At 43.8% G+C, this 137847-nt stretch overlaps 1 protein-coding gene across 1 annotated transcript; it reads right to left on the bottom strand.

The window, feature by feature from the left end:
- Window positions 1-28307: 28307 nt before the first annotated feature.
- On the bottom strand, window positions 28308-86559 carry CYBB (cytochrome b-245 beta chain). Its single transcript, XM_089653022.1, has 13 exons — window positions 86446-86559; window positions 84762-84857; window positions 80282-80392; window positions 74239-74323; window positions 63900-64045; window positions 62958-63148; window positions 61111-61240; window positions 53397-53489; window positions 51904-52157; window positions 50591-50753; window positions 34836-34982; window positions 32206-32330; window positions 28308-29577 (listed from the first exon to the last, which is right to left on the bottom strand). Exons 1-13 carry the CDS (start codon window positions 86488-86490, stop codon window positions 29451-29453), a joined length of 1713 nt encoding a protein of 570 aa, XP_089509148.1. The 5' UTR covers window positions 86491-86559; the 3' UTR covers window positions 28308-29450.
- Between the last annotated feature and the right edge of the window lie 51288 nt (window positions 86560-137847).

Raw genomic sequence — 137847 nt, 5'->3', positions numbered from 1 at the left:
AAAGAAGAATGAGAAGAATGAAAAGATTCTTCTTCTTCTTCTTCTTTTCATTCTTCTTTTCATTCTTCTTCTTCTTTTCATTCTTCTTCTTCTTCTTTTCATTCTTCTTTTCATTCTTCTCATTCTTCTTTTCATTCTTCTTTTCATTCTTCTTCTCATTCTTCTTTTCATTCTTCTTCTTCTTTTCATTCTTCTTTTCATTCTTCTCATTCTTCTTTTCATTCTTCTTTTCATTCTTCTTCTTTTCATTCTTCTTTTCATTCTTCTTCTTTTCATTCTTCTTCTTCTTCTTTTCATTCTTCTTTTCATTCTTTTCATTCTTCTCATTCTTCTTCTCATTCTTCTTTTCATTCTTCTTCTCATTCTTCTTCTTCTTTTCATTCTTCTTTTCATTCTTCTCATTCTTCTTTTCATTCTTCTTTTCATTCTTCTTCTCATTCTTCTTTTCATGAAGAAGAAAAGAAGAATGAGAAGAATGAAAAGAAGAATGAAAAGAAGAAGAAGAAGAATGAAAAGAAGAATGAGAAGAAGAATGAGAAGAATGAAAAGAAGAAGGAAAAGAAGAATGAAAAGAAGAAGAAGAAGAAGAAGAAGAATGAAAAGAAGAAGAAGAATGAAAAGAAGAAGAAGAAGAATGAAAAGAAGAATGAAAAGAAGAAGAAGAATGAAAAGAAGAAGAAGAATGAAAAGAAAAAGAAAAAAAATGAAAAGAAGAATGAAAAGAAGAAGAAGAATGAAAAGAAGAAGAATGAAAAGAAGAAGAAGAAGAAGAATGAAAAGAAGAATGAGAAGAATGAAAAGAAGAAGAAGAAGAATGAAAAGAAGAAGAAGAATGAAAAGAAGAAGAAGAAGAATGAAAAGAAGAATGAAAAGAAGAAGAAGAATGAAAAGAAAAAGAAGAAGAATGAAAAGAAGAATGAAAAGAATGAAAAGATTCTTCTTCTTCTTTTCATTCTTCTTTTCATTCTTCTTCTTCTTTTCATTCTTCTTCTTCTTTTCATTCTTCTTTTCATTCTTCTCATTCTTCTTTTCATTCTTCTCATTCTTCTTTTCATTCTTCTTCTCATTCTTCTTTTCATTCTTCTTCTTCTTTTCATTCTTCTTTTCATTCTTCTTTTCATTCTTCTTCTCATTCTTCTTTTCATTCTTCTTCTTCTTTTCATTCTTCTTTTCATTCTTCTTCTCATTCTTCTTTTCATGAAGAAGAAAAGAAGAATGAGAAGAATGAAAAGAAGAATGAAAAGAAGAAGAATGAAAAGAAGAATGAGAAGAAGAATGAAAAGAAGAATGAGAAGAATGAAAAGAAGAATGAGAAGAATGAAAAGAAGAATGAAAAGAAGAAGAAGAAGAATGAAAAGAAGAAGAAGAATGAAAAGAAGAATGAAAAGAAGAAGAAGAAGAAGAAGAATGAAAAGAAGAAGAAGAATGAAAAGAAGAATGAAAAAAAGAAGAAGAAGAATGAAAAGAAGAAGAAGAATGAAAAGAAGAATGAAAAGAAGAAGAAGAATGAAAAGAAGAAGAAGAAGAATGAAAAGAAGAATGAAAAGAAGAATGAGAAGAATGAAAAGATTCTTCTTCTTCTTCTTTTCATTCTTCTTCTTCTTTTCATTCTTCTTTTCATTCTTCTCATTCTACTTTTCATTCTTCTCATTCTTCTTCTCATTCTTCTTTTCATTCTTCTTCTCATTCTTCTTTTCATTCTTCTTCTTCTTTTCATTCTTCTTTTCATTCTTCTCATTCTTCTTTTCATTCTTCTTTTCATTCTTCTTCTCATTCTTCTTTTCATGAAGAAGAAAAGAAGAATGAGAAGAATGAAAAGAAGAATGAAAAGAAGAAGAAGAATGAAAAGAAGAATGAGAAGAAGAATGAAAAGAAGAATGAAAAGAAGAATGAGAAGAATGAAAAGAAGAATGAAAAGAAGAAGTATTCCAGTACAGCAAAAAGTGTATCTGCAGAGAGCTCCGCTATTTCTGACAGTTCTCTGACAGTTCCTTCACATTTACAGCGGTTGAAACATTGTATCTGTTTCCGAATAAAAACATCTGTATCCTAAATGGAAACAAATAGATGCAATGTTTCAACCGCTGTACATGTGAAGGAACTGTCAGAGAACTGTCAGAAATAGCGGAGCTCTCTGCAGGGACACTTTTGCCGGCTGATCGGGAAAAATCCAATTCGCGCACCCGAAGTATGCTAATATTCGGATTCGCCGCGAATCGAATTGTTCCTGAAATTCGAAACGAATTCCACTTCGCCTGGTTCGATTCGCTCATCTCTAATACTGACATATGTTTGTTTGACCTGAGATTAGAGAGTTAGGAGGCTGTGGGTATTATGGTTATGCTGGGAGTGCTCAGATTTGGCTCATCCAGGTAGCCTCTACGCACAGCACAGGTCAGTCTCCTTGTTTTGCTGTTTTTTGTTTTCTTTTTATTTCTTTTCCATGAAAGGAGTGGACTCAGTATAGTTCATTTCTTTTGGAGTCAGAGGAATGGTGATGGTTGCACACTGGCTTGGGTAATGTATATTTACCCCCTTCTGTTTGAGATCGATCTGTGAGTTGGGATGTTGGGTGCTGTTTGCCAGCTTTCATAAGTGAATTATTTTGTTAGTTTGTTTTTTGTCCACTAGATGGTGTACATTGGGCATAATGAGGCACTGTTTGTGCTGTGGAGATGACTCTTGGGGGGGACGGAGAGGACATTACCCTGCCTCCCCTCAGCTGCTTCATGGCTTGGGGCCAGCACATCTCCGTGTGACATGAGCTATCTCATTATCATTGTGTGGGTGCGAGAAGCTCCTGTTTCCAGGCTGGGTGTCACGGTGTGAGGTCAGGTTCAGAGACCAGTAGCTATAGCAGCAGACCAACCAACAAGATAGGTAAACAAGCAGGTCACCCTGGGAGATGATGCAGGCTCACCTTAGGTGCGGGGTCTAAGCAATAACCGGTATTCACCAGAGCACCTGATGGTGGAGATGGATTTTGTTGCGTGTTAGTACCAGGTCGCAGTTCTCAAAATCACCCCACCAGGAAGTGAGCAAGCTAGAATCCATTAACTGATATGGCAGGTAGGGATCTAGCAGAAGCGCAGTCAGTAAACAAGCCAAGGGTCGGTAACAAGCGGTAGCAGGTTGGGATGAGGCAGAATCATAGTCAAGGAACAAGCCAAAGGTTGGTAGCGAAAGTATAGATGGCAGCAAGAGAGACAAAAGCAAGATACTGGATGGAGAAGGCACAATAATCTGGCAAACAGGAAGTGCAGAGACATGACTTAAATGAGGAAGTTCATGGGAGGAGCAAGGAGTTCAAGGTTCAGTTAGAAAACAAGGCACAAGACAGGATTGTCCAATAGATCAGGCAGAGTGTTGTCCAGCATCCCAGGTAGCTCAGTGGGAAGAGTTACTGCCAGACACAGCAGAGGTCCCAGGTTCAAGTCCAGGCCCTGACACTGGGGCTGTGGCTGGGCAGGGACATGAGGGCGATATGATCTGCCCCGCCACCACTCTGCATGCACATTGTCTGGCGGCACAATCTGATTAGAGATGGGCACCGGCTCCTTCGCGCATGCGCGGAGACATATACCCGAGCTTCTGGCATCAGACACCAGTAGGTTGGCATTACACTGTGGAGAGCTACAAATTTGCATTACATTCGTGACAAACCTGTGTCACCATTACTGACAACAGCAGAAATGGCCCGAGACTGGCATTATTTTTATACAGGATTTATATAGCGCAACAGTTTGCTCAGCACTGTACATTATAATGGGAGACAGTACACGAGACAGTACCGTAACAATACGATTAAATACACGAGGGGTTCGAGGGCCCTGCTCCTTGGAGCTTACAATCTAGGAGGGAGGGGATAGTGGTACAGGAGGAGATAGCTGTGGGGGGTGGAGTGGTAGGAAGAGTGGAGGAGTTCAGTAATTAGCTGAGGGCGGGGTAGGGTTCCCTGAAGAGATAGGTATTCAGAGTGCGCCTAAAGGCAAGTAGAGTAGGTGATAGTCTGATGGATTGGGGTAGGGAGTTCCAGAGGATGGGGGAAGCCCTGGAGAAGTCCTGGAGATGAGCATGGGAGGAGGAGACCAGGGAACTAGAGAGTAGGAGGTCTTGTGAGGAGCGGAGAGTACGTTTTGGGTGGTATTTGGATACCAGATCGGTGATGTAGTTTGGGGTAGTATTATGAACAGCTTTATAAGTCAATGTTAGCATTTTGAATTTTATCCGTTGGGCAATCGGGAGCCAGTGGAGGGATTGGCAGAGAGGGGTGGCGGATACGGAGCAGTTAGTAAGGTGGATGAGTCTGGCCGCATCGTTCAAGATAGACTGAAGCGGGGATAGCCTACGGTGGGGTAAGCCGGTGAGGAGGGAGTTACAGTAGTCAAGGCGTGATATAATGAGGGAGTGAATGAGTTGCTTAGTGGTGTCCGGGGTTAGGAACGGACGTATTTTGGAGATGTTGGGGAGGTGAAGTCTACAAGAGTTTGTCAGCGAATGGACCTGGGGCTGAAAGGACAGATTGGAGTCTAGGATGACACCTAGTATTCTGGCTTGAGGGGAGGGACTGATGGTGGTGTTGTTGGTCTTGATGGAGAAGTCGGGGGGGGGGCATGGGCTGGGGAGAAAATTAGGAGCTCAGTTTTGAAAAGATTTAGTGTGAGGAAGTGGAGTGACATCCAATCCGATATGTTGCTCAGTAGGCTTGTGATACGGGCGGAGACTGAAGGGGTGAGGTGAGGGGTAGAGAGATAGATATGCATGTCGTCGGCATAGAGCTGGTAGTTGAAGACGTGAGAGTGTATCAGTTGGCCAAGGGAGGAGGTGTAGATGGAGAAGAGAAGAGGCCCGAGGACAGAACCTTGAGGGACCCCAACAGGAAGGGGGAGTGAAGAGGAGGTGGCAGCATTATAGGTAACACTGAAGGAGCGCTGTGATAGATAGGAAGAGAGTGGAGTCCCAGGGCTAAGAGATTGTAGTTTTTTGAGGAGGAGGGGGTGGTCAACCGTGTCGAAAGCCACAGAGAGGTCAAGGAGTAGGAGCACTGAGTAGTGGCCATTAGCTTTGGCAGTGAGCAGGTCATTGGTGAGTTTGAGTAGGGCAGTTTCGGTGGAGTGTAGGGGGACGGAAGCCATACTTTAGGGGATCAAGGAGGTTGTTGTCGGTGAGGTGGGAACTCAGGCGATTACAGACTAGACGCTCTAGGAGTTTGGATGTAAATGGCAGCAGGGAGATGGGTCTAAGGTTGTTCAGGTCGGTAGGATCCAGGGAGGGTCTTTTAAGTATGGAGTGATGTGCACGTATTTTAGAGGGGAGAGGAATGTGCCAGTAGAGAGGGAAAGATTAAAGATGTGCATGAGGGAGCGTAGGATGGAGGAAGAGGGTGATCGTAGGAGTTGTGAGGGGACAGGGCCAAGGGGACAGGTGGTGAGACGGGCTTCAGAGAAGTCCTTAGTGACCTCTTCAGTGGTAGTGAGGTTGAAGGAGTGGAGTGTGGAGGGGGTTTTAGTGTGAGGAATGCTAGGTGGGGTGGAAGTCTGGGCAGTGGCGAGGTCGAAGGAGTGGAGTGTTGAGGGGGTTTTAGTGTGTGGGATGCTAGCCTCATGCTTGTGGTAAGAGGCTGTGAAACAATGTCTAGGTTTGTTAACAAAAAGGAAGCAATACATTAAGTCATATGTTCTGATAATTTCACTTGAGAAAACTATGCAGTAACAAATACAGTCAATGCAGTAATTCAATGTATGCTCCTCAATACTTTGATAGTATATCAAGACGACCCACTGCAAGACAATTTGTGCCTCTGTATCTGTTTTGGATTTGGATGGATTTCTTTGTGGGTGAGCATCCGGATGTTCACCTCACAATAAGAGTGCAGTGGCTACCTTTGGGACAATATACATGCTGTATACACAATAAGCAGTGTTGGATTACCAAACAGGCAGAGTAGGCATCCACCTATGCATCCCATGCCATTTAAGGGCCCCTATAACAACAGATCAAAATAATATTGATTTAATCTTGAAAGAAAATTACAATGAGGTTTTCTTAAATTGTTTACAAAAGATAGGAAAAATTAATCAACTCAAAGAAACAAAAACTTTACATTAAAGATTCTGTAGAGAAAATACTGTATTAATATAATGTACCCAATAACAACTTAAAGTAGATATACCATAGACATCAAGTTCACATTACAGTTTGTCTCTTAACCACTTGCCCTCCAGCAGATTTACCCCCCTTCATGACCAGGCCATTTTTTGCTGTTCAGCACTGTGCTATTTGAACTGGTAATTGCGCAGTCATGCAATGCTGTACCCAATCAAAATTTATATCCTTTTTTCACACAACTACAGCTTTCTTTTGGTGGTATTTGATCACTTCTGCGGTTTTTACGTTTTTGGCCATTAACAAACAAAGACTGGAAATTTTGAAAAAAAAAAACAATATTTTTTACTTTTGGTTATAAAAAATATCCATTAAACTTAAAGTTAGTCATACATTTAAGCCAAAATTTATTCTGATACATGTCTTTGGTAAAAAAAAATCCCAATATATGTATATTAATTGGTTTCTGTGAAAGTTATAGCATCTACAAACTATGGTATATATATTTGAATTTACACAGCTTTCACTTTCCGATTGTGAATCACATTTCTTGAAGTGCTAAAATACCAGGGCAGTACACCCCCACCCCATAGTTACCCCTTTTTGTAAAGTAGACACCCCAAATATTTTGCAGAAAGGAATGTTGAGTCCATGGAACATTTTATTTTTTGCCACAAATTTTCGAAAATGACAATTGTTTTTTTTTTTTTACACAAAGTTGTCACTTTAATGATATTTTGCTCATGCATGCCATGGGTACATGTGGAATAACACCCCAAAACACATTCTTCTACTTCTCCCGGAGTATGGACATTTTGGCAGCCTAGCTACATACAGGCTCTCAAAATCCAATGACCACCTCCAGGCTACAACCCCCGCCCCCAAATGACCCCTTTTTTTGGAAAGTAGACAATCCAAGGAATTTGATAAGAGGCAAAGTGAGTAATTTACAGATATAATTTTTGTCACAAAGTTTTGAAAAAGAAAAAAAGAAAGAAAAAATAATTTTTTGTTTTCTTTCTTCGTTTTCCAAAAAACATGTGGCAACAAATGAGATCTGCATTTGGAGGGGTTGCTTCTACTATCTTGGCATTTCAGGGTCAACATAGAAGTTTATGCCACACATCACTCACTCTTGAAGACCAAGCCTTTTCTGACATTTTTTGTTCACATGAAAAAACCTTTTTTTTTTTTTGCTAGAAAATTACTTTGAACCCCGAAACATTATATTTTTTTTTTAAAGCAGAGACCATAGAGAATAAAATGGTGGATGTTGAAATTTTTTTACATCACACATTATTTGCACAGCGTGTTTTTAATTGCAAATCTTTTGTTTGATAAAATATAAAAGATGATGTTACGCCGAGTAAATGGATACCAAACATGACATGCTTTAAAATTGTGCATGCCCGTGCAATTGCAGCAAAGTACATACATTTTTAATATTGATAGGTGATGCTTTAAAAGACTTTAAAGGTCACCAGTTTATATTTACACAAGAAATCTAGTGCTATAATTACTGCTCTCAATCTGACGTTCGCAGAGATACCTCACAAGCATGGTGCAATCTCTGTTTACATACCGACATGGGACCAAAGCTTGCTTTTGCCTTTGCACGCAAGCAGAAGAAGGGGGGCAGAAGCAATTTTTTTTATTTTATTTTTTACACTGTCCCTTTCTTTCTTTTTTTTTTTGTTCACTTTTATTGTTATCACAACGAATGTAAATATCCCATGATAGCAATAGGCAGTGACAGGTATTCTTTTCTGAGAAATATGGGGAGAATTAGACTCTAGATATCTCCTCTGCCATTAAAGCATCTGAAAACACTAAGATCGTTGTGATCAGATGCTTTCCCAATTTAAAATTGGCGCTGTTAATGTTCGGCAATATGGAAATTATGAAATGCTCATAGCTTCTGGTCTCTTAGACCAGGGGTCTCCAAACTGTGGCCCTGGGGCTGGATGTGCCCCTTTGCTTATCTTTATCCAGCCCTTGGGGCAATATTATTCCCTCTGATAAAAGGCACCATTCATCTCACTGACACCAACAATGGACCATTATTCCTTCCACTGATGCCAACATTGGGGACTATTCCTCCCATTGACACCAACAATGGGCCATTATTCCTTCCACTGATGCCAACATTGGGGACTATTTCTCCCACTGACACCAACAATGGGCCATTATTCCTCCCACTGACACTAATGATGGAGCACTATTCCCCCCACTAACACCAACGATGGGGCTCTATTCTCCCCACTGACACCAACAATGGGCCATTATTACTCCCACTTACACCAATGATGGGGCACTTTTCCCCTTACTGACACCAACAATGGGACCTAATTTCTGCTACTGACATTAACAATGGGCCATTATTCCTCCCACTGACACCAATGATGGGGCACTATTCCTCCCATTAATGCCAACACTGGGGTACTATTCCTCCCACTGACACCAAGAATGGGGTACTATTCCTCTCCCTAATACCAAAGATGGAACATTGTTTAGTCCCCCAAATACCAAAATATTTTCTACTCCCACTGGCCACAGTTCGGCCCCCCTAAAGTCTGAAAGATCGTAAACTGGCTCTTTGTATAGAAAGTTTGGACACCCCTGTCTTAGACCATAGAGATGATTGGAGCCATTCTGGTCTCTGATCAGCTCTATTTTCAGCCAGCGGAATCGCTGGCTGCACTCTCGGATTCCCCTGTGGGACAGGAGAGCCCAAGAAAACTGTGGAAGGCAGCTGGAGGGGGGGTTGTCCCTTCGCGCTGCTTGTAAAAAAAAATTCAGAAGCTAATTGGTCTCTAGGATTGCTTTTACATAAAAGCTGACCGACCAGCTGAAAACAACTATGCTAGGATGATGCATGTAGCTGCAGGCATAATCCTCTAATAACCACTCAATGTCCAGCGACGTACCAGTACATTGCTGGTCCATGTTGGGCATATATGTAACAGCAGAGAACATGGACATATGCTGAATTGGGTCTGTGGACCAAATCTTTTTTGTAATGCCCTTGTTGAGGGTTAGGCCCAAAAAAGATTTCAATTCAGAAACCGTGATAGGTTTCCATGCGATATTTCAATATTCCATTAAATTGAAATGTCCAATCTTCTGCATGCTTGATATGGCCCTAGTTGGCACACATGAAGATTTAAATCTTTCTTGATGTGAAGGTAGGTTTCTTTAAGAGAGGGTGAACACAAAGAAAAAGGAACTTCCCCTTTAAGTGATGTTGCATTTGGATGGTATCTCTTTATCACACAGAGTGAAATCTAAAATTAGTTTGAGATTAAGGAAAGGGTGGAAACAAACTTCTTCAGGGGTTAGTTCCTCTTTAAAAGTGTAGCAAACTAAAGTGATAAAGAAGTTCCATGGTGAGTAGTGCAGACTGGAACTGAAGCACTAATGTAACTTGACCTGCAGGGTGCATATGTTTCAGCAGACTCCTGTGGTTCAATGTGTTGAGAGTGTAATTAGTAGGCCACAATACAGAACTGGCCTGTTAATCTGGGCCACGGGTGTCAAACTGGTGGTCCTCCAGCTATTGCCAAACTACAAGTCTCATGAGCCATTGCAAGATTGACAGTTACAAGAATGACTCCCAAAGACAGAGGCATGATGTGACTAGTAGTTTCACAACAGCTGGAGGGCCACAAGTTTGATACCCCTGATCTAGGCCTTAGCACAATAATGCGTGAAAAAAGAATGCTAAAATGAGAAGAAAGTAACTGAACTTAGCAATGTCAGTTGCAACTTAGATGATTTGGGTATGGAGCTCTCTCACCCAATCCATGGCCTCGGTCAGGTAGCGGATAGTCTCTCTGTAGATGGGGTCCCCATGTTCTTTTGATTCCTCCATCAAAGATCACTCTAGATGACAGCACTCTGGTCCATCTGCTTGCAGGATTGGTAGTCCATTTTGTCAGCATCGTCGGTGGTCAGTGATCCCTCCTCACTCCTTCACTCTCTGCTGCCTGGCCCAGCCTGGACCTCCAGCGTCCCGCACAGCCTTCTCCTCACACCTGCTCTCCAGCTCTCACCATCCACCTCTTGTCATTGGGTTCCTGAGCTTCTGTATTTATTTGTCTCCACCCATCAGCCAGCTCCTCTGGGAAATGTAGTTTGTTAGCTTGTTATTTAGCAGTGAAGTCCTGCTATCGGCCTACAAGTCCAACAAAGCTTTTCTTCAACAGAGTCTGTAAAACTGAGCTGCAGAACACTGCCATCTTGTGTCCATTTAACATCTTGCATCCTGAAGGATAGAGCAGAATCTTGGAGGCCAAGGCAGTAGAGGTTATTGGGAAGGAGTGGGTGGTCAACAGTATCAAAGACCGAAGAGAGGTCTAGTAGTATGAGTATGGAGTAGTGGCCATTGGTTTTAGCAGTTTGTAACTCATTAGTGAGTTTTAGTAGGGCAGTTTCTGTGGAGTGCTCTGAGCGAAAGTCAGACTGTAAGGGGTCAAGAAGGTTGTTTTCAGTGAGGTAGAAGCTAAGACATTGTAGACTAAATGCTTTAAAAGTTTAGAGATGAAAAGAAGAAACAAGTTGGGTCTTAAGTTGTTGGTGGAGTTCAGTGAGGGCTTTTTATTTATGGGAGTGATCTGTGCATGCTTTAGCGGGGTGGGGAAGGTGCCAGTTGATAGGAAGAGATTGAAGATGTGAGTGAGATACATAGGATAGAAGAAGATGGTGAGCGTAGTAATTGCAAGGCAACAGGATCCAGGGGAAAATTAGACCAAAAAGAAACCAAACAAATGTATTCTACTCGGTCCAAAATGTATCCTATCAAAAAATACCTGGGTGGGAGCCATACACACATCACATAATCAGGAAAAAATAGCATCATAAAAATGGCTCCTATACCAACTCCGAATTTCTCACGACTGAACCCCTTAAACCCAGTAGTGAAAGTGAACAAGACTGGCAGATGTCCTTTGAATACTTTATTCATTCTCATAAAAAAGAAACAGTACAAACAATCAAAGGTGTCTAATAAAATAAAATGTGCACCAATCATCTTCCCCAAGGTACAAATACTGTACATAATATATAATAGTTGATATCATGTGGACTAGATCCTATGGTTTAATGAAGTAAATACTGGGCACAGTTCTAAATTAATGGACCCTCAAAATCAGAAATTGTAAATGGCTGAGTATGAAGTAAAGATCCTCTCACAATCTATTTGGGTGTGCTTCCCCTTTAAATATATAGCAATCATCTGTGGCACATAAAGTACCAATGGACAATAGATATTCCAAGATGTATGCAAATAGGTCTCCAACAGCCAAAATCTTTCTCCAACAAACATGAATGTTGTCACAGTGATCCAGAGGAGAAAATAATAGGCGAGTAATCAATCCACTTCAGATAATATATCCTTATCGCCTCTAACTTCCCTCACACAGATGTTTCAAATAGATAGACTTAGGCAATGTTGTAAAGAAAGCAAATCCTGGAATGATTTAAAGTCCATCATTTATAAGGTTATTCACTGAGGTCCAGAGGAAGAAATGGCACTTTAGTGGAGAAGACAGCATGCCATTTCGTATAAACCTCCCTCGCACATACATCCAGGGTATGTATACAAACTTATCCTTAATAAGTGGTGGAAGATTCCAGAGAAGTCTCTCATAATGCCCATAGAATATATAGAGATGATAAAGCAAAAAGTCCCAGATACTTATCAACCATCATATTTTGAGGTAAAGTAGATAGAAAATTGTTGTAAAAGTCCCAAATACTTATCAGCCATCATGTTTTGGTCCATGGCAGTTGTGTAGCATATAGCCTGACCGGTTTCGCTGGCTCCAAGCGGTTACATCAGAAGCAAGCATGGGGTTGGTATAGAGCCAGAAAGTTCATTTTTATGATGCTATTTTTTCCAGGCAATTGGTTAGGCGGGCATTTGATAAAAGTTTGGTAACCTCTTCAGTAGTAGCCAGTTCAAAAGAGGAAAGTGTTGACTGTGCTGTTAGACAAGGTATGTTAAGTGGGGAAGATATCTGTACAGTATAGGTTTCCTCACATATTGCATCAATCTTGTCTTTGAAGTGATTGGCAATCTCTTGGGCAGGGAGTGAGTTAGTAGGCAAAGAGCGTGGGGGCAAAGCAGAGAATTAAAGGTAGCAAAGAGCAGATGAGAACTGGATGACAAGGTATTAATAAGAGAGACAAAGTAGGATTGTATGGCAGCATGGAGAACCAAATCACCAATTGTATAGACAAGTTTAAAGTATATTTCAAGCAGACATTTATCATACAGCATAGCAGTGCCAATTATCAGTCATGCATAGCATGGAGATAGTACAGGTGGATTTTGCTAGCAAACATTTACCTGTAAAAAAGCAAAGACATAATGAGAAAGTGATAGCATTGGTGTTGAAACTGCAACAACACTATTTAACCACCTCACGCCCGCCATACAAGGAAATGACAGACGAGCGGTGGTTCTCTCGTTCTGGCAGGACGTCATATGACGTCCTCCCACTCTGGACACAGCGGATCAGTGGAAAGAGCCGATGATGTCGGCTCTGTCATGTGATCAGCTGTGTCCAATCACAGCTGATCGCATGTAAATAAGGAAATCCCCGTTATCTGTATTCCTCTCCTCACGAGCTGTCACGCTGACAGCTTGTGAGGAGAGCCGGTAATCAGCATTCCTCGGAGGCGACATCTACACTAATCATCAGGGCACTGATGATCAGTGCCCTGAGGATCAGTGTAGCCTCATTAGTGCCACCTGTCAGTGTCCATCAATGCCACCTGTCAGTGCCCATAAATGCCACCTGTCAGTGCCCATCAGTTCACATCAATGCCACATATCAGTGCCTACCAGTGCAACATCAACGCCACATATTAGTGCCCATCTGAGCTGCCTTTCAGTGCCACCTATCAGTGCCAGTCAGTGCCGCCTATCAGTGTCAGTGCCAGCTATCAGTATCCCTCAGTGCGGCCTGTCAGTACCCGTCAGTGCTGCCTAACAGTTCCAGTCAGTGCCACCTAACAGTTCCAGTCAGTGCCACCTTACAGTGCTGATCAGTGCCGCCTATCATTGCCACCTATCAGTGCCATATATGAGTACTGACTTTCCCTGCCCATCAGTGATGTCTGTCAATGCCCACCAGTGATGCCTGTCAATGCCCATCAGTGCCACCTACCACTGCCTCCTTATCAGTGCCCATCAGTGCTGCCTATCAGTGCCCATCACTGCAGCCTCATTAGCGTACATCAGTGAAGGAGAAAAATAACTAATTTACAAAATTTTATAACAGAAACTAAGAAAAAACTTTTTTTCAAAATTTTCTGTTTTTGGTTTGTTTAGCAAAAAATAAAAAACTCAGTGGTGATTAAATACCAGCAAAATAAATCTCTATTCGTCTCAAAAAAATGATAAAAATTTAATATGAGTACACTGTTGCATGACCGCGCAATTGTCATTGAAAGTTCGACAGCGCTGAAAGCTGAAAATTGGCCTGGGCAGGAAGGGGGTGAAAGAAACCCTCAGAAAAGGTATATGGTGTCTGTGACTTCCCCATAAGCTGAACTAAATTTATGTATTTGGCATTTTGCACAGCAAAGTAGTGGCTGGCCAGAGAGGGATTACTTTGATCCAGTTGGCAATCCTGAATGGTTATATGCAACTAAGAACCCTTGATTGTTGTAAATGTTTGCATAAATATGTAAGCATTTGCAAATTTGCAAGCATTACACTTGAATAAACTTTATCCTTTTAAATAGAACACTAAAATACCTCTCCTCAGCATAGTTTTACATTTTACTGGGCGGTATCTAGAATGGCATGGACATGCAACAGCAATAAATGCATGCAACCTGTTTTGGGCATTTTATTCATATTGTACTAATAACAAATGTATATAAAAAAATAAATAGATGAAAATGCTTGTCCCCTGCCTGTTAAGTTGATCCATTGGTTTGAATAGTTTCTGCTTGGTTAATTTATATATATATATATATATATATATATATATATATATATATATATATATATATATATATATTTTCCAGATATTTTTTTTAAACCACAAACATGATTAAAAAGCAGAAATAAGTTTAGGGGTTAAATATTGCAATCAAAAGCATAGCTTAAATAGTTCCTGTAATATTTATTTTGAAACATGTTGTGCAAACTGCTGGTTAATTGTATTGCAAAGAAAGTGTTTCAACAATGGACAATGGTATGTCATTGGTAACATTGGTGTTTCAGCAATAGTATGTCTAATAGAAAATTAGGAACAGTGATAACCATTAGTATGGAGGTAGATAAAAAACATTCAAAATATTTTTTCTAAAATTACAGGTATTGAAAAGGTGGAATTTTTATTCAACATCCTGCCCACTACATTTTTCTTCATGACAAAAGTCTACACATGGAGCTAAACAAAAAACAATATGTGAACTTCACCAGAAGCCTGGCCATAGCATAAAACTAAAAAATTATTAAAAACCAAAACAATAAAAGGAATAAAACACGCAAGGACTCGCCAGGCAGTTGTACATGTTTATTACTCGAGTTCAATGTATTTTATCCAATTGACCTCCAGAAGGTTTTACCCCCTTCATGAAAAATAAACATTTTTTTCATTATTTTTACTTTTTTTTTTTTAAATACTTTCATAAGAGTAGTTCAGTGCCACTACTCTGGGGATGAAGGGGGATCAAGGATTTTGTTTTCTTTTACACATTATGATTGCTTTTACAATGGTGATCACTCTAACAGCAATGTTTTGAACTGTCATGAATGGATTACTTTCATAACAGCTGTGATTACTAGTGATCTGTGATTGGCTACAGCTAATCACATGGTACAGGGTGCTATGACTGACCCAGGTACCATGTGATAGCTGTGGGCCAATCACAGCATCACTCTATAGAAAGCATAGTTGTTATGAATGACAATCATTCGTAACCACTTTGTTGACATTGTGATCATGTGATCACATAGCGCTGTGTCCAGTGGATCATGCACATCTGATCCAGTCTGCCTGTGCTGTCCGCCTTCAGTAAATGTACTGTGGGCGGACGGCAAGTGGCTATAATCTCTTTCATTAAAAGATTTTAAAAGAAATGTTCCGAATACATTCTACAGATATGCCATTTCTCTGGCGTAGCTTATCATTGGTAATTCCAGGACTTTTTGTCAAAACTTTGCTATCAACAGTCAACATTTGCTACCAGTATATCCAAAGTTGGTCATACACGTTGGGTTGAATGTGAGAAATAAATAGATTTCCCCCATCCGTACTAAACAGCATTGATGGATGAATATCCTGCTGCTGGCTATTCTATATTTATAAGCCTTTAGCATTCCAGTCAACTATCAAATACTATGGTGTAGCATATCCCTAATATACTATAAACCAAAAATTAATTGACCCAATAGGACTTTTAATGTACAACAACAGTACAAATAGTTGAAATATTCTGAAAACCAACTAAACTTGAATCAATGCAAGGTTAAAAAAAAGACACTTAAAAAAGAGTGCTGTCTACATGGAGCATAATAATCAGCTTAGAAGCCTCCATACGGGTCCTATGAGAACATATAAAAAGTGTGTTATTATGTCTATTAATTATACAATCAGAGATATTTATCAAAATGTATATATTGGGTTCAGAGCACTTTGACATGTTTCGTTGACAATATCACTTCTTCAGGAGGAATAAAGGAATAAAATTAATAAATCGCAACATTCCAATCTTTAGATGTGGTGGCTGCGCTAGTTTTAACTTTTTAGCCTTTTTCTCTCTGTTTTCACCTGGTGATCAGGCCAGTAATACACCTTCTGTATTAGCGTGCCTACACTCTGCATGAAGGAGCATCAGAGACACCTTTGGACAGCAGCACTCTCAGTTTAAGGAGAGGGTAATGTAGATTGCAGGTACACCAAAGTCAAAAACTGCTGTCAAATGCTAGCTAACACTTTTTAAGCAGTTACAGCAACAGTTTTTTTTTATTTTTGGGATAAAGGTTTTCCGTAAAGTAATAAAATATGTCCATTGTAAGCACCTCTGTCACTGGTCAAGGGTATGTCTCAACCTCATAACTGCTAAATGTTCAGGACAGCTTGTTCTGTTGAAAAACAACAAACTAACTGGCTGGATCACCAGATGAAAATTAAAGAAAGAAAGCCTAAAAAAGAATGCAACCATCACATCTAAGAATTAGTAAGCTGCAATATAATAAATAGGTGCTTTTGGGAGTATAAATCTTGCAAACTCTCAATGGGTTCAGAAAGAACAAATGTGTAATGTTTAAAGTGAAACTAAAGGCAATAAAAAAAACAAACATGTTATACTTACCTGCTGTGTGCAGTGGTTTTGCACAAAGCATCCCTGATTCTCCTCTTCTCAGGTCCCCTGCCGGCGCTCCTGGCCCCTCACCCCTGCCTAGTGCCCCTAGAGTGAGCATGGTTGCACCCTAGCAGGTTCGCTCCCAAGCTCCTGCTCTGAGTGTCCATTAATGCAAAGAGCCTTGGCTTTGCCCCGTCCGCTCTCTCCCCTCATTGGCTGTAATTGACAGCAGCGGGAGCCAATGGCTCCCTCTTCTGTCTCAGCCATTGAGGAGGGAGAGTCCCCTGAGAGCTGAGGCTTTCATGCACATCACTGAATCACAATGGGGCTCAGGCAAGTATTGGGGGGGGGGGTCTGCTGCACACAGAAGGTGTTTTGTATGCAGGTAAGAATTCTGGGGCCTTTACAACCACTTTAAATGTTTCAGTATCTTAATCAGATGACACATTATCTCCAACTAGAGGGTGCATGCTCCTTACCTAAATAGTAGTACAGGTAATATAATGTCCTACAGTGCTGTGTATGAGGTTGCTAACAAATCCACCTCCCTTTCTAGGATATAACCAGGACCAGAGTGAAAACTGGCCTACTAAAAATTCTGTAAAATAAGTGTAGAACGTGCCACCTTAACCACGTCCGAAAAAAACATATTATGGTATAGCTTACCACAGTGATGGCTCTAACCTGGGTCATCCTCCTTCCCGGGTGCACAGGACACACCAACTATGTTGATTCTCCTAATGTAGCTCCCATCAAGTGCCTCCTCCCACCACGCCTTGGAACTATGCCCATTAGTGCGCCAAAATGATGCCATGCGCACAAGATGTAACATCATCAGGTAACTACGGTGTATCGCACAGGATGTTCATTATTACATCCTAAAAGCCCACACCCACAGCTGGAAAACCCAAACAGTGACTGCAGTTGTGTCGCAGCACTCAGTAGAAAGGTCAGTGTCAAATGATGTGAAATATTTAATGTCAAATGTGTTTGCACTGTAATTGATGTTTATCACTGGATTCTCCACCAGAGCTGCTGGGTCTAAAAGCTGAATCTAGCTAAAGAAATTGTTTCACTAATGAACAACTTCTTGGCCATGGTTCTGTCCTTATTATGATCCATCTTCCTGTATAAACAATATTTTAAATGTAATTGTACAATATGCTTCTTATAGAACCACACCCATTTAAAATGAATGCCCCACCCAAATTAAAGTATATTCTCTGCCCACAGTTGCTTGTTGGATGCACAGCAAAAAAAAAGTTGTTCCTGGAGGTTTCTTTGAAATGCTGCCACCTATGCCCATACTTGTTATCAACTGATCATACATGCAACATTTTTCACAGCTAGGTTATTTTTGTTAGCTGATAGCGGTCTGAGCATGTGATCTTTGATATACTAAGCACTCAGTGTGGCTGTAAAGTCACAAAACTATAAACAAAAATAAGGGACAGAGCGCCTTCTCCTTATGAAAGATAACTTTATTCATTGGAACAGCAACAGAAAAAAAAATAATAATAAAATAAATTACGAGAATAAAACCTATATAGGTCATCCATATAGTGAACTTGGTCTACAGTTCAGGTTATTAGAGATGACAAGGGGGCACTCTTTACATTTGGAGAAAAAGAGATTGACCCTCCACATATGGAAAGGCCATAAAAGTAAACGTTGTGAAAATGTGGAATACACTCCCTCAAGAACTAGTAATGGCCAGCTCAGTAGTTTGTTTAAAAAATGCACAATATACAACTAGATACTAAGATTCAGGGTTTGTTCATCCAATATATCCAATTTCCTCCTGGGGGATCAGGATGAATTTTTCCCCTGCTAGAAAAAAATTGGACCATGCTTTATTAGCTTTTTTTTGCCTTCCTCTGTATCAACTGTGGGTATAGAATTGTGTATATCACGGGTGTCAAACTGGCGGCCTTCCACCTGTTGCAAAACCACAAGTCCCATGAGGCATTGCAAGATTGACAGTTACAAGCATGACTCCCAAAGGCAGAGGCATGATGGGACTTGTAGTTTCACAACAGCTGGAGGGCCGCCAGTTTGACACCCCTGGTGTACAGTTGTGTTCAAAATAATAGCAGTCAGACATCACTAACCTGATCAATCACTGTTTTTGGCAGAAATGATATTTCTACATGGCAAATAATTTACTAGCAGGTGTAGTAGAGTAATAGAAATCCAATAGATCCAACAGTCATGACATGCATGCTGCTGATTCTGTGTAATTGAATCACTAATTAAAAGGGGCATGTTCAAAATAATAGCAGTGTGGAGTTCTATTAGTGAGGTCATTCATTCTTTGAAAAACAGGTGGCAATTATTGCCCTTATTTAAGGAAGGAAGGAAGGCAGCAAATGTTGTACATGGTGGTTACTGTGCATTTCTCTCTGAAATTATGAGGAAAATGGGTCGTTCCAGACATTGTTCAGAAGAACAGCGTAACTTGATTAAAAAGTTGATTGGAGAGGGGAAAACATATAAAGAAGTGCAGAAAATTATAGGCTGCTCAGCTAAAATGATCGCAAATGCTTTAAAATGGCAACCAAAACCTGAAAGACGTGGAAGAAAGCGAAAAACTACCATTCGAATGGATAGAAGAATAGCCAAAATGGCAAGGACTCAGCCAACAATCAGCTCCAGGAAGATCAAAGAAGGTCTAAAGTTACCTGTGAGTACTGTTACAATTAGAAGATGCCTATGTGAAACCAAGCTATCTGCAAGAAGCCCCCGCAAAGTCCCACTGTTGAAAAAAAGACGTGCTGAAGAGGTTACAATTTGCCAAAGAGCACACTGACATGCCTAAAGAGAAATGGCGCAACATTTTGTGGACTGATGAAAGTAAGATTGTTCTTTTTGGGTCTAGTGGCCGGAGACAGTTTGTCAGACGAACCCAAACACTGAATTCAAGCCACAGTACACTGTGAAGACAGTGAAGCATGTTGCGCAAGCATCATGATATGGGGATGTTTCTCATACTACGGTGTTGGGCCTATTTATCCCATACCAGGGATCATGGATCAGTTTGAATACATCAGAATATTTGAAGAGGTCATGCTGCCTTATGCTGAAGAGAAAATACTCTTGAAATGGGTGTTCCAACAAGACAACAACTCCAAACACACCAGCAAACATGCAACATCTTGGTTCCAGACCAACAAGATTGACGTTATGGAGTGGCCAGCCCAATCCCCAGATCTTAATCCAATAGAAAACTTGTGGGGTGACATCAAAAATGCAGTTTAATTACGCAATTAACCCTTCACACTGCCACTACCTCCTTTCTGTACAGAGAAAGAGGAAACTCGGCAATATCAGCAATAACACTATGATGTTTGAATAATCGTTTGCATACACAATGTCACCGCAGACAGATGTATACAGATGTTTAAAAACACACAGTAGCACTCTTCAAAAGCAGGGATTCTTAGTTTGCATTAAAGAGCTTTAGAAACAGTTCAACACTTTCAGAAAGTAAGATTTATTACTAAAAGGTCAAAAGGGTGAAAACAAAATATTTACAGAAAAAGATGTAGCCAATATATATATATAAATATACAGAGAGCAATAACACAGCAAAGAGATAACAGAAAGAAGTCTAGAGAGATAAAGTACTTGCCGTTAGCCTTGGTTTAGCAGATCAAGTTTCCTGAGCAAAAGGGTCTTTATCTCCCAAAGTTGGTTCCTGGTGTTAAAAGGGAGAATTCTTCAACTTAGCTCAACTCAACTTAACTCAGCCTAAGCATAACAGCTTTTCTAGGAACTCTGCAGGGTGTCTCCCTGAAGCAGAGAACCAATCGCCTCATTTGGAGAGGGAGTTGTAGGCGGAGACCCCAGCTAGAACCAAAATCCTTCCCAGCTTATATCATGACCCATAACTTACCCTTGGTGCATTTAGCAGCCTAGCCACTAGTAGATTAATAAGCAGAAGCATCTGCTGAACGTCTAGATATGAAATATGACATACCTGCTTGGGGCGGTTAAGGAGATATCATTTTCTGCTCTCCTGTAGATTCCAGCTAGGAGGTGTAATATATCAGGCGACTTGTATTAACCTCCTTGGCGGTATTCCCGAGTGTAGCTCGGGGTAACATTTCAGTACCAAAAGCGGTAACCCCGAGCTACACTCGGGAATACCATGCGGCGCTGCTCCGGCATGTGTTCTTCACTTACCTTACCCAGCGCTCCCACGATGTGTCCCCTGCAGCGTCCCCGGCCATCTCCTCCGGCCGATGCCGGCATCCGGCTTCTGTGTCCTGTCCCTGTGACATCGGGACGTACGGGCGCCGCCGCCGGCGGCGGCGGGAAATTTAAAAATTTTAAAAAATGTCATTTTTTTTTTTTTCATTTTACACAGTAAAACATTGCTGTTTCAACCTATTTCACATACATATTGTCCCTAGTGCTTTGTCCTGCGCCCTGCCTGCATTTTGTCTGTTCTTTCTGCCTGGAAACTGAGAAATGTCCATGGCGTCCAAAAAGTGTCCCTTTAGGTCAAAAGCGGTTTAGATCAGCTAGAGAACAGCGATAGTAAATCAGAACCACTTACAGAATTGAGTGATAATGATTCGTGGGGGAAATTCGTCATCAGAAACTGAAAATGATTTTGCGACTGAGCTCAACAATGTGCGAACTTGGCGCTCTATTTCACATTTCAGTGTTTTTGGTTTGATTATATTATTGAATTAAATTTTTTATTATTTTTATATTATTTTTATGATTATTTATTAAATTATAATTTATGATTTTGTGTTTCAAATTTTATCCTACCCGGGATGTTTACTAGACTCTTGTTCGGACAGATTTCAGTGAGTTTTTCCTAAAAATTACAGCCTACAATAAAAAAAATACATATTTCCATGCAAAAAAATGGTACCGCTTTCAGCACCAAAAATCTGAAATAATCATACCGCCAGGGAGGTTAAAGTGACCGATCTGAATATATGCCTGGTTTTTATGTAAGTCTTCCATATCTCCAGATATAAAATTATATGGAAAAGTGGATTTTTAAATGTGAGTCTGTTTTACGACTACCTGGAATGTCTTTGAAGCTCAGTGAAGGACTGGTTTTTTGGCTTTACGATATCCCAGATTGAGAAGCTAACAGACATCCAGGCACCAGCTAGGTTGGCATTTATAACCAGGGAGCTCTCCCACTGGGGCCTGTTGCCTTTTAAACTCAGCATACACACACAGACCACATTCCTGAGGGAGGGGGAAAATTGGAGGAGGGAGACTGATTTGGGAGTAGAAATGATACAAGATGGAGGATCCTTAGCAAGATGGGTGACCACGTCCATCTCTGTATGCACAATTGTTACAGGAGGGACTTGAATTTATTACTCTAAACATATGTTATATTGCCAAAAGTATTGGGCCAGCCCTCTAAATCATTGGATTCACGTGTTCCAACCACCTCCATGGCCACAGGTATATAAAATCAAGCCTTTAGGCATGCAGACTGCTTCTACAAACATTTGTAAATGAATGGGTCACTCTCAGGAGCTGAGTGAATTCAAGCGTGGTACCTTGATAGGTTGCCACCTCTGCAATAAGTCCATCTGTGAAATTTCCTTGCTACTAAATATTCTTTGATCACCATGTTCAATGCAAAGCGTCGGATGCAGTGGTGTAAAGCATACCGCCACTAGACTCTGGAGCAGTGGAGACACGTTCTCTGGAGTGACAATTCATGCTTCTCTGTGTGGCAATCTGATGGACATGTCTGAGTTTGGCGGTTGCCAGGAGAACGGTACTTGTCTGACTGCATTGTGCCAAGTGTAAAGTTTGGTGGAAGGGGCATTATGGAGTGGGGTTGTTTATCACAGTTTGGGCTTAGCCCTTTAGTTGCAGTGAAGGGATCTCCTAAGGCGTCATCATACCAATACAATTTGGACAATTTCATGCTCCCAACTTCGTGGGAACATTTTGGGGATGGCCCTTTCCTGTTTCAAAATGACTGAGCACCAGTGCACAAAGAAAGGTCCATAAAGACATGGATGAGTGAGTTCCTATAGACACATTCCTAAACCTTGTGGAAAGCCTTCCCAGAAGAGTTGAAGCTGTTATAGCTGCAAAGGGTGGACTAACTCAATATTAAACTCTATGGACTAACATTGGGATGCCATTAAAATTCATGTGCGTGTAAAGGCAGGCATGCTAATTCTTTTGGCAACATAGTGTATTTCTCCGTTGTACGTTAGGTAGAGTAGTGTTCAATTCTGTGTTTAATACTTTGGCTGCCAGAGCCATTTTGTTTATTTTGTGCACGCATATAAAAAGGCACATTTTGAAAACACACCTATAAACCCCAAACCTTTAATATTTTGTGAGAGCAGAGACCCTGTAGGTATTTGTAATGGTAGTTGTAATTTGTTATGTAAAATTATATTTGTGCTACTGTTTATCAAATTTGTATTTTCAGAAACACAACATAATCCCATTTTCTTTTTTGCAAAATGTAACAGGAGATTGTGCTGAGTAAATAGATACTAAATATGTCAGTGCCCTGATGATCAGTGTACATGTCCCCTCTGAGGAATGCCGATTATCGGCTCTCCTCTCCTTACGAGCTGTCAGTGTGACAGCTCGTGAGGAGAGAAATGCCGATAACCAGCATTTCCTTATTTACATGCGATCAGCTTTGATTGGACAAAGCTGATCACATGACCAAGCCGACGTCTTCATCTCTTTCCATTGATCGGTGATCCGCTGTGTCCGAGCTGCGCGTCCCCGGAGCCGCGCACGTGCGGTTAGAGTGGGAGGACGTCATATGACATAGCAGATGATTGCTAAAAAAAATAGAATAAATGATTTACTATAGAGTAAAGCCCCGTACACACAGGCCGAATATCAGGTGGTATAAACGAGAATCAGCCAACATTCAGCCTGTGTGTGCAGCAGCCGGTCTGATAGAAGCTGAACATTTGTCCAGCTTCTGTTGAAGGGGCATGAACAGAAAAGTTCTGTCGATCAGCTTCTGATCAGCTCTCTCAGCCAATGGCTGAGAGCATCAACCCGTGTATTCTGGCCAAGGGGGGCAGTCCCCCTCTCAGAACACAATAGCACAGGGAAAGAGATCGCTGTAGTAACAACGCTTGTGTTAATACAGCAATCTGTCAGTTTTATGAGTGTGAACTAGGCTTAAGATACACAAAAAGCATGCAGTAGAATCATTTGCACTTGAACGGAGCATTGTGATTGTGGGGATTGATTGAGAGAAATTGATGGACAGTAGGATCCCACCCCACCCCTGCTACAGCCAAAATAGATTTACACTTAGGAAACTTTGCATGTTTTCTAATTCCCAGCAGGCATGCAATAAACCTAATATAAAAAGCAACAATAATTATTTTTATTTAGTTTACAAACTAAAACTTTTCAATAAAAATCATCTGTTTTAGAAAAAAGCAGACAAGTATATGAGAATGCTCTTTATATATATGTATAACCAGTGATGTTTATGTTTCACAATAGACTTTATAATACATGATTAAAGCTAAAAATGCATATTTCCATTATTTAAACCATGAACATTATTTTTCTCAAGCTAATGTGAATATATATACTGTATATACAGTTTAACTATACGAAAAAGAAACATATTAAAACTAAAAAGCAAAAATTATGTCACTTTAATTTGCATGTTGCATTTAAACAATATAAAATGCATAATTTGTATTGAAAATACTGTTAAACACAATAAGCTGTAAGATAATTTAAGATTACTTCGCAGGGACCCATTTGCTATTGTTACATGTCCCTCCAAATCCATCCTTACATTAATATTTCTAAATATTTAAACAAACTGTGTAACAAGGTCCCTTGTAACTACACAATCACTTTTAGAATTGCACTGCGTGCAGGAGATTTTCCAAATAGGCACAATGCACAATGTAGCATGCCTTGCTAGATCTATAAACTTGTATAAATGCACAAATAAAGATCACATGAGAGCATATTTATAAAACAGGTTAAACCTTTGCAAATTCCCAATATTAAATTCTTGAGATATATATACACTGCTCAAAAAAAATTAAAGGGACACTTTTTAATTAGAGTATAGCACCAAGTCAATTAAACTCCTGGGATATTGATCTGATCAGTTAAGTAGCAGAGGGTGTTGTTAACCAGTTTCAGCCGCACTAAATGGGCAACAGTAAGATGACCCCCAAAACAGGAATGGATTTATAGGTCACTGACATTTTTTTTTCCCTACTCATGTTTTCTGACTGGTTTTCACTAGTTTTGCATTTGGCTAGGGTCAGTGTCACTACTGGTAGCATGAGGCTATACCTGGACCCTACAGAGGTTGCACAGGCAGTCCAACTCCTCCAGGATGGCACATTAATATGTGCCATTGTCAGAAGGTTTGCTGTGCCTTCCAGCACAGTCTCAAGAGCATGGAGGAGATTCCAGGAGACAGGCAGTTACTCTAGGAGAGCTGGACAGGACCGTAGAAGGTCCTTAACCCATCAGCAGGACTGATATCTGCTTCTTTGTGCAAGTAGGGACAGAATGAGCACTGCCAGAGCCCTACAAAATGACCTCCAGCAAGCCACTGGTGTGAATGTCTCTGATCAAACAATCAGAAACAGACTTCATGAGAGTGGCCTGAGGGCCCGACATCCTCCAGTGGGCCCTGTGCTCACTGCCTGGCACCATAGAGCTCGATTGGCATTTGCCATTGAACACCAGAATTGTCAGGTCCACCACTGGCACCCTGTGCTTTTCTCATATGAGAGCAAGTTCAACGTGAGCACATGTGACAGATGTGAAAGGATCTGGAGAAGCCATGGAGAACATTATGCTGTCTGTAACATCATTCAGCATGACCATTTTGGTGGTGGGTCAGTGATGGTCTCGGAAGGCATATCCATGGAGGGATGTAGAGACCTCTACAGGCTAGACCAGCAATGGGCAAACTACGGCCCGCGGGCCGTATACGGCCCGGCGGACCTTTTAATCCGGCCCGCGGAGCTAGGCTCCTGCTAGGCTCCTGTCACAGTCCGCCCTGAAGACCAGTGTAGCATGAAAATCTGTCTCCAATGAGGATCTGTCCCCCTCGACGTATCTGCGCATGTGCCGGAGATCGCCGATCGGCTGCTAATGCCTGAAACTGGCACATGCGCAGATACGTCAAGGGGGACAGGTCCTCATAGGAGACAGATTTTCATGCTACACCGGAACGGCGCGGGAATACGGCGAGAGGAACGCGCGGAGCAAAGGTAAGTGAATTGACACAGGGGGGACTTGGGGACTTAATATGGGGGATGAATTAATATGGGGAATGAATTACTATAGGGGGGATGAATTACTATATGGGGGATGAATTACTATGGGGGATAAATTACTATATGGGGGATGAATTACTATATGGGGGATGAATTACTATGGGGGATGAATTACTATGTGGGGGATGAATTACTATGTGGGGGATGAATTACTATGTGGGGGATGAATTACTATAGGGATGAATTACTATAGGGGGGATGAATTACTATATGGGGGATGAATTACTATGGGGGATGAATTACTATATGGGGGATGAATTACTATAGGGGGGGAATTACTATATGGGGGATGAATTACTATGGGGGATGAATTACTATGGGGGATGAATTACTATATGGGGGATGAATTACTATGGGGGATGAATTACTATATGGGGGATTAATTACTATATGGGGGATGAATTACTATAGGGGGGATGAATTACTATATGGGGGATGAATTACTATATGGGGGATGAATTACTATGGGGGATGAATTACTATATGGGGGATGAATTACTATGTGGGGGATGAATTACTATGTGGGGGATGAATTACTATGGGGGATGAATTACTATATGGGGGATGAATTACTATGGGGGATGAATTACTATGGGGGATGACTTACTATGTGGGGGATGAATTACTATATGGGGGATGGATTACTATATGGGGGATAGATTACTATATGGGGGATGAATTACTATGGGGGATGAATTACTATGGGGGATGAATTACTATAGGGGATGAATTACTATATGGGGGATGAATTACTATGTGGGGGATGAATTACTATGGGGGATGAATTACTATATGGGGGATGAATTACTATGGGGGATGAATTACTATGGGGGATGAATTACTATATGGGGGATGAATTACTATATGGGGGATGGATTACTATATGGGGGATAGATTACTATATGGGGGATGAATTACTATGAGGGGTGAATTACTATGGGGGATGAATTACTATAGGGGATGAATTACTATATGGGGGATGAATTACTATATGGGGGATTAATTACTATGCTTACTATGGGGGAATATTACTATACTTACTATGGATGACACATACACATCATTCATCTACTCTTGGTCCGGCCCCCGGGTCCAATATATGAACCCATTGCGGCCCTCAAGTCAAAAAGTTTGCCCACCCCTGGGCTAGACAATAGCACTCTGACTGCCATTAGGTATTGAGATGAAATCCTTGGACCCACTGTCAGACCCTACGCTGTGCAGTGGGTCCTGGGTTCCTCCTGGTACACAACAATGCCCGGCCTCATGTGTTGAGAGTGTGCAGGCAGTTCCTGGAGGATGAAGGAATTTATACCACTGAATGGCCCCCACGCTCGCCTGGCCTAAATCCAATAGAAAATCTCTGGGATATTATGTTTCGGTCCATCCAATGCCACTAGATTGCACCTCACACTGTCCAGGAGCTCAGTGATGCCCTGGTCCAGATCTGGGAGGAAATAGTCCAGGACCCATCCGTCGTCTTATTAGGAGCATGCCCTGATGTTGTCAGGCATGCATACAAGCACATGGGGGCCATAAAAAATACTGACAACCATTTTGAGTTGCAGTGAAATTTCAGCAAAAGGGACTAACCTGCTGCATAATTTTTTTCACTTTGATTTTCGGGGTGTCTTTGAATTCAGTCCTCTGTAGGTTGATAACTTTAATTTACATCAAACTATGGGGCATCCTTATGTTCCTAACACATTACCTAGATATCCGGCATGATATTTTTTCCCATTGAGATCTGATGTGTTTTCAAAGTGTTCCTTTTTCAAAACCGTTTATGAATTGATCACAGGCAGACTCACTTATTCCTACTCAAGAGTTGCATTATTTGATGGTGAGTCATAAGTTTCCCATCTGCAAATTTTGGGATCATATTTTAAATCCAGTCTGCCTTTCCACTGCTTCACCTTAATGCTCTCACAAATGTGGAAATCTCAAGCCACATATTGAAATATTGCATGTAGAACAAAAGGAACAGAACATTGCACAGTCATCAAAATGTAAAATGATCATGTGACTGTACCTTTGAATCACTGCACACCTCTACTGATTCTGACATTTCTGGCATAATTCACATACCCAGTAGCAGGACTGAGCTCCAGATATGTCCTGTATATTGGTGACGTCAATAATAGTGAGAATGGAGAAATTTGCTACATGAGTCTTATGATATTAAGTGTGCTTTTTTTCTCTTGATAAACCTTGTTATAAAGACAGAAAAGAGATTATGACTGATTTAAGACAAAAAGGCTTTTCAAGGGAATTTTCCCTAGAGGCATATTTTCACCTTACAAAGAATACCAAGTCAAGTGCAAGAAAAATAAAAACTATATACTTTTTGCTTGCACTTGATTAGATGATAGAAGTCAGCAGAGCATTAACTCAATCACGAAGCTCTGGAGAAATTTCCAGCGCAAAGTGCAATTTCCCTTGCTAAGTGAACAGTCTATTTGTCTTTAGTAAATCAACCTCATTGACTCATTTTCACTACCTTGCCACTCTTATGCAGGAGGAATGCAAACTTTTAAAAGGAGGTCAAGGATGAGGAAATAGTATCGGCTGTATTAGGAAGAAAGCACTTTATTTACTTTTTAACCATACAGTTTTTCAGAGCTGGAGGATACTTTAAAAGAAAAATTCATTAAGATGTCCTTAGTGCAAATCATATGTATATCACATGCCAACCAACATGGTGCATGGTAAATGTATCTATACTAAGTGTGTTTGTGAGTAAATGAGCTGGAATTATTTTATATGAAGGATTTTGAAGGATGTTACTCAAACTAAAATATCAAGCTGTTTTATTTTATTATTATATGAGAATATGTGGAATCATTGAAAAATATCTGCATATATTTTGCACATTCCAAGCCTTTCATCCTCTGAAGCTTAGGGCATTGTTTTTCAACCAAAGTGTCATGGCATATGCGGACCCCTGATCAAGCCTGGGGACCTCTGCTGCGATGGGGGAGAGTGTGACATGCTTGGAGACCTCTGCTGTAATGGGAAAACCTGGGACATGATGGAGTGCCTCTGATGTGATGAGGGGACCTCTGATGTGATGGAAGAACATCAGACATGATGGAGAACCTCTGATGTGATGTGTGCCTCTGATGTGAAGTGTGGCTCTGATGTGATGGTGAGCCTCTGATGTGAAGGGTGGCTCTGATGTGATGGGGGGACCTCTAATGTGATAGGGAAACCTCTGATGCAAAGGAGGGCATTTCATGAAGGTGGTTGTGTGCTTTGCCCCAGTCTCAGGAATCCCATTGATAAGTAACATTTATATTTTTTTACATTTTAAACTGGGGTACCTTGAGATTTTGCATACTATTAAAGGGTGCCATGACTGTAAAAAAGGTTGAGAAACACTGGCTTGAATGGTTCTAGTTTTGTTTTGCAAGAAACGAAAAAGCAACTGCAAAGCCTAAAACTACCAGCTTCTAATCTGTAATAGGACCATAATATGTATTACATTATATTTAACAGAAAATTGTTTTGCTGCACCCACCAAATGTTTTAATGTGGGCTCCAACACTGTTCCTAGCACAGTTCAGTACTGGTGGAGTTTAATATGTTCTGGGCATTGCCGGAGACTATACACTGTAGTCTTAAATGTAGGATCTCTATGTTCTTCACAGAAAGCCAAAAGTATAACACTAGTTTTGTTTGACAGATTCATAGTGAAAACACTTTTTGTTTATCTTAGAAGTTTTCTTTGTTGAAGATGAAGTGTATGCCTCTCGGGTCCACGCTAGAGTTTCCGATGCACAGCTTACTGAGGGTTTCGGCAAGACTTTCAGGTCCACACAGAAAAACACCCACTCTGGAACTTGGAAGCAAAGAAAAAAAGTATACAGTATATTGTTTTGTACAGGGTCAGTTGGTTAGTGGCTCTACAGCTGATATTAGAATGTACATCTGAAAAAGACAATCAGTCTGTAAACAAGTTTGCCTGGATCTCCCATGTGTGCATGTTTATATCCATGCTGGTGGGAGGTCAACCTGACACCTCCAGCACTGGATTAAATATTTGGAAACAATAGTAAAGAAAAACTGTTTAAAAGGGCTGATTGCCAAGAGTGGATGACCACAGTTGCCTGCAGCTACCCACAAAAATTATTAGATTCGGTGATGAACGTCTTACAGCATTTCTAAACTCAAAAATAAAAATGTCATGTTTTGCAGCTTATCGGTAGCTAAATGTGGTGGCTGCAATTCATTTTTTTTTTTTAACTTAATTTTTATCTGGTGATTCAGCCAGTAACACACTTCTTTTCTTAATATGACTACACTCTAAAGGAGCTAAGGAGCCAGCCTTAAGTCACGTACATGTGAGGAGAACATCAGACGAATGATCTTGTTTTTTTTTGCATGCTAGTCTCATATTGAAAATGAAGAAGTTGCCAAAGTTACAAAACTTCTTGTACAACAGAATAAAAACTCAAAAGTTACACAATGTATTGTATTGTATTTTCAAACTGATCTCGTATTGTACGAGGAAAATTTGTCTCTTTCGGACGAAATCTATGTACTAACGATCAGATTAATGTACGATCGCTTCAAAAGCGGTATTTTTCGTACGATTTTCTGATAGTGTGTACTAGGCTTTAGATCGCAGTACTGTCAACCTGTGGAGAGGGTAAAGTTAGATGCAGTAACAAATTTAAATAAAATTCACTAATGAATTAATTTTTTTTTTCTTTTGGGATAAAGGTTTTACTTCAATTACTAAAAGCTGGCCACTGTAAGCATCCCTGTCAGTGTTAAATGGCTCGTCTCAACCCTCTAACTGCCACTTTTGCTAGACAGTTTTTGTCTTTTGGGCCTTTTTCACACTGACAGTCATTTCGGGTCTGCCTGTCAGTTTTTCAGGCGGACCTGATTGGACCATCCATACCTCTCTATGGAGCAGCAGGTGTCAACAGAATTGTGTCCGCTAACACCCGCTGGCATCTGATCCAATCCTGTACGCTAAAACAGACAGATGGGGATCTGTTACCCATCCATGCAGCGAGTTGGATTAGATGACAGTCGAGTGGAAACAGACAGGCGAAAACCAACGGGCTGTGTCTGTGTCAGCTCTGCAGCAGGCAGCAGAGCAGACACAGACCTGTCACCCGCTTGCTCAGCGGGGATCAGTGGACAGATCTCCCACTGAAGAAGTGGATCAACTGATGGGTCCACCCCATCTGAAAGGGGCCTTAGAGAAACAGAAACATTTCAGAATTACTGCCCAGATCACCAGGTAAAAATAAAGAAAAAAGTTAAAAAACAGAAGACGAATGTACCCACCACATTTAAGATTCGATAGGCTACAATATATTATATCTTTGCTTTTGGGTTTAGATATACTTGTCTTTGGGTACCTTTTATCATTTTAGTATTGTTTCGATTTTTTTGAATTGACTACACAATTGGGTAATATTATGTTTAATTTTTCTGTATTCTTATGTATCCTATATTAAAAAGGAGGATGATTTCACACAGGGCTTAAATGTAAGCATATGCTGATTGGTCCCCATTTATTTCAGGTTCACTTCCTCTCATTGCCTACTGCTCTACTGAAAATACCAGACACCACTAACAGCAAAGACTAGTCCATGTTGACGGAAATGGACTATATCTCTTATGTTAATTCAAGAAATTAAACTGCTATTTTTTCACAATAGAAAGCAACGAAAAAGCAATGCATGTACAATTTATAGTGAAAATGCACTTGTACTTGAATAAGAAAAAAAAAACTGCAAAAAGAGAGATGAGAGACATTGGCTCTTGCTGCAGCTGAAGGGTGGATCCAGGAACTCAGGAGAGGGATCCCTTATCTGGAGCTTTATTCCCTGCATGACCAGAGGTCTTTAAAGTTTACAGTAGATGTCCAGACCAATTTTTAGCTGTTTCAATATTCATTGGTTACCTGTGCAATAACTCTGTGACAAAGTTGCGTAACTAAAAACTTTTTACGCAGTTTAAGGGCATATAAGGTTTCAGGGTACATGGTTTCTATAACTACCTTGCACATTTATTTTTTTTTCTTGTTAGCTAATAATCGAAAAAAATTAAAAACATTTTTAAGCAATCCTCTCCACCCTACTTGTGGTCAAGAATATCGACTTCCATAGTGAACACATGACAGAGAACCACACTGATTACTTCCTGATCGTTACTCTGATACCTGCCAGTACCGAGGACTGGAGGGTCTCAAAACGAGCGGTGCGCACAGTTCTCAGTTACTGTGTTGAAATTCTCACATCATGGGGAACTGTGTCTGAGATCATTAATATATAGACCGCAAGCATCTAGTGATTATGTGAAGCAAAACATGGATAACTGAATAAACCTGCTTGCATTCGATCAAAACGGAAATGTTAGTTTAGTTTACCTTACTGTTTTGTAAGTCATACTAGCTCCATTAGGCTAAATCCAAAATACTGTCCGCATACTTAGTAGTGAGACTTACCTTGAATGTGCACTGCTAATATTCTTGAACTCATTTTCCCAATTGGGTCTTCCATACAAGGTCTTTTGCTTAAGTCCAGTGATCACATCCTTCTCTTGGTCGTGGTGCAATGAGAATGCAGTGGCCTTAAGATCAAAAAAGATCCCCATTGATTACAACCAGCTAATATTTGTAAAACGTGGCCCATGGCCAAATTTAGAGATGAGGGGCAAAAAAGGCAAAACAGAAGCAAATCATATTTTATTATGTGGACTTCTACTTGTTATGTGCAAGTTAATTTGAACAAATTAGTCTGTGGGCATGGGGAAATCAAATATAATTCCCATGTGGTATATATAACACTGCACACACTGGTTTAATATCTAAAGCAATTATTCCACCACTAAACAAAAATGAAAACACATATACCATGTAAAAAGATGCTTTATACCTACTTTTCTATTGGGTGGTGTGTTAAATCTTCACTCTAATGAAGATTTCTGGGCACTGCTGCTTATTGACACTGCTGGGTGTGTCTGATACAGTGCCCCCTGCTGAGCACTATGGTTCCTACCACTGACCACCTACATCACTAGTATTGATGTAAGAGTCAACAGGAGGATCCACAGCACTCAGGGGGAACACAATTGACACACCCAGAAGTGTTGGATAGCAGTGGTGGCCCAAGCTTTTCAGGAAAGCAAAGATCTAACACACCACCCACTGAAAAGCTAAGTCTAAAGTTTTTTAAGGCATGGCTGTGTCTTCATTTTTGTTCTGTGGTGACAGTCATTTTAACTCATTTTGACTATTTTTACTAATTAGTATATGTACTGTATATTGAATGGTCAGTTCACCCACAATAGCAGCTTCAATCTTTTGTGGATGTTATGGATCTTCTACTACTTTGTGTACTTGGTCATACATGGATTGAAATTCATCCGGTTCAGCAGGGACTCATGTAACTGACTTACGTACAACCGCCCTGTCGTATTTTACCAGCTCGATCAACGCTGTCAGCTATAGCCAGCAGTGCTAATCAGTGTATTTTGATGATGGGGAAGTCTCCCTACCATCACAATACAATAGCTCAGTGGGGGAAAGCTCAAATGTGTGGATGGAATTTAATTTTTTTTTATCTGTTCAACCCGCTGGTTGAACGAAGAAAAATGAGTCATCTGTGACTCTTGTTAGAACAATTAGGACACGGTTTGCATCAGTTTTGACAATGGCTGATAATTTAATTGAAAGGACAGGAGATAATGTCACATGGTAATGTAAAGATTTTACAATTGTATCATTTATAGCAGACCTTCAGCTAAAGACAGCATTCATCAGATCCAATTTATCTGTACAGGAGGTTTGCCTTACATATTATTCAGTGCTAATCTAAGTGGTTAGCACTTCTCTTAGGCAGTACTAGGGTTGTTGGTTCGAATCCCAACCACAGCACTACCTGCCTGGAGTTTGCATGTTCTCCCTGTGCCTATGTGGGTTTCCCCCACACACTCCGGTTTCCTCCCACACTCCAAAGACATGCTGGTAGGTTAATTGGATCCTGTCTAAATTGGCCCTAGTATGTATATGAATGTGAGTTAGGGATTTTAGATTGTAAACTCTTTGAGGGTTAGGGACTGATGTGAATGTGCAAATATACATGTAAAGTGCTGTGTAAATTGACATTGCTATATAACTACCTGTAATAATAATATTCTGTGTTATGTTGATGCCTAAACAGTGCTAAACTTGGCATAACTCAAAGCGCAGGTGTGCATACAAAACACATGTGTCTACGGGGCCTTACAAAAACTGGGGCAAAAAGAAAAACAATGGGTGCATATATCAACAATCAACATTTTGTTTCAATTTTAGTTAGGGCCCTTTCACACCTAATGCAATGGGATGCAGTTGGATGCATTTTGGACTGCACTCCAACTGCATAGACAAAATCTAAGCTATCCTATGGGCATAGTTCCCACCACTGCAGTGCAGTACAGTGCAGAAAAGTACAGCATGCTACCTTTTTCCGCACCACATACACGCAAAAATGTATGCAAACGCACTGCAATGCATCACAGTGTGCATAACAGCCCAAGGAAAGAAAGTGACCTCACAGGTTGAATGCAGATAGAAAAGTGTACCTCAACTGCATGTAAAACACGCGTCAAATGCATGCATAGGTACAAGGAAAGAATGCGCAGTTACGTGCAACCATGTTGCTCTACTCTTATAAATAATTCCCAGCCTGCTCATGGCATTTGAACAGACCCAGTCTTTTGCATGACTTACTTTACAACTTTCAAGAGTATTGGATTTTATGTTTGCAAGAAAAACATTGTTCTGATAATTTGAGTATTGGAATTGTGGTATCTGCTTTTGTTTATGTGTACATTGTGTACTTTACAAACAAGACTAATAAGATGCCTCTAAGCAAAGGAGACTTCTTGGTGGGCTGTGGGGGCAGGATAATGAAGTGCAGCTAGGAGATGTAACTGCAGAAACCTCCCTATGAATTGTCTAGAAAAGAGTCAATTAATCTCAGTTAGTTTAGGTTGTACTGAACCATTAGGAATGAATGATCATAATCACTTACATTTACATTAGCAAACTAATAAATGGAATTGCTGAAAAGAAAACTTGATAAAGTTTACCTGACTTTCATCCCATCCAGTAAGGTAGATGTTGTAGCTGAGAAAATCAGGATTGTTCTTTTCTTGCATTTGAGTCTCCAGGGATTGCAGCAAATCAGCAAACCATTCAAAAGCTTGGGTTTCTCGGCACAGCCAATAGAAATAAATCTAAAACATACGAAAAACAGCCAAGACAGAAAAAAGTTATTCTTGTAGCTTAGGTCCCTATTGTCCTGACAGACAATAAGGGGTCTTTTACTAAAGCTGGAGAGTGCAAAAATATACTCACTGCATAGAAACCAATCCATTTCCAGGTTTTATTGGCAAAGGTTAACACCTCCCCGCCCGACCTATAGCAGATTGACGGCCAAGCGGGACACTCGCCATTGTAACTGGGCGTCATATAACATCCTGTCAAAATGACCAGCTCACGCGGCCGCGGGGCTCAGCTGATGACATATCGCTACACTAGCCCGTTGCCATTTTCATGTGACCGCTGTGACCAATCACAGCAGATCACGTCAATTGTATACAATGGATGGCTTCCTGTCATGCCATCCATTGTATACAATTATGTTGTTAGCTGTGACTGGTCAAGGCAGTCACATGATACACACAGGGCCAATCACAGCCCATCTGTATCATGTGATCAGCTTTACCCAATCACAGCTAATCACAACAAAAGACTGAATGAATCAGTTTAATTCAGTAACAAAGATTGCAAATATCAATGAAATACATTGGCATTAGCAATCATAATGTGTTAAAAAAAAAAAATCCTGATCACTTGCCCAGAGTAGTTCAATCTTACTATGGTAACATTGTATTGCTTTGGTCACAGTGTGCTGAAAAATAAAATAGTAAAAAAAAGAAAAAATTTAACAAAAAATAATAGAAACATTTGAAAAAAAATATACCGTATTTTCGCTCCATAAGACGCACCTGACCATAAGACGCACCTAGGTTTTAGAGGCAGAAAACAGGAAAAAAAAAATTCTGAACTAATGGACTGCAGACATAGTACAGGAGATGACCAGAGACTGCGGACACAGTACAGGAGATGACCAGAGACTGCGGACACAGTACAGGAGATGACCAGAGACTGCGGACACAGTACAGGAGATGACCAGAGACTGCGGACACAGTACAGGAGATGACCAGAGACTGCGGACACAGTACAGGAGATGACCAGAGACTGCGGACACAGTACAGGGATGACCAGAGACTGCGGACACAGTACAGGGATGACCAGAGACTGCGGACACAGTACAGGAGATGACCAGAGACTGCGGACAGCACAGGGATGACCAGAGACTGCGGACACAGTACAGGGATGACCAGAGACTGCGGACAGCACAGGGATGACCAGAGACTGCGGACAGCACAGGGATGACCAGAGACTGCGGACAGCACAGGGATGACCAGAGACTGTGGATAGTACAGGGGATGACTACTGACCTTTGGGGAGGGGGGGGAGCAGGTACCTGAATTTGACAGATACCCGCTCCCACTTCCGCGGAGTTGTTCTTTCATCTTACCTGTTCCTCTATCCAGCCGCGCGCTGTCTTCCCGGCTTCTGTAATGGCGCTCGGCATGACAGCCGGGTGCCCAGTGCGCATGAGCGAGAAGCACTTGCGCTTTGTGATTGGTCCGGCGGCTTCTGGGATCTGTCATGTGTCCCAGGTGCCGCCTTACCATTCACAAAAAGCACCGCTTCCTGCGCATGCGCACTTGGCACCCGGCTGTCATGCCCACACTACAGAAGCTGGGAAGACCGCGCCGCTTGATAGAGGAACGGGTAAGATGAAAGAACAACTCCACGGAAGTGGGAGCAGGTATCTGTCAAATTCAGGTACCCGCTCCCCCCCCTCCCCAAAGGTCAGCAGTCATCTCTATAAGGTCCCGCTGTAGAGCTGAGCGGCCGGCCCGGTATTCTGACACGGCGGCAGTGGAAATACCGGACCGGCCGCTCCATATTCGCTCCATAAGACGCACTGACATTTTCCCCCCTTTTTTGCGGGGAAAAAAGTGCGTCTTATGGTGCGGAAAAATACAATAAGTTCAATTATTATTATTATTTTCACCAAAGAAATGTAGCGGAATACATTTTGACCAAAATTTATGAAGAAATGTTATTTATTTGCAAAAGAGAAATGACGAAAAGTGCGTTTTTTTCAAAAGGTTCAGGTGTTTTTTGTTTTATTTAGCAAAAAATAAAAAACTCAGTGGTAATTAAATACCACCAAAAGAAAGCTCTATTTGTGTGAATTTTCATATGGGTACAGTGTTGCATGACTGCGCAATTGTCATTCAAAGTGCAACAGCGCTGAAAGCTGAAAATTGTCCTGGGCAGGAAGGGGGAATAAGTGCCCGGTATTGAAGTAGTTAACTGAACAAGCTGAGTTTTTATGCTGATTGGTTTCTATGCAGAAGTGAGCCTAATTTTGCACTCTCCAGCTTTAGTAAATAAAGCCCCAAGTGCCAACATTGCCATTTTTTGTAATGATTAAAGTGTACATAAAGCCAAAACATTTTTTTAAAATTTAATTTTAGAAAGAGTAGGGAAGTATTTTATTTTTTTGTGCCTGTGTCCTATTAGAGAGATTTCTCTTTACACCCGTCCCATAAACACAAATGTAAATAAGAGGTGTGAAACCCTCTCTTAAACAATTGTCACTTTAGCAAGTGAGAAAACTTCTGGTGATAACTCAAATATTTGGACTCTTCCTCACTTCCAGTCCTGCTGACGATGTTTAAAGTAGTTGTAAACCCTTACATATACCCAGTGAAGTGACTGGCCTCAGGTGATACACAGAGATGAAACAAATTCTTCTACATAAGTTGTATCTGTTTATCTGCAACAATCTCTTCTCTACATCCATTCAAAGTGCTGCAATTATGCAGCTTGCCTGAGAGTTTAAAAAAGGGGGAGGAGAGCTGAAATTACACACTGCAATGCTCATTGAGGAGTGCTCTGAGAGTCAATTGGAGGGAAGGAACACAACTCACAGGAACAAAGCTGAGGCTGTCAATCTGCTGGAGGTCCCTCCCTTGTGACATTTTTCTCTGGGTCTCAGGAAAACTTGTCAGGAGTGATAGAGGAACAAGGTAGTAGAGAGAAATAACACTTAATGTTCTTAATTGAGACACTTACACACTACAGGAGGATATGCTTTGTTCATATTTCTTTTCTGAGGTTTACAACTTCTTTAATATCTATATATGAATAGACAGAATGAACCTCTCCATTGGGGACAAAGAGAGCAATTAAAACAGGGGTTCTAATCCTTCCCCACTCTTAAAAAATACATTTTAAAAAATGTCATTAGGTACACTTTAAAGTGACATTAAAGCTTCGAGGTTTTTTTAAATACCATAATGTTATACTTGCCTGCTCTGTGCAATGGTTTTGCACAGAGCAGCCCTAATACTCTTCTTTTTGGGTCCCTGTCAGTCCTCCTGGCTCCTCCTCCTAGAGCAGTGCCCCCAGAGAAAAACACTTGTCCTGGGGGCACATGCTCATCCCCAAGCCGCTGCTCTATGCGTCCATAAGACACATAGAGCCCCACCCCCCACTCTCTCCTCATTGGCTCACTGACTGTGATTGACAGAAGTCCTGCTTCTGCCTCAGCCAATTAGGAGGTAGAGTCCCCTTACATTAGAGGCTCTCGTGAACTTCGCTAGATCGGGGGGGGGGGCTCAGGTAAGGATTGGAAGGGACTGGGGCTGCACAAAGAAGGTTTTTTACCTAGAATGCATGAAGGTAAAAAAAACTTGAGCCTTTGGAACCACTTTACGTCTGCATTATGTAAATTTGTGATTAAAGTATGATGCTGGAGCTTTTTCAGTTGCAGTTTGCTGGCTACTACCCTTTCTTTAGTTTAGGAACATAAAGCAAAAAAAAACATATAAAATAGATTTTGTCTTGTGTTAAGCAGATGAGATAACTGGTCCTTTTAAAAATAAATGGAACCTAAATCTAGTTCAGTGCATTTAGGCAGTTCAATTCAGTTTAAACTTGACTTCTGTAGGGTAGGTTATGATATTAATGCATGGTCACTAGTCTTGGTTAAACTACAATACAAGGCATATGCAGGCTCAGACAATGCAAATACAGTTGCCTGCTATCAGCTTGCAGAATAAAACAATCAACAAATGTGGAAAGTTCTAAGCTTATGGTGAAAAAGGGCTAAGCAGAGGTTTTACGTTTGGTGAAAACCACAGCTGAAGTCATATAGCATTCTTCTGTAAACAAGTGTGGCACTGCTGTCGATCACTTCCCAAACCTCTCTATTGCTCAATGCAGCCATCAATCAACCAATATAGTGACTTTAAGAGAGCAAACCAAACTCAACTCAACAGAAGAATCCAATATTCTCATATAATTCAATAGGCTATATCTTTAAATCCACTGATTATTTGTATAAATGGTTTCGACACAAGGTGATTTCCGCATATGCTTTGTTTCATCATATGCTTAGTTTTGAATGTGTTTGAAACAAAAGGTTTATGACAGGTTTCTGTTAATGATGAGTATGGCTCTCTGGCATATTTATCTATTGTTTCTATTTCTACCATTAACAATGTCTGTATTCACTGATAGTTCTGTTTAGAGATGAGCGAATCGAAGTATCCGAAGTGGAATTCGAGTCGAATATCGGAAAAATTTTGATTCGTGCCGAATCCGAAAAACAGCCTAATTCGGACGCGCGAATCGAAATTTTTCCGAAAATGGCGGCTGACATGTGCGGCGACGGAGCGGGGATGTCGGGGAAGGCGCGCAGACAAGGCGCGCTGCCCCATAATGCATTCCTCAACGACATGTGATCGCATCAGCCAATCAGCAGCCAGCCAGCCAGCACTGTGTAATGGTCGAGGTATATATAGCGGCCATTTTGGAAATCTTCATTTGCCTGCAGTCATTGAACAGAGGCAGACCGCTCTGTACTAGGGACAGGGACAGAGTTAGGGCCACAGAAACGAGAATTGGGGACAGAGAGAAGTTACTTAGGGACAGAGAACCATTACTCAGGGACACAGACTTGTTAATGAGGGCCACAGAATCGTTATTTAGGGACAAAGAAACGCTAGTTAGGGCCACAGAATTCATACTCAGGGACAGACAGAATTTTCACTCAGTGCCAGAGAATTGTTACTTAGGGCCACAGAAACGTTATTAGGGCCACAGAATTTTTACTCAGGGACAGACAGAATTGTTACTGAGTGCCAGAGAATTGTTACTCAGGGACAGACAGAATTGTTACTGAGTGCCAGAGAATTCTTACTCAGGGCCACAGAATTCATTCTCAGGGACAGACAGAATTGTTACTCAGGGACAGACAGAATTGTTACTGAGTGCCAGAGAATTGTTACTCAGGGACAGACAGAATTGTTACTGAGTGCCAGAGAATTGTTACTCAGGGACAGACAGAATTGTTACTGAGTGCCAGAGAATTGTTACTCAGGGACAGACAGAATTGTTACTGAGTGCCAGAGAATTGTTACTCGCACAGACACAAAATTGTTACTTGCACAGACACAGAATTGTTACTCGCACAGACAGAATTGTTACTCAGGGCCACAGAATTCATACTCAGGGACAGACAGAATTGTTACTGAGTGCCAGAGAATTGTTACTCAGGGACAGACAGAATTGTTACTGAGTGCCAGAGAATTGTTACTCAGGGACAGACAGAATTGTTACTGAGTGCCAGAGAATTGTTACTCAGGGACAGACAGAATTGTTACTGAGTGCCAGAGAATTGTTACTCAGGGACAGACAGAATTGTTACTGAGTGCCAGAGAATTGTTACTCAGGGACAGACAGAATTGTTACTGAGTGCCAGAGAATTGTTACTCGCACAGACACAAAATTGTTACTTGCACAGACACAGAATTGTTACTCGCACAGACAGAATTGTTACTCAGGGCCACAGAATTCATACTCAGGGACAGATAGAATTGTTACTGAGTGCCAGAGAATTGTTACTCAGGGACAGACAGAATTGTTACTGAGTGCCAGAGAATTGTTACTCAGGGACAGACAGAATTGTTACTGAGTGCCAGAGAATTGTTACTCAGGGACAGACAGAATTGTTACTGAGTGCCAGAGAATTGTTACTCGCACAGACACAAAATTGTTACTTGCACAGACACAGAATTGTTACTCGCACAGACACAGAATTGTTACTCAGGGCCACAGAATTCATACTCAGGGACAGACAGAATTGTTACTGAGTGCCAGAGAATTGTTACTCAGGGACAGACAGAATTGTTACTGAGTGCCAGAGAATTGTTACTCAGGGACAGACAGAATTGTTACTGAGTGCCAGAGAATTGTTACTCGCACAGACACAAAATTGTTACTTGCACAGACACAGAATTGTTACTCGCACAGACACAGAATTGTTACTCAGGGCCACAGAATTCATACTCAGGGACAGACAGAATTGTTACTGAGTGCCAGAGAATTGTTACTCAGGGACAGACAGAATTGTTACTGAGTGCCAGAGAATTGTTACTCAGGGACAGACAGAATTGTTACTGAGTGCCAGAGAATTGTTACTCGCACAGACACAAAATTGTTACTTGCACAGACACAGAATTGTTACTCGCACAGACACAGAATTGTTACTGAGTGCCAGAGAATTGTTACTCAGGGACAGACAGAATTGTTACTGAGTGCCAGAGAATTGTTACTCAGGGACAGACAGAATTGTTACTGAGTGCCAGAGAATTGTTACTCAGGGACAGACAGAATTGTTACTGAGTGCCAGAGAATTGTTACTCGCACAGACACAAAATTGTTACTTGCACAGACACAGAATTGTTACTCGCACAGACACAGAATTGTTACTCAGGGCCACAGAATTCATACTCAGGGACAGACAGAATTGTTACTGAGTGCCAGAGAATTGTTACTCAGGGACAGACAGAATTGTTACTGAGTGCCAGAGAATTGTTACTCAGGGACAGACAGAATTGTTACTGAGTGCCAGAGAATTGTTACTCGCACAGACACAAAATTGTTACTTGCACAGACACAGAATTGTTACTCGCACAGACACAGAATTGTTACTCAGGGCCACAGAATTCATACTCAGGGACAGACAGAATTGTTACTGAGTGCCAGAGAATTGTTACTTAGGGACAGACAGAATTGTTACTGAGTGCCAGAGAATTGTTACTCAGGGACAGACAGAATTGTTACTGAGTGCCAGAGAATTGTTACTCGCACAGACACAAAATTGTTACTTGCACAGACACAGAATTGTTACTCGCACAGACACAGAATTGTTACTCAGGGCCACAGAATTCATACTCAGGGACAGACAGAATTGTTACTGAGTGCCAGAGAATTGTTACTCAGGGACAGACAGAATTGTTACTGAGTGCCAGAGAATTGTTACTCAGGGACAGACAGAATTGTTACTGAGTGCCAGAGAATTGTTACTCGCACAGACACAAAATTGTTACTTGCACAGACACAGAATTGTTACTCGCACAGACACAGAATTGTTACTCAGGGCCACAGAATTCATACTCAGGGACAGACAGAATTGTTACTGAGTGCCAGAGAATTGTTACTCAGGGACAGACAGAATTGTTACTGAGTGCCAGAGAATTGTTACTCAGGGACAGACAGAATTGTTACTGAGTGCCAGAGAATTGTTACTCGCACAGACACAAAATTGTTACTTGCACAGACACAGAATTGTTACTCGCACAGACACAGAATTGTTACTCAGGGCCACAGAATTCATACTCAGGGACAGACAGAATTGTTACTGAGTGCCAGAGAATTGTTACTCAGGGACAGACAGAATTGTTACTGAGTGCCAGAGAATTGTTACTCGCACAGACACAAAATTGTTACTTGCACAGACACAGAATTGTTACTCGCACAGACACAGAATTGTTACTCAGGGCCACAGAATTCATACTCAGGGACAGACAGAATTGTTACTGAGTGCCAGAGAATTGTTACTCAGGGACAGACAGAATTGTTACTGAGTGCCAGAGAATTGTTACTCAGGGACAGACAGAATTGTTACTGAGTGCCAGAGAATTGTTACTCGCACAGACACAAAATTGTTACTTGCACAGACACAGAATTGTTACTCGCACAGACACAGAATTGTTACTCGCACAGACACAGAATTGTTACTCAGGGCCACAGAATTCATACTCAGGGACAGACAGAATTGTTACTGAGTGCCAGAGAATTGTTACTCAGGGACACCTAATCGTTGAATTAAATAGTATGTCAGACAACATGCAGAGGAGTGGCAGAGGAGGCAATGTTTTAGGAGCGAGCAGACGTGGCAGCAGAGGAAGGGGTCGAGGCAGCAGTATTCGCAGCCAGAGGCCAGTGCTCCCGGTGTCATCCAGCGGTCGTGTCTCCACCGACAACCCTGCCGTCATTGATTGGTTGGCTCGGTCGTCTTCCTCTTCCCAGGTCACCTCTGACACCTACAGCCAACGGTCGGTGGGTACGTCAGACACAACCGTTAGTTGGCATGGCCCGGGAGCAAGCCCACTGAAATCACGTGTCCTCTACCTGCCCCTGTCCTTTGCTGTTCCCTCACCAAGCGAAGTATCGCATGCTGTGGGCTCAGCCCCACTGTACAGTGAGGAAGAGCTAACAGAGGGCGGTCAGGAACGGGGGGAGACATCGGCCTTTTCAGCAGCCAAGCGAACAAGTACTGGCGAGGAGAGTGGCTCGGTAGCCGGTCTAGAGACAGGTCTGTCTCCTGACCCAGACGCAGCCGAGGGGGCTAGTAGTGAGGCGGAGACCCTACTTGATGATGAGGAGGTTGATCGCACTTGGCAGCCTCGTCGTCATCAGGCAATTTCTTCCGCATCATCAGGAGAAGAGGGTGGCAGCTTGGCAGCGAGCAAAACAGTCGGTGGGTTGCCCAGGAGACAGCAGCAGGGTCGCATCAGTGTCAGTGGAGCCAAACGTCCACGGAGTAGAGCACCAGCTCCACTGCAGCCTACCACCACGGCCAGTAGTGGTGCCGGTGCGCACGGAGGAAGTAGCAGTCAGCCAGTGAAGAGTAGCGGGGGCAAAGTTTCCTACTCGGTGGTGTGGCAATTTTTCCTCAAGCCGCCCGAGGAAGTAAACGTAGCCGTATGTCGACTATGTGGCCAGAAATGCAAGCGTGGCCAGGGGGCCCATGTTGGGACTACAGCGTTGCGTCAGCATATGCAGCGTCACCATTCGGTGGCCTGGGAAAACCGTGATAAACATACGGCGGTTCTGCCTGCCCCAGCCCCCGCTCCATCACCCGCTCCGTTACTTGCTCCGTCACCCGACGTCGTCAATCGCCCTCTATCAGCCAGTCAAGGCTCCAACACCTCTGCTGAGGGGAGTTGTCGCTCGTTGGCATCTTCCGCTCGTTCAGATGCTCCTTCTCCTGCTACTCCTCTTCTCGGATTCCGTCAACAGTCTTTCTTGGAATCCGTATCCAAGAGACAACAGTTTGCGAGCACGCACCCGACGGTGCAAAAGCTGAACGTCCTCCTGTCCAAGTTGCTGGTGCTGCAGTCCCTCCCTTTCCAACTGGTGGACTCAGCACCTTTCCGAGAAATGATGGCTTGTGCCGCGCCGCGGTGGAGAGTGCCAAGCCGTCATTTCTTTGCCCAAAAGGCAGTGCCAGCCCTGCATTCACATGTAGAAGAGATGGTGGGCCAGTCTTTGAGCATGTCGGTCTCTGCCAAAGTGCACGGCAGCGCCGACGTGTGGAGCTGTAACTACGGTCAGGGACAGTACATGTCATTTACGGCCCACTGGGTGAACGTGGTGCCGGCACAGCCGCACCAGCAACTTGGACAGGTCACGACGCTTTTGCCTCCACGTTTGCACGTCCTTGGTCCAGCAAGCATGTCCGCCTCTACCACCTCTTTTTCCGCCGTGTCCTCAGCCGCCACCCCCGTGCCAAGTCCCATTACCCGACCGGCATATCACATGTGCAGGGCGCAACGGTGTCACGCTGTGCTGCACCTGGTATGCCTTGGCGAACGTAGTCACACAGGGGAGGAACTGCTGAGTGTAATGAACAGAGAAATCGACAGATGGCTGTCTCCGCGCAAACTAAAAATCGGAACCATGTTGACTGACAACGGAAAGAACATGGTGTCTGCTCTGCGTCAAGGAAGGTTGTGCCATGCGCCATGCATGGCTCACGTGTTCAATCTGGTTGTCAAGCGGTTCCTAAAATCCACCATCCCACTGCAAGACATCCTTAAAATGTCACGTAAACTGTGCATGCATTTCAGCCATTCCTACACCGCAAAGAACACCCTCATTGAGCTGCAGCGGCAGAACGGAATTCCACAGCATCGCCTGATCTGCGACGTTGCAACAAGGTGGAATTCAACCCTACACATGTTAGACCGCCTTTACGAGCAGCGAAAGGCCATCACCGATTTCCTGATGTTACAAGCGGATAAAGGTACTCCCCTGTGTAACTTAGATGTCAGCCATTGGCAGCTCATGCGTGACACCTGCCGCTTGCTCAGGCCCTTTGAGGAGGCCACGCTATTCGTGAGTCGGCAGGACTATGGGATGAACGACGTCATTCCTCTGTTGCACGTCCTGGAACAAATGCTGTTAACAATGGCTGGTCAGGGTGCGGTAGACGTGGCGCACAGATCTCAACGCCACATGACCCCTGTGGGGGCAGGACAGGAAGAAGAGGAGGAGGTAGAGGAGGACATTTGTGCTCAGGAATTATTGAGTGAAATGGGTGGTTTTTCCACTCAGCGGACAGGAGTGGAGGAGCAGGAGCATCTGGCAGAGGAGGAGGAGGAGGAGACAGAGGACCCAGACGCACCGTGGCAGTATGCTGTGGAGATGGAGGCAGGGAGTCCCTCGCATTCCTTGGCACAAATGGCCCATAGCATGCTCGGTTGCTTGCGTAGCGACAGCCGAATAATAACCATCAGACAGAGGGATGACTTTTGGCTGTCCACCTTGTTGGACCCTCGCTACCGGTCCAAAATGGTGGCCTTTTTCACACCTGCTGAGAGGGAGGCCAAAATTACGTACTATAAAAACCACCTATGTAGTCAGTTGGTCTCTGCCTTTGTGCGCCAACGTCCATCCTCAGACACTGTGGGCCCTGTGCGCTCGCGTTCCGCTGGCATGGCAGCAGGGGAGGGGTGGGGTGGTAGGAGCAGTGGCAGCTCCACCAGCAGTGGCTGCCTCAGTCTGCAGTCGATGATGAGTAGCTTTCTTCACCAGCGCAGTGAGGAAACTACTAACCAGCCGCAGCAGCAGCAGCAGCAGCAGCAGCAGCATCAGGTGGACCTGGAGCAGGAGCTCAAACAACAGGCTTGGGCCTACTTGGACAGCACCCTGCCAACCGAGGTAGACAATCCCCTTGACTACTGGGCAACGAAACTTGACCTTTGGCCCCAACTAGCTGAATTTGCCCTTGAAAGGCTGTCATGCCCGGCCAGTAGCGTGGCATCGGAGCGCGTGTTTAGTGCGGCAGGAGGTATTGTAACTCCGCGGAGGACACGACTGTCCACCCAAAGTGTGGAGAGACTCACGTTTGTGAAAATGAATCAGGCGTGGATTAGTCTGGATTTCAAACCACCAGTTCCTGACACAACTGACTAAATCCGCCATGAATCATGCCTCAAACATGTGCCACTTTCAGGTCTCCTCACACTGCTGGTGTGTTTAATTTTTTGACATAGGGTGCTGGCAGATTACGGGCCTCCTATAGCTGCTGCCAGGCCCCTAATCTGCCATAGGCCCCTATATACCGCCTCCTCATGCTGCTGCTAGGTCCAGAGTCTCTCATGGGTCCCTGTACGGCCTCCCATTGCTGCTGTCTCCATCGCCACACTCTGCTGCCATGTGCCACTTTCAGGTCTCTTCACACTGCTGGTGTGTTTAATTTTTTGACATAGGGTGCAGGCAGATTACGGGCCTCACATAGCTGCTGCCAGGCCCCTAATCTGCCATGGGCCCCTATATACCGCCTCCTCATGCTGCTGCCAAGTCCAGAGTCTCTCATGGGTCCCTGTACGGCCTCCCATTGCTGCTGTCTCCATCGCCACACTCTGCTGCCATGTGCCACTTTCAGGTCTCTTCACACTGCTGGTGTGTTAAATTTTTTGACATAGGGTGCAGGCAGATTACGGGCCTCACATAGCTGCTGCCAGGCCCCTAATCTGCCATGGGCCCCTATATACCGCCTCCTCATGCTGCTGCCAAGTCCAGAGTCTCTCATGGGTCCCTGTACGGCCTCCCATTGCTGCTGTCTCCATCGCCACACTCTGCTGCCATGTGCCACTTTCAGGTCTCTTCACACTGCTGGTGTGTTAAATTTTTTGACATAGGGTGCAGGCAGATTACGGGCCTCACATAGCTGCTGCCAGGCCCCTAATCTGCCATGGGCCCCTATATACCGCCTCCTCATGCTGCTGCCAAGTCTAGAGTCTGTCATGGGTCCCTGTACGGCCTCCCATTGCTGCTGTCTCCATCGCCACACTCTGCCATGTGCCACTTTCAGGTCTCTTCACACTGCTGGTGTGTTTAATTTTTTGACATAGGGTGCTGCAAGATAACGGGCCTCACATAGCTGCTGCCAGGCCCCTAATCTGCCATGGGCCCCTATATACCGCCTCCTCATGCTGCTGCCAAGTCCAGAGTCTCTCATGGGTCCCTGTACGGCCTCCCATTGCTGCTGTCTCCATCGCCACACTCTGCTGCCATGTGCCACTTTCAGGTCTCTTCACACTGCTGGTGTGTTAAATTTTTTGACATAGGGTGCAGGCAGATTACGGGCCTCACATAGCTGCTGCCAGGCCCCTAATCTGCCATGGGCCCCTATATACCGCCTCCTCATGCTGCTGCCAAGTCTAGAGTCTCTCATGGGTCCCTGTACGGCCTCCCATTGCTGCTGTCTCCATCGCCACACTCTGCTGCCATGTGCCACTTTCAGGTCTCTTCACACTGCTGGTGTGTTAAATTTTTTGACATAGGGTGCAGGCAGATTACGGGCCTCCTATAGCTGCTGCCAGGCCCCTAATCTGCCATGGGCCCCTATATACCGCCTCCTCATGCTGCTGCCAAGTCCAGAGTCTCTCATGGGTCCCTGTACGGCCTCCCATTGCTGCTGTCTCCATCGCCACACTCTGCTGCCATGTGCCACTTTCAGGTCTCTTCACACTGCTGGTGTGTTAAATTTTTTGACATAGGGTGCAGGCAGATTACGGGCCTCACATAGCTGCTGCCAGGCCCCTAATCTGCCATGGGCCCCTATATACCGCCTCCTCATGCTGCTGCCAAGTCTAGAGTCTCTCATGGGTCCCTGTACGGCCTCCCATTGCTGCTGTCTCCATCGCCACACTCTGCTGCCATGTGCCACTTTCAGGTCTCTTCACACTGCTGGTGTGTTTAATTTTTTGACATAGGGTGCTGCAAGATAACGGGCCTCACATAGCTGCTGCCAGGCCCCTAATCTGCCATGGGCCCCTATATACCGCCTCCTCATGCTGCTGCCAAGTCCAGAGTCTCTCATGGGTCCCTGTACGGCCTCCCATTGCTGCTGTCTCCATCGCCACACTCTGCTGCCATGTGCCACTTTCAGGTCTCTTCACACTGCTGGTGTGTTAAATTTTTTGACATAGGGTGCAGGCAGATTACGGGCCTCACATAGCTGCTGCCAGGCCCCTAATCTGCCATGGGCCCCTATATACCGCCTCCTCATGCTGCTGCCAAGTCTAGAGTCTGTCATGGGTCCCTGTACGGCCTCCCATTGCTGCTGTCTCCATCGCCACACTCTGCCATGTGCCACTTTCAGGTCTCTTCACACTGCTGGTGTGTTTAATTTTTTGACATAGGGTGCTGCAAGATAACGGGCCTCACATAGCTGCTGCCAGGCCCCTAATCTGCCATGGGCCCCTATATACCGCCTCCTCATGCTGCTGCCAAGTCCAGAGTCTCTCATGGGTCCCTGTACGGCCTCCCATTGCTGCTGTCTCCATCGCCACACTCTGCTGCCATGTGCCACTTTCAGGTCTCTTCACACTGCTGGTGTGTTTAATTTTTTGACATAGGGTGCAGGCAGATTACGGGCCTCACATAGCTGCTGCCAGGCCCCTAATCTGCCATGGGCCCCTATATACCGCCTCCTCATGCTGCTGCCAAGTCCAGAGTCTCTCATGGGTCCCTGTACGGCCTCCCATTGCTGCTGTCTCCATCGCCACACTCTGCTGCCATGTGCCACTTTCAGGTCTCTTCACACTGCTGGTGTGTTTAATTTTTTGACATAGGGTGCAGGCAGATTACGGGCCTCACATAGCTGCTGCCAGGCCCCTAATCTGCCATGGGCCCCTATATACCGCCTCCTCATGCTGCTGCCAAGTCCAGAGTCTCTCATGGGTCCCTGTACGGCCTCCCATTGCTGCTGTCTCCATCGCCACACTCTGCTGCCATGTGCCACTTTCAGGTCTCTTCACACTGCTGGTGTGTTAAATTTTTTGACATAGGGTGCTGGCAGATTACGGGCCTCCCATTGCTGCTGCCAGACATGTAATCTGCCATGGGCCCCCGTACCGACTCCTCATGCTGTGACGTTGCAACAAGGTGTAATTCAACCCTACATATGTTAGACCGCCTTTACGAACAGCTAAAGGCCATCACAGATTTCCTGATGTTAAAAGCGGATAAAGGTACTCCCTGTGTAACTTAGATGTCAGCCATTGTCAGCTCATGTGTGACACCTGCGCTTGCTCAGGCCCTTTGAGGAGGCCACGCTATTCGTGAGTCGGCAGGACTATGGGATGAATGAGGTCAAATCGGCCATGGGCCCCCGTACCGCCTGTTCACGCTGATGCTGGTCCCACAGTGTGACCTGGGTCCCTGTACGGCCTCCCATTGCTTCCACTCTGCCATGTACCTCTTTGAAATCTCCTCACACTCCTGCGGTTGTCCATTTTGTCATAGGTTGCTGGCAGATTAGCGGCCTTCCATAGGTGCCGCCAGGCCCCATATCGACCATGGGCCCCCGTACCTCCTGGTCACGCTGCTGCTGAGCCCACAGTGTGACCTGGGTCCCTGTACGGCCTCCCATTGCTTCCACTCTGCCATGTGCCACTTTGAAATCTCCTCACACTCCTGCGGTTGTCCATTTTGTCATAGGTTGCTGGCAGATTACAGGCCTTCCATAGGTGCCACCAAGCCCCATATCGGCCATGGGCCCCCGTACCGCCTGGTCACGCTGCTGCTGGGCCCACAGTGTGACCTGGGTCCCTGTACCGCCTCCCATTGCTCCCACTCTGCCATGTGCCACTTTCAGGTCTCCTCACGCTCCTGCTGGTTTCCATTTTGTCATAGGTTGCTGTATGGCCTCCCATTGCTGCTGCCTCCACCGCCACACTGTGGCTCCAAACACTGGTTTTGGCCCCGTGACTGCCCAAATGAGTGAAGTGTGCGGTGATTCTAAGATCGACGGCACTCATCTGCATGTCATACTGACAGACAGTATTATTTCTCTTCCCCAGCAGACTCCAAGGGCATTTAAATTAAAGGTACAGTGTTCTGCACTAATATTAAGTCTCTCTGAAGCCTAGAAACACCCTTTTTTAAGTTAAATTCACAGCGAATTTATTCGACTCGAATCGAATATTGTCCACGAATTCGCCGAATCAGTCGAATCGAATTTTTCATTTCTTCGCTCATCTCTAGTTCTGTTAGTTACCAGTATAAAGAAAAAAAAGTAGTTTCACATTATTCTCCCAACAAATGTAATTACCTTTTTTAACCTTAGAGTTGACACATTGTTGAGGTATTTATACCAGACAGACTTCAAGACAGAAGCAAACGGAGTAACTCCAATTCCTGCTCCAACCAGCATAGCAACCTCATAGTCAAACACATCCTCACTTGCTGTTCCAAATGGACCATCTATGGAAATTCTGGGGAACAAAATCAAACACTTTATCTTCTATACTACTGCATTAGGATTTCCTTAAATATGAACTTTTTTAAAAATTACAAAAAAAAGTGCATTTAAAATATTTTGATCTGTAAAGTCTTCCTTGTGTAGAGATTCAAAAGTCCTGATACTGCTTTTGGATGTGATGTCAGCAGACTCAGAACTGTCACTCAATTGACACTCTATAGTATCAACCTTCACTCCTCCCCAAGCGGTTACATAAAAGGTTATGTTGGTAGGTCAGGGGTGAGCAGAGGAGCTTGGCCAGCACAGAGCGTATTTAGAGACTTCCAAATGAGGAGACGGCTATTACTTGCATAAAGGGAGGAGGCTGTACTAAGGCATTGACTAATCATTTTTCTAGCAAGCTCAAGGCGCATTGAAGATGAATAAAAGTCAGGAAAAGGAAAAACAGCAAGCATTAAAAATACTTTTAAAAATACTTCTAAAAAACTGCACTTTGAGCCACCTAATATCTGGTCTACTTGAGTGTGGCTTGGCTGTGTTTTCAACAGATCTGACCATCTTTTATTATGGTAAACGTACAATGTATGTTTTATGGTTGAACTAGATGGACTTGTAGGTTTTTTCAGCCAGACTAACTATGTAACTACAGTACATATACAGGAGTATATCACAAAAGCTGTGTGTGTTTGCATCGTGGGAATGCGGCAAGCATTTGGCTTGCAGTTGGCCCTATTCTTCCTTACATTAGAGCACGGGTGTCAAACTGGCGGCCTTCCAGCTGTTGCCAAACTATAAGTCCCATGAGGCAAGATTGACAGTTATAAGCATGACTCCCAAAGGCAGTGGCATGATGGGACTTGTAGTTTCGCAACATTTGGAGGGCTGCCAGTTTGACGCCCCTGCATTAGAGTTTGACAGGCTTTAAAAATTCAGCATGTAGCATTGAAATTGCAGATCATTGTGGCCGCAGCAATGTGTACCCATCCAAGTGGATCAACCACCTCTGGTCGCAAGTGTGAAAGGAGCCTAAAGCAAACCTTTGTGCCCAAATCTACATAATAAATTATAAAATTTTATAGTGAACAACTACAAGCAAATTTGAAAATTCCATAATACATTGTACAGTAACAAAATGTGAATTGATTCAGTTTCACAACACTTACTTAGGCAGCTGCCAAGCCTCCTGAGTTTCAGTCTTGTCACATCCCAAGGCTTTAAACAATCCTTCAGTCCAGTCTCCAACTATTCTAATGTGAATGCTGAAGAAGTCCTCTTCTGGGGCAGAAGTCAAAGTAAAAGGATGCCACTCTAGACTGGATACGGCAGGACACTGTACAAAGACATACTGGCCAACTTCCATTTTAAAGCCTTTCATTTTCATCTGCAGTTCATATGTCTTAAAGGGATGTGTAACAACCTAAAACAGTAGTGGATCAGTATAGTCAGTACGGTCCTTTGGTTTTTCAGAACCATAAAAAGGCCTAAAATTTTAAAACAATTCAGGACTGAACATGAAAACTGAATTTAAATAATACAATAAACCAGAATGCTTCTAAGTAAAAAAGATCCTTCATACATTTGGTGTATTTAGACATTCCGTGCACACCAGAAATTTTCGTTTCAGTGCATTTGTTCATTGAAGAATTCCATTGTGTCATATTCGTTATGTTGAACTGATTTGTTTCAGGATTTGTTTCATTTTGTGTCTTCGGCATTTGTTTTGTATATTCGTTGGTTTGGATGGATTCGAAAAATGTTGTAGTTTTTCCGGAAGACTGCTATATATCCTATATATTATCAAATCGGACAGATTTGAATCGACAGGATTCAATATTTTCAGACGCTAGTCCAGCCCACCAAGAGAAATGGCAAGTGCTGATTGGCAACATGGACTGGCGTTATGTGCATCCAAATTAATGAATGGATCAAAATTTCGGATCTATTCTAATTCGAAATAACTAACAAATTTGAAAACTGAATTAATTTCCCCATAGGCCCGAACTACTTTTGCATCATGTAAAGTTATCTGAATGAAACAAATGACACTAATGCATTTCAATCAGCATGGGCTATTTTTAATCCTTATGCTGCTAGCATTCATAAATAAATAGGAAAGTATATCATATTTACTTGTTTTAAAGATTTGTTTTACATTTCTTCAATTATTTCCTGGTTTTATTGCCTAGGCAAATTTTGTCATACATCGCAGGAGTCTTCAGGAGGAGAGAGAGGGTTCTTGGCTCAGCCTATGACTGAGCTAAGGGCAGATGGATTCCAGGAAGTAAATGATACATGAATAATCTGCTCTTACTCAAGATGGCCACGGCCAGAAAGGAAAGGATGTGTTTTTCAAAGTGATTTCTCAGCAAAATAAAGCATGTAGATAGACATGGAGGCATGGGTGAGTTTGCTTTGAATATTACAAATTAATTAAATAACATTTTAGGTTTGTGGCGCTCAGATGCAGTGCAGTTCCACTTTAATTTTGTTATAACTTTTTTTTCACTGACATTCGTTACTACATCCATTCAAAGATTCAAAAACATCCAAATCTCCGAAAATGAAATTTTTTATCTGAAAAACAAATCATAACGAAATGCACTATGTTTATTCCTCTTTACATATGTCAACAGCATAGCAAAATGCACACACTTACCTTTGTAATTACAACTTTTTGTTGTGATCTCCAAAATCGTATAAGCCTTTCAATGACATAGAGGGCCATTGGGGCTACTACCCATTTCCATGTCTAAGAAGAAAACAACTGTGGTTACATACAAGCATTTAATCCTGTAAAACATTGATTAAAAAGAAGAATAAATATTATTAAATTACTGAAAAACAATTAAAAAGGTAGGCTGTGCCCCAACCAAAACATTTGGCTGCAATAAAATGTATGGCTTTTTTTGCACATGAAAATACTTGGAAAGTGCCTAGATTTCAGTCACTGTAAAACAGTAGCACAGTTTAGTATCCATTTGTCTAGGGCCGTTTATTACCATTTTTTACCCGGCAAATATTTAATATTACTCCACGACATGTATTTCATATTATGCAATAACATCCATTCAGATAAGTAGGTTTAAAAAAACAGAAAAAGAAAACTGAACTCAACACTTTGTCAATGGTTTAGAAAGCTCTGATGTAACTGATAGTTTATCAACAGACAACAAAGAACAAAGAATGAAAGTGTACCTAATTTGGTAATTATAATAACGTAGCTGCAAGTACAGAAAATGTTCGGTGCTTTTTCATGTTTATTTGGATGAAGTCATAAGGTGAAGTATTGCATAACAAAATGATTGTTTATCACTGAAGTGCTAATTTAGGAAGTTACCTAACTACAAAGTTTTACCCAATTAAGAAATATCGCAAATCATTATTTTTATATAGCAGGTGCCTGTTTTACTTATGACTTTAAAAAAAAAGGGAACACTTTTAGGCTGGCCATACACTATACAATTTCCTGCCCAATTTTATTTAGATTTACCTTCAACTGTGTAGTGCAAGTGCCCACCTAATTGGATACAATTGAAAGTGTTGTTTAGGTTTGACCTCATATTATATGTTTTTTGGTAAATCTAAAGCATTTTCTAAAGAAAATTGTTTAGTGTATGGCCAGCCTTAGGGCCGGTTCACACTATAGAAACACAGTCCAGATGCATTCCGGATGCGTTTTTGCATGCGTGTTTTGACGTGTTCTAGTGCGTTTTTGATTCATTTTTTGACGCATTCCAGTTAATTTTTTTATGCATTCCAGTACATTTTTCCCCCCTCTCTTTTTTTCAATTTAAATAGGGACCTGTGCATTCCAGTGTGTTCCAGTGCGTTTTTGGTGTGTTTTACCGCGTTCCAGTACAGTTCTGTGCAGAAAAAATGCCTGTTCTACTTTTTTTTTCTGCAATCGGAACTCACTGGAACTGCAAGCATTGATGTGAACTATGGCATTGACAACCATATAACCTACTTTCTGTGCATTTTGGATGCAGAAAAAACGCAACTGAAACGCATTTAGTGTGAACTGACCCTTAAAGTCCAACTAAGCTCTATGTTTAAATCAGCCAAATACATTTCAGGGGCATGTGCAAAAGGTGTGCAAGGTCTTACAGTTTATTCCAGGGTTTCTCAACCAGGGTTCCATGGAACCCTAAGGTTCCTCCAGAGGTCTATAGGGGTTCCTTCTGCAATGAGCAATTTCTGCCTCTCAGATAAGTTCCCACTGACACCATTGATCTTTTTAGATATCTGTAAGGGGGTAATTCTTCCCAATGACCACAAGTGTAAGGAGCATTCTTCTCTCCAACCACCAATGTAAGCAGCCTTCTTCCCAATGACCACAAGTGTAAGGGGCATTCTTCTCTCCGACCACCAATGTAATCAGCCTTCTTCCCAATGACCACAAGTATAAGGAGCATTCTTCTCTCCGACCACCAATGTAATCAGCCTTCTTCCCAATGATCACAAGTGTAAGGGGCATTCTTCTCTCTGACCACCAATGTAAGCAGCCTTCTTCCCAATGACCACAAGTGTAAGGGGCATTCTTCTCTTCGACCACCAATGTAATCAGCCTTCTTCCCAATGGCCACAAGTATAAGGAGCATTCTTCTCTCCGACCACCAATGTAATCAGCCTTCTTCCCAATGACCACAAGTGTAAGGAGCATTCTTCTCTCTGACCACCAATGTAATCAGCCTTCTTCCCAATGACCACAAGTGTAAGGAGCATTCTTCTCTCTGACCACCAATGTAATCAGCCTTCTTCCCAATGACCACAAGTATAAGGAGCATTCTTCTCTCTGACCACCAATGTAATCAGCCTTCTTCCCAATGACCACAAGTGTAAGGAGCATTCTTCTCTCCGACCACCAATGTAATCAGCCTTCTTCCCAATGACCACAAGTATAAGGAGCATTCTTCTCTCCGACCACCAATGTAAGTAGCCTTCTTCCCAATGACCACAAGTGTAAGGAGCATTCTTTTCACTGACCACCAATGTAAGGAGCATTCTATCCACTGACCATCACACTAATGTATCATCCGTTGCAGATCTAGAAATTTTTAGCAGGGCTTCCCTGTGCCCGTAAATTTATTTGAAGGGTTCCTCTGTGTTGAAAAGGTTGAGAAAGGCGAGTTTATTGTCTTTAGAAAGCAGCCAAAGACTGAGCAGACGTACTAAATGTAAAGCCCACTCAAACTCTCAGTTTAAATCAGCCTAATATACACTGCTGAAAAAAATTAAAGGAACACTTTTTAATCAGAGTATAGCATCAAGTCAATTAAAGTCCTGGGATATTGATCTGGTCAGTTAACTAGCAGAGGGGATTGTTAATCAGTTTCAGCTGCTTTGGTGTTAATGAAATTAACAACAGGTGCACTAGATGGGCAACAATGAGATGACCCCCAAAACAGGAATGATTTTACAGGTGGAGGCCACTGACATTTTTTTTCCCTACTCATCTTTTCTGACTGTTTTTCACTAGTATTGCATTTGGATAGGGTCAGTGTCACTACTGGTAGCATGAGGCTATACCTGCACGCTACATAGGTTGCACAGGCAGTCCATATCCTCCAAGATGGCACATCAATACGTACCATTGCCAGAAGGTTTGCTGTATCTGCCAGCACAGTCTCAAGAGCATGGAGGAGATTCCAGGAGACAGGCAGTTACTCTTAGACATGTGCAAAGCAAAACATTTTGTTTTGTTTCATTTTGATTTGAAATCTAACAAATTTTGTGTAGTTGGGTTCAGTAAATTCGTTCAGTTCGTTTTCGGAATTCGTTTCAATAATTTGTATTCAAATTCAATTTGAAAACTTTACGACCAAATGTGAAAAGTCGTTCACATTCAAAATTGGCTCTACCGAATTTTTAATTAATTCAACAAAATTCAAAAAGTTGTTCGAAATCTAAAAGATTTAAACCGAATTCGAAAAAAAAAATCAACAGAATTTGAAAAGTAAAGCTTGCCATACATGTACAGATTTTCAACTGAGAATATTAATTTCAAGAATATTCTTTTGATTTTCTAACTGTTAGTAGGGTCAAATCGATATTTGTTTTCTACACCATTGACGGAAAAATTTGAGGGCACGAAGGAAAACTTTTCTCGATCAAAATAATTTTTGGCCAGTGTATGTGGTGATTATTCAGAAATTATATTCATTTTAAAATCGAATGTTAAAAGCAAAAGACAATTTTGGAACGACATTTGTCCATTCATCGAATGTGCAAAGAATTTTCGTACGACTTTTTTGACGAATATTCTCGGCCGAAAATCTACATGTGTATGGCCAGCTTAATGCCCCATACACACAATATGAAAATGTTTGTACAAGGACCAATTGTCCGATAATTGGATCGTTAATACATAGCTTTCGATAGCTGATCAAGACAATTTTTTACGTACGATACCAAATCGTATGATTTTCGTTTATTAAGTACAGCAAACGTCCGAAAATACAATACAAATACATGACATCACTTTCGATCTTCTTTTCTTTTGGATGAGAATTTTTGTATCTTTAATAACCTTTTCACTTTTGATGTGAGACTAGCAGGCAAAAAATGATCGTTCGTCCGATATTCTCATCGTGTGCACAGAGCTTAAGGCTGGCCATACACATGTAGATTTTTGGCCGAGAATATTAGTTTCAAGAATATCCATTTGATTTTCTAATCGTTAAGCTGGCCATACACCTATAGATTTTAATTCGAGAATTTTCATTTCAAGAATATCCATTTGATATTTTAATCGTATTCTTGTTTTCATATTCGAGTTTAAATAGGAGCTCCAGTGAAAAAAAAAAATTAATAAAAGTCAGCAGCTACAAAAACTGTAGCTGCTGACTTTTAAAAAATGGACAATTACCTGTCCCTTGGTTCTGCGGTGTCCTGCACGCAGCACGTTTCACCAGCCGCCCTGTGTTCCTGGCGCTGGCATCTTCAGTGTGGGCACCCAGCTGTGATAGCTTGCGGCTTCACTGCTCACTGCGAATGCATGAGTATGCTGTGCTTTGTGAATGGTCCCATACTCTTTTGGAACCTGTCACGTGTCCCAGAATACTACGGGGAGGGAGGGGGGAGGACAATTTCTGCTTTCAATCGCCTAGGCGATCGAAGAGGAAGTAGGAGCAGATCCCTGTCAATTTCGGGCCCTGTACCCTCTGCCCGGCACCATAGAGCTCAATTGGAATTTGCGATTGAAAACCAGAATTGTCAGGTCCGCCACTGGCACCCTGTGCTTTTCACAGTTGAGAGCAGGTTCACCCTGAGCACAGGTGACAGATGTGACAGGGTCTGGAGAAGTCATGGAGAACATTATGCTGCCTGTAACATTGTTCAGCATGACAGTTTTGGTGGTGGGTCAGTGATGGTCTGGGGAGGCACATCCATGGCAGAACGCACAGACCTCTACAGGCTAGATAATGACACCTTGACATACAAACTACTGAGTACCATTTAGAGTTGCTGCAATAAAATTTCAGCAAAATTAGACTAGCCTGCTGCATCATTTTTTCACTTTGATTTTCGGAGTGTCTTTGAATTCAGTCCTCTGTAAGTTGACAATTTTCATTTCCAACAAACAATGGGGCATCCTTACGTTCCTAACACATTACCCAGTCCATATCAGTATAGATATCCGGCATAATATTTTTTGCATGCATTCACGGTGTAACGCCTATTACAGTTTGTGGTAGCAGGAGTGAAAGATCATATACCACACGTTCCCTTAAAGGGCCAGAGTCAAGTAAATAGCCACTAAAGACCAGCAGTGAACCAGCAGAAGTTGTTCAGTATCCCTAAGTGTGTATGACCTATTTGATAGGTCAAGGAAGAAGGTGAGTGTATGGTGCACCTATTCGGTGTTGGGAAACACTACAATTTAGTCGGCACGGTGGAGAAATGCAACCATTTGATTATTAAACTTTGGAGCACAATTTTTCCTTAATGTGAGTGCATACCTGAGTGCATATAATTAGTAATTTTAAAAAAAACTGTGTTGCACTACGGTGTATTTTTTGGTTTTTTTGTGCGGTTTTGGAGCCAAATGCCCAATGAAGATATAGCACATGGAAGGAACACTATATGGATCAGAAATTTGGAGGCTACTTAGTCCTTCTAAAAATGTGTTTGGCCTATTATAATTTATAGGTGAAAATTCAAGATGAGCAGGGAGTGGGGCTACAATTCAAACACGGCGCTGAATATCGCTGGATGATAGCACAACATATTTTGGATTGGACTGATATTTCATATTTTTGCAAATCTCTTTTTTTGGACTGACACTGCGTTTCTTTTAGATCTTATATTTTCACTATAATAATAATGGTTATGAAAGTGCTTACAATCGCTGCATAAAGTGCTAACAATCACTGCATATTCTTAAAAGGAATTTGGCAAATAACTGCAAATTCAAATGCAGTATTAGGCAATTAAATAGAGCCAGTAGGTTACTTGTGAGTTAAAGGTTATCATGTGTGCTAGGAAATCTGTCTTCACTTGTAGTGTATGTAAACCCTAACTGTCAATTTCTCAGTTTTGGTCCTCTAAATCAGGGGTCTCCAAACTTTCTAAACAAAGGGCCAGTTTACTGTCATTCAATCTTTCGGGGGCTGTAACCAGCAGGAGTAGAAAAAGTCCTGGGGTCAATGGCAGTACAAAATGCCCCTTACTGGTGGCAGTGGGAGGATTAGTATCACACTATTGGTATCAGTGAGAGGAATAGTGCCCTGTCCTTGATGGCAGTGGGAGGAATAGTGCCCCATCATTGGTGGCAGCGGGAGGAATAGTGCCCCATCATTGGTGCCAGTGGGAGGAATAGTGCCCCATCATTAGTATCAGTAGGAGGAATAATGCCCCATCATTGGTGGCAGCGGGAGGAATAGTGCCCCATCATTGGTGGCAGCGGGAGGAATAATGCCCCATCGTTGGTGGCAGTGGGAGGAATAATGCCCCATCGTTGGTGGCAGTGGAAAGAATAGTGCCCCATCGTTGGTGGCAGTGAGAGGAATAGTGCCCCATTGTTGGTGTCAGTGGCAGGAATTATGCCCCACTGTTGCTGACCGTGAGGGAATAATGCCCCAAGGGCCGGATTAAATAAAGCAGAGGGCCACATCCGGCCCTCGGGCCGCAGTTTGGAGACCACTGCTCTAAATATACCATTGAAAGTGTTTTGTGATGCACTTTGCGTTGTATAAGCATAAAATTCTCTTGTTGATTTTCCAGAAATTTTGTGAGCTGATAACCTCCTGTGCTCTCTGCTTGTACACAAGGAAAGGTTATGGAGATTAGGAGGGAGGAGGGAGATTCTCAGACGGTACAGCAGGGAACGGTTGAGATTCGAACCATGTAAGCACAGGCTGAATGTACCGAAGTTGATCGATCGATCAAATATATACGCTAGCAGTAATCGCTGTGTTCTCCTGGCGGAGTCATCTCCCCCCCACCAGGAGAACACAATGGCTGCATGGGAAGGATTCCCCCATCAACATTGGTGGTTGCAGGAATGAAAATTGCTCCATCTATGGCCGGCTTAAGTTCTTTGTGATGCTGCAGAAATAAAGTAGGCAGGGCTGGCATTACTGCTTTGGAATTCAGAGCCAGCAATTCACTGCGTTGTCATGTCAAAGAGGAAGTTAGGAGCACACTACAGCAGTTTTGTTAAGCACTGGCTTAAAAAGATTAAGAAACGGGAAATATACATATATTGCAGGGATGTACAAAGTTGAAATATGCTTTTAAATGACATGGCACCATGGCCTTTTTGTTGCCTTCTGCCAGGTCCAGTTAGAATACAATGCAAGAGCAGAAAACTATTAATTTCCTTTCCTCTATAGAAAAGGGTATTACTGGCTAGGCAGATATATTCCAACATGCAGTAAAATTCCAGCCTGCAACAAAAAAGGCTTGCATGGCCAGGAGAAAAAAACTAATTTACCAATGTAATATTCTTTCGTCGTCTAGTCAAGCAACTCTAATCTGTTGCATCACTTGATTTGTTTTGTGTATGACCACCTTAAAATTTTTCATACAAATGGCTGCTTACTGCAGAGAATTAAACATCTTGGGTGGTAATCTGCTCTTATTTATCCATCACGCACTTGTATGTGAAACCATCAATTTGCTTTTGATACATGTAATCTTGGTTGAAGAGTTAAAACTAGATTTAGGCATACTGTATATGAGCAAATCTGTTAAAGATCTACTCATCAAACACAAAGATTCATCTAATCTAATGTTATACACAGGTTTATTGGAAACCATTAACTGATTTCCACAAATTGGGCGAAAAGGCCAATTAGTTATTTTGTTATTTTGTTATTTCAATCTAAAAATTGTTATACTTCATTTATCAGAAGAAAATACCTTACCACTGGTTCATTTCCATTAAATTGGGGTATGGGACATAGGGGATCTTGACCCCACCGAGTATAATTATTTTTGCATATTTCTGGTGTATGAACTTGAAGACTTTCATAAGTCTGTCCTCGTACTATCTTCCTATAAAAAAATAAAAAAAAAGAATGAAATGATAAACAAACTCCTATAGTTCTTACTTCATAAACAAAGCATTTCAGGGTTCTACTGCCTCTGGTGACATCCATGCTCACTGGGGGTTATTTACTAGAGAGTGCAAAACCTGGTGCAAATCTGTATAGAAAACAATCAGCTTCCAGATTTTATTGCCAAAGCTTAATTGAACAAGCTGAAGTTAGAAACTGATTGGCTACCATGCACAGCTGCACCGGATTCCGAGAACCCCAGTTTTTGTAAATCTACTCATCAGTTTCTCCAGGTGACTGCCACCTCATTAGGAACTGAAAGGAAATACAATTTAACCTCTTCGTGCCTATGCCTCCTGGCCATTTCAGAACTTCTAGATGCCGGAGCAGGCATTCGGGTCATGTGACCGCTGTGATTGACTGTCACAGTAGCCATGTGATCATCAAGCTCCGATAGGAAGCGTGCAGTGGGAGCTCTGGCGATCTACTGTAATGGGAGCGTGCAGGGAGCGAGCTCTTAGCATGGTAAGTTGTTTATACAGGGCCTCATCTATGTGGCTGCTTGGAGTTAAGGCCCTCCCACTGAGAGGCCACATATATGCGCACAGCCAGTGTGAATTGGTTAAAGGAAATGTCTGGCAAAATAAAAAATATTCAGTACATCACTGCAAAACATACACATTTTTCAAGGTTGTATCCCTTTAAAAACTGTGATCTCTTAACTTCCTGTTTGAGCTGACAACTCACAGTTTGATCAGCTCTGTCTAAGTTCTCTCTTCTGGACTACAGAATAACAAATATATGTTATGGATGCAAGGGCTGAGACAGGTGCTGCAAGGGCTGACAACCCTGCTTGGGATTTTGTGTTGTCAACTAAAACAGGTGCTCACTGGATTTCTGGCAGATTACTGGGTATTTTTCTGTACTTGAAGTTTTTAGTAAAGACATAGACATGGGTAAATGTGCATCTAGTGCAGAGATGTATTATACTATATATATATATATATATATATGCATGCAATAAGGAATTATTAGCTCAATGTTAGTGCTTCCCAGTGACAAATTCACAGAGAAATAAGTTGCCTTGCAGGGGTTTCCACCATCACTGTAAACCACAAAACAAAATACTTCAGCCTCTTCTTCTGGACTCAAGCACTCTCACAGCTTAATCTTTCAGCTCTTTGCTGCTCTGTCACCAAATTCACCAGCCCTCTGTCACCAACTTCACCAACACATGCTCTGGCTGGTCCCGTGCAGCTTCACTGACTCCTGGGGAAGGTTGGAGTCCTCCAGACTTCTATGCAGAGACCTCCTGTCTCTCGGGTTAAGCACCAGACAATTGTCAGGTCTTAGACTATAAGGACTGTGAACACCTGCCTACACATCCTGGCACTGGAATTGGAAATTTCTTCCCAACCAATTTACTTTGAGGTCTCTGAGTTTCACACCCTGATCTGTAACTTACAAAACCCCAGAGAAAGGTGGAAACCACCTTTCCGGAGCCACTCAAACTGTGTTCTTGCGAACCATGTGTCCCTTTCTCCTTTTTCCAAAAGGCATACCGGTTGCAGTGACAATTGTTAAAGGTAGTTTTCCATTGACAGTTAAATATTACACAAAATTATTTGTTACTTTGCTGGCAATTTCATATTGGACTAAAGCCTACAAAAGTCACGTGCAGTTGTATTTAGTACAGCTACAAATTCAATACGCACCCAACTCCATGAATAACAAGACCAATGAAGAAGATGACAAAGAGATGATGTGTGTACCAAAACACTTCAAAATATGACCTGCGAATTGTTTTTGTAGAGGAAGTAATGATTAGAATAAGAGCCAATGTAATCACTACTCCAGTGAGGCCAGCGAGAAAGGTAAATGCCACATTCAATCCTCCTATTGGATTCTGTAAAAAGTAAGATTTTGTTTAGAACATTCTTCACTTTAACTGCCAGATTCTACAAACACCATACATTTGAACAGCATAAAAAAGTGGAGATCAGTGAGCACTCAAATGAAGCTGCTATTGCACAATAAGGTAACCAGATAAAACCTCAATAAACATATAAAATCAAGGTGCAACTCTAAAATTAAATTATGTCTGTTAAAATAGATGTACATAAATATAACAAGGATAAAATGTTCATAAAGTGACTGTCCATGCTAAGGTGTCAATCACAGCTGTAAGTAACTTCAATACTTAGTGATGTGCTCAAAGGTGTGGTAAGAATACGCACTCACCAGATACGTATTGTAAATACGCATGTAATATGTATAATCAGAGATCCCCTTTAATGATAGATGAGGTAAGCCGGGTACAGAATATCCTCCCTCTGGATGGTATACAGCTCAAGGGATATCTCCTGGATGATCAAGGAACTAATCCTGCCAGAGGTCCCCTTTAAGGATAGATGGGTGTTTGCAGCCTGGGATGGAAACTCCCTCCTCTGGGTCCTATGGTGAACTGCAGCTAGCTTCCAGGATAGGGTTCTAAATCTCAGCTTTTTTCTATGAGAGCAGATCTTGGCAGCTTGCCATGTCTTTACTGTAAACACATACAGGTATTCCTAAACTGCTAGAAACCCCTGAAATCCCTTTAAGCAATAAAAGTTCAATAAGCCACTATGCAAAATATCCAAAATTGTTTTCCTACTCACTGGTACTTTTGATCGGACGAAGTTAAGGTAGGATTCACCATTCCTGTCCTCAAGGTCAGTAAGAGCAGCTTGAATTGTGCCATTCGCTTCCACCCTGGCATCCACCAGTCTTTCCACATTAAACAAATGGGCCACGGTGTGGATAGCTGAGAAAGGAAACAAAAACCTAAGTAACTACATATTACATGACAGTAACAATTATTATGTTTTATTATGTTTTGGGCAAAGTGGGGAAAAGTAAAAATCTGCGTCAGTCCCGTAGCAGTTGTCACCAGGAAAGGCAGGCACAGCTAGCAATAAAAATATTTCCTAAACTTTTCTCTCTCCAATAGGAACAATGATGACAACATTCTTTTATTAGATATCTCTTGTACCTGCACCGTATAACTTTTTACATTTTGTAGTCCACCGTAACATTATATACAGTATATATAATACTATAATAATAGTGTATATACACACTTTTTTGAATGGATAGGATTTAAATTTGGTAGCCATATTATTATTATTGTTATTTCTATTTCTTAGATTTTAATTAGGTAGAAATAAAAATAAATGTGCACTTATCTTTTTTATTGATGTATTTATTTTTATTAGTTCTTATTTCTTATTTTTAATTTTATTTATTTATTTTACTGATACTGATCCAGCCCCTTCATGAACCTCTGCACTAACAGATCACTTATAATCATTGTTATCAGTAAGTGATAAATCGCTATAGTAAAACTCTAATGCGAAATGCAAGAAAGAAAAATAAAACAGCTTCTGGAACTGTGTTATATGTTTTAGCTCAGTCATTTACAAATTACTGTTTTTTTTTCTCTTTTCATATGGGGCAGCACAGTGGATAAATGGTTAGCACTTCCACCTGGCAGTACTAGCGTCGTTGGTTCAAATCCCAGCCATGGCACCACCTGCCTGGAGTTTGCATGTTCTCCCTGTGCCTGCATGGGCTTCCTCCGGGTACTCCAGTTTCCTCCCACACTCCAAAGACATGCTGGTAGGTTAATTGGCTCCTCTCTAAATTGTCCCTAGTATGTGTATGTATGAATGTAAGTTAGGGACCTTAGATTGTATGCCCCTTGAGGGTTAGGGACTGATGTGAATGTACAATATATATATATATATGTAAAGCGCTGTGTAAATTGACGGCGCTATATAAGCACCTGAAATAAATAAATATCAATATATTGAAAAACTTCTTTGTGTTAAAGAAGGGTTCCAGTGAAAATAAAAAAAATAAAAGCCAGCAGCTACAAAAACTGTAGCTGCTGACTTTTATAAAAATGGACACTTACCTGTCCCTCGATCCCACGGTGTCCCCCCCACAGCCAGTTTCATCAGCCGCCCTGTGTTCCTGGCGCTGGCATCTTCAGTGTGAGCACTCGGCTGTGACAGCTTGAAGCTTCACAGCCGGGTGCTTACTGTGCATGTGCGACTAATGCTGCACTTTGTGAATGGTCCCGTAGTCTTCTGGGACCTGTCATGGAGGGGAGGAAGACAACTTCTGCTTGCGATCACCTAGGCGATTGCAGAAAAATTGGGAGCAGGTACCTGTCAATTTCGGGTACCCTTCCCGCTCCCCAAAGGTGCCAATCCTTAATGTTACAGTTTAAATTGCCAGACATTTATTGAAAACATCTTTAAAAAAAAAACAGCATACAGACCCCCTCCAAATGCCCTCCAAAATTAATAGCAGACCCTTGAAGGGACTATGTGTTTTTTTGGGGGGGGTTTAAGTGTCAATGACATGCCATTTGCCCACTATTTTAAATGCTTTTTTGCACAGTGCTGCAGCACTTTCTATACACCATGGAGATGCAACCCTTCACATGCAGGATTAGAACACCCAATGCATATTATTTAAAGGAATTGTACATTTTTCATGTTAGACACTATGCGTTTTTAAAAATCACTAGCTCCTAGCCAAATAGGATTTTTCACCAGGACAGTGCCCTCTCCCATGCTATTTTTTTCACCCCCTTGCCTGTGAGGCCAAAAAATTGGAATTTTTAATTTGACAGATTCAGTTTCCATTGATTTCAGTGGGATGTGGTTCAGCATCCGAATTTTTGAAGTTCACTGAACAGTGTTCAAACACCAGGGCAGTTTGTCTTATCACTAGTTACTAGCAGGTTCAGCAGGAGAAAATAAAGGAAAAAGATTAAACAAAAACATATGCATCCAATGACTGGTAAGCTTAAATTTATTGTAACTGTACATGTTTGTGTTCTGCAACAAGTTATTTTACCCTTTACTTCAACATAATTCAGAGGATTTTATAACATCCCTTCAAAACAGAATCCAGTTTATGTATATGTTTAACCGATTGCCTTCCAGAGGATTTACCGCCCCTTCCTGACCAGGTCATTGTTTGCGATATGAGTCCTGACCTCAACCCGATAGAACACCTTTGGGATGAATTAGAGTGGAGACTACAAGCCAGGCCTTCTCATCCGACATCATTGCCTGACCTCACAAATGTGCTTCTGGAAGAATGGTCAAACATTCCCATAGACACACTCCTAAACCTTGTGGACAGACTTCCCAGAAGAGTTGAAGCTGTTATAGCTGCAAAGGGTGGGCCAACTCAATATTGAACCCTACAGACTAAGACTGGGATGCCATTAAAGTTCATGTGCGGGTAAAGGCAGGCATCTCAATACTTTTGGCAATATAGTGTAAATGGCAGCAAAGAGGAAACCCATGATGTCCGCCCTAATCTTTATTACAGCAATTATGATAAACCATATGTAGTCATGATAGTAACAGTAAAATAGCTTTTTTTTTTTACTGGTAATGCATAACAGCATTGTTCACCTTCACAACAGACCCTTCTTGAGCTAAGAGCATACAATATCATACCAAGCTACACAACACATCAATATAGTTGTCACCTGATGTCAACCAGGCAGTGGTAGCAACTGTCCCTTCATTTACCAGATGGGGAACAAATATTTCAATATATGAAAACATACATTTGTATGTTGGGCTGTGGAGGGGGAAGAGTGAGGAGTCAGGTGCAGCTCCAGACTTTGGGACCTTTCCCCAGCCTGGAATGGCTGAGTGAAACCAGCTAGCAATGGGCTTTAGCCCACTGTCGACAAAAAATGGGTCACAGGAGTGCAGAATAAACAGCACTTCTGTGATTCACAGGACAAGTACAGCCAAAAGAGCTTTGGCTGCACTTCTTCTTTAACTGTTTTTATGCACTAACATAGCATAAAAAGTGATCTGATCCTCATCTAAGTCACAACAATAGACACACACAAAGGGGTAGCTTATGAGACATTGTGCACGCAGAATCTGGTGCAGCTGTGTATGGCAGCCAATCAGCTTCTAACTTCAGCTTGTTCAATTAAGTTTTGGCAATAAAATCTGGAAGCTGATTGGTTTCTATGCAGAGGTGCACCAGATTTTGCGTTCTCCAGTTTTAGTAAATAACCCCCAATGTGATTAAGCTGATAACACAAAAAATTCTAATTTCTCGTGTCTTTATTGAACACACCCATTAAACATTCACACTGCTGGAGAAAAAAGTAAGTGAACCCATAGACTAATTACTAAATCTAATTGGATTCAGTAATTTGCACACCTGGGGTCTAAGTAATGCAATGACTTTGGAGGTGTGGTTTACAGCTTGATTGATAAAAGACAATCAAACATTGAAGCATCAGCTGATGTGAGCCATGTGCAAAAAAGAGCTCTCTGAAGGCATATGATCAAGAGTAGTTGACCTGCATAAGGCTGGAAAAGGATGCAAAGCAATCTCAAAGTGTTTAGGCATCCATCTGAAGGCAGGTATACATTTGTCTAAAAATGGAGACCTAAAAACAGTTAAATCCAAGGTGATAACATACTGTTCCAAAGGGTTCACATACTTTCTCTTGTCTAATATATATATATATATATATATATATATATATATATACAGTATATATAGTATTTGCAAAGTAAGCAGTAGACACAAGTTTTTTTGAAAATACACAACCATGATATTATTTTCCTGAAAATGATATCTTTCTCATACTGTACACACTGTATATTCAAAAAACTAAGAAACACCAAACTTCCTCTTAAAAAGGGGAATTTATAATTATATCACACTACTTCTAAATTATACTAAAGTTTTCAAATTACAGTTTTAAATTATTGTTCCTTTTTTATTTTTTGCATCATTTGTGAGTTTATTCCTCAACATTAGCTGCTCCAAATGTCTACAAATGAGTCTCAGACAAGTTAAATAATTATTTTACAGCTGGTGTATAAAAGAAAAAATTCTGATTTCATTCTTTCATAATAATAGAATGTAATGGCAAACTTAAAGTATAAACACAGATAAATTAGAAACACAGAAACAGAAGACTGAGGGTATAAAAAGTGGTCCTTCAAGCCTTCCCTTTTTTTTTTTGTAACTTTCTTTTACTATAGATATATGTCCCATGCATGTTTATCCTGTCCATTCACTAATTGGCATGTAAAAAATTCACTATCAGTTTAGGCTCAGTTACCCTGAATACTGCAGAAGGGATCTGCTTTATTTATTTATTTCAGGTACTTAAATAGTGCCGTCAATTTATGCAGCACTTTACATATATATTGTACATTCACATCATTACATTACATTACATTACATTGAGTTTATATAGCGCCAAAGGGTTTGCTCAGCGCTGTACAATAGAGGGGGGGACAATACATGAAACATTACAGCAGCTACGAACAGCACACGAGGGGTAAGAGGGCCCTACTCTTTCGAGCTTACAATCTGGGAGGGAGGGGGTAGTGGTACAGGAGGAAGTGGCTGTGGGGGATGGAGTGGTAGGAGGAATGAAGGAGAGCAGCAGTTAGGTGAGGGTGGGGTAGGCTTCCCTGAAGAGGTGGGTTTTCAGGGAGCGCCTGAAGGTGAGGAGGGAAGGTGACAGTCTGATGGATTGGGGTAGTGAGTTCCAGAGGATGGGGGAGGACCTGGAGAAGTCTTGCAGACGTGCGTGTGAGGAGGAGACCAGGGAGCAAGATAGAAGGAGGTCCTGTGAAGAGCGAAGGGTACGGGTAGGGTGGTACTTGGGAATCAGGTCGGTGAGGTAGTTAGGGGCAGTGTTGTGAATGGCTTTGTAGGTCAGAGTGAGTAGTTTGAATTTGATGCGTTGGGCGATAGGGAGCCAGTGGAGGGAGAGGCAGAGGGGGGTGGCAGAGGTGGAGCGGCTGGTGAGGTGGATGAGTCTGGCAGCTGAGTTCAGGATGGTCTGAAGCGGGGAGAGTTTGCACTGGGGTAGGCCGGTGAGGAGGGAGTTGCAGTAGTCAAGGCGTGAGATAATCAGGGAGTGCACAAGTAGTTTAGCGGTGTCTGGGGTAAGGAAGGTGCGTATTTTGGCGATATTGCGGAGGTGGAGCCTGCATGTGTTTGTCAGTGATTTGACATGAGGTTGGAAGGAGAGGTTAGAGTCCAGAATGACCCCAAGGACTTTGGCTTGCGGGGCGGGATTGATGGTGGTGATGTTAGTAGTGATGGATAGGATGGGGGGGGGGGGCGGGCAGGAGGGAAGACGAGAAGCTCGGTTTTGGAGAGGTTGAGTTTGAGGAAATGGAGCGACATCCAGTCAGAGATGTCGTTTAGGAGGTGAGTGATGCGGGCGGAGAAAGTGGAGGTGAGGTGAGGGGTGGAGAGGTAAATTTGAGTGTCATCAGCATAGAGATGGTAGTTGAAGCCGTGGGAGTGTATGAGTTTGCCAAGGGAGGAGGTGTAGATGGAGAAGAGAAGGGGTCCAAGGACAGAGCCCTGGGGGACCCCAACAGAGAGGGGGAGGGAAGGGGAGGTGGCACCATTGTAGGAAACGCTGAAGGAGCGTCGGGATAGGTAAGAGGAGAACCAGGAGAGAGCGGTGTCTCTGACGCCAAGGGAGAATAGTTTATTAAGGAGGAGGGGGTGGTCAACTGTGTCGAAGGCCGCGGAGAGGTCCAGGAGGAGGAGGACAGAGTAGTCGCCTTTGGCTTTGGCGGTAAGTAGGTCGTTGGTGATTTTGAGGAGGGCGGTTTCGGTGGAGTGTAGGGGACGGAAGCCGGACTGTAGTGGATCAAGGAGGTTGTTGTCAGTTAGGTGGGCGCTTAGGCGGTTGTAGACTAAGCGCTCCAGGAGTTTGGAAGTGAGTGGCAGCAGGGAGATGGGTCTGAGGTTGTTTGGGTCATAGGGGTCCAGGGAGGGCTTTTTGAGTATGGGGGTGATGTGCGCATGCTTTAGGGGGGAGGGGAATACGCCGGTAGAGAGGGAGAGATTGAAGATGTGGGTGAGGGAGCAGATGAGGGAAGAGGGGGGTGACTGGAGGAGTCGAGAGGGGATAGGGTCTAGGGGGCAGGTAGTGAGGCGGGCTTCAGAGAAGACCCTGGTGACTTCCTCAGTGGTAGCGGGGCTGAAGGAGTGCAGAGCTGGTGGGGTTACGGTAAGCGGGGTCTTGGGTGTGGAGGGGGGCAGTGCGGTTGCGAGGTCAGAGGAGGGAAGAGATGAGGGGGAGATAGGGGGGGGGAGGCTAGGTGGGGAGGTAGATTGCGAGTTGACTATGTCCTGACGGATAGCATCAATTTTATTGTGGAAATGAGTGGCAATCTCGTGGGCGGTGAGTGAGGTACTGAGTGGAGGAGGGGGGGGAGAGAGCAGGGAGTTGAAGGTGGAGAAGAGTCGGCGAGGGCAGGAGGAGAGGGTGTTAATCAGGTTTACGAAGTAAGCCTGCTTGGCGGCGTGGAGGGAGGAGGTGTAAGTGAGGAAGGCAGATTTGTAGAGGGAGAATGAACGGGGGGACCTGGTTTTGCGCCATAGTCTCTCCAGCGCACGACTGCGACGTTTGAGGCATTTAGTGTGGTCGTTCTGCCATGGTTGGAGCGGTCTGGGTTTGATGTAGCGTGTGGTTAGGGGTGCCAGAGAGTCTAGGGTAGCTGATAGTGAGTCGTTGTACGTGTTAGTGGCTAGGTCAGGACAAGACAGTGGAAGGATTCTGTCGTGTAGGCGGTCGGCAGCTGAGTGGAGGGGGGCCGGGTTCAGGTTGCGAAGGTTGCGGTGATGGTTTGGCGCTCTGGGGGGGGGGAGTTAGGGGAAGGGGAGATGGAGAACGTGAGGAGGTGGTGGTCGGAGAGAGGGAAGGGGGTGTTAGAGAACTGGTTGAGGGTACAGAGGTGGGAGAAGACGAGGTCCAGGGTGTTCCCAATGATGTGGGTGGAGGATTGCGTGTGCTGTGTGAGCGCGAAGGAGGAGGTTAGGTGGAGGAATTGGGAAGTAGCCGGGCTGTTGTCATTGATGGGGATATTGAAGTCCCCGAGGATGATGGTTGGTAGCTCAGAGGAGAGGAAGAAGGGAAGCCAGGCAGCGAAGTCATCCAGGAAGCGGGGTATGGATCCGGGAGGCCTGTAGATCACTGCGATCCTTAGGGGGGTGGGTGAGAAGAGCCGGATGCAGTGAGCCTCGAAGGAGGAGAAAGTTAGGGAGGGAGGATTAGGGAGGACCTGGAAGGTGCTCAGCGGTGATAGGAGCAGGCCGACCCCACCACCTTTGTGACCGCTCAGTCTTGGTGAATGGGACCAGACGAGACCTCCATAGGAGAGTGCCGCAGGGGAGGTGGAGTCAGTGGCCTGTACCCAGGTTTCGGTGATGGCTAGGAGGTTAGGGGAGCGGGAGATAAAGAGGTCATGGATGGCAGTAAGTTTGTTGCAGACCGAGCGGGCGTTCAGGAGTGCAACCGAGAGAGGGGGGATGGATGCGGGGAGAAGGGGCACAGATATGAGGTTGAGGGGGTTACGGCAGCTGGCGGGAGCAGGGGGGTCCCTAGAGGAGGGGTGAGGTGGCGAGGGGCCAGGGTTCGGGGAGATGTCCCCAGCAGATAGGAGAAGGAGAAGGGTGAGGAAGGTGGCATGGGAATGGGAAGTGTAGGAGCGTGTGGGTCTGATAGTGGTGGCACGTGGGTCGACGGGGGAGTGGAGTAGCAGGAGGAGGTGGTGAGTGCCGTAGTGGGGAGAGGGGAGTAGTGAAGGGGCAATGTAGAGCTGTTTTGGGGGGGTAGGCGGGTAGAGGGAGGCGATTTTTGGGATGGTGGAGAGGAAGATGAGGAGGAGGAGTGCAGGAGGCATGTTGGGGTGGGTGCGGTGACAGTTGGGTCAGGGGAGGTGAAGGGATACAGGTCAGGGCAAGGTGTGTGGGGAATCTGTGTTACCATGGGAGAGTCATTTGAGTCCTTCTGTAGGGGTAGAGTGAGGGTGGAGGGCGGCAGCTGGTTGGCAGCAGTCTGTGGGTGCAGTAAGCTAGCGACCATGGGTGCTGTGGCATGTCTTCAGTGGGTACGGTGGTTCGGCTAGTGGAGGGGTCGTAGGGTGCGATGGCTGGGGGTGATGGTAGGCACGGCGACTGGTGATGCTGGCGGCTCGGTGACTGGGGTTGTTGAGGCCAGGCGTCGGGTGCTGAGGGCTCGGCGTCGTGAGGCGCTGAAGGTGTTGAAGGATCGTCATCAGAGTCGAGCGGGGCGTTGCGGTAGCGATCGTCGGCCCTGCGTGGTTTGTGCTCAACCGTGATCTGTTGCGGCCGGTAGGAGAGACCGCAGCTTCAAGGGTCGTGGTGGGCCATTAGTCGCCGGGGCGTCGCCAGAGGGAATAGCGTGCCGGAAATCAGGGTGCTGGGCGAGCGTTCCCTGGTGTGGTGGCTGGCTGGTAATCCCAGGTGGGGTGGTGGGCAGGGGATCCCCGGTGGGATGGTGGCCGTGCTATCCCTGGTGGGGTAGTAGCGATCCCTGGAGGGATAGTGGCTTAGGGTCCCTGGTGGTTTGGGGTTTCAGGTGGATGGTGGGATCCCTGAGTGAGTGAGTCCCTGGAGGCTGGCGGTGTGATGGTGGTTGGGCTCCCTGGTGGGTAGTGGGCGCCCCTGGTGAAGTACCTGGTGTCCTGGAGCGTCGGTGGATCCCTCCTGGGTTAGCAGGACCGTTGGTGGTGGTGGTAGCTTCCCGGAGCAGCGGAGGCGTCCCGCCGCGGCCGCAATTCCCGCCGCGATTCCAGCCACGGCTGGCAGGAAACACCGCGGCTTCGGGTGCCGCGGTAGGCCTCAGGCTGCTGCGAACCGCCGGAGCTCCGCTGGAGGGACGGAGTGACTGTGGGTGTTGGTGGGGACCTCGGCAGCAGACACAGGGGCCCGGATGGGCCCTGATGGCAGCGGTAGGGGCGCAGGGGTGATCCCCTGATCGGCGGGGACCGAGGAGCGGAGTGGCAGTAGTCCGGGCTGATGTCCGGCGATCCTGGTCGGCCGCGCCAGAAATCGAGGCCGCGGCTTCAGGTGCCGGGTAGGCCGCAAGTCCCGGAGCTCCGGGAGAAAGGTCCAGTGGCCTTCCCTGGCTGGCGAACAGGGACCGGAGGGTCGTGGGGCCCCCGTCAGGGTCCGCTGCCGCCCAGATGGCAGCGGATTGGGGCCGGGGGAGCAGGAGCTCGCCGAGACACGTCCGTCTCGCCGGACGTCCGGATTTACATCAGTCCCTAACCCTCAAGGGGTGTACAATCTAAGGTCCCTAACTTACATTCATACATACACATATTAGGGCCAATTTAGACAGGATCCAATTAACTTACCAGCATGCCTTTGGAGTGTCGGAGGAAACCCACGTAGGCACAGGGAGAACATGTAAACTCCAGGCAGGTGGTGTCGTGGTTCAGATTCAAACCAACGACCCTAGTACTGCCAGGTGGAAGTGCTAACCATTTAGCTACTGTGTTATCTTAAAGTGTTACTAAACCCAGGACCCTACATTCACTATATCTGGTCTCCCACAGTACACACAACATGGAAATGCAATTATTTTAGTAAATATAAACTGCTAAATACCTTTTCTCATCAGCAGATAGAGCAGTTTTGTGACTTCCGCAGAGCACTGGTTAAAGCTTGTAGGAGGAGTTTTCTTTCTGTTCTAGGAAGATGCAAAACCCCTGATCCTCTGTCTGGACAGTGCTGATTGGCTCTGTGCTGATCACATGCACTCTTCCAAGAAAATAAAAAAACCTCTCTAGCAATACACACTAAACTGAGCATGTGCATGTGGCTATGGGTTCAGTCTGTCTTATCAGGTGGACATTTGAACAAGAGGAGGACTAGAGAAAACAGGATCAAACAGTCTTTTTGCAAAATGCAGAGGAGTAACCCCTTAGGTTCCACAGTGAATATAACAATCATGATTTACTGCATGTACAGACTGATTTTACTGTTGTGGGTTTAGTAACACTTTAATTATGAAGAATCAGCAAGTTTTGATTGTATACAACAGGTAACGTAGAGAAAAAAAATCTCTCAAACACTGCATTATATGAAGAATGTAATGTTACTAACTTGTATGCAGGGCAATCATCCATGCCACCATTTTGTGAAAAGTAAGATTCCTATCCAGCTGTCTTCGTATACTTCTTCCACAACACTGCAGGTAAAGAAAATCACTTCATAAACCATGAAACAAAGAGATAATTTCTTTTGACCCCTACAGTCTTTCTACTACAAAGAATATGTATATAACAAAACACCAACATGGCACAATAAATGAGAAGGATAATGCACTGTAAAAAAAAAAACTACCAACCAAAAATAATATTTTAGCTGATTTGACCAAAAGAAAACTAAAATGTAACGGTTGGCACACTTTGTACATCATTGCTTTTTTTAAGGATAAAAGATTCCCTATAAGAAGGTTTCCTATAAAAGTTCTCTGGAAGTTAAATATACATGAGATTTTATTGTTGACTTATGCCCGAAACTCTATTCTGCATTGCAACAACCATTTCGTTTGGCAGGTGCAAAGGCAAGAATTTGTGAGGCTTTTAATTGTTTTAAATTTTTTTTTTTTTTTTGTCCAAGATGGCGGCGGGAGCAGACATGTGTTAGGAGCTCCTGCGCTCCTAGCCCCAATCCGCTGCCATCCGGCCCGCAGCGGACCCCAGCGGGGCCCCTAAGACACTCCCGGCCCAGCCCGACCACCAGGGTAAGCTTCTGGACCTTTTCCCGGAGCTCCGGGAATCGCGGCCTACCCGCGCACCTGAAGCCGGGGCCTCAATTTTTGCCGCGACCGGACCGCATCGCCGGACATCCGCCCGGACCGTCTCCGCTCTGATCACCGGGTACCACCGACCTGCCTGCCTGCCCAGGGCCCTCCCCATCAGCCCTGGGTCCTCATTGACTACCCTGGACCACCAGGAACAGCAAGCAAGGACCACCAAGCTGACAGCAGCCCAGGACCACCCCAGGATACCTGCACGGCAGCACCACCAGAACGGGTAAGCTGCCACCACCGATCCCCACAGACCTGCCAGCCTTCGCAGGGCCCTCCCCACTAGCCCTGTGTCCATCCCTGACCACCAGGAATCAGCTCAGGCCCACTGATCGCTGCTCCGCTGCCCAACCCATACATCGGTTCTGGGCCCACCCCTGGTCACCCTGCACCCAGCTACCGGGCACCCAGCTACCGCCCCTGGACACCCACCACCCAGCTATCGGGCACCCAGCTACCACCCAGCTACCGGGCACCCAGCTACCACCCCTGGACACCCAGCTACCGGGCACCCAGCTACCACCCCTGGACACCCAGCACCCAGCTACCGGGCACCCAGCTACCACCCCTGGACACCCAGCACCCAGCTACCGGGCACCCAGCTACCACCTCTGGACACCCAACACCCGGACCACCCAGCGAAGCAAGACGTCACCCAGCGAATCTCCCGGACCACCCAGCGAATCTCCAGCCACCGAGCCGCCAACATCACCAGACGCTGTGCCTACCAACACCCCCAGACATCGCACCCTACGACCCCTCCACTCGCCGATCCACCGGACCCACTGAAGACCCCTCGGACGCCAGCATACTGCACTCACAGATTGCAGCTACAGAAGGACTCTAGTGGACTCCTCCACGGTGATACAGACTCTCCACATCACCTCGCCCTGACCCGTATCCCTTCACCTCCCCCGACCCGAACAGCACTGCACTCACCCCAGCATGCCACCTGCACTTCTCCTCCTCGTCTTCCTCTCCTCCATCCCAAAAATCGCCTCCCTCTACCCGCCCACCCCCCCAAAACAGCTCTACATTGCCCCTTCACTTCTGCCCTCTCCCCACTACGGCACTCACCACCTCCTCCTGGTACTCCACTCCCCGGTCGACCCACGTGCCACCACTACCAGACCCACACGCTCCTACACCTCCCATTCCCATGCCACCCTCCTCACCCTTCTCCTTCTCCTATCCGCTGTGGACATCTCCCCGAACCCTGGCCCCTCACCACCTCTCCCCCCCTCCAGGGACCCCCCTGCCCCCGCCAGCCGCCGCAACCCCCTCAACCTCATACCTGTGCACCTCCTCCCCGCATCCATCCCCCCTCTCTCGGTTGCACTTCTGAATGCCCGTTCGGTTTGCAACAAACTAACTGCCATCCATGACCTCTTTATCTCCCGCTCCCTCAACCTCCTAGCCATCACCGAAACCTGGGTACAGGCCACTGACACTACCTCCCCTGCGGCACTCTCCCATGGAGGTCTCGTCTGGTCCCATTCACCAAGACTGAGCGGTCACAAAGGTGGTGGTGTCGGCCTGCTCCTATCACCGCTGAGCACCTTCCAGGTCCTCCCTAACCTTCTCCTCCTTCGAGGCTCACTGCATCCGGCTCTTCTCACCCACCCCCCTAAGGATCGCAGTGATCTACAGGCCCCCCGGATCCATAGCCCGCTTCCTGGATGACTTCGCCGCCTGGCTTCCCTTCTTCCTCTCCTCTGAGCTACCGACCATCATCCTCGGGGACTTCAACATCCCCATCAATGACAACACCCCAGCTACCTCCCAACTCCTCCACCTAACCTCCTCCTTCACACTCACACAATACACTCAATCCTCCACCCACATCAATGGGAACACCCTGGACCTCGTCTTCTCCCACCTCTGTACCCTCAACCACTTCACTAACACCCCCTTCCCTCTCTCCGACCACCACCTCCTCACGTTCTCCACCTCCCCTTCCCCTAACTCCCCCCCCCCCCAGTGCGCCAAACCATCACCAGCCGCAACCTCCGCAACCTGCACCCGGCCCCCCTCCACTTGGCTGCCGACCGCTTACACGACAGCATCCTTCCACTGTCATGTCCTGACCTAGCCACCTCCACGTACAACAACTCACTATCAGCTACCCTAGACTCTCTAGCACCCCTAACCACACGCAACATCAAACCCAGACCGCTCCAACCATGGCAGAACGACCACACTAAATGCCTCAAACGTCGCAGTCGTGCACTGGAGAGACTATGGTGCAAAACCAGGTCCCCTCATGCATTCTCCCTCTACAAATCTGCCTTCCTCACCTACACCTCCTCCCTCCACGCTGCCAAGCAGGCCTACTTTGTTAACCTGATTAACACCCTCTCCACCTGCCCTCGCCGACTCTTCTCCACCTTCAACTCCCTGCTCTCTCCCCCCCCCTCCTCCACTCAGTACCTCACTTACCGCCCACGAGATTGCCACTCATCTCCACAACAAGATTGACGCAATCCGCAAGGACATAGTCAACTTGCAATCTACCTCCCCATCTAGCCTCCCCCCTTCCATCACCCCCTCATCTCTCCCCTCCTCTGACCTCGCAACGGCACTGCCCCCCACCACACCCAAGGCCCTGCCTACCGTAACCCCCCCATCACTGCACTCCTTCAGCCCTACTACCACTGAAGAAGTCAGCAGAGTCTTCTCAGAAGCCCGCCTCACTACCTGCCCCCTGGACCCTATCCCCTCTCAACTCCTCCGGTCACCCCCCTCTTCCCTCATCCGCTCCCTTACCCACATCTTTAATCTCTCCCTCTCTACTGGCGTCTTCCCCTCCCCCCTAACACATGCACACATCACCTCCATACTCAAAAAGCCCTCCCTGGACCCCACTGACCTCAACAACCTCAGACCAATTTCCCTGCTGCCACTCACTTCCAAGCTCCTTGAGCGCTTGGTCTTCGATCGCCTAAGCGCCCACCTGACTGACAGCAACCTCCTTGACCCACTACAGTCCGGCTTCCGTCCCCTTCACTCCACCGAAACTGCCCTCCTCAAAATCACCAACGATCTACTAACCGCCAAAGCCAAAGGCGACTACTCTGTCCTCCTCCTCCTAGACCTCTCCGCGGCCTTTGACACAGTCGACCACCCCCTCCTCCTTAATAAACTACTCTCCCTTGGCATCAGAGACACCGCTCTCTCCTGGTTCTCGTCCTATCTATCCCAACGCTCCTTCAGCGTTTCCTACAACGGTGCCACCTCCTCCTCACTCCCCCTCTCTGTTGGGGTCCCCCAGGGCTCTGTCCTTGGACCCCTTCTCTTCTCCATCTACACCTCCTCCCTTGGCAAACTCATACACTCCCACGGCTTCAATTACCACCTCTATGCTGATGATACTCAAATCTACCTATCCACCCCTCACCTCACCCCCACATTCTCCGTCCGCATCACTCACCTCCTAAACGACATCTCTGACTGGATGTCGCTCCATTTCCTCAAACTCAACCTCTCCAAAACCGAGCTTCTCATCTTCCCCCCAGCCCGCGGCCCCCCCCTCATCCTTTCCATCACTACCAACAACACCACCATCAATCCCGCCCAGCAAGCCAAGGTCCTTGGCGTCATTCTGGACTCAAACCTTTCCTTTCAACCTCATATCAAATCTCTCACAAACACATGCAGGCTCCACCTCCGGAACATCTCCAAGATACGCTCCTTCCTTACCCCAGACACCACTAAACTACTAGTACACTCCCTGATTATCTCACGCCTGGACTACTGCAACTCCCTCCTCACCGGCCTACCCCAGTGCAGGCTCTCCCCGCTTCAGACCATCCTGAACTCAGCGGCCAGACTCATCCACCTCACCAGCCGCTCCACCTCTGCCACCCCCCTCTGCCTCTCCCTCCACTGGCTCCCCATTGCCCAACGCATTAAATTCAAATTGCTCACCCTGACCTATAAGGCCATTCACAACACTGCCCCTAACTACCTCACCGACCTGATTCCCAGGTACCACCCTACCCGTACCCTTCGCTCTTCACAGGACCTCCTTCTATCTTGCTCCCTGGTCTCCTCCTCCCACGCACGACTGCAAGACTTCTCCAGGTCCTCCCCCATCCTCTGGAACTCACTACCCCAATCCATCAGACTGTCACCTTCCCTCCTCACCTTCAGGCGCTCCCTGAAAACCCACCTCTTCAGGGAAGCCTACCCCACCCTCACCTAACAGCCGCTGCCCTTCCCTCCTCCTACCACTCCATCCCCCACAGCCGTTTCCTCCTGTGCCTCTACCCCCTCCCTCCTAGATTGTAAGCTCGAAAGAGTAGGGCCCTCTTACCCCTTGTGTACTGTTTGATGCTACTGTTCTGTTTCATGTATTGTCCCCCCTCTATTGTACAGCGCTGAGCAAACCCTTTGGCGCTATATAAACTCGATAAATAAATAAATAAATGTTTTAACCTTCAATGTTTTCTGAAAAAAATAAAAGCATTGAGCCACTAGTGCTGATTTAAAAAAAAATAAAAAACTGGAATGCCGCTGGTTTGACCATAGACCGTATCTTGGGTACAGGTGGAAAACGTGTTTCCTTGTGGCAGTGTTTTGTTATCGTGACGGTGTCTTCTGGATTTTCTCTTCTAATTGTAGGTGCCACACAGTCTATTTATCTTTCGACACAACACAACACTATTGTCTTATTTTTGGTAAAACCTATAGTAGGCAAACTTTGCCAAAAATAGAAATGCATTATTTATTATGGGATCAAGTTAAACTTGAAAGACATTCCTCTTTAATTTTGAATTTAAAGAAGGACCCTATTCTTGTCATGAGTAAAACACTCCAGTTCCCCAGCTAGAAGTCTAGGCAGCCTAGATGATTTCTGACCACCAATCAGTACCAAAGAAATATCTTGTTTTCAATCTATATTGAAATAAGGGGATCAAAAATGTTGCCTCCATGCTGGCAAATAATTTCAAACTATATGCAGAATCCTGGTTTTTAATACATCAAAACTCATTGATAAGATTGTTTAGAATTGTTTAGAGCTATGAGAACCTCATCAATGAGACTTGAGTACTTACAAGTATGTTGATAGGAAAGTGTCACCCAGAGCACCTGGGTTAATCCTTCTTTATCCTATCGCCTTTTTAAAGCAGTGTAAAAGTCTCATGAAAAGTGTTGTGACTATGCATTCAATACAGTAGCTTCAAGGAGAACACCAAACTATCAATTTCTCTATTAAAACCAAATAAGCTATCAAGAGCCATTGAATGGGATTGGATTTGTTATGCTAGCTTTTGGGAACTTGAGTAATTTGTTTTCCTCATTTGATTACGTTAACTTTAACTATATTCTTACCACACTTGATCCACGGAGAAAGGAAAGAAGGTTTCGGCATACTGGCAGCAAGATGAGCAGGCAGTTAAAGTTCAGGCATGCGGCTGGGGCTCTGGCCCAGGCCAGGGCTGACTGCAGCACAGGATGATAAAAAATACATTTATGTTAGTATATAAGTATAAACTCAATAAGATGGCAAAAGTCTTTAATAGACGATATATGGAAAGAGTCACCATAATTCAAAAGGCTCACTGTATTACTCACTGTAATAATCAATTACCAGCCTTACCAGATTTGCCACAATGGTACAATCCCTATGACGTGCCTCCTCCTTTGTTTAATGCCAGAAACTCTGGCTTATTTGCACCTCACAACTCATGTCCTTTCATTTAGGACAGTGGTTCTCAACCTGTGGGTCGCGACCCCTTTGGGGGTCGAATGACCCTTTCACAGGGGTCCCCTAAGACCATCAGAAAACACATATTTTCGATGTGTAAAGAGCAGCTACTGTGTAGAAAGCAGCTGCTGTGTTGAAAGCAGCTACTCTGTTAAACACAGCTACTGTGTTGAAAGCAGCAGTATTGGAGGTAAAACGACACTCATGAATTATAATTACTGGGTAAATAATTTTATGGGTGGGGGTCACCACAACATGAGGAACTGTATTAAAGGGTCACAGCATTAGGAAGGTTGAGAACCACTGACTTAGGAAGTATCTATTCTTTGGGGTTGATTTACTAAAACTAGATGCATAATGCATAGAAACCAATCAGCTTCCAGGTTATTTTGTCAAGCTTAATTGAACAAGGCTTTGCACAAGAGAATGTTAAAAGTTGATTGGCTACCATGCACAGCTGCACCAGATTTTGCACTTGTTTTAGTAAATCAACCCCTTTGTGTCTCTTGTAACAGCATGGTAAATAGCACCTTCCACCTCTAGTATCGTGGACACCTCACTGATGACCATAACAGATCCTTCTCTTGCAGAGAAAAACTAAAATAGTGCAGGTACACATGGGCTCCATCCTTGCACTATGAACCCAGTATTTATTAGTATTTAAAAGAAAGCAGCTGATGGCTTTATACAAGAGGATGTGAGCCTGATCTTCTGCCTGAAACATTACCTTACCTCATTAATTAAATGTCTCTTTCTACTCTGTTACTGAATGAACTTTGTAAATATAAAGATATGATGGATGTCCAATTTTGGCAAACAGTGGATGCCTGGTGCTTTATCCATATATACTGTATAAATCTTTGTGAAAGACAATTTCATGGTCTCCTTAAAGCTCAATTGAAATTTCAGTTTAAATCACCTAATACATTGTAGGTGCATCCAAACAAAATCAGGGAGGTTTACAAAGAACGTTGTAGACACCCTTTAGGGTTCTGTTGGTCCTTCGGACCAAAGTTGCTGGTGTTTACACCAGATTCATGTACCTCTCAGTAACAGGCACATGAATCTGTCATAGGCTACCATTGAGGCTGGAAAGTCTATATCGGGCGGACTGACCATTTGGAAACTCGGGCACTGCCCGAGGGCCCGGGGTCAGTAGGGGGCCCCATGAGATGCCCCTGGTACCTTTTTTATAGGCTTTTTTGAGTTTGGGCAAGGACACAGGGGCCCCATGATCCCCTATTGCCCGGGGGCCCCATGAGTTGTCAGTCTGCCCCTGGTCTATACTGCACATTCCTTCCTCAGTGCGCTCATCAGGTCCATGTTATGGAATCTACCCAAATCAGTGTGCTGTCAATAAAAAGTAAGGTGGATGTGATAGAAAACTAGCTTCTCATTTCCTCCACCCACTCAACAGGCAATTAGGTCATAAAGACTAGTTCCTCATCAGACCCACCTCGCCTTGACTTGTCTTTTCACAAACATGGGCCTTGCCATATTTGAGTAATAGCATCAGTAGTATCCCAGCCCATTTGTTTACATATAGCGTTAACCTGGTAATCTCCTGGCTGATGGCTAAATGGAGTCAGGGATAGAGTCCTGTGTAAGAAGCTTTCACATTCATGACAGCTTCCTAGTACGGACATGCCCCACTCTGAGCACTGGCATTTGTCTTTGTGCCAGGTCACAATTGGTCTTAATGTGGTTTTAAAGGCAGCTGGTTATTAACCTTCATGCATTCTATGTACAGCTCCCCCTGCAGTCCCTTCCCATATACTCACCTGAGCCCGATCTCAACCCAGCGATGTGCATGAGAACCAAGGCTCTATCGGCTCTCTCACATCTCATTGGCGTAAAGACAGCAGCTGGAGCCATTGGTTCCCACTGCTGTCAATCACAGCCAGTGAGGAGGAGACAGGGATCCTGTGGGACAGAGGCGGCTTGGAAGAGCAAGCAGCTTGCAATAGGGGCACTCAGTGGGGGGGCAAGGAGCCAGGAGCAGCAGTGGTGGACCCAAGAGGAGGAAGATCGAGGCTACTCTGTGCAAAACCATTGCATAGAGCAGGTAAGTATGTGTGTAATTTTAAAAAAATGAACCTTTAGAATCACTTTATTTAACAGTGGTTTATTAACCGCTTCCCATCCACCCTGTAGCAGATATACTGCTACAGGGCAGCAAGGGTGCGCAAAATCATGTATATATACGTGATTTTGCATTTCCTGATAGGGGGCATGTGTGTGCCCTACCCGCGCCACAATTCGTGGCCGCGGCTGTCAATCACCCCAGGTCCCAGGTTACTCACCAGCACCTGGTGATTTCTAACGATCTCCGGCGGGGAGGAGAACTGTTTTGTTTACTAACAGTTCTACTCCCTGTTAGCTTGGGCACATTGCTTTGGATGGCTGTGCACAGCACAGCCATTCAAACCAGTGTGCTTACAGTGAAGCACACTGACACAGCCCCCTAGTAAAACACTCCCAGCACACAGTTAACCCTTCGATTGCCCCTCATGTTAACCCTTTCCTGCCCAGTGCCATAGTACAGTGTCAGTGCTTTTTTTTTAGCACTGATCATTGTATTGGTGTCACTGGGAATGTCAGTGACTCCAAGTCAGTTCCCCCCAGTGTCAGAATGCCCGCCGCTGTCCCGCTATAAGTCACTGATCACTGCCACTACTAGTAAAAAAATTTCACTTTCACGTAAACCATTTAATTTACACATATTGGGATATTTTTTTAGCAAAGACATGTAGCAGAATACATTCTGGACATGTTTACTAGCCAAAAATTGGAAATATTGTTTTTTTCTTTAAATTGTTGGTCTTTTTTTTATAGCTCAAAAATTAAAAACGCACAGGCAATCAAATACCACCAGCTCAATTCGTGGGGAAAAAAGGACATAAATTTAATTTGCGTGCAGCGTTGCAGGACCGCACAATTGTCAGTTAAAATAATGCAGCACCATAACGCAAAAAATAGCCTGGCCAGGAAGGGGGGCATCCCCCTCAGCAGGGCAAGTGGTTAACAAACAAACTGGAATTCAGACTCTGTTGCAGCCAACGCGACAGGTTCTAAAAGTGGTGGAAGAACTATTTGAATTTGTTGCATGTGTCTTGTGCAGATGTTTGCCGGAATCAGGAGCAGGTAATTTTAAGGGTATTTCTGCCAGAAAATTGTAGTAAACGTTTATTGAATTCCCTAGAATATGTTCAAAGATTTAAAGTTTGTTTTCTAGAAAAAAAAGCAGTCACCGCCTGAGTAGACTCGTTGCAGAGTTGGACCCCTACTCTTTCTATAGAAGCAGTGATCTCTCTGCATAAGCCAACACACCCCCTCATAAATCACAGCCTACAGCTTCAGCTCTCAAATCAGCAGAGTGTGTGAGTTTTGAGTAAAGCTCACTTCGGGGCATGCTGACAGGGAACACGCTTTTCTACTCCAGCTGTGGATGTTTTTTAAAGAAAACAAATTGTAAGCCATTGAACACCCATTGTTTTGATACAACTGGAATTTATATAGCTGGTTGAGGTGCTTGTAACTGTATTAGTGCACTTGTGATAGAAACAATTGAGTACTGTCCATGAAATTTTTTTTTGTTTGCACTAACATACAATTTTGAGGATGAGCTTTCAAGGTATGTCCACTTCTTCAAGGTCCAGGCAGTACTACCTATATAGCTGGTTTAAAATGAAATTTAAATTGAGCTTTAAATTATACATTTAATATCAATATTTCATATAGAAAATCTCAGTCAAAAGGCAAAATGTAGCTTGAGACTTTTTATAAACCTATATTTGATAATAAAGCACAGCAATACACAGTATCTATCAAGAAAAATTAGGTTTAAAAATTACAGGACTGTACTAAAAAGGCAAGAAGTAAAAGCTGAATTTCTACAGTCATCTTTAGACTTTTTATAAACATATAATTATTAAAAATAAAACACATCAATGTATGTACAGATTTAAAAATTAGTACTGTACTATAAAATGGGTTGTAGAAGCTGGGTTTCTGTATTTCATCACTGATAATAAAGCGTTACATCAATACCTTTATTTAAAGTTAATGTTCAGTTTTTAGAAAACAGTAAGTGAAAGTACTTACTCCATAAATCTCTCTAGAATAGATATATCGTCTGCCTTCCTCATAGACAACGTAAAAATTCCAAAATAGGAAACCATTCAGTCCAAGCCATGCCAGCTGAAAGATAATATTACAATCACTGAAAATGATTTTTTGTTCAGGGGCACTTATCTTGTTTATGCTATTGATGTACATTTTATGATTTACTGCCAAAATTTGAAGTATTTTATGTTCCTTTAATAGGTAACGACATATTTTAAACTTTAGAACTAAAATTTTTCAAGGCAATACTACTATCAACTCCATTTAAATGTAAATTATGAATACAATATAAACCACAAGCTGGGGAATGCATAAAGCAATTATACAAGATAAACGGTCTTTATTGGACATGTACAGGAACAAAAATGTTTTGGGGCAAGTGTTCAGAGCCCATAACTGTTCCAGTGAAACTCAGCAGATGTTAACTCCATAAGGCTGATTCAATGAAACCCACATAAAGGTCATCCTATATAAATTGCACGCAAAACTGTCTTTAGCAGTTATAATATTTAGTAGAATTTATTTATTTCAGGTACTTATATAGCACTGTCAATTTACGCAGCGCTTTTACATATATATATTGTACATTCACATCAGTCCCTAACCCTCAAGGGGCGTACAATCTAAGGTCCCTAACTCACATTCATACATACACATACTAGGACCAATTTAGACCAGATCCAATTAACCTACCAGCATGTCTTTGGAGTGTGGGAGGAAACCGGAGTATCCAGAGGAAACCCATGCAGGCACAGGGAGAACATGCAAACTCCAGGCAGGTGGTGCCGTGGCTGGAATTTGAACCAATGACCCTAGTACTGCCAGGTGGAAGTGCTAACCATTTAGCCACTGTGCTGCCCATAATAAGTTATAAGTTATACATTAATGGACATGTGATCAGAAACAGTAATTTGTGCATTACTAAGGGTAAAAAAAAGTTTTTTTGTTAATCCATTTGTGAACCATTATGCAATTTTTTAATGTGCCTAATTATTGCTAAATTGTGCAACATTTCTATGTGATATGTGCCTTCGAATTTTCCAACTCATACAAGCCTGATTGTTTAAAAAGCATGCAAGGCTTATAACCCACATCTCAGTCCACTGTCAAAATCTCTCATCAAAAACAACAAATAGACAAAGAAAAATTGCCCAAATTGAGTATAATGTTAAATGTAAACTATTTTTTGATGTTACCCAACCTTTCATCATCTAAATTTTTAATGTTTGATACATTTCAAAAATCAATAAAATGCATCTGTTAAACAATATGAGTATGAGGCTTTATAGTAAATACTATCTTGCAGTGAGAATTGAAATGAAATAAATAAATATATACATATATGTGTTTTATGCCCCAGTTATTATTGCACTGCATTTTTTTCAACCTAACAAAATCTAGGTGTATTAAGTACCTGAGTACAGTTATTCCTAGTTGTTTAGTAAATCATTTTCAGCAGTAAAGTTTGCCTTTCCCTAGCAGAGTTAGCGGCTGCTATTTTCTTATATCATGGCAATTTTCATGTAAATAAATTAATATACAGCAATGGTTAGACCTGCCTTGCATCATATTAAGCTAGTATGCTTACATTTTGTGTTAAAATTTGTAGTACTAGCTATTAGTTTACATGTGCTAGAAGATATGTATAGATTTTCTTACTCACAATAACAATGATGGAAAGTCCTTCGTTTACCACCCAGTTGCTCATTCTGGTACTGTGTCTGACCACCAAGGAACTTCCACTCTGAACACTGAGTGTGGCACAGCTGCAGGGAAATATATCTGTGGGGAAGTGAGAACAGATAATCAACAAGCTGTTTCCTTTTTAACATGACCTTCCCCCATGATTGCAAAAAGTAAATCACATTATTAAGATCTATATCTGGAGCCGAATTCTCACCTTACTTAATTAGTGACTGCGCAACATATAGGGGTTGATTTACTAAAGGCAAATAGGCTGATCACTTTTCAAGGGAATTGGCCATGGAACTTAGTGAATGTGGTAAAGTTTTACTTTGCAAAGAATATTCAATCATGTGCAAGGATAAAATAACAAAAACAGCATTCTTGCATGCATAGGATTGGATGATGGAGGTCAGCTGAGCTTCACCTCCTTCATTAAGCTCTGGGGAAAATTCTCTTGCTATATGCAATTTTCCTAGCAAAATGAGTTGTCTACAGTAAATCAAGCCCATAAAATATGACACTTAAAATGATTTTTTAATTTTTAAAGTGGCTTTAATTTGTACACACCATAAAAATTGTCTCAATTGTACCGCTTTAGGTTATTTTCTTTCCATTATTATGCCATAATCAGAGCTGTTCCTTTAATTCACAAACATGTTATTGGTTTGAAGGTTAACAGGTAAGCATACAGGTAACACAATATGCAATATACAAGCACTGCGCTTTAGGATGAATTAAAAGGAAATTCACTATGTGTACAAATAAATATTTTAACTTAGCAAAAAAATTCAATGTTGTTGTTGTACAGTGGGCTCAAACGTCTGAAGAAGTCGATAGATGAATCATGTTAAGGTCTGACTGTACAGCAACTGGAAGTGACAGTAAGGCCCCCCCCCCCCCCCCAAAGTGACACGCGGAAGTCATGGAAGAACAGACCGGATGAGATGCCATTCACTCGCTGAGGAACAGGGTTATACCTGACAGTCCATATTTGTGGTTTTGATGAGCATTGATATTAGAATGTTTGTGAGTAGATTTTTAACTCAAGTGAATAAAGCTATTGGCAAAATTAGAAAGCATCTACAGAGTCAATAGGATTTTCCTGGTACCAACAAGGGCACATCAACAACAAATGAATGGTTTAAAACCACATAAATTTATTACAAAGTATATCAATATTAAAAATAGTTAATATTAAGATATTAACAACAAATGGTTAAAAAGTCCCCCCTTAGCAGGCTGTACTACAATCAACACCCTAGATGCTGTCTCATACCAGAAAGTTGTTGTTCCACAATGAAGGTAAGTTTGCAATCAACCTATCTCGACATGTTTTGCAGTTTCCTGCTTCTTCAAGAGTACAGTGAGGCAAAAGTAATTTCTATAACAAAACAGAATTATACAGAATAATATCAAACAATACAAAAATACCAAAAAAATCAAAAACATGCAGTATCAGTACAAAAAAAGGCTATGAAACAATTCCAGTAGATGGTAACTGGTTTGGCCCTTACCGCTAATACCAGGCAAAGATGGGACCCAAGTGGGGTGCAAGCTATATCCCTCTGGGGTAAACCAGGGATCACACATTGAGGCCATAACTGCCTATATGCATGTAACAAAAATATTATAAATATTCGACTCAACTACACCATAAACGATCCCAAACAAGAAAACATGTAATTCAGCCCAGGAGATACCAGGTAAATATTATCATCACATTCAAAATGAGGGGCTGATGAAAACAGAGACAGCATCACATAATGAGGTACTCTAGGTTGCAAAGTGTATAATCCAGTCACTGGAGCTTATTTAACGATGATTTAGATATGGAAGTCCAGGGGATGATGGAATGAAAACACCACTGGGTCTAAAAATAATAATATATGACATATGTTCGAAAGAGCAGGGCCTTCGATCCCCTCATGTTTTGCATTGTATTGGTATTGTTCTGTCACGTGTTCTGTCCCCCTTTGTAATGTACAGCACTGAACAAACTATTGGCGCTTTATAAATACTGTATAATAATAATATGTTTGTAGCCACATTGTAAATGTATACTGGATGTACCCAAATGTGCCTGACAACTCACCTAGTCATTAAAAGCAGGCACAGCAAACCAGCTCATACAGCTGTAATCAAAATTATGAGGAAAGCAGCTTTCACATGGCATGCCCTTGGATTAACAACCCATACATAATGAGTCACCATATACTTGTTGCCCAGAGAAGATAATACAGAGCGGAAGCAAAAAATAAAGTTCACGTATCTGAGGTAAGTATCAACAGAACAACATCGCTCCTCGCAGTCAAAAATGCAATGAAAGCTGACATTTTATATAGAGCTCCAACCCAGCAGCACCCAGCCAGTATGTCAGACCTGATCACTTGACCGTGCATGCACAGTTCCAATTTCAGCTATTGGTCATATGGTTTTACATTATTAGCGGCTCTCTTTTTTTGTTATGCTGCCTGAGTGACTCCTTAAAGGAGAACTGAATTGCATCTATGCTATCTGTTATAAGTTCACATAGGAATTTTGACACCACAGTACTGGTGGAGGGGACTGCACTTTATATCTATATGTGGATTGTTCTATATTAGTTGTATTGATAGGTTGTTTGGAGTGATTTTATGCACATGGATTGTCCTACAGAGCCACCTAATATCTAAATATTCATTGGAGCTCAGGTGTGTTGGTAAGCATACAAGTAGATATAGCAAGTAAAACAACATGAGGTCAAGAGTACCATCGTGGATCACAAATGACACAATACAAGAAGTCAAAAGGTTTGTGTTCATAGAATAATAACAAGCTGAACATCAATATCCCAGAATTGAAAAAAGGTGTAATTTTGGTGTCAGCCTGCTCCCATAGAATCCTGATGCCATAGGTCCTGAAAAAAACAACACACTCTGTAGGTTGAATGTATGAGCTACACTATGAACAATTCTAAATGGAGTCCCCCTTTAACATATGCACCGAGATGGGCACCAAATCCTGGATTTGAAGAGTGTCAATAAGAGTCTTGGTGGAAAGGATGTCCTGGGACTTTAGCTAGCTTAGTAAGGGCTCAGAGAAGATTGCTGTGCAATTGCAACCAGCAAATGTAGATATTTTGGGTAGATGGTTCCAGGGAAGGTTCAAAAACTTGTAAGGTGTGAGATGTAAAAGCTGTCTGCATAAAGTGACTCTTATTAAAGAGTGTATACAGTGTGGGCTTCCACCCGCTGACCAATTCTGATGATACCGCGGCTCAAGGGATCCAGGATGTCTTGGATGCTCCTGCAGAATCTGCAACCAGCGTGGGACACTCGGCTTAACGCCCTGTGAACCCGGAATTCCGCTGTAGCTGATGGTGATGAGGCTCACATCTCGGATTTGCTGACAGGAAGCTGTAGACGTATGCACTGCTAGCCAGTCCGTAGCTCACACGCCAAAGACTCTCCACACCATCCAGACTGCGCGGACTGCTTAACTTTCCACAGCAGGTTGGTCCCTGCTAGCAGCTTCAGCCTGTAGTCCCAAGAAGAAGCACATTCTCTAGAGTTCGAACTATATATCCTCTCCCAGCATTCACCTCTCCTTCAGCTAGCTGGAACCTGTAGTTCCCAGTAGTAGTTCTCTGACTTCCGGACTACATATCCCACAATCCCCAGCTCTTTGTTGAATCCTCCTCTTGCTCTCAGTGCCACTGAACACAATGGGCACAATTCACTAAGCGGTATCTTACCGCATCCGAATTTGTGGTAGGATACCCCACAGCATTAAAAAAAAACAAGTTTAAATTCACAAAAAAACACTACTAAAATACCGCATTAGTTATTTTATAAAGTCATGCTGTATTTTAGTACTGAAAACCATGCGTTAATGTTTCAGCTGTCAGCACAATTCCCCACTGACAGCTGAATGTAAAAGAAAGAATTGCCAGCAATTTAAAAAAATTTAAAAAAACGGGTCCCCCCTCCATCCATACCAAGCCCTTTGGGTTTGGTATGGGGTTTGAGTGGATTCCCCATGCCACATTTTATTTTTTTAAATGGTGTAGGATCCCCCCAAAATCCATACCAGACCCTTATCTGAGCATTTAACCCGGCAGGTCAGGAAAGAGGTGGGGGGGGCAAATGAGCCCCTCCTGAACCATACAAGCCCACAGTCCCTCAACATGGGGGGTGCATTGGGGCAGGGGGAGCCCCCCCAAAGCACCTTGTCCCTATGTTGATGTGTACACGGGCCTCTTCCCCACAACCCAAGTCCTTTATTAAAAGAAGAAAAATAAAACAATCACGATGCCCACCGCCGACCCGAAAAATAAAAATAAAAGGCTCCACTCCTGACGCTGGCTCCCACTGTCTAACTGCTCCACTGGCTTGACAGTTCTTAAATATGTGAGGGGCAGGGCCACCCAGTGACATCGCATATGCGTCCCTGCCCCCAACATTCCTCGGCCGATGACGTCACAAGAAGTCACATGCTTGATGTCACCAGGTGGCCCCGCCCCTTACATATTTAAGAACTGTCAAGCCAGCAGAGAAGTTAGACAGCTGGAGCCAGCGTTGTGAGTGGAGTCTTTTTTTTTTCGGGGAGGCAGCAGGCGATACCCAAATTGATAGCCTCTGTACACTGCCTTACAAGCTACTGACCTCTGTATACTTCCCTACAAACTATTAACCCCTGTACACTGCCTGTACACTGCCCTTCATACTACTGACTGCTGTATGCTGCCCTACAATCTACTGATTCCTGTATATTGATGACCCCTGTACTTGGCCCTAGAAACTACTAACCACTGTGCACTGATCTACAAGGTACTGACCTCTGTAGACTGCTCTACATACAAAGTTTCACAATCTGACAAATATATACTAGTAAACATACAGGGTTTTTTTTTTTGCATTTGTACAGGCGTTTTTGAGTGTTTTATGGGTATTTAAGTCTAATAGGGCCAAAAATATTTGAAGCTTGCAGCTCAAAAGAAGCTCCTGTACACTTGCAAGTTACAAGTTTCAAGGTTCAAGTGACAGTTCACTTAGTTGTGAACAGGCAAAATGGAATGCCATGGGATTTCTGGATATTAAAGAGAAGTAGGGCTCTTTTTTCCCTATTTATACTTACCTAGGTGGATGCAGCACCAATGCTGCATCTGACCCCCCACCTAAAGGTGAGAAGTCAGTGATCACATGACCGCTGCTCAGAGGTGGCTCTAAGCTTTGTGAGGCCTTAGGCAAAACTTAGACAAAGGCCCCACTTATGCCCATAATGGGAAAATAATTCAAACAACAAAAGTTAACTGGGGATGGGTAAGGCAACCATTGACGGTTTATCCCTATACCCACCACTGCCACTGATGTCATCTCTATCCTCACTGATGTCATCCCTACCCCCACCACCACTGCCTCTGATGTCATCCCTATTCCCACCATTATCACTGATGTCATCCCTATCCCCACCACTGCCACTGATTTCATCCCTATCCCCACCAATATCATCCCTATCCCCACCACTGAAGTCATCCCTATCCCCACCACTGCCACTGATGTCATCCCTATCCCCACAACCACTGCTGTCATCCCTATCCACCCATCAGCACTGCAACTGTTGTCATCCCTATCTCCCCATCACAACTGCCACTGATGTCATCCCTATGCCCACTGTCACTGATGTCATCCCTATAGCTCCCACTGCCAATGATGTCATCCCTATCCCCCCATCACCACTGCCTGACTGGGGGGTGGGATCAGTCAGAGACAGCGGTGGTGGGGGGAGAGATTGATAGGATCAGTGTCAGTCGATTGCCTCTCCTTCTACTTGCTCAGTGTGTTTCTACCTGCATTTGGCTTTTCCTGACATGAGGTTTTCTCGCACAATGGAGGTTTTCTTCACTCTACTGGCTGTCAGCTGTTTTTCTCCTCCAATTTCCTCCTCACAGGTCCCGACAAGGCATCTGACTGGACTCCGCAGCAATGCACAGAGAGGATAGGAGGGTGGTCCGGTATGGCAGTGACAGTGAATGCTCGGCCTCCCTCAGCCACAGTGTACTATCTCTCAACCCAACTCAATGCCTCTAACTAGAATAGGCAGGCGGTTCCTCTCCACAGTGGCGGCAATTGTCCCCGGCTCAGGAAAATTAGGCAGCCGCGAGGCCCCTGTGTGTGCGAGGCCTTAGGTGACTGCTTAATTTGCCTAATTAAAGGGCCGCCTCTGCCACTGATCACTGCATTCCCACAGCCACTCTGAGCAGAGAGCAGGGCTGTCAGTCACGGCGGTCTGCTCAGCCCCTCACCAACACTTGCTGGAGCGCTGGGCAGTGGAGGGGGAGGGAGCGGCTGGTTTAGCTCTCAGTGCTTCGCTTAGAGGCTGAGCCAGGTGCCCTCCAGACTCTGGAGTGGATCCCGACTTTAAAGTCGGGATCTTTCCCCAGCCTGGATCAGCTGAGAGACATCAGCTGACAGCGGGCTTCAGCCGAAAATGGGCCACAGGAGAGTAGAACAAACTACACACCTGTGGCCCATTTTGGCTGAACTTCTCCTTAGCGGTAATCCCAAGTGTAGCTCGGGGTAAAATTTCTATACCAAGAGTGGTAACCCCGAGCTACACTCGGGCTTACCATGCGGCGTTGCTCTGGGGGTCCCTGCAGCACTTACCTTGTCCTTCGCTCCCACGATGTGTCCCCTGCAGCGTCCCTGGCCATCTCCTCCGGCCGATGCCGGCATCCAGCTTCTGTGTTCCGGTCCCTGTGACGTCGGGACGTACAGGCGCCGGAACCGGCGGCAAATTTGAAATTTTTTAAAAATGTCATTTTTGCTGTCATTGCTATTTCAATGCATTTCACATATATTTTGTCCCTACTGCTTTGTCCTGTGCCCTGCCTGCATTTTGAATGTTCTTTCTGCCTGGAAACTTAGAAAAGTCCATGGCGTCCAAAAAGCGTCCCTTTAGGTCAAAAGCGGTTTTAGACCAGCTAGAGAACAGCGAGAGTAAATCAGAACTACTTGCAGAATTGAGTGATAATGATTCGTGGGGAAATTCGTCATCAGACACTGAAAACGATTTTGCGACTTTGCTCAGCGATGTGCGAATTTGCCTCTGTATTTCAAATTTCAGTGTTTTTGGTTTGATTATATTATTGAATTAAATTTATTATTATTATATTATTATTTTTTATGATTATTTATTAAATTATAATTTATGATTTCTTGTTTCAAATTTTATCCCAGTTTAATAGACTCTTGTTCGTACAGATTTCAGTGAGTTATTCCTAAAAATTACAGCCTACAATAAAAAACTACATATTTCCATGCAAAAAAATGGTACCGCTTTCAGCACAAAAAATCTGAAAGAATCAGACAAAGGAGGTTAAGCATTTTGAAGCTTTGGTCTACAAAACACTTAGGTTTGAATGGGGCCTCATACATATACATAAGCACTTATCAAATGTAGGTCCTTCATAGCATGGTTTATAGAAATTGTATGTGCGATGATTCAAAACCCACACGTGCTGTTTGTATTGCAGAAGCATATACCAGATAGGCTCAGACTCCTCCAAATCTCCAAATTTTCTTTTTTTGCTGCTATATTCTGATTTTCTGTTTACTGGTGGCTACATTCAGTCTCCACTGCCCCACTGTGTGTAGGAAAGTAGCCACCCCCTCTTGCCTGCTCCCAGGAAGAACTAGAGGCTATGGGATTTGTAGTGTTCATAGACCTGTGCACAGGACTGCAACCAACATTCACTGCTTGTTCCAAACAAATGGACATGGGGGGGGAGGTTTGGGAGCTCACAGTGGATGTTACAATGAGGCAGAAAAATACAGTAAGAAACTATTTTATATTTCATAAAAAATAGGTTACAGGGACATTAAGTGATGGATGAGTATGGAATATTTTTAGACAATAAGTATATTGTTTATTGCCATTTTAAGTGATATCCTGCTAATGGGTTTAATGACACTGGGACTGTGGTCTGTCAAAGGTGCTTTAATGTGGAAAGTTTTAACAACTACTTTATGATAGATCTCTGGCCTACTGCTGTTTGGACAGCCAATTAGCCATTTATGATGTGATTTAATGAAGAGGTTTATTAGATTCTAAACTACTGTTTGTGTTACTTACCCCCTTGCTTTAGCTTGAGCAGTTGTAATGGAATGAATGATACTTTGCTTTGTATCTGAATTTAAATGGCACTGTATTCCATAAGAATCCCCCTTCTCCTCATTCAGTTTGGGGTTCATCAAACTTCATTATTATTACAGACTGCAGCTCAAGTCAATTCAAATGGAATCTTCTAAAACACAATGCAATATGTTTAAAATGAATGTCAGAACATGTGAATGCCACAAATGATCATATGAATCATTCAAAAGGACAGAAAATGGATGATTGACTCAGCAGGAACACTTATACAGGCTGAAAAAGTCTAACAGCCCTTCTGATACAAACACACATGACACATCTGACACAGAAACGATTTAGCAACGGCCTTTACTATCAGATATCACTGCAAAGGTTTAAGTATGTGGCATGTTTCCTCTTTTATTGTAATTAACATTTACTGTACACTACTGGGACAGGGAAATTTCAGCACCTAAAAGACTTTGATCCAGCTTTGTGTAATAATTATGATTTTGCCAGTTTATTGAATAAAAAATCAATAACGGTTCTTGGACTCTATTTGCAGCAATATATTTACTTACCTTATCGGAAAATAAATCAAAAGACTTGTTTCACTTGGACAGTCAAGTCACTACCTCTGGTACTAAAAGTCTACTACTTCAGTGGCTTCATAATAGGTCTGCTGGGCATATCTTAAACATTTTTTAGGACAAATGAGGTGACTTTGCAGAATAGTTCATTTTAGCAGCTTTTTAATGCTTGTCTCGCAGTAGGTGCACTCTGGGGTCAGGTATTATATTGTTGAAAAATGTTTTTTTTAATGATGTTCAAGAGTGATATAACAAAAAGTTTTACCACTTCAGCAGTATTCATATGTCAGACCGTCTTAGTGCTTGATTACACCCAGCTTAGATTGTTTGTCATATATCTGGATTGTCTCCAGAAGTAATACTTCAAATGTAGCCGATGTATGACATTGTGAAATTACCAATAGGTTTTCCCTTGCTCTAATTTGTCCATGCTCTACATCTCTGCAGTGTGCATGGTGTCAGAGGTTAACACTTTATCAGACATTTTGTTCCTGTACTAGTGATTCATTAGGCTGACTAAAGCTGGCCATGCATTATACAATCTGATTGGACAATCTCTGTTCACAGGCCAGCATGGTCCATGAGGCTATCTCAGGTGGCACACAAGGCAAGGTGAATGATCCATCCTCGGTGCAGCTCAATAGCCTGATAAAACCACAGGCTCAGCGTTATTAAGCTCCATGCTTTACCGCTGTCACAAAGGCAGGTGCAGCAGCTAAGTCTCTTCAGTAAAAAATCCTGTTAAATATGCAGGTTCAAAGTTACTGAGCACAGTGCTGCTGGCCACTGCACCTATCTGCGTTACAGGTGCAGTGGCTAAGCAAGAAATTCTGCTCAGTGATGCTGAGCCTGAACTTTTGTGCATGCACACAAACAGAGGCACTGATACCACGCAGCAAGGAAGCCATCTTTACTCCCAAAGGTGGTGAAAAGAAAAGCCACCTTCAACTACATCCACCCCAGGTTCTGGATGTTAGGAACTAGCGTTACACTGCACGGGCGCATTCAACATCACAATAACAACTTCCAACAAAATGTCGACATGGGAAAGGATAAAGATAAAGAGCAGTGGTTCTCAACCTTCCTAATGCCGTGACCCTTTAATACAGTTCCTCATGTTGTGGTGACCCCCAACCATAACATTATTTATCCAGTAATTATAATTCATGAGTGTCGTTTTACCTCCAATACTGCTGCTTTCAACACAGTAGCTGTGTTTAACAGAGTAGCTGCTTTCAACACAGCAGCTGCTTTCTACACAGTAGCTGCTCTTTACACATCGGAAATATGTGTTTTCTGATGGTCTTAGGGGACCCCTGTGAAAGGGTAGTTCGACCCCCAAAGGGGTCGCGACCCACAGGTTGAGAACCACTGATATAGAGGTTTTGGATGCTGACTGCTACAAGTATGTAATATCTACTTACTGAATAAATAAAGTTGCTAACTTGTGTTTACTTACCATATTACTATACATTTTGTATTGCTCAGTTAACATACTAAATGTTACTGATAGTGGCTCATTATTTGCACCCTATATATGACACATTAAAGTTAACCCACAAACCATCCATTAGCTGGGAAGGTTAGGTAAAGTAGGATTACTCAATTATGAACTGTTGTAATGGTTTAGTAAACTTCCTCCCTAGGATGCACTTGTATGGTATTTCAACTTTGAGTTCCTCAACAGTACAGTGTTCAGTTAGGTCTTTTATTTCCCAAATACAATGTAATATAACTGTTGCAATTCTGTGGCCTAGATATCATAAATATCCACACTGAAATGTGATTAAGCCAGTTCTCCTTTACCAATTACCTCCCAATAAAGCTCTTTAAAGGGGTGGCCTTTGACAGTGCCACAAATTAAAGTATACATACAAACTTTCCACCTTTAGAATTTAAGAAAAAAAGACATATTATCATGAAGAAGACAGTTGGTGCACTGCACACAATGCAGCAGAAAAGTGGGTTGGATTATTTTGTGCTAAATCCTCAGCATGGTTTAAAGAGACGTGTTTAAAAAGAATCTGAGCTGACTCTCTTTACATACTGCATTTATACAGTATGCTACATCCACAAAATATGCCTTAATTATTGTGCACAGAAGTCCAACAGACTCACCTAAACCTCTTTATTATTCAAGAAAAAAAAACCTCTACAATTTTGCACATAAAAAAGACAGATATTTAATACTTTATCTGAGTCTACCTAACAGAAGAACTTCATTAAAACGATTTAGCTATGATAAACACTTTAGTCAAGAGTTTGTAATGTACAGCACAGCCTACGGCCATCAGAAGTATATTATGTACAGTACACTTTATAAAATTTACTAGCTAGGAGTATGTTACATACAACATAATAAATAGAGTGCAGAGATTAGGAGTTTGTATCACAGTACTACTCAGATTGCTGGTTAGTAAGAGGATAAAAGCTCCATCATTGGCATCAGCTCAAAGAATATTATCCCATAATTTGCACTGGTAGTAGGAAGAATGCCCCATCATAATCATCAGTGGAGAAAGAATGCCCAATTGTTGGCATCAGTGGAAGGAAGACTTCTGGATGGTCTGTTTCTGCTGTATTTAATAAATATGTGGGTTTATGATTATTATTTGATTGATTGTTATGATATACTTGTTATCTTTGTATTTTGCTGGCATGTATATATGACAATTGTACAGATCGATGCATGTCCCTTTACATTTATGTGGAGGCCTCCACTGATGGATCAGGCAAAATGCTCAGCATGCATGGTCCCCATAATGGGGGCCTTTTTTGCTGCTTGTGCGGTTGTCCTCCTTGCTTGGCTAGTGTCTCCACTTTGTGGGTTCTGACCTGCTCCGGGGACTCCAGCATGGTGGCTGATCATGTGCTGGTGCCTACCCTGATTCAACATAGCTGCGCTATACATCTGGGACAGTGCCCAGGTTGCACCAGATATGACGTCAGGCACACCAAAAGTTACGTGGTCCCTTCATTCACCACTTATGGCGATCACGGCGGCCACTTTGTGGCTAGCCATTGCGCCCCATGTTGAATTGGATGGAAGGGGAGAAGAGAAGAGCTGGTTCTGCATGTCAACCCCCTCTTCTTAGTTAACAAGCTGGTCTCAATAATTTATAATTAGAGGACTGGTCGTGGTTCATTGGCTGGTTAGCAGCACCTGACCAGTGTTTGGGTCTTTTTAACTGGAATGTGTCTGGTTGTCTGGGGGAAGCATTGGGATTGGTGTGTATCCTTCGTGACAATTTATAGGACCCTTAAAGTCAGTATTCACCGTATTCTGATTTTGGTAGGTAACAAATATAGTTCTTTATGATGTTTTTATTGTATTTTGTATAGGGGGTCCTCTATTAGTGGCCACAATATTACCACTATTTCTCTTTTGTTTAGGCTTGTTGCCTCTACTTTTTGTGCCAACTAGCTGGGTTTATCCTCTCTTCATCTTTCCTGATCCCATTGAAGGTCTACCATTAAGGACATGCACCCTTCTATGTATGCTTTTTTATATACTTTTTTGTTTGGGTATGTATAAGTAGCCCATGTTACATAAATGGCCTTGTTGTTTATGTTGATGTGTTCTTATCCTAGACCATTTTCTTTCTCCTGATGAATGCTCGTCAAGAGCTGAAACGCATTGAGGTTTCAAGGTCTTAAAATCCATCTGGAAACAGATGAAATGCAATTGCCTCACCTATGTAGTCATAATCTAGCTCAAACTGGTATATATGCTATGTATAATTTGTAATTGTGTCCAATAACTTTTGTACTTTTTTATAATAATGATGTTTTTGTTTGGTACCTGGAAAGTTCCACCCTTCTCCTTCTTTCTTTATTTGGATGAAAGACCACCCTATCATTGATGTCAGTGGGAGGAAGAACTTGCCAATCATTGGCAGCAGTGAAAGAAAGTCCTACCATTAGTATCAGTTGAGAATGAATGGCCCATTGTAGGGGTCAGCTGGCCTCAATAAGATTGATAAAACCCCACCAGTGGGACAAATAATACCACCTAATTGGTATCATTAGGAGGAGTAATGTCACGTCATTGGTGTCAGCGGACTAAAGGCGCATAATCATTGGTGTCAGTGAGAGGCGTAGTGACATGTCACTGGTATCAGTGAAATGAATAATTGTTGGTGCCAGTGGGAAGAATATGTTTGAATTTGTCTGTGGAAGGAATAGTGCTACACCTTTGGTTTCAGTGAGACAAATAATGCTAAATCTTTGGTGCCAGTGGGACAAACAATGCCACATCATTGGTGCCAGGGGCACTATAAATGCCAAATTGCAAACATTAGTGGGAGGAATAGTTACCCATTGCCTGTGTCAGTGGGATGAATAATACCATGTTGTTGGTGTCAGTGGGATGAATAATACCATGTTGTTGGTGTCAGTGGGAGGAATAAACCAATGAGTTTAGGACAGTGCCAGCATTAGCATTCAGTGAGTTACTTGTATAGCACCCTCTAGTGTGCTACTAGAACAGTGTAGTGTATTGTAGGTAAAATCATTGTGTATAATTCATGGCAACCGTGTGAGTCTGTGATTGAGGTCGGGTTATTGCAGGTCACCTGGGTGACTTAACAGGTTGTGGCTCTATCGCCTCCTCCTGACTCTGGAGGATCATATAACCTTCCAGAAGTTGATAAGCAGGAAGGGGTGGAGACCTAATCTGCAGAAGGGCTGGTAGTGTTTGCAAGCAGTGGAGCTGGGAGCAGCTCTACAGAGGGAGATAAGATGTCCCTGTACATAGTTATGAAAAGGTAAGCTGATTCTGAGGTGCTGCTAGTTCCTCGCCCATAAAGGGCTGTTGCTACTGATCTGCAATGACTGACGGATTTCAAGGATCTGCCTGCGTACATAGGAAGGAAGTTGTCTCTAACCTCATCGATTAAAGCCAACTGGACATCTTATAATCCCTATTTCCCTATCCAAGTTGATTTCCCCTAATAAACAACAAAACCAAGCCCACTGACTGGTTACTGTCTCTTGGATGCAAGTCTATGCGTGAAATACCTGTTGCCTGGCTGTGCAGAGAGAAGCTTAGGAGTACCCACAACACAGCGACTCTCATGAGAGTAGCACTACACTTGCTTTGAAATCCCCTACCACTACCATGTACAGTATTGTGATGATGTAACTTCTGGAACTGCTAGGCAGGACACTGTCAGGCAAGATAGCACCTGTATTGGGACACAACCCAGGCCCATATAGCCCCAGGCTGGGGACATTCCCACAAGATCTAGGATGGTTGGGATGTACAGTATGCATGTATATCCTAACTTAATGGCATTTATTTACTAAAGCAATGTGCAGCATAAATAATTAGCATATTTAATAACATACTGTTTTTATCTTTATTTTATCATTTGTTGCATCTTTGCACTTTTAATGTAGGTGTTAAGTAAGCAGCGGTTATGTTAGGGTTAGAGCAGTCTAACTTAGGAGGGCTAAGAGAATAGATAGCATTGATTTAGAAAACAAAAAATGTGTCCTTTAAGAATGATGTTCTTTCTTAGGGCTTTAAACACTCAGATATAGTTGGGCTGGCTTCCAATCACATGGGTGCAAAAACAGTGTTCTTTTAATTTTCCTTGCACATGATTGGATATTCTTTGCAAAGTAAATTTCACTTTGTTTTATATCATTTACTAAGATATGTGGAAAGTCACATCAAACACCAATCTTTTAGTAAAACAGGGCCTCTGTCAAAGCCATTGGAATATAACTTATTTAAAACTGAAAATGAATTAGCAACCACCAATAAAGAGACAACAAACACAAAGCGAGCAAAATCCTCTCTTGTATTAAAGAGGTATAGACTCCAGAGAGAGAGATATCATATTACTCCTGTACAAATCATTAGTAAGACCTCATCTGGAATATGCAGTTCAATTTTTGGCACCAATTCACAAAAAGAACATTGGGGAACTGGAGAAAGTACAGAGAAGGGCAACCAAACTGACAGGAGGCATGAAGGAGCTCAGCTATAAGGAAAGATTAGAGGAACTGAATTTATTCTCTCTTGAGAAGAGGAGATTAAGGGGGGATATGATCAATATGTATAAATACATCAGTGATCCATATAGCGAAGGTGTTGAGGTATTCACTTTAAGGTCATCACAGAGGACAAGGGGGGACTCTACGTCTGGAGGAAAAGAGATTTAATCTTCAAATGTGGAAAGGCTTCTTTACAGTAAGAGCTGTAAAAATGTGGCATAGACTGCCTCAAGTGCTGGTTCTGGCCAGCTCAGTAGATTGCTTTAAAAAAAAGGAATCTGGAATCTTTCCTAAATGTATGAAATATAACTGGATACTAACATTTATTGGTAAAGTTAATCTAGGGAACATCCAATTGCCTCTTGGAGGATCAGGAAGGAATTTTTCCCCTGCTGGAGCAAATTGGGTCATGCTTTGCTGGGGTTTCATGCCTTCTTTTGGATCAACTGTGGGTATACGATTGTGCATATAGGATTGCATTTTTTTTTCCCTTTTAATGGTTGAACTAGATGGACTCCACAAATCTGGCATCTATGGAAGAGTGGCAAGAAGAAAGCCATAAGAAGTCCCGTTTGCAGTTTGCAAGAAGCCATGTGGGGGACAGAGCAAACATGTTGAAGAAGGTGCTCTGGTAAGATGAAACCAAAATGGAAATTTCTGGCCTAAAAGCAAAATGCTATGTGTGGCAGAAAACTGACACTGCACATCACCCTGTGAAACATGGTGGTGGCAGCATCATGTTGCGGGGATGCTTTTCTTCAGCAGGGACAGGGAAGCTGGTCAGAGTTGATGGGAAGATGGATGGAGCCAAATACAGGGCAATCTTACAAGAAAACCTGTTAAGAGTCTACAAAAGACTTGAGACTGGGGCGGAGGTTCACCTTCCAGCAAGACTACAGCCCTAAACATACAGCCAGAGCTACAATGGAATGGTTTAGATCAAAGCATATTCATGTGTTAGAATGGCCCAGTCAAATCCAGACCTAAATCCAATTGAGATCTCTGGCAAGACTTGAAAATTGCTGTTCACAGACGCTCTACATCCAATCTGACAGAGCTTTTGCAAAGAAGAATGGCCAAACATTTCACTCTCTAGATGTGCAAAGCTAGTAGAGACATCCCAAAAAGACTTACAGCTGCAATTGCAGCAAAAGGTAATTCTATAAAGTATTGACTCCGGGGGGTTGAATACAAATGTACGCCACACTTTTTAGATATTTATTTGTAAAACATTTTGATAATCATTTATCATTTTTCTTCCACTTCACAATTATTTGCCACTTTGTGTTGGTCTATTACATAAAATCCCAATAATATGAATTTACGTTTTTGGTTGAAACAAAGGTGCCAATCCTTAACGGGGAACGGGAGACCAGTCCTTAAAGTGGAACTTCCCCTTTTGGGTGGAGCTCCACTTTAAGCTTTGACAACAAAAACCTGGAAGCTGATTGGTTTCTATGCAGAGCTGCATCAGATTTCGCACTGCCCAGTTAGGGTAAATCAATCTCTATGTAGTTTACAGAATGCAGAGGTTAGGACTCTGTATTGTATAGAAAGCAACTGTTAGGACTATGTAGTATATAGAATGTAGTGGTCAGGACTATGCAGTGTATAGAATAAAGTGGTCAGGACTATGTAGTGTATAAAATGCAGCAGTTGAGACTATGTAGTGTATAGAATGCATCGATCAAGACTGTGTAGTGTATAGAATGCAGCAGTCAAGACAATGTAGTGTAAAGAATGCAGTGGTCATAGCATCTAACTATCCCTGCCACACAGAAGCAAATTTACAAGATGCAGACAGAATTTGTGCAGACGGGTTAGTCGCAGACAACATGTTTCTTTCCTGAGTGTTTCTTTTTTGAGTGTTGTCGCAATTTTACCACTGCAGTTTAACTAAAACTGCATGAAGAACTCTACTTCACTCTGGAAGGACGGCAAACAAATCAACATTTGATATTTTCTTTATGACGTCTGATTCCCACTAATATGCTCCCTCTACTCTTCCTTCTCACATTAGTGTTCTTTGTCCTGAAATTGTCCTTACATTACCCCTCATCTCCATCCCACAGCTTAAACATATCACTCTCACTCCTACCCTCTCCCTTTTACCAACCCCTCTTTCAAATAGTGAAACCACATTCTGACACAAACACAAGGGCAATGAAATATGTACGCTCATATATATCCCGCTTCCATCTTACTTTCCTCACCCTCCTTCTTCTCCTAATCTTTGGGGACATTTCTCCCAATCCTGGCCCGCCATTTTCTAACTGCAATACCCATATCCAGCACCCTTTCTCCTCTCGCAACAGTCTACTCAGTTTAATTTCTATCCCCCTGCTCCCAAAAAACAGCTCCCCAATCTCATTTGCCCTCTGGAATGCCAGGTCAGTCTGTAACAAGCTCACATCTGTGCATAACATTTATCTCCCATTGCTTTAACATACTTGCCATGAATGAAATTTTGCTTCAAGATTCTGACTCAGCTTCTCCTGCTGTCTCCCATGGTGACCTCCAACGGACTCACTCACCCAGACTGAGTGGACAGAAAGGAAGCGGAGTTAGATTCCTTCTATCCCCACAGATCACCTTCCAAGTCCTTCCTAATACTCCCTCTCTATCCCTCCCTTATTTCGAGACGCACTGTATTCATCTGTTTTCTCCAATTTCTCTGAGAATTGCAGTGATTGATCGACCTTCTGAACCAGTATCATGTTTTTTTGCTGACTTCTCTGCCTGGCCACCCTACTTTCTCTCCTTAAAAATACCCACTATTATTCTCAGTGACTTTAACATCTCTGTTAATGTGAACAGTCCGGCTACTGCTCAACTTTTCCACTTCACCTCATCTTTTGACCTTATACAATAGATACACACTTCCATTAACTCCAATGGTAGTACCCGTGACCTTACCAACACCCTCTTTCCTCTCTTGGATCACAACCTTATCACTTTCATAGTATCCTTATCTTCAACCACTTGTCCCTCCAAGCAGCAAACAATTACTTGCAGAAACCTTCACCACTTTAACCCTTCACTTCTCTATTCTGGTACCGACCACCTCTATGAAAAATGTCTCCCCTTTCCTGTCCTAACCTGGCCCCCTCTGTCTACAACAGTTCACTCTCATCCTCTCTGGATGCACTTGCTCCTCTAACTACACGAAGAATCAGGCCTCAACCACTAAAACCCTGGCAAACTGACAACACCAGAAATTTCAAGAGACATTGTCATGTTCTTAACCTCCCTAGCGGTATGATTATGTCAATATTTCTATGCTCAAAGCGGTACATTTTTTTGCATGGAAATATGTCATTTTTTTATTGTAGGCCTGTAATTTTTAGGAATAAGTCACTGAAATCTGTCTGAACAAGAGTCTAGTAAACATCCCGGGTATGATAAAATTTGAAACACAAAATCATAAATTATAATATAATAAATAATAATAAAAAATAATAATATAATAATAAATTTAATTCAATAATATAATCAAACCAAAAACAGTGAAATTTGAAATATAGCGCCAAGTTCGCACAACACTGAGCTTAGTCGCAAAATCGTTTTTAGTGTCTGATGACGAATTTCACCACGAATCAAAACTCAATTCTGCAAGTGGTTCTAATTTACTATTGCTGTTCTCTAGCCGGTCTAAAAACGCTTTTGACATAAAGGGACGCTGAGCTCTAACTACACTGCTAAAAAAATGAAAGGAACACTTTGAAAACACATGAGATCTCAATGGGGAAAAATATCATGCTGGATAGCTACACTGATATGGACTGGGTAATGTTAGGAACGTAAGGATGCCCCATCGTTTGATGGAAATTATCAACCTGCAGAGGACTGAATTCAAAGACACCCCGAGAATCAAAGTGAAAAAATGATGCAGCAGGCTAGTCCATTTTGCTGAAATTTCATTGCAGCAGCTCAGAATGGTACTCATTAGTTTATATGTCCCCCACGTGCTTGTATGCATGTCTGAAAATGTCAGACATGCTCTTAATGAGATGACGGATGGTATCCTGGGGGTATTTCCTTCCAGATCTGGACCAGGGTATCACTGAGCTCCTGGACAGTCTGAGGTGCAACCTGTTGGCATCGGATGGACTGAAACATGATATCCCAGAGGTTCTATTGGATTTAAATCAGGTGAGTGTGGGGGCCATTCAATTGTATCAATTCCTTCGTCCTCCAGGAACTGCCTGCATACTCTTGTCACATGAGGCTGAGCATTGCCGTGCACCAGGAGGAACCCAGGACCCACTGCACCAGCGAAAGGTCTGACAATAGGTCCACGGATTTCATCCCGCTAACTGATGGCAGTCAGGGTGCCATTTTCTAGCCTGTAGAGGTCTTTGCGTCCCTCCATGGACATGGCTAACCTTCTGGCAATGGCATGTATTGATGTGCCATCCAGGAGGAGCTGGACTGCTTGTGCAACCTCTGTAGGGTCCAGGTATCACCTCATGCTACCAGTAGTGGCACTGACCCTAGCCAAATGCAAAACTAGTAAAAATCAGTCAGAAAAGATGAGTAGGCAAACAAATGTCAGTGGCCCCCACCTGTAAAACCATTCCTCTTTTGGGGGTCATCTCATTGTTGCCCATCTAGTGCACCTGTTAATTTCATTAACACCAAAGCAGCTAAAACTGATTAACAACCCCCTCTGCTACTTAACTAAGCAGATAAATATCCCAGGAGTTTAATTGACTTGATGCTATACTCTAAAAAGTGTTCCTTTCAATTTTTTGAGCAGTGTATAATATTGAAAGATTACACTGTCATTCATTTCTTGCCACTGTCTGAACTCTGCAGAACTTACTCCTGAACTGTGAACTCTGCACAACTTATTCCTAGCCTGTCAACTCTGTTTGACTTACTCCTGGCTTGTGAACTCTGCACAAGCTAGGCAGAGTTCAGCAAGAACCATCCGATTTCAGTCCATGTATGCTGCCGTCTGTTCAACAGAAGCTGGTGTAATGGTAATGCTGAAAAATCAGCATTTGATCAGTGCTTGCAACCAGCACAGCAGGGAAAATCCTTACATTACACATCCTCTATGTGTCAGTCAGTTTGTTTTTTCCTTCAGCTCACTGATCTGACTTCCTCCTCACCTATAAACTCAAAGAAAAAAAAAAAGAAAAAAAATCATTGAATGCCAAGTTTCTTACTGAAGTTACAGTGAGGATAAGTTTCCGAATCTACTTTTTAATGGCTTTTCCAGGCTATCTCCCTAAAAAGAGTGTTCTGCGTCCAGGTGATCTTTGATTACTTCGGTTTTGTTTAGGAAGATCTCCACCTCGCCAAGGTTGCCAAACCTAGCTTACAGTGGATATAAAAAATCTACACACCCCTGTTAACATGTCAGGTTTCTGTGATGTAAAAAAAAAGAAACAAAGATAAATAATTTCAGAACTTTTTCCACCTTCAATGTGACCTATAAACTGTACAACTCAATTGAAAAACAAAATCTTTTTTTTTGGGGGGCTTGAGTAAATATAAAAAACTAAAATAATGTGGTTGCATAAGTGTGCACACCCTCTTATAACTGGGGATGTAGCAGTATTAAGCAATCACATGCAAAATAATGTTAAACAGGAGTTAGTACACACCTGCCATCATTTAAAGTGCCTCTGATTAACCCCAAATGAAGTTTAGCTGTTCTAGTAGGTCTTTCCTGACATTTTCTTAGTCGCATCCTACAGTAAAAGCCATGGTCCTCAGAGAGCTTACAAAGCATCTCATTGTTAAAAAGTATCAGTCAGGAGAAGGGTACAAAAGAATTTCCAAGGCATTAGATATACCATGGAATACAGTGAAGACAGTCATCATCAAGTGGAGAAAATATGGCGCAACAGTGACATTACCAAGAACTGAACGTCCCTCCAAGATTGTTGAAAAGATGAGAACAAAACTGGTTTGGGAGGCTGCCAAGAGGCCTACAGCAACATTAAAGGAGCTGCAGAAATATCTGGCAAGTACTGGCTGTGTGGCACATGTCACAACAATCTCCTGTATTCTTCATGTCTAGGCTATAGGGTAGAGTGGCAAGATGGAAGCTTTTTCTGACAAAGAAAAACATCCAAGCCTGGCTAAATTTTGCAAAAACACATCTGAAGTCTCCCAAAAGCATGTGGGAAAATGTGTTATGGTCTGATGAAACCAAGGTTGAACTTTTTGGCCATAATTCCAAAAGGTATGTTTGGTGCAAAAACAGCACTGCACATCACTAATAGAACAGCACACCCACAGTGAAGCATGGTGGTGGCAGCATCATGCTTTGGGGCTGTTTTTCTTCAGCTGGAACTGGGGCCTTAGTCAAGGTAGAGGGAATTATGAACTGTTCCAAATACCAGTCAATATTGGCACAAAACCTTCAGGCTTCTGCTAGAAAGCTGAACATGAAGAGAAACTTCATCTTTCAGCATGACAACAACCCAAAGCATACATCCAAATCAACAAAGGAATGGCTTCACCAGAAGAAGATTAAAGTTTTGGAATGGCCCAGCCAGAGCCCAGACCTGAATCCGATCGAAAATCTGTGGGGTGATCTGAAGAGGGCTGTGCACAGGAGATGACCTCACAATCTGACAGATTTGGAGTGTTTTTGCAAAGATGAGTGGGCAAATATTGCCAAGTCAAGATGTGCCATACTGATAGACTCATACCCAATAAGACTGAGTGCTGGAATAAAATCAAAAGGTGCTTCAACAAAGTATTGGTTTAAGGGTGTGCACACTTATGCAACCATATTATTTTAGTTTTTTATTTTTACTTCCCTCCACCTAAAAGATTTCAGTTTGTTGTTCAACTGAGTTGTACAGTTTATAGGTCACATTAAGGCTACGTTCACACTAGCGTTGTGTGGAGGCGGCAGAAAGGCATTTGGGAAGCGTTTTTACCGCTTCCCAAACACCTCTGCCAATTCTGCACATTGCAGCACATGGTGCTGTTCTAATGGGAGCGTTTGCGTCGCATCAAAACGGACGCCTCTGGTCGAGTCAGGAGGCATTAAATCTTCCTGTTCTAGTCTATGGTGCCGCTCCGCAAACGCTGGCGTTTGCGGTGCAGTTACGACGCTGTTGCGGGGCGTTTGCAGAGCGGTAACACCATTCAAACTTCATTATAGGCGTTTGCCTAGCAACCGCCGCTAAACCACGCATGCAGCGTTTGCCGAGCGTTAAAAAACGCTCCGCAAATGCCGGACCAACGTTTGCAAAAGCATTTGGCAAGCGTTGGTAAAACAGCCAAGTGTGAACAAGCCCTAAAGGTGGAAAAAGTTGTGAAATGATTTATCTTTGTCTCATTTTTTTACATCACAGAAACCTGACATTTTAACAGGGGTGTGTAGACTTTTTATATCCATTGTATGTTGAATGACAAAGGGGGTTATTTACTAAAGCCCCATACACACGATGAGAATATCGGACGAATGACCGTCTTTTTTTTTTTCATTCTAGTCTCATTTTGAAAGTGAAGAGCTTAGAACAGTTCCGAAAATTCTTGTATGACAGAATAAAAATTTGAAAGTGATGAAATTTATTGTACTTTAAATTGTATTGTATTTTTGAACGAAAACTGTACTGATTAAAAGAAAATTATGCAACCTGGTATTGTATGAGAAAAATGTTCGTGATTGTACCTTCTAATAATTTCGATCAAAAGTTGTGTACTAACAATCAGATTATCGTACGATTGATTTAAAAGCGGTATATTTCATACAACTTTCTGATCGTGTGTACTAGGTTTAAAACTGCATGGTGCAAAATCTGGTGTAGCTCTGCACAAAATAACAATCAGCTTCCAGGTTTTATTGTCAAAGCTCATTTGAACAAGCAGTTAGTAGCTGATTGGCTACCATGCACAGCTGCACCAGATTCTGTGTGCACCAGGTTTGGTAAATCCCCCTCAAAGTGTCCATATTGCCTGTGTTTCTAAGTTTTAAAAGAAAGCTATTTATTAATAAGAAAAAATCCTTTGTAATATCATTTGGAACAAAAAAATGTAAGTACTGTTGAAACTGCTGTCAATAATGCTGAAACAGCGAGTGTGACTGTTTCACAACATGGAAACTGTCTGTATAATCATCCTCTATTCTAAAAAGAAAACTCCACCATGTAAACGAACCTGTCTTTTCAAGAAAACGATCTTCCTAGTTCTGACCTGCTTGCTGTCTTCCTAAATATTCTGCTTTCATTCTGCCCTATTACACCTGACTAATTGGGTTGTCTCCTAGTACATGCGATGGTATCCATGTAAAAAACTTTTCTAGCTCAATTTGGTCCATTTTTCTCACAATAATTTGGATGTTTACAGTATTTTACAGAGCAACTAGCTAGGGAGGAGCACTGGAAAATGGCTAATTGACTATAAACTACCTAATTATAAACTGTTATAAAAATTTCCTAAACATCCTTTCTTGGTTGCACAAGTATGTAGAAAGAGAAAAAGAGAAAGAGGAAGAGGAAGCCCCAGTGTAGTACGTGACCAGCCTGAAGACAGCTGAAGAAAGTATTTTTTAAAAAAAGCGTAACAATTTGGCCAGGAAAAGGGAGAGGGATGGGAGGGGTGCCATTGGTGGGCAGCAGATCCTTAAGCTGGGCTTTAATCAGGATTTAAATGATGTGTTAATTGATGCGTATTTGCTTACTGGCAATTGTTTGTGTTTTTGTAGCAACCTATTCACCTCTAATAATACTAGAAAATGTCACAAAATACATTGGTGTGTTGATAATGTCTACATACCTTATACCTGAAAGAGAAAATAGCTCCTTAACAAGCCAGCCATAGACAAATGTATTCCCTCCACCCCTGAGACCAGTGAGTCACAGAAATCTTATATAAAGAAATATCTAATTCCAGCTAAAAAACAGGCACCGATGTCAACAATTTAAAGGAATCCTGTACAAAGAAGAATATGAGGGCATTCTGATTAGTATGTAGGTTGGGAAAGTTAAAGCTCAATTCCAGGCAAAATCTATTTTCCACCCCCTTGTACCCTACTCAACCAGCCAGCTACTTAGTTTTCCCTATCTGGTAAAGCAACTTACATTCACCCTCCCATCCCCCCCATTTAGATCCTTCATCCACTGGTACATGTTAATCCTCCAGTATAACCTCCTGTGCTTAGGTGCAATGTTATAAGATGTAGTCCAATAGTCTGGTCAGTTGGTGTGATGACAAAGGTCTTGCTGCCCTCTCTGGACTGTAAGTGTGCTCACTCAACTGGAAATGACAAGAAAGAATGGGGTGCACCGACCTAGTGCATTACCAAAGACACCTTTTATTAAAAACATAAAATATAGGATTATCTACTCACAAACACATGTGAAAAACAGGCATGTAAAGAGATGCAGACGTGTCTGTCTCAAAGTCCACGGTACCAAGCCAGTTGTGTGGGAAGTCTGCGTGGCTTACAAAGGCTTACGCGTTTCAAGGGACAATTCCTCTTCCTCAGAACCAAAGTGAGTCTCATTTTGGCTCTGAGGGATAGGGTTCATCCCTCGAAATGCGTAAGCCTTTGGACACCATGCAGACTTTCCACACCACTGGTTTGGTTCTGAGGACTTTGAGGCAGCCTTGTCTGCATCTCTTTACATACCTGTTTTTCATGTTTTTGTGAGTAGATCATCTATACTATGTTTTGTAATAAATGGTGTCTTTGGCAAAGCACTAGGTCGGTGCGCCCCCTTTATTTATTATCATTTACATGTTAATCCTCACCGGCTGGTCCCTTTTACCTCCCCACAGTACGGTCGGTCCTCTTTTGAATTAGGAGAAAACCCTTCCACTGGTCAGCCAATAGGAATTGTTCATGGCATGCACACAGTGACATGAACACACTGAAGAGAACCCATCTAGGAGTAAATAGATAAGAGCTCAGCGCTGGATGATCATGTGATTTCAGCTTAACCACTTCAAGTCTGGTGATCATGGCACTGTTATGGGGTATGGCAGTGATCAGGACGCTGGTATGGCAGTGATCAGGATATTGGTATGCTGTGTTTTTATGATCAATGGGACAGGTGACATGGGCTGGCCGCATGTTTTATTAGGACTGCAGTGGGGCAGTGATCAGGGACACTAGGGCTGGCTGGCACTGCAGTCTGTGAGTGTACAAGCAGTCTGACAGGCTACTGTACACTCACAGGCTGCTGCATTGCTTCTCTTCGCTCTCACACTGAGAGCAGAGAGAACCAGTCTTTACTTTCACTTGGTATTGTTTACAATGTGATTGCTGTGATTGGACTCACTAGATCATCGAGCTATTGGGTGAACGGTCTGTGAGTTGTGCATGAGCCTCCGATGCAGGCTGACATACAGGTTCATTAGCCCGCATTGGCACTGCTTCCCATCTGCCTAGTGCCTGAAGACAGTTAAAGTAAGTGAAAGATGGGGATATAGAATTTCTTTTTAACCCAGTGATCAGAGAGAGGGTGTGGGAGGGTGATTAACTCCACTTTCAAGGGAAAAAATAGCAAATAGAAAAGTAGTAATATGCAAAAAAGTATAGTATATACACAATTGCTACATAAGCCATATTGTAATTGAATATTATTAAAAATATAACTAGTGGAAGCACCGCAATGGCAAAAATTCAATACTAAAAGTAACACAAAATGCTATACAGTGAAATACATGTTTTAAAATATACAAATAAATTAATAAATTACATCAGTGAATGTCCAATTCATAAAGACAAATAAATGCTTCATGCAAATCCACCAAAAAATAAAGTCCTTCTATTCCACTGAACCACCACATGATTAAATGAGATGAATTCCACAAATGCCAAATAAACTTTACTCCAGTGTCACCATGTGCTCCAGAGAAGAACCTCCCCCAATTCAGTGACACTCCCCAGATATCGTGGCCCATCTACGCTTGTGGTGAGTATCATACGTAATAGGGCCCCTCAATCGCTCACCCCCTCGGCAATTAAAGGCTGGTGGAATGGTAGGACATCCTCTAAAAAGATTAACTCCGCCACAAGGAAGGAAACAAAGGAAAGCTTGTAGCGTGATAATGCTAAAAACCATGTATTGTAAAATCAGTACTAAACTCACATAATAAAAGTACAAGCATGCCCAACATGCACAATATCCTCAGAAAGTAAGTGATGTAATTTTCTGTAAAAGGCAATGCAATATGGCAACCTAGAGGCCTTCTGCACACAGTTGGTATACAGAATGCTCCTCAGAAATGTAGTTTCCTGCTTGTGTGATTGGCTCACTGATTTTCCCAGAAGACTGTATTAAGATGTTAGGCTTCATCTGCAACATAAATTTAGTTTTTGGTGAGATACGCCTTTCTTCATTAGAACACTGCATGTGCATTAGCTGATTAATAATGAAAAAGTCACTCCTATTCAGATTTAGTTTAACCAAACAAACAGATTTTTCTTCAGAGCAGAAACAGGTTGGAATCAGAACAAAGTTTGTTCAAATCCCTGCAATGTACATAGATCACCCAGAGGGGACTGGTTTTTCTAAAAAAAAATGGAGATACTCTTTAAATTTGTCCTGGAGTTGGGCTTTAAATTGAAGTCAGAACTTCTAAACTGCAAACTTGCCATGGCTCAGTGACTCAGAAAATACTGAAGCAATGATTTCAGCATGGCAGCCGGACAACTAGCATTTTCTGAAAGTAGACATCAGCAATGGCAGTCTACAAAGTTTCTCAGAAATGTGAACACAAGTAAAGCATATCTTCCAACTGTTCCTTATTTGGAGGGACTGTTCCTCTTTTGAGACCAAATCCCTCTGTCCCTTGGGCAACCTCAGTTGTTCCTTTTTTGGTTTGATGATACATCTCTATACAAAATACCATTTTACTACTAAAAGATATGTGCACTCAACTTTTTATTCAACCTCTACATTACTGTATTTGCTATTTCAAAAAGCCAATATAAGGGAAAATATTTCTGCATATTAGATCTTTGTGGTCCAGGTAATCGGGGTAATAACAGGGACATATCTTTTGCCTACATAATGGAGGTTATTTACTAAAATTGGAGAGTACAAAATCTGGTGCAGCTCTGCATAGAAACCAATCAACTTCCAGGTTTTATTGCCAAAGTTTATTTGAACAAACTGAATTTAGAAGCCGAATGGCTACCATGCACAGCTGCACCAGATTTTGTACACTCACGGTTTAGTAAATAACCCCCACCGTGTGCTAAAAGGTGTTTTTCTTTATTATTTCAGGAAGTTGGGAGGTATGGTAAAGAACACTGACATGATGCTTTTATCATTTATTTAACAAGAATGTTAAAAATACTAGATGCTATATAAATATAAATTTGGATAGAGTGGGGAAGAGGTAAATCAAACAAAAAAATCCAAAATCAAATGTTGGTAGGTTTGCTGTTAAAGTTATGATATAAAATCATAAAAAACACACAACAACAAACGTGATAGGCAATTGAAAAAAGAGATTCTCCAAAATATCATTATACTACTGAACTGAGTCTAAAAAAAATGCATGTGTTATCTGCTATACAGGGACTGTCACAGTTCTGCATATTACATACGCATGAATAAATTTGATCAAAGCAACTTACTGAGTATAACTTTTTGTACTTATTCTAGAAACATGGGGTGAGTATGTACAGTATGTGTAAACAGGCACATTTCTTTGTTTTGTTTTCTCTTTTTATCTCTTTGTTTTTGTTTTTTTTCTTTTTAGGTTGCCAGTATCATAAACTAATAATGTTGTGAGTAACACTAACTCAGTTAGCAAGCACTGTGACACATAAAGTTGCATTATTGTTATTCATTGTGTGTAAATTCCACAATTAACATTTTCAATCCAAACTTGAAAAGTAATCAGCACATCAATACGTGCTAAAAATTAGATTAGCTATACAAAAAGCAACATAAAATAACGGATAGTTAAAAAATATGTTGAGCAAAAAAACATGTACAGTATGTTGTGCATAGAACATTTTTGTTTATCCTTAGTCACTGGGGTTTGGCAAAAGTATGTCTTTAAATAAAAAAAATAGTTCCTTTTTCTCAGCTAGACAGAATGTGTAAATGGCCATTTATGTGTATATTGGTTAAAACAAGTGCTTGTGCTGACACATCCGCTTTGTTGGAAAGCAATATTTGATATAATGTGTAAAATGTTCCATTAGATTTTGCGGATTTGGCTCCCTCCTGTGGCTAATGAAACACACTTCTTAATGAAACAGCTTGTAGAAAGAAGTATACCTGCCAAAAGGCTGCTCCTATCACAGCTGTTCAGTAGAGTGTCCCCAACTCCATCTTCCCAGACCCTGCCCAGGGCCCTCTTAAGAGCATCATGGGCCCCTGGGCAAAGTAATGCACTGGGGGCCTACCAGCCTGCCCCAATTAACTCTGGGCAAAGTAATGCACTGAGGCCCCTACCAGCCTGCCCACTTACTCTCAAGAATTAAAGTAGAAATAGTTGATAGAATTAAACATGTGGGGGGAGGGGAATCAGGAAGGCACAATACTGGGATCATGAGGCACAGTACAGGTTCTGGGATGCTGCCTGGGCCATTCCAGGAATGCTTAGTAAAAAGCGTGACTCTCCTGGCAAATCCAGGACAGTTGGCAAGTATGATGTAATGCAAGATTATCATGGGGCCCCTATGCACCTAGGGGACCTGTTCAGTGCCCAGAGGTGCCCATGCATTAAGACAGCCCTTCCCCTGCCACCCCTTGCAACCTAGAAAATCATACAGGGATCTGGCTCTTCCCCAAAAGTCTTAGGGCCGGTTCACACTATAGAAATGCAGTCCAGATGTGTTCAGGATGCATTTTTGCATGTGCGCGTTCTGGTGCATGTTTGATGTGTTTTTGACACGTTCCAGTGCATTTTTTATGCATTCAGTTAATTTTTTCCTCTCTCTTTTTCTTCAATTTAAATAGGGACATGTGCGTTCCAGTGTGTTTTTAGTGCGTTCCAGTGCATTTTGATGCCTTTTTACCACATTCCAGTACAGTTCTGTGCAGAAAAAATTCAGCATGTTCTACATTTTTTTTGCATCTGGAACCGCAAGCACTGATGTGAACTTTGACACTGACATCCATATAACCTACGTTCTGTGCATTTTGGATGCAGAAAAAAAGCAGCTGAAACGCATGTTGTGTGAATTGGCCCTTAAAGGAATGTGACCTGTGTGTTGAGCACCACAAAAGAGGACAGCAGACGTTTTAGATATTACACATACTTTTTTATTGATTTAAGACAGCCTTTATGGTTTTAACTGCAGAGGAACCCCTAAATAAGTTTCAAGTCTCAGGGAACCCTTACTAAAGCCAGTTCATCAGAAGTCAGTGAGAAAAATTCCCCTTACTTTGGAGATCAGTAGGAAGAATTGCCCCCTTACAGTGGTGGTGCCATGCTGCTGGCCTTTGCCAAGTGACTTTGACCCTGGAATTATGGAATCATCAAATTAAAGGGCAATCAGCTGCAGCTCAAGGAACTCCTAACAACCTCAGGAAGAACCTCAGGGTCCCACGTTACCAGGGGCGGACTGACAACTCATGGGGCCCCCGGGCAATAGGGGATCATGGGGCCCCTGTGTCCTTGCCCAAACTCAAAAAAGCCTATGAAAAAGGTACCAGGGGTATCTCATGGGGCCCCCTACTGACCCCGGGCCCTCGGGCAGTGCCTGAGTTTCCAAATGGTCAGTCTGCCCCTGCACGTTACCTAAGTTTAGAATTGCTGATGTAAAACATAGCTTTATTAGGAAGAGTTTACATGCCACCTGAGCTTATCAAGGAGTAGTTGTAAATATTATGCAAGAAAGCTGCAGATGTCATTGCTGATGCATATTGTTTGAGGGACAAGAAGAAAGTGGTTTAGTATAGTGGCAGAGCTACCTGCCCCTAATGGAATTCATGTCATTTTATTGGGTTGTCATGAGGATGCCAGTCACTCAAAAAATGACACTATAAATAAAGGAACATCATATCAGAGGAGCAACACCATTTGCAATTAAAGAGGGCTAGTCTCAACAATGTATTAAAACTTAAAGTGTCACTAAACCCACAACAGTAAAATCAGTCTGTATATGCAGTAAAGCATGCTTGTTATACTCACTGTGGAACCTAAGGGGTTAATCCTCCACATTGTGTAAAAAGTATGTTTAATCATGTCCACTCTGATCCTCCCCTTCTTCTACTGTCCCCAATAGAACACCTGATAAAACAGAGGCTTGGAGAAAAGCTGCACATGCTCAGTTTGGTGTGTATTGCTAGTGAGTTTTTGTTTTTCTTGGTAGAGTGCATGTGATCAGCATAGGGTCAATCAGCACTGTCCAGACAGAGGGGCAGGGGTTCTGCAGACTCATATGGGAAAATGAAAACTCCTACGAACTTTACCCAGTTCTCTGCTGGACACTGATAGAAGTCACAAGACTGCCCTGACTGCTGATGAGAAAAGGTATTTAGCAGTTTATAATTACTAAAATAATTACATTTCATGTTTTTGTGTACTGTGGGAGACCAGATATAGTGAATGCAGGGTCCTGGATTTAGTAACAATTTAAAGAATAACTAAAGACAAAATGTTTTTTTAAGTCTTGAATAGAGTGGAGATGGTCTAGAACACCTATTAGGTTTTTATTGCTGTCTGTTTCCCCGTTAGGGAGATTCACCCTCTCTCTTTGTCCTGTTTACTATATTGAAAGTGATAGTAAAGGAAAATCACTAATTTTGGGTTGTCCCCAGAAAAGTAATACAGAGGAAATCTGTCAATGGGGATACCAGTTCTGTTAACCTGGGGGGCCCAAGGGATTCTCCTAATTTGCAGGGATTTCCTCTCACTTCCTGTTTTAGCTATGTGTAGATAGTGTAGGGAAATCTCTCTAATGGAACACAGAAGGCAAAAAAAAAAATCTGACAGCATTTGGCATCCTCCCTTGCTCTATCCAAAATGAAAAAAAAATGGAAAAAAAAGTTTTGCTTATAGTTCTACTTTAACCACTAGGGGACCGCCCGCAGTACATATACTGCTACAATGTGCGCCCTGTGCGCAGGATCATGTGTATATATGTGATCCTGCATTCCGGGGTAGGGGGCACGCACAAAACGCGTGGCCGCCATTCCCATGCCACTAATCGCGGCCTTCAATCACCGGGTCCCAGCCGGTCATTACCCGCCAGCTCCCGGCGATTGTCGGCAAACAGTGACACAGAGCACAGCTGCATTGTTTTCAATGCAGCTCTGCTCCCTGCCAGTTTCCAGCACACTGTTCCTGAGAGCGGAGTTTAGCTCTAGGGATCAGTGTGTTCCTGTGAAGTACACGCCCCCGTTCACTAGTAAAACACTCCCCTCACACAGTTAACCCTTTGATTGTCTCCAGAAGTTAACCCCTTCCTCCCCAGTGCCATTAGTAAAGTGTCAGTGGTTTTTTTTGCACTGATCACTGTATTGGTGTCACTGGGCATGTCAGTGACCCCAAGTCAGTTCCCCCCCAGTGTCAGAAGTCCCGCCATAAGTCGCTGATCGCTGCCACAAAATGCTGATTGCCGCCATAAGTCGCTAATATTAGTATATAAAAAAAAATCCCAGTATATATACCACCATTTGTAGATGCTTTAGCTTTCATGTAAACCAATTAATGTACACGTATTGGGATTTTTTTTAGCAAAGACATGTTGCAGAATACATTTTGGCCAAAATTTATGACGTAATTTGATTTTTAAATTTTTTTACTGGACATGATTTATAGCAAATAGTCCAAAATATAGTTTGTTTTCTCAGACTTGTCGGTCTTTTTTTTATAGCGCAAAAATTAAAAACGCACAGGCGATCAAATACCACCAAAAGCTCAATTCGTGGGGAAAAAAGGATCTTTGATCAGATCAGCACTATACCAGCGTTCACATTAGTATAGCATCTCCAAGAATGTAGCGCTAGTGGGATCAGCCCCGGCACCTGCCAGCACCTGCGTTTAGCCCCTATGCTTACCCCCGCCCCTTGTCCCCCAGTAAATGCTTTGTCAGTAGGTCACTGTCACTTGATACATCACACACAAAACTGCAGTGTTTGCAGAATCAGGCCTGATCTCTGTTAGCACTTGGAGGTAAATTTTGATGACTCTCGTATGCAGCAGAGTGCCAGTACTAGTGCCGTGCTACCTTTTGGTGAACTGGTGAGCACCAGCGGTCTAGTACATCTTGGTCTTTCACATACCTCTTAGAGTGTAAGCTCCCAGGATCAGGCCCTCCTAATCCTCTTGTAATGTACTGTATTGTTCTGTATTGTCTCCCGTTATATTGTAAAGCGCTGATCAAACTGTTGGCGCTATATAAATCCTGTATAATAATAATAATTATAGCACTGCAGTATCACTTGGTGACGTGGCGAGTCCCGTAAGTGCAGTACAAGCTGGTGCGGTGGTGAGCACAAGAATTGTCCCGCAACCACCAAGAATTCGCACACAGGCCTGTAGAGTCCTTAGTATCCTACCGGATGTGCTTGCAAATGCCGATTGGCAGCCCACAAATTCTGCAGCACTTGTACTTCCCCCGTTCACTGCCCCACCCAGAATTCAGGTGGAAATAGAAAATTTAACTACTCCCCTTGATTTTTTGGAGCTGTTTTTCATGGAATATCTGTATGCGTTGATTGTGTATCAAAGCATTTTATATGCACAACATTCACATGGAAACTCATTACGGTTTCTGAATATATATTTTTTTGGGCCTAACCCTAAACATGGGCGTTACTAATGAATTGCGATTGTATTGGTCCACAGACCCGATTCATCATATCCCGTGTTTTCTGCTGCCATGGCCAGGCATAGACATGAGAGTATAATGTGTTTTATGCATTTCAACGACAATACACTCTGTCATCCTCGGGGTGACCCTGAATTTGATCGGCTCCACAAAATTCAGCCCCTCACAAATCACCTTAATCAAAAATTTGCAGATGTCTATACTCTCCAGCAAAAAATCTGCCTTGATGAATCCTTCATTAATTTTTCTGGCTGCCTTGCATTCAAACAATTTCTCCCCAGCAAGCGTGCCAGATATGGGGTCAAGATGTAGAAGACCTGTGACAGGGCAACAGGCTATACTTATAAGTTTTGGATTTACGAGGGAAAAGGTAGTCACGTGGAGCCCCCCAGATGCCCAGACTACATGGGGAGCAGTGGCAAGATAGTTTGGGACTTGGTGTCATCCTTTTTCTATATGGGGTACCACTTATACGTGGTCCATTTTTATTCAAGCGTGCCACTTTTTAGACATTTGTACAATCGGGTGGATGCAGGGCAGTATGTTTTAATGGTTGGCATACCACACATTTTTTTTTTTGGCAGAGATATCTTCTCTTTTTTTCATTCAGTCCACAGGCTGCATACAAAAAAAAAAAAAGAACATAGCATATACACCCAACAAGGAACAGCGACATACTGGTACATCACTGGACATTGAATGGTTATACCACGATGATGCCTACAGCTGCAGGCATCATCCTGGTATCATTTTTTTCAGCTGGCGATTGGCTTTCATGTAAAAGCAATCCTAGTGGCTAATTAGCTGCAGGATTGCTTTTACAAGCATCAGGAGACAATACCCCCTTCCCCTGCTGCCTTCCACGGCTTTCTCAGGCAGTCCTGAGCCATCGGGGAACCTGAGAATGCAGCCGGTGTTTCTGCCAGCTGACCATAGAGCTGATTGGAGACCAGAATGATGCCAATCATCTCTATAGCCTAAGAAATCAGAAGCTAAAAGTAAAAAAAAGTGTATTTAAAAAAAAAAATTGCGTTTGAAAAATTGCTGCGCGAGTACTGTGTGATATAAAAAATTGCAGCACCCACCATTTTATTGTTTGCTTTAAAAAAATATATGTTTGGGGTTTAAATTAATTTCCTAGCAAAAAAGACAGATTTTTTCATGTGAACAAAAAGTGTCAGAAAACGCTTGGTCTTCAGGCGGTTAGAAGAGTGAATGATGTGTGGCATAAACATCTAATGCTGGGCATAAAATGCCCCCACCCCCCCCCCCCCCCCCACAACGACCCCTTTTTGGAAAGTAGACACGCCAAACTATTTGCTGAGAGGCATGTTGAATCAATAGAAGAATTGATTTTTTTACCACAAGTTTTTGGAAAATGACATTTTTTTTTTTTACGCAAAATTGTCACTAAATGATTTACTGCTCACACATGCCATGGGTATATGTGGAATTACTCCCCAAAATATATTCTGCTGCTTCTCCCGAGTATGGGGGTGCCACATGTGAGAGACGTTTTGGCAGTCTAGCCAAGTACAGGATCCCAAAATCCAATAAGTACCTTCAGGCTTTTAAAGGGTTTTATTTCCTCATTACACTTCCTGACTAACTAAAAATATATGTTTCAATAAATGTTGCGCTCCTAATTATTATCAATTATTACCCATATAGTAATTATGCAACTATCAGAATATATCATTTAGAGCAAATGACAAATAAATCAATAAAATTAAAAAGTAATAATAATAAAAAACATAAAGTCTGTGGTACCAACTTAATAGTGATAGTCCCAAAATATACAGTGAGGTGAAGAAGTATTTGAACACCCTGCAATTTTGCAAGTTCTCCCACTTAGAAATCATGGAAGGGTCTGAAATTCACATTGTAGGTGCATTCCCACTCTGAGAGACAGAATTTCAAAAAAAAATTCAGGAAATCACATTGCATGATTTTGAAAGAATTTATTTGTCATGCACTGCTGAACATAAGTATTTGAACACCTAAGAAACAGCAAGAATTCTGGCTCTCAAAGACCTGTTACTGTGCCTTTAAAAAGTCCACCTCTACTCCACTCATTAATCTAACTTAGTAGCACCTGTCTGAGCTCTTTAAAGACACCTGTCCACCCCACAGTCAGTCAGACGCCAACTACTACCATGGGCAAGACTAAAGAGCTGTCAAAAGACACCAGAGACAAAATTGTGGACCTCCACAAGGCTGGAAAGGGCTACGGGGCAATTGCCAAGCAGCTTGGTGAAAATAGATTAACTGTTGGAGCAATTGTTAGAAAATGGAAGAGGCTAAAGATGACTGTCAGTCTCCCTTGGACTGGGGCTCCATGCAAGATCTCACCTCGTGGGGTATCACTGATGATAAGAAAGGTAAGGAATAAGCCCAGAACTACAAGGGAGGAGCTGGTCAATGATATGAAGAGAGCTGGGACCACAGTTTCAAAGGTCAATGTCGGCAGAACACTACGCCGTCATGGTTTCAAATCATGCATTGCACGGAAGGTTCCTCTACTCAAGTCATCACATGCCCAGGCCCGTCTGAAGTTTGCCAATGACCATCTGGGTGATCCAGAGGAGGCATGGGAGAAAGTCATCTGGTCAGATGAGATCAAAGTAGAACTTTGTGGTCTAAACTTCACTTGTCGTGTTTGGTGGAAAAAGAAGGATGAGTTCCATCCCAAGAACACCATCCCTACTGTGAAGCATGGGGTGGTAACATCATGCTTTGGGGGTGCTTTTCTGCACAGGGGACAGGATGACTGCACTGTATTAAGGAGAGGATGAATGGGGCCATTTATTTTGACATTTTGAGCAACAACCTCCTTCCCACAGTCAGAGCATTGAAGATGGGTTGTGGCTGGGTCTTCCAACATGACAACGACCCGAAGCACACAGCCAGGATAACCAAGGAGTGGCTCCGTAAGAAGCATATCAAGGTTCTGGAGTGGCCTAGCCAGTCTCCAGACCTAAATCCAATAGAACATCTTTGAAAGGAGCTGAAACTCCATGTTGCTCAGCGACAGCCCCGAAACCTGACAGATCTAGAGGAGATCTGTGTGGAGGAGTGGGCCAAAATCCCTGTTGCAGTGTGTGCAAACCTGGTCAAGAACTACAGGAAACGTTTGACTTCTGTAATTGCAAACAAAGGCTTCTGTACCAAATATGAAGGCTGATTTTCTTAGGTGTTCAAATACTTATGTTCAGCAGTGCAAGACAAATAAATTCTTTAAAAATCATACAATGTGATTTCCTGAATTTTTTTTTTAAATTCTGTCTCTCAGAGTGGGAATGCACCTACAATGTGAATTTCAGACCCCTCCATGATTTCTAAGTGGGAGAACTTGCAAAATCGCAGGTTGTTCAAATACTTCTGTAACGTGATCCAAAAAAAAAAAAACAATTGTGAAAGTGAATAAAAAATAAAAAAAGTCTCTATTGGTATAAAAGTGATAAATCCCAAAAAGTGATAAAAAATAAGTAATTGCAATTCCCAGTGACTTCTTATTGTGATTAGGTTAAGCGCTCACCTCCTTTTCTGCCTGTAACAGGCTTACTTCGCTTTTGGTTTACATATGGAACTTTTAAAATTTCTGTTGCATCATGTGAAGAGTGGTGGGTATCCCTTAATTGCTTCCCAGTGCTCTTATCCTCCTTGCCACTATCCCCGCAGGGATCTTTCACTCCTTCTCCTGCTCTTTATCTCCTCCTTAGATGTTCCTCATTAAGAAAAAAGTACAGACATAGTGCCTAATCCTTTTCAGGACTAAAATGCTTTATGCGTACCCAAATGCACTCACATTAGATAAGAAACCGCTATGTTTAAAATCAACTGCAGACAACTGTGTGCGCCACACACATAGTATACTCGCCGTCCACCGGTGTGTAAAAAGAAAAAGGAGCGTGATTGGCCGGCTATTTGGAGAGGAGGAGGTCGGATTTTTTTTAACATCTTGCAAAAATAAAAAGGAGTGTGATTGGCTAAAAAAAAAATTTACGTCCTTTTTTTCCCACAAATTGAGCTTTCTTTTGGTGGTATTGGATCGCCTGTGCGTTTTTTATTTTTTGCACTATAAAAAAAAGGCCGACAATTTTGAGAATAAAACAACATTGTTGGATTCTTGCTATTAAACATGTCCAGTAAAAAAAATTTAGTCATAAATTTAGGCCAAAATGTATTCTGCTACATGTCTTGGCTAGAAAAAAAAGAAACCCAATACGTGTAAATTAAGTGGTTTACGTGAAAGTTATAGCGTTTATGGAGGTATATATACTGGGATTTTTTAATTTTAATTCTTACTAATAATGGCTGCGATCAGCAACTTATACCGGGACTGCAGCAGACATTCTGATACTGGGGGAACTGACTTGGTGCCACTGAAATCCCCAGTGACACCAATAAAGTGATCAGTGCTAAAATAAAAAGCACTGACACTGTACTAATTGCACTGGGCAGGAAGGGGTTAACATGAGGGGCGATCAAAGGGTTAACTGTGTGCTGGATGTGTTTTACTATAGGGCGGTGTCCGTTTGCTTCACTGCAAGCACACTGCTTTGGATGGCTGTGCTGTTCACAGCCATCCAAAGCAGTGTGCACAAGCTGACCGGGAGGAGAACTGTTAGTAAACAACACAGTTCTCCTCCCCGTCGGAGATCCTCGGCAATCACCGCGCGCCGGCGAGTAATCACAATATTTTCTACTTTCAGCTATAAAAAATATAACGTAAACTCAAAGTTAGTCATAAATGTAAGCAAAAATGTATTCTGCTTCATGTTTTTGGTAAAAAAATCCCAATAAGTGTATATTGATTGCTTTGTGTGAAAGTTATAGTGTCTACAAACTATGGTATAGATACTGTAATTTATGCATTTTTTTGCTATACAGCGCTGCACTAGTTTAACTGACAATTCCACGGTCATGCAATGCTGTACATAAATGAAATTTACGTCCTTTTTTTCACACAAATAGAGCTTTCTTTTGGTGGTATTTGATCACTTGTGCGCTTTTTATTTTTTGCGCTATAAACAAAAAAAAACACGAACATTTTGAAAAAAACTGTATATTTTACTTTTGGCTATAAAAAATATATAGTAAACTCAAAGTTAGTCATAAATTTAGGCCAAAATGTATTCTGCTACATGTCTGTGGTAAATATAATCCCAATAAGTGTATATTGATTGCTTTGTGTGAAAGATATAGTGTCTACAAACTATGGTATAGATACTGTAATTAGAGATGAGCGAAGAAATGAAAAATTCGATTCGACTGATTCGGCGAATTCGTGGACAATATTCGATTCGAGTCGAATAAATTCGCTGTGAATTTAACTTAAAAAAGGGTGTTTCTAGGCTTCAGAGAGACTTAATATTAGTGCAGAACACTGTACCTTTAATTTAAATGCCCTTGGAGTCTGCTGGGGAAGAGAAATAATACTGTCTGTCAGTATGACATGCAGATGAGTGCCGTCGATCTTAGAATCACTGCACACTTCACTCCTTTGGCCAGTCACGGGGCCAAAACCAGTGTTTGGAGCCACAGTGTGGCGGTGGAGGCAGCAGCAATGGGAGGCCATACAGCAACCTATGACAAAATGGAAACCAGCAGGAGCGTGAGGAGACCTGAAAGTGGCACATGGCAGAGTGGGAGCAATGGGAGGCGGTACAGGGACCCAGGTCACACTGTGGGCCCAGCAGCAGCGTGACCAGGCGGTACGGGGGCCCATGGCCAATATGGGGCTTGGTGGCACCTATGGAAGGCCTGTAATCTGCCAGCAACCTATGACAAAATGGACAACCGCAGGAGTGTGAGGAGATTTCAAAGTGGCACATGGCAGAGTGGAAGCAATGGGAGGCCGTACAGGGACCCAGGTCACACTGTGGGCTCAGCAGCAGCGTGACCAGGAGGTACGGGGGCCCATGGTCGATATGGGGCCTGGCGGCACCTATGGAAGGCCGCTAATCTGCTAGCAACCTATGACAAAATGGAAAACCGCAGGAGTGTAAGGAGACCTCAAAGTGGCACATGGCAGAGTGGAAGCAATGGGAGGCCGTACAGGGACCCAGGTCACACTGTGGGACCAGCAGCAGCGTGACCAGGAGGTACGGGGGCCCATGGCCGATATGGGGCCTGGCGGCACCTATGGAAGGCCGCTAATCTGCCAGCAACCTATGACAAAATGGAAAACCGCAGGAGTGTAAGGAGACCTCAAAGTGGCACATGGCAGAGTGGAAGCAATGGGAGGCCGTACAGGGACCCAGGTCACACTGTGGGACCAGCAGCAGCGTGACCAGGAGGTACGGGGGCCCATGGCCGATATGGGGCCTGGCGTAACCTATGGAAGGCCGCTAATCTGCCAGCACCCTATGACAAAATGGAACCCTGGGCTGGGGCAGGCAGAACCGCCGTATCTTTATCACGTTTTTCACAGGCCACCGAATGGCGACGCTGCATATGCTGACGCAACGCTGTAGTCCCAACATGGGCCCCCTGGCCACGCTTGACTTTCTGGCCACATAGTCGACATACGGCTACGTTTACTTCCTCGGGCGGCTTGACGAAAACTTGCCACACCGCCGAGTAGGAAACTTTGCACCTGCTACTCCTCACTGGCTGACTGCTACTTCCTCCGTGCACACCGGCACCACTACTGGCTGTGGTGGTAGGCTGCAGTGGAGCTGCTGCTCTACTCCGTGGCCGTTTGCCTCCACTGACACAGCTGCGACCCTGCTGCCTCCTGGCAGCAGCAATGGGAGGCCGTACAGGGACCCAGGTCACACTGTGGGCCCAGCAGCAGCGTGACCAGGCGGTACGGGGGCCCATGGCCGATATGGGGCCTGGCGGCACCTATGGGAGGCCGCTAATCTGCCAGCAACCTATGACAAAATGGACAACCGCAGGAGTGTGAGGAGATTTCAAAGAGGTACATGGCAGAGTGGAAGCAATGGGAGGCCGTACAGGGACCCAGGTCACACTGTGGGACCAGCATCAGCGTGAACAGGCGGTACGGGGGCCCATGGCCGATTTGACCTCATTCATCCCATAGTCCTGCCGACTCACGAATAGCGTGGCCTCCTCAAAGGGCCTGAGCAAGCGCAGGTGTCACACATGAGCTGACAATGGCTGACATCTAAGTTACACAGGGAGTACCTTTATCGGCTTTTAACATCAGGAAATCTGTGATGGCCTTTAGCTGTTCGTAAAGGCGGTCTAACATATGTAGGGTTGAATTACACCTTGTTGCAACGTCACAGCATGAGGAGTCGGTACGGGGGCCCATGGCAGATTACATGTCTGGCAGCAGCAATGGGAGGCGCGTAATCTGCCAGCACCCTATGTCAAAAAATTCAACACACCAGCAGTGTGAGGAGACCTGAAAGTGGCACATGGCAGAGTGTGGCGATGGAGACAGCAGCAATGGGAGGCCGTACAGGGACCCATGAGAGACTCTGGACCTAGCAGCAGCATGAGGAGGCGGTATATAGGGGCCTATGGCAGATTAGGGGCCTGGCAGCAGCTATGGGAGGCCCGTAATCTGCCAGCACCCTATGTCAAAAAATTAAACACACCAGCAGTGTGAGGAGACCTGAAAGTGGCACATGGCAGAGTGTGGCGATGGAGACAGCAGCAATGGGAGGCCGTACAGGGACCCATGAGAGACTCTGGACCTAGCAGCAGCATGAGGAGGCGGTATATAGGGGCCTATGGCAGATTAGGGGCCTGGCAGCAGCTATGGGAGGCCCGTAATCTGCCTGCACCCTATGTCAACAAATTTAACACACCAGCAGTGTGAAGAGACCTGAAAGTGGCACATGGCAGCAGAGTGTGGCGATGGAGACAGCAGCAATGGGAGGCCGTACAGGGACCCATGAGAGACTCTGGACTTGGCAGCAGCATGAGGAGGTGGTATATAGGGGCCTATGGCAGATTAGGGGCCTGGCAGCAGCTATGTGAGGCCCGTAATCTGCCTGCACCCTATGTCAAAAAATTTAACACACCAGCAGTGTGAAGAGACCTGAAAGTGGCACATGGCAGCAGAGTGTGGCGATGGAGACAGCAGCAATGGGAGGCCGTACAGGGACCCATGAGAGACTCTGGACTTGGCAGCAGCATGAGGAGGCGGTATATAGGGGCCCATGGCAGATTAGGGGCCTGGCAGCAGCTATGTGAGGCCCGTAATCTGCCTGCACCCTATGTCAAAAAATTAAACACACCAGCAGTGTGAAGAGACCTGAAAGTGGCACATGGCAGCAGAGTGTGGCGATGGAGACAGCAGCAATGGGAGGCCGTACAGGGACCCATGAGAGACTCTGGACTTGGCAGCAGCATGAGGAGGCGGTATATAGGGGCCTATGGCAGATTAGGGGCCTGGCAGCAGCTATGTGAGGCCCGTAATCTGCCTGCACCCTATGTCAAAAAATTGAACACACCAGCAGTGTGAAGAGACCTGAAAGTGGCACATGGCAGCAGAGTGTGGCGATGGAGACAGCAGCAATGGGAGGCCGTACAGGGACCCATGAGAGACTCTGGACTTGGCAGCAGCATGAGGAGGCGGTATATAGGGGCCCATGGCAGATTAGGGGCCTGGCAGCAGCTATGTGAGGCCCGTTATCTTGCAGCACCCTATGTCAAAAAATTAAACACACCAGCAGTGTGAAGAGACCTGAAAGTGGCACATGGCAACAGAGTGTGGCGATGGAGACAGCAGCAATGGGAGGCCGTACAGGGACCCATGAGAGACTCTAGACTTGGCAGCAGCATGAGGAGGCGGTATATAGGGGCCCATGGCAGATTAGGGGCCTGGCAGCAGCTATGTGAGGCCCGTAATCTGCCTGCACCCTATGTCAAAAAATTTAACACACCAGCAGTGTGAAGAGACCTGAAAGTGGCACATGGCAGCAGAGTGTGGCGATGGAGACAGCAGCAATGGGAGGCCGTACAGGGACCCATGAGAGACTCTGGACTTGGCAGCAGCATGAGGAGGCGGTATATAGGGGCCCATGGCAGATTAGGGGCCTGGCAGCAGCTATGTGAGGCCCGTAATCTGCCTGCACCCTATGTCAAAAAATTTAACACACCAGCAGTGTGAAGAGACCTGAAAGTGGCACATGGCAGCAGAGTGTGGCGATGGAGACAGCAGCAATGGGAGGCCGTACAGGGACCCATGAGAGACTCTAGACTTGGCAGCAGCATGAGGAGGCGGTATATAGGGGCCCATGGCAGATTAGGGGCCTGGCAGCAGCTATGTGAGGCCCGTAATCTGCCTGCACCCTATGTCAAAAAATTAAACACACCAGCAGTGTGAAGAGACCTGAAAGTGGCACATGGCAGCAGAGTGTGGCGATGGAGACAGCAGCAATGGGAGGCCGTACAGGGACCCATGAGAGACTCTAGACTTGGCAGCAGCATGAGGAGGCGGTATATAGGGGCCCATGGCAGATTAGGGGCCTGGCAGCAGCTATGTGAGGCCCGTAATCTGCCTGCACCCTATGTCAAAAAATTAAACACACCAGCAGTGTGAAGAGACCTGAAAGTGGCACATGGCAGCAGAGTGTGGCGATGGAGACAGCAGCAATGGGAGGCCGTACAGGGACCCATGAGAGACTCTAGACTTGGCAGCAGCATGAGGAGGCGGTATATAGGGGCCCATGGCAGATTAGGGGCCTGGCAGCAGCTATGTGAGGCCCGTAATCTGCCTGCACCCTATGTCAAAAAATTAAACACACCAGCAGTGTGAAGAGACCTGAAAGTGGCACATGGCAGCAGAGTGTGGCGATGGAGACAGCAGCAATGGGAGGCCGTACAGGGACCCATGAGAGACTCTAGACTTGGCAGCAGCATGAGGAGGCGGTATATAGGGGCCCATGGCAGATTAGGGGCCTGGCAGCAGCTATGTGAGGCCCGTAATCTGCCTGCACCCTATGTCAAAAAATTAAACACACCAGCAGTGTGAAGAGACCTGAAAGTGGCACATGGCAGCAGAGTGTGGCGATGGAGACAGCAGCAATGGGAGGCCGTACAGGGACCCATGAGAGACTCTAGACTTGGCAGCAGCATGAGGAGGCGGTATATAGGGGCCCATGGCAGATTAGGGGCCTGGCAGCAGCTATGTGAGGCCCGTAATCTGCCTGCACCCTATGTCAAAAAATTAAACACACCAGCAGTGTGAAGAGACCTGAAAGTGGCACATGGCAGCAGAGTGTGGCGATGGAGACAGCAGCAATGGGAGGCCGTACAGGGACCCATGAGAGACTCTGGACTTGGCAGCAGCATGAGGAGGCGGTATATAGGGGCCCATGGCAGATTAGGGGCCTGGCAGCAGCTATGTGAGGCCCGTTATCTTGCAGCACCCTATGTCAAAAAATTAAACACACCAGCAGTGTGAAGAGACCTGAAAGTGGCACATGGCAGCAGAGTGTGGCGATGGAGACAGCAGCAATGGGAGGCCGTACAGGGACCCATGAGAGACTCTGGACCTAGCAGCAGCATGAGGAGGCGGTATATAGGGGCCTATGGCAGATTAGGGGCCTGGCAGCAGCTATAGGAGGCCCGTAATCTGCCAGCACCCTATGTCAAAAAATTAAACACACCAGCAGTGTGAGGAGACCTGAAAGTGGCACATGTTTGAGGCATGATTCATGGCGGATTTAGTCAGTTGTGTCAGGAACTGGTGGTTTGAAATCCAGACTAATCCACGCCTGATTCATTTTCACAAACGTGAGTCTCTCCACACTTTGGGTGGACAGTCGTGTCCTCCGCGGAGTTACAATACCTCCTGCCGCACTAAACACGCGCTCCGATGCCACGCTACTGGCCGGGCATGACAGCCTTTCAAGGGCAAATTCAGCTAGTTGGGGCCAAAGGTCAAGTTTCGTTGCCCAGTAGTCAAGGGGATTGTCTACCTCGGTTGGCAGGGTGCTGTCCAAGTAGGCCCAAGCCTGTTGTTTGAGCTCCTGCTCCAGGTCCACCTGATGCTGCTGCTGCTGCTGCGGCTGGTTAGTAGTTTCCTCACTGCGCTGGTGAAGAAAGCTACTCATCATCGACTGCAGACCGAGGCAGCCGCTGCTGGTGGAGCTGCCACTGCTCCTACCACCCCACCCCTCCCCTGCTGCCATGCCAGCGGAACGCGAGCGCACAGGGCCCACAGTGTCTGAGGATGGACGTTGGCGCACAAAGGCAGAGACCAACTGACTACATAGGTGGTTTTTATAGTACGTAATTTTGGCCTCCCTCTCAGCAGGTGTGAAAAAGGCCACCATTTTGGACCGGTAGCGAGGGTCCAACAAGGTGGACAGCCAAAAGTCATCCCTCTGTCTGATGGTTATTATTCGGCTGTCGCTACGCAAGCAACCGAGCATGCTATGGGCCATTTGTGCCAAGGAATGCGAGGGACTCCCTGCCTCCATCTCCACAGCATACTGCCACGGTGCGTCTGGGTCCTCTGTCTCCTCCTCCTCCTCCTCTACCAGATGCTCCTGCTCCTCCACTCCTGTCCGCTGAGTGGAAAAACCACCCATTTCACTCAATAATTCCTGAGCACAAATGTCCTCCTCTACCTCCTCCTCTTCTTCCTGTCCTGCCCCCACAGGGGTCATGTGGCGTTGAGATCTGTGCGCCACGTCTACCGCACCCTGACCAGCCATTGTTAACAGCATTTGTTCCAGGACGTGCAACAGAGGAATGACGTCGTTCATCCCATAGTCCTGCCGACTCACGAATAGCGTGGCCTCCTCAAAGGGCCTGAGCAAGCGGCAGGTGTCACGCATGAGCTGCCAATGGCTGACATCTAAGTTACACAGGGGAGTACCTTTATCCGCTTGTAACATCAGGAAATCGGTGATGGCCTTTCGCTGCTCGTAAAGGCGGTCTAACATGTGTAGGGTTGAATTCCACCTTGTTGCAACGTCGCAGATCAGGCGATGCTGTGGAATTCCGTTCTGCCGCTGCAGCTCAATGAGGGTGTTCTTTGCGGTGTAGGAATGGCTGAAATGCATGCACAGTTTACGTGACATTTTAAGGATGTCTTGCAGTGGGATGGTGGATTTTAGGAACCGCTTGACAACCAGATTGAACACGTGAGCCATGCATGGCGCATGGCACAACCTTCCTTGACGCAGAGCAGACACCATGTTCTTTCCGTTGTCAGTCAACATGGTTCCGATTTTTAGTTTGCGCGGAGACAGCCATCTGTCGATTTCTCTGTTCATTACACTCAGCAGTTCCTCCCCTGTGTGACTACGTTCGCCAAGGCATACCAGGTGCAGCACAGCGTGACACCGTTGCGCCCTGCACATGTGATATGCCGGTCGGGTAATGGGACTTGGCACGGGGGTGGCGGCTGAGGACACGGCGGAAAAAGAGGTGGTAGAGGCGGACATGCTTGCTGGACCAAGGACGTGCAAACGTGGAGGCAAAAGCGTCGTGACCTGTCCAAGTTGCTGGTGCGGCTGTGCCGGCACCACGTTCACCCAGTGGGCCGTAAATGACATGTACTGTCCCTGACCGTAGTTACAGCTCCACACGTCGGCGCTGCCGTGCACTTTGGCAGAGACCGACATGCTCAAAGACTGGCCCACCATCTCTTCTACATGTGAATGCAGGGCTGGCACTGCCTTTTGGGCAAAGAAATGACGGCTTGGCACTCTCCACCGCGGCGCGGCACAAGCCATCATTTCTCGGAAAGGTGCTGAGTCCACCAGTTGGAAAGGGAGGGACTGCAGCACCAGCAACTTGGACAGGAGGACGTTCAGCTTTTGCACCGTCGGGTGCGTGCTCGCAAACTGTTGTCTCTTGGATACGGATTCCAAGAAAGACTGTTGACGGAATCCGAGAAGAGGAGTAGCAGGAGAAGGAGCATCTGAACGAGCGGAAGATGCCAACGAGCGACAACTCCCCTCAGCAGAGGTGTTGGAGCCTTGACTGGCTGATAGAGGGCGATTGACGACGTCGGGTGACGGAGCAAGTAACGGAGCGGGTGATGGAGCGGGGGCTGGGGCAGGCAGAACCGCCGTATGTTTATCACGGTTTTCCCAGGCCACCGAATGGTGACGCTGCATATGCTGACGCAACGCTGTAGTCCCAACATGGGCCCCCTGGCCACGCTTGCATTTCTGGCCACATAGTCGACATACGGCTACGTTTACTTCCTCGGGCGGCTTGAGGAAAAATTGCCACACCACCGAGTAGGAAACTTTGCCCCCGCTACTCTTCACTGGCTGACTGCTACTTCCTCCGTGCGCACCGGCACCACTACTGGCCGTGGTGGTAGGCTGCAGTGGAGCTGGTGCTCTACTCCGTGGACGTTTGGCTCCACTGACACTGATGCGACCCTGCTGCTGTCTCCTGGGCAACCCACCGACTGTTTTGCTCGCTGCCAAGCTGCCACCCTCTTCTCCTGATGATGCGGAAGAAATTGCCTGATGACGACGAGGCTGCCAAGTGCGATCAACCTCCTCATCATCAAGTAGGGTCTCCGCCTCACTACTAGCCCCCTCGGCTGCGTCTGGGTCAGGAGACAGACCTGTCTCTAGACCGGCTACCGAGCCACTCTCCTCGCCAGTACTTGTTCGCTTGGCTGCTGAAAAGGCCGATGTCTCCCCCCGTTCCTGACCGCCCTCTGTTAGCTCTTCCTCACTGTACAGTGGGGCTGAGCCCACAGCATGCGATACTTCGCTTGGTGAGGGAACAGCAAAGGACAGGGGCAGGTAGAGGACACGTGATTTCAGTGGGCTTGCTCCCGGGCCATGCCAACTAACGGTTGTGTCTGACGTACCCACCGACCGTTGGCTGTAGGTGTCAGAGGTGACCTGGGAAGAGGAAGACGACCGAGCCAACCAATCAATGACGGCAGGGTTGTCGGTGGAGACACGACCGCTGGATGACACCGGGAGCACTGGCCTCTGGCTGCGAATACTGCTGCCTCGACCCCTTCCTCTGCTGCCACGTCTGCTCGCTCCTAAAACATTGCCTCCTCTGCCACTCCTCTGCATGTTGTCTGACATACTATTTAATTCAACGATTAGGTGTCCCTGAGTAACAATTCTCTGGCACTCAGTAACAATTCTGTCTGTCCCTGAGTATGAATTCTGTGGCCCTGAGTAACAATTCTGTGTCTGTGCGAGTAACAATTCTGTGTCTGTGCGAGTAACAATTCTGTGTCTGTGCAAGTAACAATTTTGTGTCTGTGCGAGTAACAATTCTCTGGCACTCAGTAACAATTCTGTCTGTCCCTGAGTAACAATTCTCTGGCACTCAGTAACAATTCTGTCTGTCCCTGAGTAACAATTCTCTGGCACTCAGTAACAATTCTGTCTGTCCCTGAGTATGAATTCTGTGGCCCTGAGTAACAATTCTGTGTCTGTGCGAGTAACAATTCTGTGTCTGTGCAAGTAACAATTTTGTGTCTGTGCGAGTAACAATTCTCTGGCACTCAGTAACAATTCTGTCTGTCCCTGAGTAACAATTCTCTGGCACTCAGTAACAATTCTGTCTGTCCCTGAGTATGAATTCTGTGGCCCTGAGTAACAATTCTGTGTCTGTGCGAGTAACAATTCTGTGTCTGTGCAAGTAACAATTTTGTGTCTGTGCGAGTAACAATTCTCTGGCACTCAGTAACAATTCTGTCTGTCCCTGAGTAACAATTCTCTGGCACTCAGTAACAATTCTGTCTGTCCCTGAGTAACAATTCTCTGGCACTCAGTAACAATTCTGTGTCTGTGCGAGTAACAATTCTGTGTCTGTGCAAGTAACAATTTTGTGTCTGTGCGAGTAACAATTCTGTGTCTGTGCAAGTAACAATTTTGTGTCTGTGCGAGTAACAATTCTCTGGCACTCAGTAACAATTCTGTCTGTCCCTGAGTAACAATTCTCTGGCACTCAGTAACAATTCTGTCTGTCCCTGAGTAACAATTCTCTGGCACTCAGTAACAATTCTGTCTGTCCCTGAGTATGAATTCTGTGGCCCTGAGTAACAATTCTGTGTCTGTGCGAGTAACAATTCTGTGTCTGTGCAAGTAACAATTTTGTGTCTGTGCGAGTAACAATTCTCTGGCACTCAGTAACAATTCTGTCTGTCCCTGAGTAACAATTCTCTGGCACTCAGTAACAATTCTGTCTGTCCCTGAGTAACAATTCTCTGGCACTCAGTAACAATTCTGTCTGTCCCTGAGTAACAATTCTCTGGCACTCAGTAACAATTCTGTCTGTCCCTGAGTATGAATTCTGTGGCCCTGAGTAACAATTCTGTGTCTGTGCGAGTAACAATTCTGTGTCTGTGCAAGTAACAATTTTGTGTCTGTGCGAGTAACAATTCTCTGGCACTCAGTAACAATTCTGTCTGTCCCTGAGTAACAATTCTCTGGCACTCAGTAACAATTCTGTCTGTCCCTGAGTAACAATTCTCTGGCACTCAGTAACAATTCTGTCTGTCCCTGAGTAACAATTCTCTGGCACTCAGTAACAATTCTGTCTGTCCCTGAGTATGAATTCTGTGGCCCTGAGTAACAATTCTGTCTGTGCGAGTAACAATTCTGTGTCTGTGCAAGTAACAATTTTGTGTCTGTGCGAGTAACAATTCTCTGGCACTCAGTAACAATTCTGTCTGTCCCTGAGTAACAATTCTCTGGCACTCAGTAACAATTCTGTCTGTCCCTGAGTAACAATTCTCTGGCACTCAGTAACAATTCTGTCTGTCCCTGAGTAACAATTCTCTGGCACTCAGTAACAATTCTGTCTGTCCCTGAGTAACAATTCTGTCTGTCCCTGAGTATGAATTCTGTGGCCCTGAGTAAGAATTCTCTGGCACTCAGTAACAATTCTGTCTGTCCCTGAGTAACAATTCTCTGGCACTCAGTAACAATTCTGTCTGTCCCTGAGTAAAAATTCTGTGGCCCTAATAACGTTTCTGTGGCCCTAAGTAACAATTCTCTGGCACTGAGTGAAAATTCTGTCTGTCCCTGAGTATGAATTCTGTGGCCCTAACTAGCGTTTCTTTGTCCCTAAATAACGATTCTGTGGCCCTCATTAACAAGTCTGTGTCCCTGAGTAATGGTTCTCTGTCCCTAAGTAACTTCTCTCTGTCCCCAATTCTCGTTTCTGTGGCCCTAACTCTGTCCCTGTCCCTAGTACAGAGCGGTCTGCCTCTGTTCAATGACTGCAGGCAAATGAAGATTTCCAAAATGGCCGCTATATATACCTCGACCATTACACAGTGCTGGCTGGCTGGCTGCTGATTGGCTGATGCGATCACATGTCGTTGAGGAATGCATTATGGGGCAGCGCGCCTTGTCTGCGCGCCTTCCCCGACATCCCCGCTCCGTCGCCGCACATGTCAGCCGCCATTTTCGGAAAAATTTCGATTCGCGCGTCCGAATTAGGCTGTTTTTCGGATTCGGCACGAATCGAAATTTTTCCGATATTCGACTCGAATTCCACTTCGGATACTTCGATTCGCTCATCTCTAACTGTAATTTATGGCATTTTTTGCTATACAGCCATTTTGGCCACTAAATTTATAGGTACCTAGTGCGACTCATGGGAAAAAGAGCGCCGGGCTGTCAGGGACTGCTTGAACCACTACAAAAAATACCCCCTTAGGGGTAGGAACCAGTTGTCCTGGGTCGTTTCTCGGTTATTCTGGTGGCCATCTCTCCGTTCTGACATCGCCTCATATGTAGCGGCATGTTCGGTCTGTGCCCAGAATAAATCTCCTCGGCATCTTCCATTGGGCCTTCTGCAACCCATTCCCAATGGGGAGCGCCCCTGGTCACACCTGGGCATGGATTTTATTGTGGACCTTCCTGCGTCTCAAGGCCATACGGTCATTCTTATGGTCATTGATCGTTTTTCCAAGATGTGCCATTGTGTCCCGTTCAAGAAATTGCCGACTGCGCAAGAACTGGCTATGGTTTTCGCCAGGGAGATCTTTCGCTTGCATGGGTTGCCCAAGGTGATTGTGTCGGACCGTGGGAGCCAGTTTGTGTCCAGGTTCTGGCGTGCCTTCTGCTCTCAGTTAGGTATCAAGCTTTCCTTCTCTTCGACCTATCACCCGCAGTCCAATGGGGCTGCGGAACGTTCCAACCAGGCCCTGGAACAATTCCTTAGTTGCTATATATTGGATCATCAGGACAATTGGGTCGATCTCCTCCCATGGGCAGAGTTTGCGAGGAACTCGGCGGTCAACTCCTCCTCCGGGATGTCCCCCTTCATGGCCAACTATGGGTTCCAACCCGCTGTATTGTCTGAGTTGTTCTCGCCACAGGACATTCCGGCTGTGGATAACCACCTGGCTGGCCTGCGCTCCTCGGGGCAGATCCAGAGGTCCTTGAAGGGCTCAGCACAGCGCCAGAAGCTCCAGGCTGATCGTAGACGGTTGCCCGCTCCTTCATACCAGGTCGGAGATCGGGTGTGGTTGTCCACTCGTAACCTCAATCTTCGGGTGCCCACACCGAAACTGGCTCCCCGTTTTGTTGGTCCTTTCCGCATCCTCCGCAGGGTGAACCCGGTTGCCAATGCCCTTGCTCTTCCTCCTGGGATGCGTATCTCCAATGTCTTCCACGTATCCGTTGAAGCCTCTGGTCTGTAATCGCTTTACTGCCTCACTGCCTTGGCCCCGTCCTATCCGGGTTGATGAGGAGTATGAGGTGAGCCGCATCCTGGACTCTTGGTTGGTCCGCGGTCGGGTGCAGTTCCTGGTCCATTGGCGTGGTTATGGTCCCGAGGAGCGTTCCTGGGTTCCTTCCGCGGATATTCATGCTCCTGCCCTCCTCCGCGCTTTTCATGCCCGCTTTCCCCAGAAGCCTTATGTTGAGCCGCGGAGGGGGAGGGGCCCTTGAGGAGGAGGTACTGTCAAGGTCCTACCTTTCCTCAGGGCTTGTGCTGCTCCATGTGCTGCTCCATCCATCTTAGGTGTCTGCAAAGCATTGTGGGTTCCATTAATTGCACCTTCTTGTGTGTCTGGCTCCTCACTCCCTGACAGACACCAGCATTCAGAAGTAACTTTTATATGTCCCTTCTGAGTCATTAATAGGGAGGAGAGATCAGCAAATGGACATTTACAGATCTCCCTCCTCTCTACCCACTGGCATACGCTATGCTGGTGCCAGGTCACCAATATGCACAGAGCCAGGAAATACAGATGTCACATGGCGCAGGAGGTGAACTTAGTGTTGTTTTACCTTTTGCTCAAAATTTACATAAGTTCACCTTTTACTTAAAAAAAAAGCACATATTTTCACATACATTTAATATGTTTTCCGTTCCTTTATCTTCGTTCTTTTCTATTTAACATCTAAACAAAAAAAAAGGAGCGTGATTGGCCATCTATTAGGAAAGGAGGAGGCCGGAATATTTTTTTTAGCAACTAGCGAAAAAGAAAAAGGAGCGTGATTGGCCAGCTATTTGGGGTGGAGGAGACCGGATTTTTTTTTTTTTTAATATCTAAACAAAAAAAAGGAGCGTGATTGGCCATCTATTAGGAAAGGAGGAGACTGGAATATTTTTTATTAGCAACTAGTGAAAAAGAAAAAGGAGCGTGATTGGCCATCTGTTAGGGAAGGAGGAGGCCGGATTATTTTTTGATTAGCAACTTGCGAAAAATAAAAAGGAGCGTGATTGAGCGGCTATTACAGGAGGAAGAGACCGCATTTTTTTTTTTACATCTTACAAAAAAAGAAAAAGGAGCGTGATTGGCCTGCTATTTGGGGTGGAGGAGGCTGGATTTTTTTTTTTTTCAACATTTTGCAAAAAAGAAAAAGGAGCGTGATTGGCCGGCTATTTGAGGAAGAGGAGGCCGGATTTTTTTTTTAATGCATGGGGGACGCATGGAGAGCGCTGAATTTGTAGAAAAGTGTATGGGGATGCATGGAGTGTGCTGTGTATTTAGGAGAGTGTATGGTAGACGCATTGAGTGTGCTGCACTTATAGGAGAGTGTATGAGGATGCATGGAGT

Source organism: Staurois parvus, unplaced genomic scaffold, assembly GCF_062004578.1.
Source record: "Staurois parvus isolate SC_StPar_1 unplaced genomic scaffold, SC_StPar_1.0 ptg000696l, whole genome shotgun sequence".
Lineage (NCBI taxonomy): Eukaryota > Metazoa > Chordata > Amphibia > Anura > Ranidae > Staurois > Staurois parvus.
Note: the sequence above shows the minus strand (reverse complement) of the source record. Positions and strands in the feature narration are given on the sequence as shown.

Excerpts from the sequence above, each read along its gene's own strand:
- CYBB (XM_089653022.1), bottom strand. The coding sequence starts at position 86,490 with ATGAGCAACTGGGTGGTAAACGAAGGACTTTCCATCATTGTTATT. Across the intron at positions 50,754-51,903 it reads GAGGCTTGGCAGCTGCCTAA|AATTTCCATAGATGGTCCAT; the intron begins GTAAGTGTTGTG and ends TTTGTTCCCCAG. Across the intron at positions 34,983-50,590 it reads CAACTCTAAGGTTAAAAAAG|ATTTATTTCTATTGGCTGTG; the intron begins GTAATTACATTT and ends CGTATGTTTTAG.